The sequence below is a fragment of the Scyliorhinus canicula genome, chromosome 7 (assembly GCF_902713615.1).
Source record: "Scyliorhinus canicula chromosome 7, sScyCan1.1, whole genome shotgun sequence".
NCBI classification, from domain to species: Eukaryota; Metazoa; Chordata; class Chondrichthyes; order Carcharhiniformes; family Scyliorhinidae; genus Scyliorhinus; species Scyliorhinus canicula.
In genome coordinates, this window is record NC_052152.1 from 148,201,301 (window position 1) to 148,345,479 (window position 144,179).

The 144,179-nt window shown below is 49.7% G+C and overlaps 1 protein-coding gene across 2 annotated transcripts; it reads right to left on the reverse strand.

Moving 5' to 3' along the window:
- Positions 1–7,733: 7,733 nt before the first annotated feature.
- Positions 7,734–78,427, reverse strand: fam210b (family with sequence similarity 210 member B). Of its 2 annotated transcripts, none has more exons than XM_038803098.1 (3): positions 78,208–78,427; positions 24,340–24,521; positions 7,734–11,384 (listed from the first exon to the last, which is right to left on the reverse strand). In XM_038803098.1, exons 1-3 carry the CDS (start codon positions 78,349–78,351, stop codon positions 11,156–11,158), a joined length of 555 nt encoding a protein of 184 aa, XP_038659026.1. In that variant the 5' UTR covers positions 78,352–78,427; the 3' UTR covers positions 7,734–11,155. The 2 variants fall into 2 exon arrangements, with proteins under 2 accessions (XP_038659026.1, XP_038659025.1); XM_038803097.1 differs by lacking the exon at positions 78,208–78,427 and adding an exon at positions 77,448–77,913.
- Between the last annotated feature and the right edge of the window lie 65,752 nt (positions 78,428–144,179).

The following is a 144,179-nucleotide window of genomic DNA, read 5'->3' on the forward strand; positions in this document are numbered from 1 at the left end:
CCAGTGTGCCCAGCGGCTAGTGGATGAACTAGACTCGCAGTGGAGTGGTCCAAAAGTCTGCTTTACAGCAGAGGAAGGCGAGAGGCAGAAAAAGCAAGATGGCGGGTAAGCAACAGCAACATGGCAGCAGTGGGCGCGGGAGCAGCAGGAGCTGCTTCAGCGCTCCTTCAAGGAGCTCAAAGCTGAGATCTTGGAGCAGTTTAAGGCCTCGCTGGACAAGCTGGTGGCGACTCAGACGGCCCAGGCTGTGGAGATTCGGGAGCTGCGGCGAAAGGCTTTGGACAACGAGGATGAGCTTTTGGGCCTGGCAGTGAAAGTGGAGTCGCACGAGGCGCTGCACAAGAAATGGCTGGCGAGGATGGAGGAGATAGAGAACCGCTCCCGCCGGAAGAATCTGCGGATTTTAGGCCTCTGAGGGGCTGGAAGGCTCGGATTTGGGGACCTATGTGGTCCTAATGTTGAACTCGCTGATGGGTGCGGGGTCATTTCGTGGTCCCCTGGAGCTGGAGGGCGCCCATTGAGTGCTGCAGCGGAAGCAGAGGCCGAACGAGCCGCCCAGGGCGGTACTGGTCTGTTTTCACCGCTTGGTCGACCGGAAGTGCGTGTTGAGATGGGTGAAGGAGAGGAGCAGCAGGTGGGAGAACACGGGCGTTAGGATTTATCAGGACTGGAGCACTGAGGTGGCGAAGAGAAGGGCTGGCTTCAATCGAGCGAAGGGAGTGCTTCATAGGAAGGGGGTGAAGTTTGGCCTTTTACAGCCGGCTTGCCTCTGGGTCACTTACAAGGACTGCCCGCTCTATTTTGACTCTCCGGAGGAGGCCTGGGCTTTTGTCCAGGCAGAGAACTTGGACTGGAACTGAGGGCTGGGGAAAAATGTACTTTGTTTGGAGGCTTTGCCCTCCTGAGTATCCTGTTGTTTATATTGGCTGAGTTTGCTGATTGATGTTGCCTGTACGTTTTCGCCATTTTGGTTTTTTCGGGGTCGTTTTCTGGGCTGTTGTTTATTTACTGTGGTGTTTTTTTGTTTTGTCCACTGGTGGGTTGGGGAGTAGTTTGGGGTCCCGATGGGTCATGTGTCTGTCTTTTTTTCCCGTGTGTTGGGTTGAGGGACGGAGCTTGGGTTGGAAGCGCGGGCTTTCTTCCCGTGCCGGAGGAATTGGGGGTGGGTCCGGCGCTGGTAGGCAGGGATTGGTGGCTGTGATGCGTCCGGGGTGAGGGGGGGTCATGGTTATGGCAGGAGTAGCCGGGGTCAGCAGAATTCAGCTGACTCACGGAAGCACAATGTTAGGGCTAACGCAGCTAGAGGGGGCCCTAGCTTTGAGGGGGGGGGGAGGGGAGAGGAAGAAAGGGGGGTTACCGGGTTGTTGCTGCAGGGACTGGGGGAATGGATGGGGAGGGGGGGGGTCTGCCAATGTGAGGAGCGGGCTTGGGGGTTCCCTGGGCACGTGGCTGGTTGAGGAAGAGCTATGGCTGATCGGGGGAGGGGGATGCCCCCCCCCCCCCCCCCCCGGGTTCGGCTGGTCATATGGAACGTGAGGGGGCTGAATGGTCCGGTGAAGCGCTCCCGGGTCTTGGCTCACTTGAGGGGGTTGGGAGCGGATGTGGCAATGCTCCAGGAGACGCACCTCAGGGTTACGGATCAGGTGAGGCTAAGGAAAAGTTGGGTGTGACATGTGTTTCACTCGTGGCTTGATGCGAAGAACAGTGGGGTGGCAATTTTGGTCGGTAAGAGCCTGTCATCCGTTGCGTCCAAAGTGGTGGCGGATAGTGCAGGTAGATATGTGATGGTTAGTGGGAGACTTCAGGGGGAGCGGGTGGTTTTGGTTAATGTTTATGCTCCCAACTGGGACGATGCGGGCTTCATGCGGCGAATGCTGGGCCTGATCCCGGACCTGGAGACGGGGATTGATCCTGGGTGGGGACTTTAACACTGTGCTGGATCCGGCTCTGGATCGCTCTAAGTCTAGGACGGGCAGGAGGCCGGCAGTGGTCTTGGTGCTGAGCGGGTTCATGGATCAGATGGTGGGGGTGGACCCGTGGAGGTTTTTGGGGGTAGGGAGTTCTCCTTTTTCTCCCATGTTCATGAGGCGTACTCCCAGATTGATTTTTTTTTTTTGTGTGCTTAGCAGGGCGCTAATCCCGAGAGTTGTGGGGGCAGAGTATTCGGCGATAGCCATTTCTGATCATGCCCCACATTTAGTGGATCTGGAGCTGGGGGAGGGGAAGGGTCAGCGCCCGCTGTGGAGGCTAGTTGTGGGGCTTTTGGCAGAGGAGGAAGCGGGTGGATCCGTAGGAGCATAGAGGGGTATCTAGAAACCAATGATAACGGGGAGGTGCAAGTTGGGGTGGTTTTGGGAAGTGCTAAAGGCAGGAGTCAGAGGGGAGCTGATATCTATTCGGGCGCACAGGGAGAGGGCCGAGAGGCTGGTGGATGAAATGGTGGATAGGAGATATGCAGACACCCCGGAGGAGGGGCTTTTGAGGAAGCGGCGCAATCTCCAAGCGGAATTTGACATTTCAACCACCTGGAAGGCGGAGGTGCAGTGGAGGAGGGCGCAGAGGGAAAGGCGGAGGTGCAGTGGAAGAGGGCGCAGGGGGAGGTAGAGATAGATGGAGAAATACAGCACAGAACAGGCCCTTTGGCCCACTATGTTGTGCTGAACATTTGTCCTAGGTTAATCATAGAATTTTGGACAATTTTTCATGGCCAATCCACCCAACCTGCACATCTTTGGACTGTGGGAGGAAACCGGAGTACCCGGAGGAAACCCACGCAGTCACTGGGAGGATGTGCAGACTCCACACAGACAGCGACCCAAGTCGAAATCGAACTTGGGACCCTGGAGCTGTGAAGCAATTGTGCTATCCACAATGCTACCGTGCCGCCCTTAAGAAGTTAACCTACACTCCATTATTCTACCCTAATCCAAGTACCTATCCAATAGCTGCTTGAAGGTCCCTAACTTTTCCGACTCGACTACTTCCACAGGCAGTGCATTCCATGCCCCCACTACTCTGGGTAAAGAACCTACCTCTGACATCCCCTCTATATCTTCCACCATTTATCTTAAATTTATGTCCCCTTGTAATGGTGTGTTCCACCCGGGGAAAAAGTCTCTGACTGTATCTATTCCCCTAATCATCTTATAAACCTCTATCAAGTCGCCCCTCATCCTTCTCCGTTCTAATGAGAAAAGGCCCAGCACCCTCAACCTTTCCTCGTATGACCTACTCTCCATTCCAGGCAACATCCTTTGCACCTTTTCCAAAGCTTCCACATCCTTCCTAAAATGAGGTGACCAGAACTACACACACTACTCCAAATGTGGCCTGACCAAGGTTTTGTACAGCTGCATCATCACCTCACGGCTCTTAAATTCAATCCCTCTGCTAATGAACGCTAGCACACCATAGGCCTTCTCCACAGCTCTATCCACTTGAGTGGCAACTTTCAAAGATCTATGAACATAGACCCCAAGATCTCTCTGCTCCTCCACATTGCCAAGAACCCTACCATTAGCCCTGTATTCCGCATTCATATTTGTCCTTCCAAAATGGACAACCTCACACGTGTCAGGGTTAAACTCCATCTGCCACTTCTCAGCCCAGCTCTGCATTCTATCTATGTCTCTTTGAAGCCGACAACAGCCCTCCTCACTATCCACAACTCCACCAATCTTCGTATCATCTGCAAATTTACTGATCCACCCTTCAACTCCCTCATCCAAGTCGTTAATGAAAATCACAAACAGCAGAGGACCCAGAACTGATCCCTGCGGTACGCCACTGATAACTGGGCTCCAGGTTGAATATTTGCCATCCACCACCACTCTGTCTTCTATCGGTTAGCCAGTTTGTTATCCAACTGGCCAAATTTCCCACTTATCAAATGCCTTACTAAAATCCATGTACACTACATCCACTGCTTTACCTTCATCCACATGCTTGGTCACCTCCTCAAAGAAGTCAATAAGACTTGTAAGGCAAGACCTACCCCTCACATCCGTGCTGACTATCCCTAATCAAGCAATGCCTTTCCAGATGCTCAGAAATCCTATCCCTCAGTACCCTTTCCATTACTTTGCCTACCACCGAAGTAAGACTAACTGGCCTGTAATTCCCAGGGTTATCCCTATTCCCTTTTTTGAACAGGGGCACGACATTCACCACTCTCCAATCCTCTGGTACCACCCCTGTTGACAGCGAGGACGAAACGATCAGTGCCAACAGCTCTGCAATTTCATTTCTTGCTTCCCATAGAATCCTTGGATATATCCTGTCAGGCCCGGGGGACTTGTCTATCCTCAAGTTTTTCAAAACGCGCAACACATCTTCCTTCCTAACCAGTATCTCCTCAAGCTTATCAGTCTGCTTCACGCTGGCGTCTCCAACAACATGGCCCCTCTAGTTTGTAAATACTGAAGAAAAATACTTGTTCAAGACCTCTCCTATCTCTTGAGACTCTACACAATCTCCTGCTATTGTCCTTGATCGGACCTACCCTCGCTCTAGTCATTCTCATATTTCTCATGTGTAAAAGGCCTTGGGGTTTTCCTTGATCCTACCCGCCAAAGATTTTTTCATGCCCTCTCTTAGCTCTCCTAATCCCTTTCTTCAGTTCCCTCTTGGCTATCTTGTATCCCTCCAGGCTATCTTGTATCCCTCCAGCGCCCTGTCTGAACCTTGTTTCTTCAGCCTTACATAAGTCTCCTTCTTCCTCTTAACAAGACATTCAACCTCTCTTGTCAACCATGGTTCCCTCACTCGACCATCTCTTCCCTGCCTGACAGGGACATACATATCAAAGACACACAGTACCTGTTCCTTGAACAAGTTCCACATTTCATTTGTGTCCTTCCCTGACAGCCTATGTTCCCAACTTCTGCACTTCAATTCTTGTCTGACAGCATTGTATTTACCCTTCCCCCAATTGTAAACCTTGCCCTGTTGCTCGCACCTATCCCTCTCCATAACTAAAGTGAAAGTCACAGAATTGTGGTCACTACCTCCAAAATGCTCCCCCACTAACAAATCTATCACCTGCCCTGGTTCATTACCAAGTACTAAATCCAATATGGCCTCCCCTCTGGTCGGACAATCTACATACTGTGTTAGAAAAGCTTCCTGGACACACTGCACAAACACTACGCCATCCAAACTATTTGATCTAAAGAGTTTCCACTCGATGTTTGGGAAGTTGAAGTCACCCATGACTTCTGTGACTTCTGCACCTTTCCAAAATCTGTTTCCCAATCTGTTCCTCCACATCTCTGCTGCTATTGGGGGGCCTATAGAAAACTCCCAACAAGATGACTGCTCCTTTCCTATTTCTAACTTCAACCCATATTACCTCAGTAGGCAGATCCTCCTCGAACTGCCTTTCTGCAGCTGTTCTACTATCTCTAATTAACATTGCCACCCCTTTTACCATCCTCCCTAATCTTGTTGAAACATCTATAACCAGGGACCTCCAACAACCATTTCTGCCCCTCTTCTATCCAAGTTTCCGTGATAGCCACCACATCGTAGTCCCAAGTACAGATCCATGCCTTAAGCTCACCCACCTTATTCCTGATGCTTCTTGCATTAAAGTATACACACCTCAACCCATCTCCTTGCCTGCAAGTACTCTCCTTTATCAGTGTTACCTTCCCCACTGCATCACTACGTGCTTTGGCGTCCTGACTATCATCTACCTTAGTTGCTGGACTACAGATCCGGTTCCCATTCCCCTGCCAAATTAGTTTAAACCCTCCCGAAGAGTACTAGAAAACCTCCCCCCCCCCCCCCCCCCCCCCCCCCCCCGGATATTGGTGCCCCTCTGGTTCAGATGCGACCCGTCCTGCTTGTACAGGTCCCACCTTCCCCAGAATGCGCTCCAATTATCTGTGGGGGAGCCACGGATGCAGGAGGGAACTTGGTGTTGGGTGGAAAGGACATCCATGGGGTGTTCAGGTCCTTTTACGAGGGGCAATTATCTCTTTGCTCCTGAAGCGGGACAAGGACCCCCTTCAGTGTGGGTCTTGCAGGCCGATCTCGCTCCTTAATGTAGATGTCAAGTTGTTGGTCAAGTTGTTGGTAAAGGTGCTGTCCAGGAGGGTGGAGAATGTGGTCCCGACGGTGATTCATGAGGATCAAACTGGGTTTGTAAAGGGGAGACAACTGAATGCCAACGTGCGGAGGCTCCTTAATGTCATGACTATGGCGGCTGGGGAGTCGGAAATAGTGGTGTCCATGGATGCGGAGAAAGCTTTTGATAGGGTGGAGTGGAGTTACCTGTGGGAGGTGTTGCAGAGGTTTGGGTTTGGTGAGGGGTTCATCAGCTGGGTGAGGTTGCTGCACAGCTCCCTGGTGGCGAGTGTGGTGACTAATGGAAGGAGGTTGGCGGACTTTCGGCGTTCCAGGGGGCGAGGCGGGGTGCCCCTTGTCTCCCCTGCTCTTTGCGTTAGCGATTAAGCCCCTGGCCATGGCGCTGAGGGACTTGAAGATTTGGAGGGGGATTGTGCGGGGGGGAGGGAGGAGCATCGGTTGTCTCTGTATGCAGATGATCTGCTGTTGTATGGTGCGGATCCGGCTGAGGGGATGCTGGAGGTGCTTGAGGAGTTTGGGGACTTTTTGGGCTATAAGCTCAATGTGGGGGAAAGTGAGCTGTTTGTCCTGCACCTGGGGGATCAGGAGAGGGAGATTGGTGAGCTCCTGTTGAAGAGGGCTGAGAAGAGCTTTAGGTATCCTGGGGTCCAGGTGGCTAGGACCTGGGGGGGGGGGGCATGCATAGGCTTAACTTGAGGCTGGTGGGGCAGATGGAGGTGGTGTTTAGGAGGTGGGACGCGCTACCGCTTTCGTTGGCGGGCAGGGTCCAGTCGATTAAGATAACTGCTCCCGAGGTTTTTGTTTCTTTTCCAGTGCCTCCCCATATTGATCCCAAAGGCTTTTTTCAGAAGGGTGAATCAGTCGATTCTAGGGTTTGTGTGGGTGCGGAAGGCCCAGAGAGTAAGGAGGGTATTTTTGGAGCAAAGAAGGGAGGTAGTGGGCCTGGCGCGGCTCAACCTGTGGCTATTATTGGGTGGCAAACGTGGTGATGATTTGCAGGTGGGTGACGCATGGAAGAGATTGGAGGTGGCGTCCTGTGCGGGTATGAGTCTGGAGGCTTTGGTGACGGCCCCACTTCCACTCCCCCCGGCAAAATACTCTACGTGTCCGGTGGTGGTTGCGTCCCTTAAAATCTGGGGACAGTGGAGACGGCATAGGGGGGGGGGGGAAGAGGAGAGAAAGAGAGTGAAGGCCTCAGTTTGGGCCCCGATCACTGTTTGCACTGGGGAAAACGGGTGGGGGATTTGGGAGTTGGCACAGGGCAGGCATTAGACTGTTTGGGGACCTCTTCCTGGATTGGAGGTTTGGGGGGGGGGGGGGGGTTTGGGGATGGTTAGGGGGTTTGTTTTTGCGGCGGTGGGTTTGCGATGTTATTTTCTTGTATTGCTGTTGTTTTTTTTTTATTATTTTGGGGGGGGGGGGGGGGGCGGGTGAGTTCTTTTCTTGTGTTGGTGTGGAAACATGCCTTGTTTTAAAATTGTGGGGAGAAAATTTGTTATTGAAAAACTTGAATAAAAATTATTTAAAAAAAAACTAGCTCACCTAGCTTTCAAATTGGAGTTGGCTGTATTAATTTGAAAATTAAAATCTCTCCTTGTCACAGATCTAATATTCACAGTGTGCAACATTAGAAGGAAGCAGTATTGCTTTTTTAAAAATTATTTTATTTTAATGAATGTTTTATATATACATTGAACCCAATACAATTAACTGTACAGGTATGATTCATTTGTAGACTATAGACAACTTTTGAAAATATAAATCTTTCATTTAAGTAACAATTTTTCACCTTCATCTTTTTGGTTGCAAACACAATCCAAATAACGATTTTTAAATTTTAGGCTAATTCACTTGAAGTTGAACACAGTAACCAATTTACTCTAAAGAAACATTAAGTAGTTTAAAAAAAGTAATGGCACATGTTCTGAAACTTCGCAGGTTATAGCTGTTCTGAAGGGTCCTATTAAAACCATCACCATTTCTAAATACATGGTTAAAAATATTGAACATTTTTCGTAGTAAAATATTGGTTCTACAAGCTAACATTCACAGTGGAGATTGTATTGTCAACATATGGCTTTAGGCCCTTGAATAGTAGTGTGTGGTAGTTTTAAACTGCCCATCCCTCCTGTTCCAAATGCTTTATTCTGCAACTTTTGTTTTAGTTTAATTGCTGGTCAGTTGTTTCTACCTCCTTGAGCACTAGGGAATCCCATGGTATGGTGTACATGACAACGTTCCTGTATTTGGAGTAGATTTTTCCTAGTCTTGGATCAATTTGAGCATGGGGGCTGGGTGTAACAAAACCATAGAAAATATTTTCTGAAAATGAAGGTGAACGTGCCTTATTTGCTATTCTATCCTCTCATTTTCTTAACTTTGAACCTTGTGGTTAAAGGATACTCTTTCCAATTTTAAATCCCAAAACCTCATTGATCTTTAGCATAGGAAAGTCCAATTGTGTTCATTACGTTGTTTTTGTGGTGATCATGTCAAAAAGAAACTGGTACCATGTACTTTTTTTTCCTAGGCTACTGTAATGTGAGTTGAATATGCAATATCTACCCAATTTCTGAAATTCAACTCTCCCAATGGTTTCTATAAGGATACTTTCATTATTCTAAAACTTTTTTTGCTCTCCTGCTTGCCTTACAGAATGATGTTTTAATGGAGCTATTTCCACCTAGTACCCATCACTTCACTCTACTAAACCTTGAATGTATGCAATGCTTGAAAATGTATTGTTTAGCAGTAGTACATGGTAGCAGCCAATTTTGAGGTTTTTCAATGGCTATTTTATTCAGCGCATCAATAGTTATATAAAGCATATTGCACTTCGCTATTGGGTTGGTGGTAGCCATGAAGGTGATAACATTAGCACCATGCACAATAGAAACATGACCCATATAACTAGTCGGCAGAGCCATTCTGTAGGATTTTGGTCTTGATACTATCCTTGAATTAATAGTAAATATTTCTATTTAATGGAAACTTCTGAAGATTTCTCAATACACAGGAAGGGTCCTTAACCAGGTCACTCCGGAATGTTACCATCTACCCATTTAGTTATGAATCTATATTCATTACTTTCCTGGCTTCATATTTAAATTTGGTAGAAATGAGGCAATTTGAATTTTTCGCAGTCATCCTGGAATTTGTTGCAATTGTCATATTTGGTACTAAGGTTAGATGGGGCCTTTCCCCTTCATGATTTCCAGCAGGCTCATCATAACTTGACTACAGCTTTGCATCCTAGGCTGGCTAACAGCTGGAGGGCCAGGACAGTAAGAATTGAAATAAAGGGATAGAAATTACAATTTAACAAAGCAAAAATACCCTGAGCAGAAACATCAGCACTGTCAGGAGGCAGGGAGCTAATTTCTGCAACAGTCTGATTTAAAAATCTCCTTTTATAACCCAACTGCTTGACCAGTGGGGAAATGGTTTTAGCACATGTTGGAGACTATTATGGTTACATTAACTGGAGCTTTAAGTGTCTTTGACTTGAGGGTGGGGTCTTGCATTTAACCCACTAATTTGACAATGAAAAAACAATACTCCTTACAACCTGAAGTCCACTGGGGCTGAACAATAAGTTAGTTATTTTTTTTGTAAAAGGCATCCAAATTTATGTCACAATCAACATTCATGAAATCGCTAAATCACATGATTTATGGTCCATAAATAATTTCCTTGTGTAAGGCAGAAAAGTTTTCATTGGTCCCTGTTCACTCTTATTGGAAAATAAAATGTCTAGCAAGTTATTGCTTATTGACTGAGTAGTCAATGATAGTTTCAGTTACTACTTTAAACTTGTCTTTTTCAAAACACCTTTGGCAGGCAATGCACCAAGATTGATGTAGGAGTGTGAACATGTTTTCTTTATATGCAGTACTTAAATTCTTATTGATTTTAATCTTTTGCATTAAAATTATTGGATTGTAGATATAATAGCAATGGTTAACCTAATCTCATTAGTTTTGCTACCACAAGTAATTCCAGTATCTCCATTTGTGTAGTACAAATGTATATATGCAAAGTACCAACTGTAGAGGAGTGGCTCCTCTGTATATTAAAATCCATTTTCAGTATATTAAATCCATTACTCAAAATCTTAGTGAACTGAAATACCAAAGAGCATGCTGTATCTAGTGATCTTCAACTTGATTGTTTACCTATTTCCTCTTGGCTGACATGTGGTGACTCCTGGTTGGGTACCTCTCCGACATTTGCCTTTTAATATTGTTTTCCTCCAATTTACCTGAAAATAGGCTGAGTTACTTAAGCTACCTTTTTAAGAAAAACATTATACTACTTTTGTGGGTTAATGGGAGTGGGAAATAAAACAGTCAATCTTGGACTTTGCCTGATTCCTACACTGTTAATTGATTGGTCAGAGGGAAGCTGCATATCAGCATAGGAAAATTCTCTTTAGAAAAGTGAACTTGAAAAAACCCTTGACCAAAGCAGATTTATAGCTCATACCTCACTAATTGGGATATTAAGCAGTCTTGTTTACTAGCTAAAGATAGCACAGAATCCCCCTGTTATTTAAGAAACCATGACATTCAACATATACTTGGTTATAGTGGAACCATTCTGAACACAGTCCAAATTTACAATCTAATTTTCCTCCTTGGGCTAAGAGTCCCACTGCATTCGTTGGAGTATTAGATTGTCAATTTGTTTTTGCCATTTGGCCAATCATTATAGTTACCATGTGTAAATACTTTCTTAACTATGCTTCAAATTATATTGTCTTGCAATAACCTCTTAAGACCGTCATGGCCACTTCAACCAGCAGATTTGAAAAAAGTAAATTGAACCCAACATTGGGACTGAACTTCTCCAGCAGCTATTGAAATTGAGGCAGTAGTTGCCCTTATGAAAGGAACTTTTTGAATAGTGCTGAACTTGTCAGTTGACATATAATGACAACCAAAACAGCTGTCAAAGTTGAGGCTTGGGTGATTTCTGCTTAGTCAGTTTCACATACTAATGCATTCATTTAAGGAGCAGAAGCTTCATGTCTACGTCCTTATGTCTGTAATCTGGAAGACGATTCTCAAATGGTTCCTCCAGGTTTGGAAGGAGAAGCTTTAAAAAGCCCAATCTTACGAAAGTACCTCACTATTAATGGCACAGAAATTAAAGTTATGCTCATTCGTACTGGAGCGAAGACCTTGTGAACAGCATATGCTAGTAGAAAGGTACTGGTGCCAGCTGCCATTCTGGACTGCACAACCGCTTCATTAAATCCCATCTTGTAAAGGATTGCTGCCACGTCCATACCACTGAAAAACAACAAACCAGAATCAAAAATACAATGCCACTTAATTAAGGATAGGTTAATAAAATTAACAAATTACTTATCTTGATGCCTGGAAGCTTTGGATCATCACAACAACATGGGCTTTAGGAATTGGTTATTAACCTTTGCATGACAAAACATTATCCTGGCCATTGTACTGACTTTGCATCAAAACACTACAAGTTCATATTAGACCTCTGACTGTTCAGAGGGCGGAGGGGAAACCCGATCCTTGTTTCAGTCCTGATTATCACCACCTTGTTGATCTGTTTTTCTTCCCCGGTTAATATTCTTGAAGACCAAATGCAGGAGTGAACAGGCAGTCAGAATGTAGGAAAAGAATAAAGAAATCTGGGCTAAATAGCTGCCACGATCAAAAAATAAATGTCAAGAAGGATGAGGAGGAAATTGAACAGAGCAGGAAATTGAACAGAGCAGGTAATAATCATTGTCACAAGTAGGCTTACATTGCAATGAAGTTACTGTGAAAAGTCCCTAGTCGCCACATTCCGGCACCTGTTCGGGTACACGGGGAGAATTCAGAATGTCCAATTCACCTAACAGTATGTCTTTCAGGACTAGTGGGAGGGAGGGCACTGGAGCACCCGGAGAAGACCCACACAGACATGGAGAACGTGCAGACTCCTCACAGACCGTGACCCAGCTGGGAATCAAACCTGGGACCCTGGTGCTGGTGCTGTGAAGCCAGTACTGAGCACTGTGCTACCGTGCTGCCCAGAAGGTAAAGGTGGAAAGACCAAAGACAGGCTAATGACCAGATGATGAACAGCAATGTGTAGATATGACTAAAATATGAGACTTGTCATTTTAGTGGTTGATAACGCAACAACAAAAATGTAAAGTATCATCGCACCCCTTCCCTATTCATTACTGAAGAGGAGGAAAGGTTTATTGGAACTAGAGCTTCAGTTACATATATTGGAGAAGTTGGGATTATTATTCTTGGAGAAGATTGAAAGGAGATTTGATAGAGGTATCCAAAATAATAATTGGTCTGCACAGAGTTGATTGGGATAAACTCTTCCCATTGGAAGGATTGAGAACTAAAGGACACAGGTCAAAGATAACTGGCAAAAGAAGCAATGCTGATAGGACGCGACTATTTCACACAGCAATGCACTGCCTAGAGACGGTCAATTGAGGCTTTCAAAGACAGGGCAGTGGCACTAGGTGAAGTTCACCAGGGTTGGCTAGTGAGTTTCTTATGCCTTGCAAGGCAATCATGTGAACATCACCAAAAGGCAGGTTCACAGTTGATTAGAATTCCTGTCCTGCTTGCATATCCCATTGTAAAACACTGCAGTTTAAACAGGCATACCAGGACCTGTTATTGAAGAAATTGGACCTCATGGAAGCTGATTTCCTCACGATTGAAGGGTGTGAGCTATTGCAATTGGGGAAAATGGCAAATACTAATTAATTTTTCAAAAGTTTTCAAATCTTCGGCTGGCCCAACTATGGCATTGCAATGTGCCACATGGCTATCTCTGCTACTGCTTGTTTCCAAAGTCTGCATGCAAAATTATTCTTTAATCCTGTTTGAGGTTTGGGACTGAATTATGGGGTGGCAGATTTTATGGCATTTACAAAACTTAACTAAGCCAAGGACATCCAGAAATCTTTGACTTCATGTTTCAAATCCACAAGTACCAATATAAAAGCAAAATACTGCAGATACTGGCACTCGTACTTCAAATATTTAACTGTTTCCCTCTCCCCATATAATACCAGGGAAGCGTTATCATTAACTTAACTCTTTATACCCCAGTCAATATACATCTTATGACAGCCTGAGATTTTCCAAATTTTTTATTTATTTCACAAGTACAAATGTCTGGACCTGGGGGTCACTGAAACCACAAAAAATTGGCATTGAATCTCAAAGCAGTTTACGGCCAATGATTTACTTTTGAAGTGGAGTCACATTTGCTATGTCGGAAATGCAGGAGCTAGTTTACATATATATGTAAGGTCTTGCTAATAACAATGGAATAAATATAGGAAATCATCTGTTTTAGTAATGTTGGTTGAGGGATAAATATTGTCCAGGGAGTGCACCAATAGAATTCTCCTGCTCGCCTTGTTGTGTTCTGTGATATAATTTGCATTGATGTACATGACGCATAGTTGTTTAACTATAATGATGATTTCTTAACAAACCAGTTGATAGATAACGAACTATAACTCAGATGGCTACTAAATAAATTCAGTTAACTTTCCTGAAGCTACTCAAGTGCAACTATCATCTGATACGACTTACTAACAACTGGCGGTGTCGAGTCATATGACAGATCTCTATCACCACCAGCTGGTTGGAGGTTGCATTGCTAACTATATGCAGAACTGTGCACAGGCATATCACCACTTGCCTTCCTTTCAATAGTGCCATGGGATCTTTTACATCCACCTGTGGGGGTACTGCAGTCATAGTCTGGTGAAACTTCAGTTAAGTTTAAAAATAGAAAGAGTCTGTGCCAAGTAGCCCATTGATATCTCTCGGCTTCAGAATTGCTGCTCATTCAACTGGGCTGACTTAAGACTCAATAGGCCAAATGGCCTAACCTTGCTCCTATTTTACTATGTTCCTATGAGAATAAAATATCCTGACGTGAAAATAGAATTAAATAACTTCTGGTCTAAAAGTACAAATTTTTTATCCAAATAGCCATTCATTATAATGAATGTTTCACCGTGGCAAACTCCCTTATTTTCCAGTCATAGAAGCATCAGGGTCGATTAAATGCAAAAAATTCATTGACAGGTAGCAATACACATTTTAAATTCAAGAAGCCACAAGTTAGTTTTGTTTTTAGTAAAAGGTATAAAAAGTGTTGGTCTTGGCAGGTAACACAGAGGATCTGCGACTAGTAGAACATCTAAATTATTTAATAACTTTGAGTATACAGTAAAGTGGCTCATTTCAGTTTTATCTGCAATGTGTTCCCTGCTTAATTTTTTGCTTTTTCTGGTAAGTGGTTCAGTATTGTATTGTGTGTCTGAGGGCAGTACAGTGGCACAGTGGTTAGCACTGCTGACTACGGCACTGAGGACCTGTGTTCGATCCTGCCCCGGGTCACTGGCCGTGTAGAGTTTGCAATTCTCCCAGTGTCTGTGTGGGTCTCGCCCCCACAACCCAAAGATGTTACAGAAGTTAGATCCTGGCATGGATAGAGGATTAGCTGACTGGCAGAAGGCAGAGAGTGGGGATAAAGGGGTCTTTTTCAGGATGGCAGCTGGTGACTAGTGGTGTGCCTCAGGGGTCTGTGCTGGGACCACAACTTTTTACATTATACATTAATGACCTGGAAGAAGGTACTGAAGGCACTGTTGCTAAGTTTGCAGATGATACAAAGATCTGTAGAGAGACAGTATTGAGGAAGCAAGGGGGCTGCAGAAGGACTTGGACAAGCTAGGAGAGTGGGCAATGAAGTGGCAAATGAAATACAATGTGGGAAAGTGTTAGGCTAGTTTCTAAATGGGGAAATGCTTCAGAAAGCAGAAGCACAAAGGGACTTGGGAGTCCTTGTTCACGATTCTCTTAAGGTTAATGTTCAGGTTCAGTCGGCAGTTAAGAAGGCAAATGCCATGTTAGCATTCATGTCAAGGGGGCTAGAATACAGACCAGGGATGTACCTCGGAGGCTGTATAGGCTTTGCTCAGACCCTATTTGGAGTATTGTGAACAGTTTTGGGCCCCATATCTAAGGAAGGATGTGCTGGCCTTGGAAAGGGTCCAGAGGAGGTTCACAAGAATGATCCCTGGAATGAAGAACTTGTCGTATGAGGACTCTGGGTCTGTACTCCTTGAAGTTTACAAGGATGAGAGGAGATCTTATTGAAACGTACAAGATACTGCGAGACCTGGAAAGAGGGGACATTGGGAGGATGTTTCCACTTGTAGGAAAAACTAGAACCAGAGGACACCATCTCAGACTAAAGGAACGATCCTTTAAAACAGAGATGAGGAGGAATTTTTTTCAGCCAGAGGGTGGTGAATCTGTGGAACTCTTTGCCGCAGAAGGCTGTGGAGGCCAATTCACTGAGTGTCTTTAAGGCAGAGATAGATAGGTTCTTGATTAATAAGGGGATCAGGTGTTATGGGGAGAAGGCAGGATAATGGGGATGAGAAACATATCAGCCATGATTGAATAGCGGAGCAGACTAGATGGGCCAAGTGGCCTAATTCTGCTCATGTCTTATGGTCTTATGTACAGTTTAGGTATTGGCCATGCTAAATTGCCCCTTAATTGGAAAAAAAACTGGGTTCCCTAAATTTATTTTAAAAAAATATTGTGTGCCTGCATTATTGATTTACACATGTTTTTCTAGGCTTGGTATGAGAGATGAGAAGGAATCATACATTTTTTTGTTTCAGCAACCCAGTGTCAACACTGAGCAAATCCAGGCCAAACATCGTTAAATGCATAACAAAGCCCGTTCTACTCTACCTCTACGATGTTGCTCTGGTCCAACTTTAGCAGAACATTATAGATCAGTGCAATAATTATCATTTCCTACCCAGTCTGTCTACTAATCCTCAAGTGAGATTCCAAAACTGTTTCAGGAGTTCTTTTAAATATGCAAGGACATTTGTAGCCAAAACGGTAGAGAATAAAGGAATAAAAGTAAAAATATATTCAGTTGAAAAGAGACCATGAAAAGGAGAGATGACAACTAGCCAGAGAAAGAAGCACAAATGAGAATGATAACAGAATGTTTACTATTATAATACAATATTCTGCAGAAGCAGGGATAATCAGTAGGACTTGTGAAATATTGTAACACATTTTCGTACTGTGATCATTTGTTATAAAGTAAAGTCATAGTCCCAGATGACTATAGGCTGCTTTAGTGGGCGGCATGGTCACACAGTGGTTAGCACTATTGCTTTGAAGCGCAAAGGACCCGGGTTCGAATCCCGGCTTGGGTCACTGTCTGTGTGGAGTCTGCAAGTTCTCCCAGTGTCTGCGTGGGTTTCCTCAGTGCTCCGGTTTCCTCCCATAAATCCCAAAAGACGTGCTTATTAGGTGAATTGGACATTCTGAATTCTCCCTCAGTGTACCCGAACAGGCGCCTCGGAGATTTTCACTGACTTCATTGCAGTGTTAATGCAAGTCTACTTGTGACACTAATAAAGATTATTATTATTCCTCTTTGAAGGGGAGAGCTGACTGGTGCTGATTTAACCTTAGGATTACCACACCGCAGGCAAGGAGCGAGGCCGAGACGTGGGGCCTTCATGAATAACCTCAGCCGGTGCGGGAATTGAACCTATGCTGTTGGCCTCTGTCCACCCAATTGAGCTAAATGGCCCCAACTGGATAGCTCATTCAAAGATACGGCACAGATGCACTGGGCCGAATGGCCTTTCTATGTCCTATGATTTGACTACACATTACATGTAATACAAGTACTGCCATGATTAATAATGCTCAAATTGTACTGTCACTGGGAGTAATTTGGTAGGCCACATTAGCAGCCCACTTTACACCCTTCCATATTTTGTGTTTTGTTTGAGCACATAAAACAAATGAGTCCTTGACCATTTTTTACCAAGTTAAAATTACTGCACTATCCCAGTGTGCTGCCAAAAGGATATTGGAACCTTATTACTGCTTTCAATTTTGGTGATAACCTAGGGTTCACAATTTCAGATATGGTTCCTGCTGTGTAATACTTGGCAGATGATTCAGAGCAGATTTGATGTGAGCAGCTTGTATATCAGCCTTTTGGTTTGGAAAGTTCACAGTGAGGCACAAATTACCTTTGGGGGGGTGGGGGTGGGGGGGGGGGGGGGGTGAAAGAATGCTGGATAAGGGAAAGCTTCATCCCTGACAAACATTCCTTCAAAAGGACACGGGGAGATTTTCAGAGTGATGCTGAGAAATATGACCCGCTATTCGGCTCAGCACAGCTCAATCACCTTTAAGGAGCAACAAGTAATTTAAAAAAAAAAGTATTTTTATTAAGGTTTTGCTGAATTTTTCATAATAAAACAATAGTAACAATAATAACAAAACAAACTAGAGTGGACATTAACATAGTGTAAAAGAGAATATACAATAACCATTAAATAGACATTACCCCACGTGACCTAGTCTTCCCATCCCAATGAAGCACTCATTCCTCTCCTCCCCCCCCCCCCCCCCCAACCTCCCCACGGATTGCTGCTGCCATTTTAATTTTCCCCAAGAAAGTCGACAAACGGCTGCCATCTCCGAGTGAACCCTAGTGTAGACCCTCTTACGGCAACCTTTATTTTCTCGAGGCTGAGAAACCCAGCTATGTCGTTAACCCTCTACACTCGGGGGCTTAGAGTCCCTCCACATTAATACAAGACGTCGGCCTCTTTCGCCCCCTGAACTCCTGGGTCTTCTGACACTCCAAAGATCGCTATGTCTGGACTCGACACCATCCGTGTGTGAAGCACCTTGGACATTGCCCTTGCGAACCCTTGCCAGAACTCTCTAAGCTCCGGGCATGCCCAAAACATGTGGGCATGGTTTGCAGGGCTGCCCTTGCACCCCATACAACTGTCTTCTACCCCAAAAAACTTGCTCATTCTCACTGCCGTCATGTGTGCCCGGTGAATCACCTCAAATCGAATTAGACTGAGCCTGGCACATGATGAGGAGGAATTAACCTTGCCCAGGACCTCTGCCCACAGACCCGCTTCCAACTCCTCACCTAGCTCCTCTTGTCACTTGCCCCCAAGCTCCTCCATAGGGGTTTCCCCCGCCTTCTGTTCCTGGTAGATATCCAACACCTTTCCCTCCCCCATCCAGGTGCCAGAGACCACCCTGTCCTGTATCCTCAGTGGCGGCAGCGTCGGAAAGGCCACTACCTGTTTTTTCAGGAAGACTCGTACTTGTAGCTATTTAAAGGTGTTTCCTGATGGCAGATTAAATTTGTCCTCTCGCGCCTTCAAACTGGGAAAGCTTCTGTCTATGAACAGATCTCCCATCCTTCTGATGCCTGCCCTCTGCCAGCTCTGGAACCCACCATCCATCCTACCCGGGACAAACCTGTGGTTGTTGCATATCGGGGTCCCTCCACCTTCTTGTACCTCCTCCACTGTCCCCAGATCCGCAGTGTGGCCACCACCACCGGACCTGTGGAGTAACGGATCGGCAAGAACAGCCTGTTCAAAGCTCCCAGACTAGTACCTTTACATGATGCCGCCTCCAGCTGCTCCAATGCCCCCCCCACACACCCACCCCAGGGACGCAATCCTCAATTCTTGTGACCAGAATCTTAGCTAGCAATTTGGCAATCACGTTTAAAAGTAAAATCGGCCTGTATGACCCGCAATGTTCCGGGTCCTTCCCTCGTTTAAGAATGAGTGAGATCAAGGCCTGTGACATTATTGGGGGGAGGGTTCCTTTCTCTCTAGCTTCATTGAAGGTCCTCATCGGGAGTGGGCTCAATATTTCCAAAAATTTCTTAGAGAATTCGACCTGGTAACCATCCGGCCCCGGGGCTTAACCCGATTGCATGCCCTCTATACCCTTGCCAATCTCCTCCAATTCAATCAGGGCCCCCAGCCCCTCCACCAGGTCCTCTTCCACCTTTGGAAACCTCAACTGGTCCAAAGATTGCCTCATCCCTTCCGCTCCCGTCAGGGGCTCTGACTCATATAGCTTACTATACATCTCCTTAAAGACTCAGTTCACCCCCCCCGGATCCAAGACCGTGTTACCCTCCTTATTCTTTACTCCCCTGATTTCCCTGACCGCCTCCCTTTTTCGCAGTTGGTGTGCCAACATTCTACTCGCTTTCTCCCCGTATTCATAGACTGCCCCCCTTGCCTTCCTCAGCTGTGCTACTGCTTTCCCTGTGGTCAGCAGTTCAAACTCCATCTGCAGACTCCGCCGCCCCCCGAGTAGACCCGCCTCGGGGGCCTCCGCGTATCTCCTGTCCACTCGGAGTTTCTCCTCCACCAGTCTCTCCCTCTCCGCTCTTTCTCTCCTTTTCCTATGGGATCGAATTGAGATGAGTTCCCCTCTGACAACTGCCTTCAGAGCCTCCCAGACCGTTGCCGCTGCTACCTCACCCGTATCGTTTGTTTCCAGGTAATACTGGATGTTCCTGCTAATCTGTCTGCAAACCTCTTCGTCCACCAGCAGCCCCACATCCAGTCTCCAGAGTGGGCGCTGCCCTCTCTCTTCACTAAGCCGCAGGTCCACCCAGTGCGGGGCATGGTCCGAGACTGTGATTGCTGAGTATTCTGCCCCCGCCACCTTTGGGATTAACGCCCTGCTCAAGACAAAGAAGTCTGCGGGAATAAACCTCATGAACGTGGGAGAAAAAAAAAAAAAGAGAACTCCTTCGCTCTCGGCCGCGCGAACCTCCAAGGATCCACCCCCGCCGCCGCCCACCCCCATCTGCTCCATAAAACCCTTCAGTTCCATAGCCACTGCCGGTCGCTTCCCTGTCCTGGACTTCAACCGGTCCAGCTCGGGGTCAATGACTGTGTTAAAGTCTCACCCCCATGATGAGATTGTGACTCTAAATCCGGGAATTTGCCTAGCACGCATCTCAAATTCCACATCATCCCAATTCGGAGCGTAGTGGTTCACAAACACCCCCTCCCACTATCCACTCACCATTATATATACCTGCTCCCTTATCTGCCACAATTCTCCCAGCCTCTAATGCCACACCCTTACTGATCAGAATTACTACCCCCCTGGTCTTCGAATCCAGCCCCGAATGGAACACCTGGCCTACCCATCCCTTTCTCAATCTATTGTGATCTACGAGCTTTAAATGTGTCTCCGGAAGCATTGCTACGTCTGCCTTTAACCCTTTTAGATGCGCGATCTTGCGCGCTCTTTTGACCGGCCCATTCAAACCCCCACATTCCATGTTATCAGCCTGGACGGGGGGGCTAACCACCCCCCCCCCCCCCCCCCCCCCCCCCCCCGCGCTGACTAGTCATTGCCCTTTTTTGGCCAACCTCGAGCCCGCGCCCTTCGCTTCCTCGAGCCCCCCCACAGGGAGCCATCGCCCCGACCCTCAATTGGCACCCCAAAATTGATACCTCCTTTGTCAGCAAAGCAGCATTCCCCCCTCCCCTCTCCCTCCCACCCCACCCCCCCCAACAGCCCCACGATCCAAAACCCCCCCGCCAAGTACCAGCTGAGCACTTGCTCACCCCCCACTACGCTCCAGAGAGTCAGCTGACCCTGGCAGCTCCCGCCCCTGGCGCCGATCAGACCGTTGCCTCATTGTCCGGACCCCTCTCCCCACATGAATAAACCAATTAAACTACCTCTCCAGCCCCACTGAGTTAATAGTAATACGAAACGAAAAATAAACAGAAGACACTAACATTGCCCTGTGAGGAGACACTTGTTGAACCAAGGCTCTAACTTCCCGAAAAATCGCACTAAGTACAGGGCTCCATCCCCCTCCGTATCTCAACTTTGCCGACAACACTGCACCCTCCAGCCACCACCACAGCCCTTACATGCACCCAACATTGTATACAATCTTATATTGGAAACGGTACCATGTTATCCAGCCCCACCGCCGCATTCCACCAAAGCTTAACTGTCCTTTAACTCGAGTCCAGCTTTTCTGGTTTGACAAATGACCACGCCTCATCCAGCGTCACAGAATAGTGATGCCGTTCCTTGTATGTGACCCATAGCTTCGCTGGGTGTAGCATCCCAAATTTCACCCCCTTGCTGAAGAGGGTCACCTTCACCCGGTTGAATCCAGCACACCTCTTGGCCAGTTCTGCACCCAGATCCTGGTAGATGCGTTATCATGCTGTTCTCCCACCTGCTGCTAAAGGTGGGACATTACCTTGATGACCTCCTGCAGTGTTTTCATGAGGAAATTATTGGCCTACAAAAACCATAAGCATCTTCCTTTTGTAAGGTATAACCCCAGCCAACAGAGAGCTTTCCCCCTGATCCCTGGGTATTAAATTTTACTCCAGCTCTCTGGGCTGATGCCACATTATGTCAAATACTACCTTGATATCAAGTCACTCACCTCACTTCACCTTCAACCTTTGTGTTGGCGAAAGATGTTTAAAACCAAAGGAAAATGGCCCAGAGCAACCTTACACGGAACCACCAAAGGGGGATTTCTGCTTTAGTCAGCTACCATTTTTATTCTGGCCACATTTTCTGCTGTTTTGTCAGAACTTGATACAGTGAGAAACCCAGCATCAATTTATTCCATTTGCAACCACCTTCCTAACTGGAACCATTAATTTTACTTGTTGCTCAGACTTCTGGTGTGGACCATAGAGTAAGTGGGCACACACAAGGCAGCTCCTGTTACAGAAAGAGCTCTTTTTTTAATCAATACGGGGTGGAATTTTGATGAAAAGATATTAGGGGCCTCACGGTAGCATGGTGGTTAGCATCAATGCTTCACAGCTCCAGGGTCCCAGGTTCGATTCCCGGCTGGGTCACTGTCTGTGTGGAGTCTGCACGTCCTCCCCGTGTGTGCGTGGGTTTCCTCCGGGTGCTCCGGTTTCCTCCCACAGTCCAAAGATGTGCGGGTTAGGTGGATTGGCCATGCTAAATTGCCCGTAGTGTAAGGTTAATGGGGGGATTGTTGGGTTACAGGTATACGGGTTACGTGGGTTTAAGTAGGGTGATCATTGCTCGGCACAACATCGAGGGCCGAAGGGCCTGTTCTGTGCTGTACTGTTCTATGTTCTATATAGGTGAATGACTCACAGGAGATGGCCAGCTGAAAGAACAAGATGCCTGATATACTTTCGTTTGGAAACGCTAACCCAAACCAAAAGAACGCCGTCTCTAGAGGGTCAGCTTCGCCGTAAAAAAAAAAATGAGCTGGTTGGAGATCTCAACTAACCCCTCTGCGGGGTGAACGAACGAATCAGGACCCTATGGCTTTCCCTGACCCAGTAACAGCACATCACAGCTGTCAGTGCTTACGCTCCAACTTCAGAAGCAGACATGACCAATCACTGCCCCACATCCCAAAGGGAGACAAGCCGATTCTCCTCGGCGACTTCAATGTTAGAGCTGGGAAGGCATGTTAAGCAGGCAAGGAGTGGGGAAAACAAATGTTAACAGATTCCTCCTCCTGACAAAAATGTCAAAACGTTTAGAACATGACCTGATCATCACAAACATCCTGTTTTGCCAGAGGAACAAGCAGAAAACCTGATGGCAATACTCCGGCTCCAGGCACTGTCAGCTAATAGTCAATATCATCATCCAAGCAAGGGACTGCAAAGATGTCTGCATCACCCTCATCAGAACCGGAACTAATGACAGCTGGACTGACCACCGACTGATCCGCTCTACCATCTCCATCACCCTGGTCCCAAATCAACACAGGCAGAAGAAATTCTGCCACAGGAGATTCAACGTCGCTGGACTCAAGACCCCAAGAAGAAAGAGCTCTCAGCTGGTGCCTTAAAGCTAACCTGGCAACAACCAAGGAGCCAGATCCACAAAACACCAACAGTGCCCGATCCGCCTTAAAAGCCATCATAGTTAGCACCTATGAGGAGACGGTCGGACTATCAACCAGGTAACACCAAGACTTTTTTGACGAGAACAATTAGGATATCCAGAACCTCCTTGACTGCAAGGAGTTCCTGAACTGGCAGCTCCACCAAAACCTGAGTGAGAGGAAACAAGCCTGCACGCAACTGAAGGCTGGGATGCAACAAAGGACCCACGACCTGAAGAACAGATGGTGAGTAGAATGAGCGCAGGAGACTCCGCAACTCGCTGACGACCACGATGTGCACGGCTGCCTCAAAACCATTAACGGTCCGAGTACCCAGGGACCCACCAAGTCATGGACATGTGCAGCCCTGCAGAAGTGCACGCTGAAGATATCCAGTTGAGTTGGGGTTTGTGACTATCTATCTGCTCGTGAAGGTAACGGTCCAATGGTTACTGGCTTTTTTTGTGTTCATGTTCGAAACGGATGGAGATATTGATACACAGTGGGTAGCACTGTTGCTTCACAGCTCCAGGGTCCCAGGTCCGATTCCCGGCTTGGGTCACTGTCTGTGCGTAGTCTGCACGTTCTCCCCGTGACTGAATGGGTTTCCTCCCACAAGCCCTGAAGACATGCTGTTAGATTCATTGAATTTACAGTGCAGAGGAGGCCATTCGGCCCATCAAGTCTGCACCTGCCCTTGGAAAGAGCACCCTCCACATTATCCCAGTAACCACACCCAATCTTTTTGGACATTTTAGGGCAATTTGGCATGGCCAATCCACCCAAGCTGCACATCTTTGGACTGTGGGAGGAAACCGGAGCACCCGGAGGAAACCTGCGCGCACACGGGGAGAACGAGCAGACTCCGCACAGACAGTGACCCAAGCCGGGAATCGAACCTGGGGCCCTGGAGCTCTGAAGCAACAGTGCTACCCACTGTGCGACCATGCTGCCCACTCAGGTGTTTTGAACATTAAATTAGGTAATTTGGACATTCTGAATTCTCCCTCGGTGCACCTGAAAAGGCGTCGGAGTGTGGCGACTAGGGACTATCCACAGTAACTTCATTGCAGTGTTAATGTAAGCTTACTTGTCATAATAAAGATTATTACAATATCACCCACGTTAAGCTCGCTAAACTCCACTGGGGAATGTGATAGAAGTCTCCTGAGTACTATCTAATATCTCCTGTCACATAGGTAATAGGGCAGTATAGGATCAGGCTCAGCTGTGATGCTTTCCAGATTTAAATAGCTTGTACATGAAGAGTGGCAACTTTAGCAATGGTATTTCTTGGGATACAATACCAATACAATGCCTTACGGAAAATCGGCACCTTCAGGAGTAGATAGAAAAGGGAGAGATTGGTGATGAGTGGGAAGAGGTGGAAAACAATAACACATTATAGTCATATTGGGCATTTCCAGTACTCAACCCATTTAAAAACGTGTCCTTCACAAGACTCACCTTGAAACTACCAAATAAAACATTCCAAGTGAGGTCAGTGATATTCCTGTGTGAAACACAACCCCCACAGCTCCGTATTCTTTGAAGACTTGCTTCAGCTGCTGGGACTTGCTGAGTTTCCTGCCATCACTATTGTCAAATCTTCTGGCTTCTTTCTCAGTCTTTCCATCTCCGCTTGCACTCTGAGGAGGCACAATAAGGATGAAGATTATTGACGGAGCTTAAAGCAAAAGAAACGAATGGACCATAACTTATAAAATTCAGCAGGATTTTCCAAGGCATGTAAACATTCAAAGGGTGGTCACATAAGAAAGTTAAGTTGTTTCAAGGAAAGAGGGGACAGAGAGGTATCATAAACTCATTATCTTTTTTTAAAAAATGAAAAAAAGACTAGCATTTATATCTACTCGTGACCAGGAGATGTCCCAAAGAATTTGATAGCCAATTAAGTTTTTTTTTGAGGGGTTGTCTCATTTATAACACGCAGCAGCTAATTTGCATTCTGTAAATTCCTACAAACAACAAAATCATGATGGCTAGATAAATCTTTTTTCTGATGTTGATTGAGGAATAAATATCGGCCAGGATATCAGGGATAACTTTCCCATACCTAGACAAAGAGTTATCCAGACTCGAGGCGTTGGCACAATTCTCTCTCCACAGATGCTGTCAGACTTGCTAGGGATTGCCCAGCAGTTTCTGTTTTTGCTTCTTGAGATATTGTCCGAGATCCTTCTTTTGTGGACGCAGAGCTGGAGATTCTCCTGGATGCTGTGGAGGAAAGAAGGATGACCCTGTAACCCGGCCCGGTGAAGAGGCTGCCAACTGCCACCATTTTTTGTGCCTGGGCGCAGGTGGTCAGCACCGTGGGCAATGTAGCCTGGACTGGCCAGCAGTGCCGGAAAAATCTCACGACCTTCTTAGGGGGGCCAGGATGAGTAGACAGCACTGTGCTCCTGGCACTAACCACCGTCCCACACACCCGGAACACCCTCACCCGGAAGACGGCCGAACCCTCAACCTGCACCACATACCGGCATCCATACCGGCTGCCATGGCCAGGTGCCTGGCCACTAAGGCCACTAACTACTGACCCCCCGTCGGACCGTCTAACGCTATCGTTTTCTGTTTCCGCCCCCCACCCCAGGAGAAGGCCACGCACAAATCGCTGGATGCAGAAGACAGGAGGGGGACCGCCGGACCTGCAGTCCCTCACTGGCAGAGTAGAGGGCCCAGGACGTGGTTGGCAGCCCAGAGGAAAGGGACGTTGCTGAGGTGGAGTTCAGCATGTGCGAAGAAGTGAGACCCTCCTTAGTTGCGGTTCCTCATGCCATGTGTGTCAATGCCCTTCTCCCCCCCCCCCCAAAATCACCCCCACCCTTACACCACCCTCACCCCCACTCACACACCATCCTCACCCACGCGCTCCTCCCCCCCACCCCCCCACTGTGAGCCAAGCAGCGACGGGAACAGCACGGACACAAGCCCTCCGCCCGAGGCTCAGGAGACCCCGGAGCTCGAGTTGGAGGATGACACTGATTTCCCGTCACAGCTGTCTCCAACACCCTCCACCATCCCAGAGATACTCGCCTTGGTTGGGCACTTTATGAAGAGACTCCTGGGACACACTCTGGTGCGCACCACACAGCTGATCTGGTACAGCAGGTGGAGGTGGCAACACCCGAGGAGGCGGATGGTCCAAGGGCAGGCCGACCCCAGGAACCAGATGCCGTCCAGATGGGTTTCGGGCTTCTAGAATGGACAGTCATATTGAGTGGGCGTTGTACGCAGAGCCAGGGATTATATGAGTGGTTGCCGGTGAGCATCCAGTACCTGCAGGTGCAGTTGGAGGAGTCCAACCATGAGCAGAAGCAGGAGGTGGTGCTGACAATGCGTGCCACCCAGGCCAGTGGTATCTGTGGTGGAGGCATTGAGGGTGACGGTTTTGGCATGTCCAAGGCCTGGGGTATTCTGTGTAAGCACTGGCCGAGACGCAGGACAGGGTTGTCGACTCACAGGCGACCATGTGCGAGAGCCACTTGGACATCGCAGCAGCGCTCCTGAGCGCGATTCAGTCACAACAGGCTATGGCTGGGAATGTCGACAGCATTGCCCAGGCACTGGCCAATGTAGCACAGATGCAGAGGAAGGTGGCCCAGTCCCAGAAGGAGATGGCACAGTCACTGGCTGATGTGACACAAACCCAGAAGGTGGTGGCACAGTCGCTGCGTGATGTGGCGCAGTCCCAGGCGGTGATGGTCCACTCCCTGTGCTTCATGGCCATGAGCATCCAGACCCAGGTCGAGATCAGAACGGGCCTCCAGGACTGGTGGCAGGGGAGCCTCAGGGGTTACCGCTATTCGCTTCCCCAACCCATGGAGTAGCCCAGGGGTCATTGGGCACCCCATGGGTGGAGGTGGTGACGGGGCCGGTGACTCCCGCAGGCAAAGTGCTGTAACACTGCAGCAGCTCGGACCAAACACCCCTCCCCCACTCTTTCCCTGGCATATCTGGTGGGCAGTGGCCTGAACAGTGCAGCACCACAGCACCTGGGACATCCGAGCAGCTGTGTCGCCCCAGAAGATGCTCGCCAAAGTGGACCCAGGTTGCAGGGCAGGAATCACAGCGGGCCGCCTCCAATTCTCCTGTTTCCCCCCCCCCCCCCCTTCTCCGCCTAGGCAGCCCACAGTCGATCCTATGTGTCCTGCCTACTCCCTCAAAAGCCAGGACGGCAGTTTCACGAGCACAAGTGAACCGCCCCGTCGGGAACACTGCCCATTGGATGAGGAGAATCGTGGAGGCCCTGGAGAATACCAGGTCAGGCCTGCTAATGATATGAAAACAATGTTTCCTGTACATGCGTTCCGGTACACACTGACGCCACTGCCAAAGTTTTGGAGAAATTTGATTTGGCGGCAAATTAGCGGCCGTTGCAATTTTGGCATCGGAACCTATTCTCCACCCAATCACCGTTCATATATCGGCGTCAGCCAATGGAGAATCCCACCTTTCATGTCTGCCTGAAAAGAACAGATTGGGCCTCCCTCAATGTTGCCCCTCACAGTGCTGCACTCCCTCAATGCTGCCCCTCACAGTGCTGCACTCCCTCAATGCTGCACCTTACAGTGCTGCACTCCCTCAATGCTGCCCCTCACAGTGCTGCACTCCCTCAATGTTGCCCCTCAGTGCTGCACTCCCTCAATGTTGCCCCTCAGACAGTGCTGCACTCCCTCAATGCTGCCCCTCACAGTGCTGCACTCCCTCAATGTTGCCCCTCAGTGCTGCACTCCCTCAATGTTGCCCCTCAGACAGTGCTGCACTCCCTCAATGCTGCCCCTCAGACAGTGCTGCACTCCCTCAATGTTGCCCCTCAGACAGTGCTGCACTCCCTCAATGCTGCCCCTCAGACAGTGCTGCACTCCCTCAGTGCTGCCCCTCAGACAAGGCTGCACTCCCTCAGTGCTGCCCCTCTGACAGTGCTGCACTCCCTCAATGCTGCCCCTCAGACAAGGCTGCACTCCCTCAGTGCTGCCCCTCTGACAGTGCTGCACTCCCTCAGTGTTGCCCCTCTGACAGTGCTGCACTCCCTCAATGCTGCCCCTCAGTGCTGCACTCCCTCAATGTTGCCCCTCAGACAGTGCTGCACTCCCTCAATGCTGCCCCTCAGACAATGCTGCACTCCCTCAATGCTGCCCCTCAGACAATGCTGCACTCCCTCAGTGCTGCCCCTCTCAGTGCTGCACTCCCTCAGTGTTGCCCCTCTCACAGTGCTGCACTCCCTCAATGCTGCCCCTCAGACAGTGCTGCACTCCCTCAATGCTGCTCCTCACAGTGCTGCACTCCCTCAATGCTGCCCCTCAGACAGTGCTGCACCCCCTCAATGTTGCCCCTCAGACAGTGCTGCACTCCCTCAATGCTGCCCCTCACAGTGCTGCACTCCCTCAATGTTGCCCCTCAGTGCTGCACTCCCTCAATGTTGCCCCTTAGACAGTGCTGCACTCCCTCAATGCTGCCCCTCAGACAGTGCTGCACTCCCTCAATGTTGCCCCTCAGACAGTGCTGCACTCCCTCAATGCTGCCCCTCAGACAGTGCTGCACTCCCTCAGTGCTGCCCCTCAGACAAGGCTGCACTCCCTCAGTGCTGCCCCTCTGACAGTGCTGCACTCCCTCAATGCTGCCCCTCAGACAAGGCTGCACTCCCTCAATGCTGCTCCTCACAGTGCTGCACTCCCTCAATGCTGCTCCTCACAGTGCTGCACTCCCTCAATGCTGCCCCTCAGACAGTGCTGCACCCCCTCAATGCTGCCCCTCAGACAGTGCTGCATTCCCTCAATGTTGCCCTCCCTCAATGCTGCACTCCCTCAGGAGTGTAATGCTGGCCGCCCATCAAGAATTAAATCTTAAAATGAAACAAACTGCAGTACTCTAGTCTGCCACTTAGCTGAAGTGAATGCAAACACAAGAGGGCATCGGCAGCAAAAGCAATGAATGCTCGAAACCTGCAGGTCAGTCTGCATCTCCAGAGAGAGAGAGAGAGAGAGAGAGAGGGGAGAATCAGAAAGTTTCATGCAAGGTGATTCTTCTCGACTTGCCCGAGGTTCTGTCCTGTCATTTTGGTTTGAAAGTATGGGCTGGCCTGCTATGGAATGAGAGTGCATGACAACTTCGCAGCCTGGCTCCAGATCGTATACTATTCAGCAAGCGTGTTAATACTTGTGCTTGTGTTTCCACTGGATGAGTTGAACTGAGGGAGCGATCATCTATTGGTTGATAAAATGGCACAGTGGTTAGCTGTGCAGCCTCACGGCGCTAGGGACCTGGGCCAATTCAGCCTTCGGTCACTGTCTGTGTGGAGTTTGCACGTTCTCCCCATGTCTGCATGGGTTTCAGCCGGGTGCTCCGGTTTCCTCCCTCAGTCCAAAGATGTACAGATTAGGTTGGGTTTCGGGGAGAGGGGTGGGGGGGGGGGGGGGCAGGGTGCTCTTTGAGACGGTCAGTGCAGACTCCATAGGCCGAATGGTCTCCTTCTGCACTGTGGGAATTCTATGGAAACTTACCCATTTGAGCCAGTACATAAGATATCCTGTATGAACAGCCTTATCCTCCGGAAAGACAGGATTCACATTTCAATCTTTTTTTTTTAAAGTTGCTGAAGTCGCCCAATCCTTGGCTGTATTTTTAAAAAAATTGTAGGTAGGCCAGGAGGGGGAGGTCTTGTGCCGATATGGATAGCGTCCCCGTCTCGGAGACAGAAGCTAAAAGCAAATTACTGCGGATGCTGGAATCTGAAACAAAAACAGAAAAGACTGGAAATCATCTGTAGAGAGAAATGGGAGCTAACATTTTGTATCTGAATGAGTTTTGACAAAGTGTCATCCAGACTCGAAACGTTTTCTCCCTTCTCTCTCCGGACCTGCTGAGATTGTCCAGTATTTTCAGTTTTTTTGTCTGAGACAGAAGCATTAGGTTAAAGTGCCCGTCCAGGACTTGACCACCAAGGAAAGGTGCATTCATACAGCGGCCAAACAGATTCAGTATTAACCAGAAAATCATTCCAAAAGAGCAAAGATTTCTGGTCAGCTAGGTGATGGAACAATAATAGGAGCAGCTACCATCACGATCCATAGCTCCAGATGTCAAAGTGTCTGTTGCCACAGTAGCTCTGATTCCAGGGGGAGCCAGTCAGCTCAGTTGGCTGGTGTGGATCAGATTGGTGCCAACAGCGCGGGGTTCGATCCCTAGTCCAGCCGGAGTGGATTCGGAATCTGCCTCGTCTACACTCCCCATGGGACAAATCGCGAGTCGAACCTGCCTTCAAGCAGAGAGTACGGAGGAAGCAATCACGAGTTTGACATTTCCAGTACAGAACAGCTGGTGGGAAGATGTGTACATATTTGAAACTTTTTCCCACCATCTCGATCAAAATAATTACAGACCTTGCAACAGGGGAAAGAAAATCTTGCAACCTGATAAAGCACAAAATAAACGGCGTTGAAAGGTCCAGCAACTCATCTTTCTTTTTTACATATAAAATGATCACTTTGAATCATTTAAATAATATTTTTCATAAAAATTGACTTTCTGACTGACATACGTTTATGTAGCAGCTTCAACACAATAAAATGCCCCAAACAATTCAAAGGACTACTTTTTAAAGAGGCACCAAATCGGCAGCAGAAAATGAAGAAGCAAAAGGCAAGGTCAAAAGGAGCAGGTTTCACTTCACCAATACACGCTTTTACAGAGAAAATGTATCACTGAAAGCTAGGTAGTTGTAATCGCTGATGCAACATTATCATAATTGTAAGAACTGCAAGGGTTAAGGTACTGTCTAAATCAACCACTAAAGGGAGCTAGATATACAAGTATAAAAGACATTGATGCTAAGCCTTGTTGAGAGAAAGCTAGAGAATAGACCGAAGGAAAGATAGTGTGAGTGAGAGCAGATCATAGTTAATGTAATAGTGACGAGATTAGTAGTAGATGAATGTAGATTGGATATTTATAATCAACTGTGAACTATTCAGGAGCAAGTGTCGAATCCAAATAAGTAGTGTTAATAAGTTTATAGCTTTGTTCAATTTAAAGCTATTTGTGGTCTTTGTGAACACCATGCCAACCATCCTAAAATTAGCAATACAAGGAACATCACAGCTGAGCCAAAGACACGCCTGACTAACAATGCCACCACTGTCAGGTCATTTGTAGGTATATCACATATCATTCACCATCTTGGCTCCCAGCAACACAGCTCTGGTAAAAACAAACTGCCCTGCCTGGAATCAGTCTCAAAAAAGGTCATTTAGATAAGGCATGCTGCTCTCCTGTAGTACAGGAATACAAATAAAACGGGATTAAACTGCCTGCCAATCAAAAATAAAATTAAACCCAAATCTTTAATGAAACATTTGGGAGCATAAGGTCATATGCAACTCCTGGGAGATAAATGATATGCTGAACCATTTCTTATTAGGCTGGGTGAACACAATGGACGGAGATTAGTCATCTATTCAGAAACAAGCCAGCAGCCTGGGGCGATGGAACAACACAGATTTATTCCATAAACAAATGGCACGAGAAAGTAGTCAAGCGTGTATTGCAAATACACCCAAGAGGTGTTGGGCTGTCAGTACATTTATATTCACATATAGCAAGCAGAGGGTGACAACAGCTCCCAGATTGACAGAGGGCAAAAGAAAAGGATCACTGGAGACACTGATGTTCAATTTCACAGAACTGTTCCCGTGTGGCCCTTGGACACGAGTTTAAAAAACGCTAAGCACCAAAGCGGTATGTCACATGAAGGCAATGATACGCCCAGGAAGCTTAGCCTGCAGTCCCAACACCTACTGAGTGTCCTGCAGAACACCATGGGTACAAATCCCCCCCCCCCTGCAATGTCACAGCCCAAAGCAGACTAGCACTGGTTTCTCAGCTCTGTAACTCCTAAACAGTTTGTGAACAACACACGTATACAGAAACACATCCAGAAACCTGAGCCTGCAACCGAATAGACTCTGGATTGTGACAGGTAGATCTACTTGTTAAAATGGGTTTACAAATTGTTTCTATTAATGCGCGAAGCACACATTCAAGTTACTTTGTGATGTGTGACCAACTTTGCTCACCTGGCCAACTATAAAGCTGACCTGCTGACCCTGCAGGAGCGTGGGATATCGCACTTCAGCAGCAACTTCAGCAGTCGAGCTGGTGGTCCCACGATCAGGAGGAAATTATTGCCGTTCATCCGACCTGGGCATTCTGCTGCAGGGTAGCAACTTCCCCATCATTGAAGTTAAGGAGGTGGTAGGCACACACCTCCTCGTAGCAGTCATCACATACAAAGCTGCCCTCAGACTGATTAAGATGTAAGCCCTGGCTCTAAAGAGTGAGTGCTGGCAGTCCTTCAGCAGCTCCCACTGCTGTTGGCCACTTCCAGGCTGGTCGTTCTGGGCAGTGACTTCAACTGCCTCATCGAAGCAGTTGGACGATCTGGCGGAGCCAACAGCAAACTGGATGCCACATCCAGGAACGGTAAAAGATGCCAAGCTGCACAACATCTTCAGTAACCCTGGAGATGAGCGCAGTATAGACACACACGGTCACAGCCAGACGGGTCGGTCCACTCCAGGATGGACCGTCTGCTCGTGTCCCATGCGTTCATGGTGAGGTCCATCAGCGTCAAGCTGGTATTCTTGTCTGATCACTGCCTCCTACTGGCTGGCTGTCACTTACAGGAGGGCCAGAGGTTTTTCAGGGGAACATGGAAACTGAATGTGAAACTATTGACCCCAGAGAAGATTAGAGAACTGTGAAACCCTTCTATGAATCTCCATCGTTCTAGTGGGAAGCAATCGAAGTGAACATCAAGATCTTTTTCACCCTTAAAAGGTGTGCAGAAGGCAAAAGAAACGGGTGGGGGGGGGGGGGGGGGGGGGGGAATGTCCCAACTCCAGAAAAGCATGCATAATGTGCTCCAGCAGCAGTCGATGGAGATTGATGTGAGGAAGACCTCCAAGAGGTGAAGCACCAGCAAGCTCGTTTTTCACCTCGGAAGCCCCAAAGGTCATCTTCTGGTCCAGAGTCTACTCCACGGAGCAGGTTGGTTTCTTCATCCTAAAGATGCACAGAGAAACCTTTTGTGATTAGCATCTGAAGCAAGAAGACTGCTCGGTAAAGTTATTGCAGTCTAACATTCTGAGGATCAACTTTTACGCTGGACTGTATGCCTTGAAGTCAACAGGCAGCACGGCATCACAGTCCCTCCCGTCATCTATCATGGAGATCTCAGATGACCGGCTGAGCTTGCTAAGGCCATCAAGTCCTCTGAGATGGGCAAAACTCCCAGAAGCGACGACTTCCTGGCTGAGTTGTATGAGGCTCTGTGGGACTGGATAGGCCCGGACCTGCTGGAAGTGTAAAAAGTAGGCTTCTGGGCGAGAACATGTCAGAATTCATGTGCAGGTCAGGGGTGTGGGCACCTGCCTCATCAGCTTGGACCAAGAGAAGGCGTTTAACAGAATAACGCACATTTACATGATGGAAATGCTCTCAAAAATGGGGTTTGGAAAGAGAATCTGTAATTGTACCTAACTGCTCTAAACAAACATCAGCAATTTCAACCATTGGGTAAGAATCAGAAAGCTTTCAGATTAAATCTGGAGTCGGGCAGGGCACAAGAGGAGTGATGATCCTAGGCAGCAGAGGCACATAGATCAAAGCCTCCCTGTACTTGGAACTATTTTGCCGTCTGCTGCTCGGAACTAATATTGGTGCACAAGCTCATGAAAGTCTGAACTGGCGTTGGGAGCCAAGGTAAACCATGAAATTGGGTTGACAGATCCTTTGTCCCCTTCACCATTAGGTCAGATCACCTGACGATGCTGGAGATATGGTTCGGGGCAGCTGATTACACGCGTGACTGATTGCTGTGCACCTGGAGTCACATATCGTCCAGACCATGTCCCGCGTGCGACTGATTGCAATCCCATCAGGTACACAGTGGAAAAGTGAATCAAATTAGCATAAAATTTAAATTGGATGCAGGGGAGACTGCTTCATAAAAATATCAGCTGTCAAGAACCATCAAAAAGGGTGGCCATGCTTTGCAGTTTAATAAATCTGTGAGGCTTGAAGGCAGTAGTGTTCTGTGTGCTAATGAACAGGACACGAGTTGCCCAAAAAGTGGCTCTAAAAATTAGGGTGATTAAGGTTAACTGGCCACCCTGCTTCTTCCTCAAGGTTGTTGCAGTGCAAGGTACTGGCAACTGTATACTTCACTCGCAACTGCTATCTTCTCACAGGAAGCCAGCAACAGTTAACTTTCACTTAATTTCTACACAATGGAAATAAAGTTTTGGCTCTGGCTTGTGTGATGACAGGCTCAATAGTGAGACCACAAATTTATAGAGTCAAATGAAAATGCACAATAGACACCTTTAGACAAAAAAACCTCAGACAGAACCACCCAGTCAGAAAGTAATGTCAAACCTGGCTTACAATTCCTCAACTCTGCCAAAACTAAAACAATAAATTTTGATGCAAGACACTCAGACTTGCTTTTTTCTTCCAAACAATTGCACATTTTCCATATAACTTGGATAAAACAAGTTGCAATCAGAGATCGCTGAATACCCCTTTTACTTTTGATTATGAAAGAACGAGAAAAAAAAACTAATACTGGAGAGGTTCTGAATGATCCTTAGACAGGATTAACAAACTTACATGCCATACCGTTTTGTGTTTTCAACTCTGTTATGGAGTGTTCTGCAGGAACTGGCCAAGATGACGACCAACAAGGACAAGTATTGGTGGAACATTATCAATGTTAAGGCGACCTGAAGTGGAAACCCACACTCTCCTGTTTAGATAAAATCCTTCTATTGCCCTGATGCCAATGGTTCATCTCGACTGGTAGCATGGCTACCTAAAGGTGAACGGAGTCTTCTCTCATCACGTCACAGAATCTCAGTGAGGTACTTGTGAAACATCGAGTAGAACTTTCTTTCATCCTCTATAAAATCCATGTGTCAGCCAAGTCACTCATGGCTCAGTTGGTACTGTTGCCTCTTGTGTCACTGGGATGAAGTCCCATTCCAGGGCTTGATCACAAAAATAAAAGTCGACTCTCCAGTGCAGTACCAAGAGTACTTGCCACAGGTGCTGTCTTTTAGTTGGGATCTTAAACCAGGGCCCCAACTGCCTGCTCAGGTTGTTGCAAAAAAATCCCCTGGTACTATTTCAAAGAAGAGTAGGAGGAGTCATAGAATCCCTACAGTGCAGAAGGAGGACATTCGGCCCATCGAGTCTACACCGTCCCTTCGAAGGAAACTCACGCAGACACAGGGCAAATGTGCAAACTTCACCCAGACAGTCATCCAAGGTCGGAATTGAAACCAGGACCTTGGCCCTGGAAGGCAACAGTGCTAACCACTGTGCCACCCATTGTCCACAGTGGTCTGGCCAATATTTACTCCTCAACCAATATTAAACTAGATTATCACACCATTATAATTTGCTGATGTGGATTCTACCTATGCACAAATTGGCGGCTGTGTTTGCCTGTACAGCAATTCGTAGACGTACTTCATTGGCTTTCAAACACTTTGGCACTACCCAAGGGCATGCAGGTTCTACGGTCCTTCCAAGATTGAAAAAAAAACGCTCATTACTTCTGTGCCTCACTAATTTGATAATGAACGTTGCTGCCTGTCACGTGGAACACGGGGGTTGAATTGTTCTTCAGGGAGATTATAAATTCTCAGGGATAGAAGGATCATAACAAAGTTGCAAATAAATCCACCACAAATATTTACTTATTACAGGCTGTGGCTGTCTAAAACGGAACAGTATGTCTCCCCATCGTTCCTTCAGCTGTCACTTGTGTTAGGAGCTGTCAACACTGAAAATATTAGGTATGCCATTTACAACCAACGAGAACTACACAGATTGACAAATCCATTAGAGCCTACAGAACTTGGCTTACTTTAAAACAAAGGTTTTTTTTAAAAAATCCTAAAAATGACATTTGTTAGGACTGTACGGTTTCTGTTGAGTCAAGATTAGTGCCAATGCCATTAGCAGTGAACGGCATATGACCCATTGGACTGTTCCAACTTCACTCTACACCTGGCAGCTGTGCTTTCAGACATGTCGCCATGACAACAGCCAGAAGCTTCTGCCATCTGAGTGCCACTCCTCCATCTATCGGCAATCCGATTAGTGGCTCAGTAATGCCATTGTAATCAAAGAACAAAAGGGTGTTGCCTGCCTCGCAGCATAACTCAGGAACAGTGTGTGTGTGTCACTGACAAGGCCAGCATTTATTTCCCATCCTTAATTGCATAACGGAGTAGCAGGCCATTGCAAAGGGCAGTTAAGGTTAACGTGCAATCACACTTAGGAAGGCAATTGCAATGTTAGTGTTCATATCAAGAGGGTTGGAATACAAGAGCTGGGATAAGGCTGCAGAAGGCTCTGGTCAGACCCCATTTGGGGTATTGTGAGCAGTTTTGTCCCTGTATCTAAGGAAGGTTGTGCTGGCTTCGAAAAGGTCCTGTGGTGATTCACAAGAACGATCCCTGGAATTAAGAGCTTGTCATATGAGGATCAACTGAGGACTCTAGGCCTGTGCTCGTTGGAGCTTAGAAGGATGAGGGCGGGATCTGACTGAAATTTATAGGATACCGAAAGGCCCAGATAGAGTGGACGTGGAGAAAATGCTTCCACTCGGAGGAAAAACTAGAACCCGAAGACCAGCCTCAGACTGAAGGGACGATCCTTTGAAACAGGGATGACGAGGAATTTCTTCAGCCAGAGGCAAATCTTTCTTTCTTTAAATATTTCTTTATTCTCCTCCTTTTTCACATTTTCTCCCAAATTTACACCCAACAATAAACAATAATCAGTAACAAATATGTCAATCCCCATATCAATAACAACAATCCCATCCTCCCACCAAACCCCAAACATTGGCCCACATGTTCATATAAACAAATGACAAAAAGGAATCAGGAATCACCCATAGCCACCATTAACACCCATCGCCCCCTCCCCCCAACCCTCCCACACCCCCCCCCCCATTAATGTTCGATGTTATCCAGTTCTTGAAAGTGTATAATGAATAATGCCCACAAATTGTAAAACCCCTCTATCCTTCCCCTCAGTTCAAACCTAACCTTCTCAAGAGTCAAGAATTCTAACAGGTTCCCCCCGCCATTCCAGGGCACAGGGTGGAGAGGCTGCTCTCCAATCCATCAGGATCCGCCTTCGGGTGATAAACGAGGCGAAGGCTACAACATCTGCCTCCGCACCCGTTTCCAACCCTGGCTGGTCCGACACCCCGAATATGGCCTCCCGGGTCCAGCTTCACGTGCACCACTTTAGAAATTACCCTGAAAACCTCTTTCCAGTAATCCTCGAACTTGGGACAGGACCAAAACATATGGATGTGATTAGCACCCCCCCCCCCCCCCCACCCCTGCCCCCCGCAACGTTCTCACACACACACATCTTCTACTCCTTCAAAGCTCATCCTCGCCCTCGTGAGGTGTGCTCTGTACACCACCTTCAGCTGTATCAGCCCCAACCTCACACACGAGGTGGAGGCATTCACTTTCCGGAGCACCTCACACCAGAACCCCTCCTCCATATCCTCTCCCAACTCTTCCTCCCACTTTGCTTTAATCCCCTCCAGTGGTGCCTTCTCCTCTTCCAAAATAGCTCCATAAACCCTCGACACTACCCCCTTCTCCAGTCCCCCTGTCGTCAGCATCTCCTACAGCAACGTGGAGGCCGGCTCCTCCGGGAAGTTCTGTATCTCCTTTCTGGCAAAATCTCGAACCTGCATGTATCTAAACATTTCCCCCTGTTCCAGCCCATACTTCGCTTCCAGCTCCTTCAATCCTGCAAACCGACCCCGAATAAACAAACCTTTCAGTGTCTTAATCCCTTTCTCCTCCCAGTTCCGAAAATTTCCATCCCACCTCCCTGGCAGGAAATCTGTGGTACCCCCGAATCAGCATTTCACTTGACCCTGCCCCAACCCGAAATGTTGGCGAAACAGCCTCCAAATTCTCAATGAAGCTATTATTACCAGACTCCCGAAGTACTTCCCCGGGGTTATCGGGAGCGGCGCTGTTGCTAGTGCTTTCAGTCCTGACCCCCTGCACAAACTCTCCTCCATTCTGACCCACTGGGAATCAACCTCTCTTACCCAGCTCCGCACCTTCTCCACATTCGACGCCCAGTAGTAATACATCCGGTTCGGAAGACCCAAACCCCCTGCCTGCCTTCCCCTCTGTAGTAGCACCTTTCCAACTCTGGCCACCTTCCCTCCCCATATGAACGACGTAATCCTTCCTTCAATCTCTCTGAAAAAAGCCTTTGGCAGGAAAATCGGCAGGCATTGAAAAATAAACAAAAATCGTGGCAACACATTCATTTTAACCGCCTGTAGCCGACCCGCCAGAGAGAGAGAGAGACAGACCATCCCACTTTGCCAGATCAGATTTCACTACCCCCCCCCTCACCCCCATTCCCGGGCAACCTGCACCCCCAGGTGCCTAAAGTGAGTCCTTGCCCTACGGAACGGCAGCCCCCCCACCCCTGCCCCCACACCCAGCCGAGACACCACAAAATACTCAATCGTCTAGATTCAGCTTGTGCTCCGCGAAAGACCCAAACACTCGAAGCAGCTCCAATATTCCCCCTATCGACACACACTGTTCCGACACATATAACAGCAAGTCATCGGCATACAAGGACACCCTATGCTCTATCCCGACCCCCCCCCCCCCCCGCACTATTCCTTTCCATACCCCTGAACTTCATAATGTGATGGCCAACGGCTCAATCGCGAGTGCAAACCGCAGGGGGGGGACATAGGACATCCCTACCTAGTCCCACGGTGGGGAGAAAAGTATCTCGAGCTAATGTTGTTTGTGCGGACACTCGGCCTTGGCTCCTTATATAGTAGCTTTACCCAATTCACAAATCTTGGTCCAATCCCAAACCGCTCCAGAACTGCCATCAAGTACCCCATTCTACCCGGTTGAATGCCATAACCACCTGATTCCTTCCCCTCTGCTGGTGCCACATCGACGTGCAATACCCTTCTAATGTTTGAAAAGAGCTGTCTCCCTCTCACGAACCCGTCTGATCTTCACCTATCACCTTCAGCCTACCGGCCAGTACCTTCGCCAATACTTTTGCGTCCACATTCAGAAGTCATATGGACCTATACGACCTACACTCGTTATGTCCATATCTTTTTTTAGCAACAGGGAAATCGATGCCTGCCCCAAAGTTTGTGGCAACACCCCCTTCCCTCTCGCCTCTTCAAACATCCCCACCATCAGGGGTGCCAGCATATCCTTGAATTTTTTTATAATATTCCACTGGAAACCCATCCGGCCCTGCCACCTTCCGGAACTGCATCCTCCCAATCGCATCCTTAATCTCCTGCTCCACTATCGTCCCTTCTAATATAGCCCTGTCCCTAAACTCGGGTACTCCAACCGATCTAGAAATTCCTGCATCTCACGATCTCCCCCAGGTGGCTCTGACCTGTACAACCTCTCATAAAATTCCTCAAAAACCTTGTTAATCAGATCTGGAGCCACCACCAACTTCCCTGGAGGGTGCCGAATCTATGGAACTCTTTGCCGTAGAAGGCTGTGAAGGCCAAATCACGGAGTGTCTTTAAGACTGAAATAGATAGATTCTTGATTAATAAGGGGATCAAAGGTTATGGCAAGAAGGCAGGAGATTAGGATGAGAAACATTTCAGCCATAATTGAATGGCGGCGCAGACTTGATGGGCTGAATGGCTTAATTCTGCTACTATGGCGTTAAAAAAAATTTATTTTAAAAAAAAGTGTCCAATTTCTTTTTTTCCCAATTAGGGGGCAATTTAGCATGGCCAATGCACCTACGCTGCATATCTTTGGGTTGTGGGGGTGAGACCCATGCAGACATGGGGAGAATGTGCAAACTCCACAAGGACAGTGACAGGGGGCCGGAATCAAACCCGGGTCCTCAGCGCTGTAAGGCAGCAGTGCTAACCACTGTGCCACCCCATTCTGCTCCTATGTCTTATGATCTTAAGGGTGAACCACATTGCTGTGCACCTGAAGTCACATATAGTCCAGACCAGGTAAGAATGACAGATTTTCCTCCCTAGAGGACATTGCACCAAAAGGGCTTCCTTAAAACTATAATCTGGTGGTTTTTTGTCACCATAACCAAGATTAGATTTTTATTCCCGATTTATTACTCCAGGACATCACTTCAGGAGTTCCTCAGGGTAATGTCCTAGGCCCAACCATCTTCAGCTCTTCATCGATGACCTCCTAAGGTCAGAAGTGGGGATGTTTGTGGGTGACTGCACGATGTTGAGCACACGGTAGCACTGGGTGTAGCACTGTTGCTTCATAGCTCCAGGGTCCCAGGTTCGATTCCCGGCTTGGGTCACTGTGTAGAGTCTGCATGTTCTCTCTCTCTCTCTCCCCCTCCCCCTCCCCCTCCCCCCCCCCCCCCCCCCCCCCCCCCCCAGGCTTTTCACAGTAACTTCATTGCAGTGTTAATGTAAGGATACTTGTGACAATAAAGATTATTCATTATTCATTCGCCTCCTCAGATATGAAGCGGTCCATGTCCAAAAACAGCAAGACATGGACAATATCCAGGATTGGGCTGACAAGTGGTAAGTTACATTCACGCCACATAATTACCAGGCAATGACTATCTCCTACAAGGGAGGAACTAACCACCGCCCCATGACATTCAATGGCATAACCATTGCTGAATCTCCCACAAATCAACATCGTGAGGGTTGCCATTGATCAGAAAATGAACTGGACCAGCCACATTAATACAGGTCAAAGACTAGGAATCCTACAGCGAGTAACTTACCTCCTGACCCCTCCAAAGCTTGTCCACTATCTACAAGGCACAAGTCAGGAGCATAATGGAATACTCTCCAGTTCTCTGGATGAGTGCAGCTTCAACAACACTCAAGAAGCTCAACACCATCCAGGACAAAGCAGCTCGCTTGATTGCTCCCCTTCCACAAACATTCAAACCCTCCACCACCGACAAACAGTGGCAGCCTTGTGTACCACCTAGAAGATGTACTACAGTAACTCACCAAGAATCCTTAGATAACACCTTCCAAATCCACGACCACTACCATCTAGAAGGACAAGAACAGCAGATACCTGGGAATCCCACCACTTGGAGTCCCCTCCAAGTCACTCACCACCCAGGCTTGGAAATATATCGCCGTTCCTTCACTGTCGCTGGCGCAACATCCTTGAACTCCCTCTCTAACAGCACAGTGGGTGTACCTGCATCTCAAGGACTGCAGAAGTTTAAGAAAGCAACTCATTCCAACCTTCTGAAGGGCAACTAGGGATGGGCAATAAATACTGGCCTAACCAGCGACGCCCATATCCCGTAAATGAAGTTTCTTTAAAAATTGAATTTGAGCTCCCGCAGCTGTCGTAGAACATTTGCTTCTTAATCATTAGTCCAAGCCTGTGGATAATAACTAGTCCAGTAAAATATCTACTATGTAGGGTCCGAAAAGGCAACACAATGTGCTAATTGGCTTCAAATTGGAGGGGAGGCAGTGGTTTAGTGGTATTGTCACTGGACTAGTAATCCAGAGATGCAGGATAATGCTCTGGGGACCCAGGTTCAAATTCCATCATAACAGGTGATGAAATTTGAATTCAATGTTATGTATTTTTAAAAATCTGGTATTAAAGGTCTAATGATGACCATGAAACCATTGTTGATTGTCGTTAAAAGAAACATCTGGTTCACTAATGTCCTTGAAGGAAGGAAATCTGCCATACTTACCTGGTCTGGCCTACATGCTACGCCAGATCCACAGCAATGTGGTTGACCCTTAACTGCCCCTTGAAGAGCAATTAGGGATGGGCAATAAATACTCAGCCAGCCAGCAATGCCCACATCCCAAGAACAGAATAAAAAGCAACCTACCCTGCGAAAATATTCTTATTCAAACAAGCAGAGATGGCTTCAAACAAATATTATTGTATAAAACTATATATTTTGGCCTGAAACTTCTGTCCTGACCTGACCGAAAAAATACACACTTGCCTACCTCCAGCCTTCAGGGCAATCCTTTGATTCAGGAGAATCCTGCAGAACACAGTTAATGCAGGAAACCTCGGAGAGAATCGGTGCAGATGTCATGCCCCCTTTCTACAGCACTAGCTGCTATATTCAGCAAATAAAGAGTTCAAATACACCAAAGCTCGTTTTAAAAAGCTTTGGATAGATGGTAAGAGGGTATGATATACGAGTAAAGGGATAGGGTGGTGGGACGAGTTCACAGGTTGGGTTGGGAGGTGGAGAGTCATAACGAGTTATGTCAGTTGGGGGGGCGCGGGAGTGGAGTGTCCTAGGAAATTGGCCATGGAAATTTCAAACTTCCCAGGCAATTCCTGTGGAGTTATTGTATAGGGACCTCAGATGGGTTCCAGAGCGCATCTTGGGGGATATGGGGGGGGGGGGGGGGGGGGTCGTCTAGCCAGAGACCTTTGTATCAGTGCAGACCATAACAATAACTGTCTGCAGATCACAACTATGTTGAAAAGTAGTTTAATATTCTGGATTAAAAGCCTAATATCACGGAATGATAACAGCAATGAAGGAGTTATCTGTGTTGGTCTAACATAGACTGCAACTGGATGCAGTAAAACGAGAAACAGGCTTCCGACACAGGTGGTGGTCTAACACTGTTTTATTGAACCTGTTGATTGCTCTACATAATCTGCTGTGGGTGACACTATTAACCTAACTGATAACCTCCTACTGGCTTGACCAGACTAGCTCTCTGTCACATGGTGATGATGTTCATTGGCCTGTGCACTGCGACTATCTCCCTAGCCGTGTCCTGTGAGAGAGAGAGAGCCTTAATGCCCTGTGGTCTTTATAGTGGTGTCCTGTCTGGTGATTGGTTGTTCTGTGTCGTGTGTGTTCATTGGTTATCCTGTGTGTCAATCATTGCCTGTCTGCATCTCATGATATACATGAGTGGATATTATGACAGAGACCATTCGGCCCATCTTGCCGGTGAATTGCTTTGACCAATTGCTGGTCATCAAGTCAGTTAAATTGTAGCAATATCTGCATAAAATGGTAACCCAGCAGAAAAAGGTAGAATTAAATGGAAGAAATGTACCTGAGGAACACATTATCAATAATGGAAACTTTTTTAGGCACTGATAGTGTTGCCCACATGGATAATGCAAATAATAGAACTGATCAATGATTAACTACTTTCAACTAAGCTTCTTAGAAATGTACCTACACTGGCCCAGTCAGGACCATACTCCCCATATAAAATAAAAGCCGACAATGCTAGAAAACAGTCGGTTCTGATGAAAAGGTCATCAATCGGAAATTTGAGCTCTCTTTCCAGAGATGTTACCTGATCTGCTGCGTATTTCCAGAACTTTAAGCTTTGCAGCATTATGCGCTCATTTTACTAGTGTGTTTGGCCACATAGTGCTTACGTTACTCAGTTAGTAATCCAGAGCCCTGGCCTAATGGTCCAGAAACATGAGCTCATAATTCCACCTTGGCAGCCGAGGAAATTAAATTGATTTTTTATCAATGTTCAACTTTTCAGTTTAATTTATATTTTTTCTCATATGTTCAGAAAAGTGAAACATTAATCTAAGTTCATTTATGTTTTTTTGGTGTCAGGAGGTCCAGCAGCCCTGTCTTTGTATAATGAGGTTGTACAACCCTTAAAGAAGTGAAAGGGTGCGTTTATTGCCCATCCCTAATTGCTCTTGAAGTTTAGTGACTTTAGGGGTTAAAAAAAAACAAGTTGAAAAAAAACTGTGCTGTTGCCTACCGACGTAGGTCCAGGGATATAGAAGAGACACATGGGCAGTATGCTAGAGAGTGTGTATGCCAGAGAGTGTAGGCAGAAGTTCTAAGCTCTCTCACAAGAAATCCTTAAAGACCACTGGGGAACTGAGTTTATGGAACTCGTGTTGGTTCTGCAGTTGAAGTAATAGCGAGTTTAGATTGCATGTTTTGGTTGGCTCAGGGAGAAATACCAGCTGTGGAAAATGCATCTAATGCTCAAAAATCTGCCAGAAGAAAAGCGGTTTGCAACTGGGTCAGCCAAAGCAAGAGGTTGTGGTGCTAAGATAGTGTAATTCTTTACTGGGGGTTTGTGTCTATAAGGGCATTGCTGGGATAAAAGGAATAATGGAAGTCTGAAACATTTTCTGCTGTTTGTGCTGAGATTTTTCTAACCTTTTTGCCTTGTAGCGTAACATTGTTCATTTATCTTCTTTAATAAACATTTTATTCTTTTTGTTAAGTTACACTCTCTCAGAGTGTACCTTACAGTGTATCTTTTTAAAGCTAACTTTCTTTTTGCAACATAGTTCTCTAGCTGCATCTCAGACAATAATTCTACGGTGTGCTGGAGATGGTCCACCATTTAAAAATTATTAAAACACTATATGCACTCCCCTATGACCCCACTCCCGAATTTATACAATATACATTTTAAAAAAAACTAGATTAAAACATATTTCCCACTATGGAAATAAAAATAAAATTTAAATTTAAGCATACCTACATTTCTGTGCAGGAAATTAATTTTTTTGTACAACAAACATGGGAATTAAAAAGTATTATACAATCGTTTTAGGTCTTCTGAAGTTAAGCTAATGTCTACCCTTATTCTACTACCTTGAGTGGATTCTGGTAATTCCAGCAGTTATAGTGTAATTTTAATGTAAATATATAATACCATAAGTTATTTTGGTCCAATTTGAAGCAATATTGTACTACAGAAGCTTTTAAAATTAATTTTAAAAAATTAAGTGTATTTTGTTTGCACTGAGTGCTGAGCTTGTTGCATTTGAGTGCTACAGTGAGAGTTTGGTGACTGAGGGAGTACAAGGGTTCATTTTTATTTAAAGTCTAGTATTTCTTTTATTTAGTTAATTAACTTAAAAGTTGCTGTCTGGTCTATAAGAAGGTGAATTTTGAATCAGCTTTAAACAAGGTTCTACTTGGACTTACTTGCAGCTGGAGCTTGTTAATTAGTTAATTGGATTAGGCCAGTTTTCAGAGGCTAGAGTCACAGTATAAATAGGAGCTAGTTACAGTGCAGACTTTGTTTGCATTGGAATGCTGAGCTTGTTGCATTTGAGTGCTACAGTGAGAGTTTGGTGACTGAGGGAGTGCTGAGCTTGTTGCATTTGAGTGCTACAGTGAGAGTTAGGTGAGGAGGGAATAAGGTGCTCCTTACATTTCATTTCCTATATTTATCAAAGAGCGAGAAGGGAGCCAGGAGTTTAGAGTACAGCTGACTGAAAGCAGAGTCGGAGGGCGGAGGTCCAGTTGGTCCACGGGGCAGCGAGTTCTGTAAAGTAAGAGGGGATGGAGGCTAGGGCAGTTGCATGCTCCTCCTGTAGGATGTGGGCGGTGAGGGATACCACTGGTGTCTCCGCTGACTATACCTGCGGGAAGTGCACCCAACTCCAGCTCCTCAGAGACCGTGTTAAGGAACTGAAGCTGGAGGAACTTCGGATCATCTGGGAGGCAGAGGGGGTTATCGAGAAGAGTTACAGGGAGGTAGCCACACCAAAGGTACTGGACAAGAGTAGCTGGGTTACAGTCAGGGGAAAGAAAACTAACAAGCAGAGAGTGCAGGGATCCCTCGTGGGGGGGGGGGGGGGGGGGGGGGGGGGGGGGGGGGATGGGGATGACCTACCGGGGGAAGGCCCCAGCGGCCAGATCTCTGGCACCGAGTCTGGCTCTGGGGCTCAGAAGGGAAGGGGGGAGCATAGAAAAGCAATAGTAACAGGAGATTCAATGGTTAGGGGAATAGATAGGAGATTCTGTGGTTGCGAGCGAGACTCCAGAAAGGTATGTTGCCTCCCGGGTGCCAGGGATGTCTCGGATCGTGTCTTCAGGATCCTGAAGGGGGAGGGTGAGCAGCCAAAAGTCGTGGTGCACATTGGTACCACGACGTAGGTAGAAAAAAGGGTGTGGAGGTAATAAATAAGTTTAGGGAGTTAGGCTGGAAGTTATAGGCCAGGACAGACAGAGTTGTCATCTCTGGTTTGTTGCCAGTGCCACGTGATAGCGAGGCTAGGAATAGGGAGAGAGTGCAGTTGAACACGTGGCTGCAGGAATGGTGTAGGAGGGAGGGCTTCAGGTATTTGGATAATTGGAGCGCATTCTGGGGAAGGTGGGACCTGTACAAGCAGGACGGGCTGCATCTGAACCAGAGGGGCACTAATATCCTGGGGGGGGGGGGGTTTCTAGTACTCTTCGGGAGGGTTTAAACTAATTTGGCGGGGAATGGGAACCGGATTTGTAGTCCAGCAACTAAGGAAGCCGATATTCAGGACGCCAAAGCACGTAGTGATGCAGTGGGACCTGTACAAGCAGGACGGGCTGCATCTGAACCAGAGGGGCACTAATATCCTGAGGGGGGGGGGGGGGGGGGGGGGGGGGGTTTCTAGTACTCTTCGGGAGGGTTTAAACTAATTTGGCAGGGAATGGGAACCGGATTTGTAGTCCAGCAACTAAGGAAGCCGATATTCAGGACGCCAAAGCACGTAGTGATGCAGTGGGGAAGGTAACACTGACAAAGGAGAGTACTTGCAGGCAAGGTGATGGGTTGAAGTGTGTATACTTTAATGCAAGAAGCATCAGGAATAAGGTGGGTGAACTTAAGGCATTGATCGGTACTTGGGACTACAATGTGGTGGCCATCACGGAAACTTGGATAGACGAGGGGCAGAAATGGTTGTTGGAGGTCCCTGGTTATAGATGTTTCAACAAGATTAGGGAGGATGGTAAAAGAGGTGGGGGGGGGGGTGGCATTGTTAATTAGAGATAGTATAACAGCTGCAGAAAGGCAGTTCGAGGGGGATCTGCCTACTGAGGTAATATGGGTTGAAGTCAGAAATAGGAAAGGAGCAGTCACCTTGTTGGGAGTTTTCTATAGGCCCCCCAATAGCAGCAGAGATGTGGAGGAACAGATTGGGAAACAGATTTTGGAAAGGTGCAGAAGTCACAGAAGTCATGGGTGACTTCAACTTCCCAAACATCGAGTGGAAACTCTTTAGATCAAATAGTTTGGATGGGGTAGTGTTTGTGCAGTGTGTCCAGGAAGCTTTTCTAACACAGTATGTAGATTGTCCGACCAGAGGGGAGGCCATATTGGATTTAGTACTTGGTAATGAACCAGGGCAGGTGATAGATTTGTTAGTGGGGGAGCATTTTGGAGGTAGTGACCACAATTCTGTGACTTTCACTTTAGTTATGGAGAGGGATAGGTGCCTGCAACAGGGCAAGGTTTATAATTGGGGGAAGGGTAAATACAATGCTGTCAGACAAGAATTGAAGTGCAGAAGTTGGGAACATAGGCTGTCAGGGAAGGACACAAGTGAAATGTGGAACTTGTTCAAGGAACAGGTACTGTGTGTCTTTGATATGTATGTCCCTGTCAGGCAGGGAAGAGATGGTCGAGTGAGGGAACCATGGTTGACAAGAGAGGTTGAATGTCTTGTTAAGAGGAAGAAGGAGACTTATGTAAGGCTGAAGAAACAAGGTTCAGACAGGGCGCTGGACGGATACAAGATAGCCAGGAGGGAACTGAAGAAAGGGATTAGGAAAGCTAAGAGAGGGCATGAAAAATCTTTGGCAGGTAGGATCAAGGAAAACCCCAAGGCCTTTTACACATATGTGAGAAATATGAGAATGACTAGAGCGAGGGTAGGTCCGATTAAGGACAGTAGCGGGAGATTGTGTATTGAGTCTGAAGAGATAGGAGAGGTCTTGAACAAGTATTTTTCTTCAGTATTTACAAACGAGAGGGGCCATATTGTTGGAGACGACAGTGTGAAACAGACTGATAAGCTCGAGGAGATACTTGTCAGGAAGGAAGATGTGTTGCGCGTTTTGAAAAACTTGAGGATAGACAAGTCCCCCGGGCCTGACGGGATATATCCAAGGATTCTATGGGAAGCAAGAAATGAAATTGCAGAGTCATTGGCAATGATCTTTTCGTCCTCGCTGTCAACAGGGGTGGTACTAGAGGATTGGAGAGTGGCGAATGTCGTGCCCCTGTTCAAAAAAGGGAATAGGGATAACCCTGGAAATTACAGGCCAGTTAGTCTTACTTCGGTGGTAGGCAAAGTAATGGAAAGGGTACTGAGGAATAGGATTTCTGAGCATCTGGAAAGACACTGCTTGATTAGGGATAGTCAGCACGGATTTGTGAGGGGTAGGTCTTGCCTTACAAGTCTTATTGACTTCTTTGAGGAGGTCACCAAGCATGTGGATGAAGGTAAAGCAGTGGATGCAGTGTACATGGATTATAGTAAGGCATTTGATAAGGTTCCCCATTGTAGGCTTATGCAGAAAGTAAGGAGGCATGGGATAGTGGGAAATTTGGCCAGTTGGATAACAAACTGGCTAACCGATAGAAGACAGAGAGTGGTGGTGGATGGCAAATATTCAGCCTGGAGCCCAGTTATCAGTGGCGTACCACAGGGATCAGTTCTGGGTCCTCTGCTGTTTGTGATTTTCATTAACGACTTGGATGAGGGAGTTGAAGGGTGGGTCAGTAAAGATGATACAAAGATTGGTGGAGTTGTGGATAGTGAGGAGGGCTGTTGTCGGCTTCAAAGAGACATAGATAGGATGCAGAGCTGGGCTGAGAAGTGGCAGATGGAGTTTAACCCTGACACGTGCGAGGTTGTCCATTTTGGAAGGACAAATATGAATGCGGAATACAGGGTTAACGGTAGGGTTTTTGGCAATGAGGAGGAGCAGAGAGATCTTGGGGTCTATGTTCATAGATCTTTGAAAGTTGCCACTCAAGTGGATAGAGCTGTGAAGAAGGCCTATGGTGTGCTAGCGTTCATTAGCAGAGGGATTAAATTTAAGAGCCGTGAGGTGATGATGCAGCTGTACAAAACCTTGGTCAGGCCACATTTGGAGTACTGTGTGTAGTTCTAGTCACCTCATTTTAGGAAGGATGTGGAAGCTTTGGAAAAGGTGCAAAGGAGATTTACCAGGATGTTGCCTGGAATGGAGAGTAGGTCATACGAGGAAAGGTTGAGGGTGCTAGGCCTTTTCTCATTAGAACGGAGAAGGATGAGGGGCGACTTGATAGAGGTTTATAAGATGATCAGGGGAATAGATAGAGTAGACAGTCAGAGACTTTTTCCCCGGGTGGAACACACCATTACAAGGGGACATAAATTTAAGATAAATGGTGGAAGATATAGAGGGGATGTCAGAGGTAGGTTCTTTACCCAGAGAGTAGTGGGGGGGATGGAATGCACTGCCTGTGGAAGTAGTTGAGTCGGAAACGTTAGGGACCTTCAAGCGGCTATTGGATAGGTACATGGATTAGGGTAGAATAATGGAGTGTAGATTAACTTCTTCTTAAGGGCAGCACGGTAGCATTGTGGATAGCACAATTGCTTCACAGCTCCAGGGTCCCAAGTTCAATTTTGACTTGGGTCACTGTCTGTGTGGAGTCTGCACATCCTCCCAGTGTGTGCGTGGGTTTCCTCCGGGTGCTCCGGTTTCCTCCCACAGTCCAAAGATGTGCAGGTTGGGTGGATTAGCCATGAAAAATTGCCCTTAGTGTCCAAAATTCTATGATTAACCTAGGACAAAAGATCGGCACAACATCGTGGGCCGAAGGGCCTGTTCTGTGCTCTATTTCTCTATCTATCTATATGCCTATATCTGGTGCTGCCATCTAATGGCTATTTAGTACTTGCCTATGGATGTTAACCCTTTACATACATTCAGATATATAGATCACTACACAGCCAACCTTGCAAAATCGTTCTCATTAACGTCTGAGAACCTGTAGCATGTTTGGGTGAGCTGTCCAGGCTAATCAAGCAACAGCGTGACATAGCCACACTTGTTAAATCAAACCCTTCAGACCACGTCACAGGCACCATCATCGCCACCCCTGGGGTTGTCCTATTCCACCAGAAAGAGAGACCCATCAGAGGTTCTGTACAGTCAGGTGGGAGTGACCCAGGGAGTCCTCAACATTGATTCTAGACCCTATGAAAATTCATGGCATCAGGTTAAACGTCAGTAAGGAAACACCCTGATGATTATTACGGACTACCCTCCTTCAGTTGATGATTTATGCTGAATACCACTTGGAAGAAGCATTGAGGGTGGCAAGGATCTAGAATGTACTCTGGGTGGGAAACTTCAACGTCTATCACCAAGAGTGACTCTGTTGCATCACCAATGACAAAATTTTGAAAGATAGCTCCCAGATAGAGCCCAAGCCAGGTGGTGAGGGAAGGAACATGAGAAAAAAACGACTTGACCTGATCTGTACCAATTTACCTATCACAGATGCATCTGTCCAGGAAAGTATAGGTGTGATCGCCACACCGTTCTTGTGGAGGTGATGTCCCATCTTGACATTGAGGACATCCTCTTTTGTGCTTTGTGGCATTACCACTGTGCTACACGAGACAGATTCAGCACAGATCTAGCAGCTCAAAACCTGATCCATGAGGCTTGGCGGGGCATTAGCAGCAGAATTGTATTCAACCACAATCTGTAATCACCTCGTGGACTGGCATATCCTTCACTCATATCATCAGGTGGATGTAGCCCGATTTTCAAGAGAAGCAGCCCCCCCCCCCCCCCCCCCCCCCCCCCCCCCCCCCCCTCCCGGAGGCTTCAATTTAAAATTCTCATGTTTAAATCCCTTCATGGTCTTATTTTTATCTTACTCCATATCTCTACAACTAACCTCCCTTTGATTCTGGTGTTTCCCCACCCTTCCTATCCCACTATTGGTGGCCTTGCATTCAGATATTCTAGGTTGAATGGTCTGGAATTCCCTCACTAAATATTTGACTGCCACACTGCCCTCCTCCTTTAAGACTCTTCTCAAAATCCACTGGTCAACCCTTCTGCTGCCCTCTGTTTACACTGCTGTGAAATGGTTCGAGATGTTTTTTTTTTTTACATCGAATGCAATATATAAATGCATGTTCTCATTACTATCTCTCAAGAAGTGTAAAGACCAAAAAAAACCTGGAAGCATCAACTGACATATCCCAATAGTTAATCACTGTTAAAGATGGTTGAGTACATATTGAACAGGCTCGCTAGCCAAGTCCACCAAAAATGCAAATTCATCTGTGAAAGACAATACTCAGGACCAATACCAGTCCTCATTTTTGGGTGATAGTGGTGTAGTGATGGACTCATAATCCAAAGGCCTCAGGCTCTGGAGTCACAGGTTCAAATCCGCGCACAGGCAGCTGGTGTAATTTAAATCCAATTAATAGATATGAAACTGAAAGATAGCCTTATTAATGATGATCATGACTAATATCACTTGTTGTAAAAACCCATCTGATTCACCGATGCCCTATAGGGAAAGAAATCTGTCACACTTATCTTGTCTGGCCTACATGTGACTCTAGATCCACAGCAATATGGTTGACTTTTAACTACTCTCTGAAAATGCCAAACAAGCCACCCAGTACAAGGGCAGTTAGGAATGGACAACAAATGCCAGTAACACCCACATCCCAGGAAAGAATAAAGAAATAAAAGCGCTATGAAATAATTGTGGGAGAGCATGGACCCATCTGTCAATAGCATCAACCCAGGGGAGCTCTTGTGGAGTTGGGTGTTATTGTATGCATGCCAGAATTTCCTCAGACTACACAGTGAAGCCATTGTGGTCGGTCTCTGCGACAAACTCCATCTTCTAGCTACCAACTCTCATGGAAACTGTCTGAGGTTGAACAGACAGTTGCACTCCTGTTGCTGTACTTGTCCCCAAGACAGGCTTCCGATCACATATTGGCTCCATCACCAAGAGTGCCTACTTTCCCCATGGTGACATTGCCCAACGCACACCTGTGTTAGGTCATCTGCTGCTGAAATTCTCATTCATGCCCGATTTGTTGCTTCTACACTTGACTACTGCATGTTCTCCTGGCAGACTCCCATCTCCCTTCCTATGTAAACATGGTCTCATCCAAAACTCTGCTGCCTGTTTCCCAAGTTGAATTCTAGTTCACCCATCAGTCCATGTTTGTTGACCAATGTTGACAAAGTCTCAATTTTTAAAATCCCCACCTTTTATTTTCATGGCCTCACCCCTGCCTATTCCTGTATTCTGCTACACCCCACAACCTTCTGATATATCTGCACTCCTTCGATTCTGACAACTTGCACATCCCTTATCCTAGTTGCTTCATGGCCGTTGCCATAGTTTAAGCTGCCCAGCTCTGGATTTCTCTCCCTTAGGCCAAAGCTTCTTTACACATCTTTAAGACACTCCTTAAAACCGACCACTTCAACCAAGCTTTGCTTATTCTCCCCAGGTCTGTGTGGCTCTCACCCCTACAACCCAAACATGTGCAGTAAGTAGATTGGCCAGGCTAAATTGCCCTTTAATAAGAAAAAAATGGGTACTCTAAATTTTTTTAAAAATTAAGTGAAGTACTGTGGGAGATTTTAATGCTTTCCTATATTGCTTTTAATCTCAGTTCTTGTTCATGATCGACGTCAGAGTTTAGCAAAGAAAATACTCAGGATGATATTTGTGCAATTGCACATCCTTGTGCATGAAAGACTGATCTCATCTCCCTAACAATCTTCCTTTCTCCACAATGACATCCAGCATAAGCTACTGCTACAGTCAAAACATAGAATTCCAACAGTGCAAAAGGAGGCTATTCGGCCTATCAGGTCTGCACTGACCCTCTGAAAGAGCACCCCACCTTGGCCCCCTCCCTATCCCTGTAACCCCACCTAACCTGCACATCTTTGGATACTAAGAGGCAATTTAGCATGACGAATCCACCTAACCTACACATCTTTGGATAAATCCATATATGGGAAGAAACCGGAGCATCCGGAGGAAACCCACGTAGACACGGGGAGAACGTGCAAACTCCACACAGTCACCCAAGGCCGGAATCGAACCCAGGTCCCTGGCGCTGTGAGACAGCAGCGCTAACCATTGTTCCACCTGTGAATGAAATAAACCTGTGAATGGGTTAAACACTAGAGATTCTCTCAAATTATATCATCTTCACTTCTGTAAGATTTCAGTCTGGCCTTCGATAGTAATGGTGCATCACACCAAATCTCATTTCAGATTTCAAATACGAAACATATTTCAGCAATGAATATATTACCCCTGACAGGGCCGTGACTCCATTATGTGCTCCATTTAACCCATAGGCAGTTTCACTTATTTTCAACCTGCACAGATATTCCATCATTCAGGAAGCACTGGGATTAATAATTGTGTAAACAGCCAGACAGGACATTATTGTATTACACTGTGGAAACAGGTCACATGGATTGACAGATCGACATCAGTGTTTATTCTCCACGGGAAGTAGTTGGATGACAAAAGCAATTGTGCAAAGGCTAGAGAAACTGGGATTGTTCTAATTAGAGCAGAGAAGGTTAAGCGAATGATTTAATAGAGATGTTAAAATTATTAAAGATTTTGGTAGAGGAATTAAAGAGAAGCTGTTTCCAGCAGCAGGAGCTCTGTAGTAAAAGGCCACAAATTGAAAACAATAGGAAAATTTAGTGGGAATATAATAAGGACATGATTCTCCCAAAAATTTCTAAGTTAATTTGTGGCGGGTTTTTTCAGGGAGTTTCCCGCCGGCTCGTTCCACACCGCTATACAATGACATTTAGTCACTTTTCTGGGACCTGGGGAGGTTCTCACCAGTTTAGCCCACACTTCGAATTTTTTTTTAGCACTGGGGAAATTAACTCAGAGATCAGGCCACCATTTTGAAAGAGTGCCTGATCTCTAAGTGAGCTTGTGGATCCCCAACATCTGCCATCCATGGGCAATGTCACCCACCCACACATGGACACTATCCCACTTCCCCCCCCACAAGTCAGGACACCCCGCTATGGGGTCCCCCCTCTTCAGGCCCCACCAAACCCCCTTGCAGCACCCTCTCTCTTCTAGGACCACCACCCATCACCCACCCAACCTCCCGGAGGCCCCTATTTACCTGCCCTAAATTCCTCCACCCTTCAGCCCCCCTTACCCTCATTTCATGGGCATGGCCCCCCTTACCCCCAGGCAGTGCCACCCTGGCACTTGGGCATCCTTACACTGCCACCCTGGCACCCAGGAAGTGCTCCTGCTGGCTTGGAATTGTCATAAAGGTACCTTGGCAGTGCCAGCTGGACAGTGCCAAGGTGCCCACATTCCAGGGAGGGGGCCAGGGAGCCACCCTGTACTTACCCTGACCCCCCTGGGATCTCCAGTGGCCTGGAAGACCCTCCGGGTGCCATTCCACCTGGTCCACGTTTGTGTGGACCAGCATTGATCGGCGCCTCTGCTGCAGCTTCCCTGGGGAGGCCGAAGAATCAAGTGAGGCTGGTGGATCCTGCGCAGGTCGGTCACAAGTAGGTTTACGACCTACTTCTGTGAGCATCATTTGGTCCCTCCTATTTGGAGCACGGTTCTGACTCCAACGTCTTCGGGACTTCCGAGAGGCATGGAGCCTATCGGGAGGCTTGCTGCAAGCCTCTGCCGACATTCTCCGGCTGCGTTGTGCTCAAGCGAGAGCACAATGTGGCTGGAGAATCGCGCCCTATTTCATTTTGAAACTCAATGACTTATGATGATCTGCAATTCACTGGTTGAAAGTGTGATGGAATTGGAAATCAGATTTATTAGTAACTTCCAACAGAAAATCGAATATATACTCTAAAAAAAAGGGAAAAGGTGCAGGACTAATGAGAGAGCGGGGCAGTGGGACTAATTGGATTATTTTTTCTTTTAAGCGATGTACCCATTGCCCTTGAGCTGAGTGATTTTCACGGCCATTTCAGAGGGCATTTCAGAGTCAACCACATTGAAATGGGTCTGGAGTCACATGTAGGCCAGAACAAGTAAAGACGGCAGATTTCCCTCCTTAGAGAGCATTACTGAGCCAGATGTTTCTAGTCACACTTAATGAGCTGAGCTTTCAATTCCAATTTGTTTTTTTATTATTTAATTTAAATTCTACCAGCTATCTTATTATGTATTATGTATTCTCATGTACTTTCTTGAATTCTGTTCAATTCCCTTTCTTCCAATGTACTGAATGATCTGTTGAGCTGCTTGCAGAAAAATACTTTTCACTGTACCTCGGTACACGTGACAATAAACAAATCCAATCCAATCCAATCTTAATGATATTCGAACCCATGTCCCGGAGAGCATTAGTCTGGACCTCTGGATTACTAGTCCAGTGGGATTACCATTACACCACGAGTATATATTTCCCCTCCTCAGGCACAACGGACTGAATGGCCTCCTTCTGCTCAATAGCATTCAATGAAAAGCAATGGAAAATTGAAATAAATAGTAAATTGGGTAGCTTTGCGTGAAGGAGAGATGCTGAGTTAATTTATCTTTAACTTTTTTTTCTTCTTCTGCATAGTATAGTTTTGAACGGACATCATAACTTTTTTCACGACCAAAGTTTGGGTTGACATAAGCCATGTTGCCCATCTTCAAAATGCAGTTTCAACACCATCTTGGCAGTTTAGGGTGAAGTGGCAGATTATCAGTAGCTTGCTTTCTTTATCCTGTTGCACAATTCTGCTGGAAACCACGCAACATTCTTATCAGTTCTCGCAGCCACTGCTTACAACAGGTGCAAGCAACATTGTGAATCACCAAGAGGTTTTTAAAAAAAAAAAAAATGAATTACTGGGCATCAGACAAATTGTTAGAAGAAACAGCAAGCAGACTGGAGTTCAAAACGTGTGGAGGCAAAATTCCCACAGCATAAAAACCAGAGGGCAAATATAATCTCAGTAATGTGATTTATCTGTGACAGCAAGAGCAGATTTTAAACTTGGAATCAATAAGGCTCCTCCACAAAGCAAGTAAAGTTACATTAAGATAACAAAGTTTGTGTGTACACTAGTTACATATGGAGGAATGAGTCAGGGAATACAGGTTGATGGCTCCACAACCTAGTTCAATGGAGAATGTCCCACCAGGCGATGGGGACAGCATTTGGTGGACAGGCACAGTGGGGGTGAAAGGCCCTCGATGAAGTATCGATATGTACTAGCCAGATCAAGGGCAGACAACTGGACAAGAAACAAACCCAGCAATCAACTGGGAAGGGGAAAACAACTTGCATTTGTACTGCACCTTTAATATAGTTAAGTGCCTAAAAACCCTTGACAGGATCAGTGTCAAACAAAACTAGTCACTGAACGACAGGCGATATAGTGAAACTTGGGACAAAGTGGTGAGCGTTCTTAAAAGGAGGAAAGGTGGAGATTGACATAATATCCACTCATGTATATAATGAGGTGCAGACAGGCAGCGACTGACACACAGGATGACCAGTAAGCACACAACACAGTGCAGCCAATCACCAGACAGGACACTACCACAATAAAGCCAGAGGGCACTAAGTTTCCTGCTCTCTCGGGACCCAGCTACTGAGACAGTCAGAGCCCACGAGCTAGCAAGTGCAAACACGGTAGCTAGTAAGTCTGGTCAGGCTACTACTAGGTCTCCAGTCAGTTCAGTATAGTGTCAACCCATAGCTGAATATGTTGATCAGTTCTATCGTTCAATAAAAGAGTGTTGGATCTTCTCCAGTGTTAAACGTCTGTTTCTAGCTTCCCTGCATCGAGTGCAGTCCACATCAAAGCAACCTGCCTAGCACATCAGAGATTAGGGAGGAATTCCTGCCCTTAGAACCTACAAGCTGAAACATGGCAGCTAGACGATTGAAAATCAAGATACAGGGGGCCATACGTGGAGGTAACCAGAACTACAGCAAAAAAATCAACAGTTAGAAAGCAAGATTGAAGATCATTTGTAAAAGCAACTGTGTCGATTAAATAAAGTTGCTCATGTAAAGGGTTAATATTTTAATGTTAATTAATGGACAATCTCGAAGATTAGAGAAATATAATTCAATGCCTAAAATAAATTATTTAGATAGTTAATGCTTCAGGATACAAATATCAAAAAAATCATGTCTTTTAATGCTTTAAATAGTGTTGTTGGAACAAGTTACTGGTGAAAAGGAGGAGACATTGGCTGTGCGTCACTCCCACAGCAACCACTGTCAGACCAGATGCTGCTCTTAGGGAGATCATAGACCACAGACCACACAAGAACATAAAACGTATTCCCTTCCACTGCACTCTTCCAGCAAACAATCATCTACACACACCCAATCCTGTGGAGTCTCAGCAACCCGTTTCTCAATTTGCATCTTTCAAAGCTCCAGACTGGACTGGAACTGCCCTTTAGGAACCAATCGGCCTGCAGTCTGCACCAGTCCAAACAAAATTCAATGTGATTATTAACATACTGTATTAGAACACCAAACAGCCCATTGTTGTTTGAAACTTTGTTATTTGAATATATGATACATTGCTATTTTTGATCCACAGTTCAATGTCAACTTTAAATCAGTAAGTAGGTGGAGGGGCTACACCTTAAAATTTGAAGCTTATTTGACGATTTTGAATGGTTCTTTTTACTATTTCAGTTTTTGCCCAGGGAATGTTCAGCGAAAATGAACCTGAACATTCATTTTCCCTTCCCCCAATCAGATAAAACAATTCAGAACATTTATATCACTTGTTTTTTTAAATAAATTTAGTGTACCCAATTTAGTGTGGCCAGTCCACCTACCCTGCACATCTTTGGGTTGTGGGGGTGACACCCAGGCAGACATGGGAGAATGTGCAAACACCACATGGAAAGTGTCCCTGGGCCGGGATCGAACCCGGGTCTTTGGCACTGTGAGATAGCAGTGCTAACCACTGCGCTCCCATTTATGTCACTTGTAAATATGTCTAACCTTCTAAAAACAATTTACCCAGGTAATCCAGTACAAATCAAGAATTGTTAAAACAGATTGTTACGTTGGAGATTTTCTTTACTTCACATTGACGTGTTGTTCAGCTAGCTGAAAATACAATGGTGCTGGGGGTAGGAATTCAACATTACCACTGCTAGAAATGAGCAGAACAAACTGCAATTGAAGTGAAGCGATGCTTTGCCAGCGTTATTACCCATAGTTTCAATCTCAGAGATAACCAGCCAGTTTTAATAAGTAACGCAATAACCACAACAGAAAACCACAACAAAGACCTAGGTGAAATGTAGCCGCGCTACCTTATTACCACAGAGATTCAGCTGGAGTAGTACATGTTTTTGTACAGAACTTTACACAAGTCTCTAACTTTAGCTGCTAATGTCCTCATGTGACACCCTCTCTCCACCAGCTCCCACCTCCACCACTCCCGGTGACAGATCAGCAGGTGTTACAACATTTGATCTATTAGCTAGTCTGTTGACTCACAACTTCCCCTCACCACACACACTTGCCACGCATTCCCCACCCCCAGACATGACCTGCCACACATTCCTCATGCCACACATTCCTCATACCACACATTCCCCACCCCCAGCTGCGCACACCCACCATACTTTCCCGTGCCCACAAATGTAGACCTGCCACACACGTTCCAGTCAGCAGGCTGAAATTGCTCCTTTAACACCAACCAGCCTCCTCTCAGGTTGAATGCTAAAGGCAACCAGCCCTCTGCTCATAATAATAATAATAATAATAATAATAATAACAAACCTGTCGGCAACTTGGCCCAATAAAGCTTCTTGTTGTAAAAGCAATGCCAAACCAACATACTTAGCATCTATCAGCTTTTGTGCTACATCCAAATCACATCACTGAGACACACACCCACACTCTGAAACAAAGAAATACCGGCTGCTTTTTTTCACCCTATCTTCTCACGGATAATCAAGGCGCTGCTGCAAATTCTGAATCAAATCAAAGAGTTTTCAAATGTTTACATTTTCAATCAAATCTAGAGGACATTTATTTTAAAAGAATAGGAGACTATTAGGTTCAATAAGCATACCCATGTTTGATGATGTAGTCCTACTTACCTACCTTTTACTACCCACCCGCACCCTCCCTCCTGAAACATTAACAATTTGCCGGTTGAAACCGTTCATGCTTTCTTTTTTAAAAAGGCCTTCCTGGGTAACAAATACCACAATTATATTTCCCCTTGGATGAAAACGTAGCTTGTGATCGCTAATCTAATTAGCGATTTTCAGCTCATATGTTTAACCCTTCACCGCAATGAAAATCTTTATCAGCCACCTTTATCATCTCAAAGACTTCAGTAATCTCACCTGAAATTCCCCTCTTAAAAAGGAAAACAAGGCCAACTTCATCTATCCCCAGAACTGAAATTTTCAGTTCCCAGATTTACCCTGTCGCTTGTGTCTCTTTCTCACCCCTGCAACAGCACATAGAATTTTAACAACCGTTTCTGACAGATCTGGCTATGGCACAAACAGTAAGCATACTTTAATAAAATAGGTTTCATCTGTTCCATGCGGTCAAATTACCTCATGGAACAGATGATGCATATTTAATTGGAGGCAGATGATTAACAGATTTTTAAAAATTAACAGTAAATACTTATATTTTTACGAGCAGAAAAGAACGTCGTAAATTTTAAAATGAATCTCGTCACTGAAGGCAGAATTGTTCAGGCCGATCCAATCACAGAAATAGCATGATCCAAAACTGCTCAATGTGTCGTATTGGTTTGAAGTCAGACACAACCGAGATGAGGAGGGTGATGAATCTGTGGAACTCTTTGCCGCAGAAGGCTGTGAAGGCCAAATCACTGAGTGTCTTTAAGACAGAGATAGATAGGTTCTTGATTATTAAGGGGATGAGAAACATATCAGCCATGATTGATGGCGGAGCAGACTCGATGGGCCAAATGGCCTAATTCTGCTCCTATGTCTTATGGTCTTAACATGAAATACTGAAAAAATATTCATTAGCTTTGGCTTAAAGCGGCAATTTAGTTTATAATATTGGGGATTAAGTAATCTTTGTTTTAGCAATAAAAGCATCTAAATCAACACCCAATACAGATATCTTCAGGGTAAATCATACCTGTCACTGCATATTGACTCACTAAATCTCCGGGCTTCACAATGCCACTACGTTCAAGCTTATTAAATGATCAGCCTCTAATAGTCTCTAAAGTGACTTACAAATTGACCGCTGCATTCAGGCATACTAATCCCATGATCATGCTGGTGTCAGCGCTAAATCCTCAGGGATAATTTGTTTCCATGCAGAAACAGCCTGCACAATTCGGAGCAGTTTCACAGACTACAAATTCTTTTTAAAATTTGATGAACGCACATGCACACACAAACAAATGTTTGGTCAGTTCTGAAAGTTTATTTTCTACTATTTATCAAAGTTATTCCAGTACGTTTCCAGCTATCCATGAGTTCATTAATATAGGCTGCAGGACATCCGGTGGTGGCTAAGAAGGGTCACACATTTGGTGGCTCCCGCTCTGGTCGGACCTTTGGATCTTTTCCCCCGATTTTCTACCGGACTTGAATTGTAAAACTGATAGCAGAGGCAATTGTGTACTGAATTCCCACATCGGTGCATGGAGAGAAGGACTAGAAGTGCTCGTAAAGGCAGAAACAGAAAGACCGAGAAGGCTTGGGCTGAAGCTGCAGCAGGAGACAGCATGGCGGAGGACCGGACCTCTGGTTTGTCGACCCAACGGCCAATGGAGCAGCTCATGCAAGTTATTCAGGAAGACTTTGCTAAGCAGAAATAGGACTGCTTGGACATGATAAAAAAAAAAAGAGTCAATTGAGCGGCTGGAGCTTAGATTGGATGCCCAAGATCGGGCGATCCAGAAAGTAGAGAAGGCGCTGGCTGAGCAGGAGGAACATCAAACTGCTCAATTGGTGGAGTTGGAGGTGGGGATGCTGAGAGACCAGCAAAAAAGGCTCGGAGAAAGTGGAGGGATCTAGAGAATAGGTGCCGCCAGCAGAACTTGAGAATCGTTGGGCTCCCCGAGGGGTCCGAAAGAGCGGACGCTGGGGCATACATAGCGGGTATGTTTGAGAAGCTGTTGGGAGAGGGGACATTGTCCCGACCCTTGCAGGTGGACAGGGCTCACAGAGCGCTCGTGAGGAAACCGTGAATGGGAGACCCCCCCTCCCCGGGGGCAATGGTGGCGAGTTTCCACAGGTACTTGGATAAGGAGCAGATTCTACAGTGGGCCAAGCAGACACGGAGCTGTAAGTGGGACAACAGTATCCTTTGGGTTTACCAAGACCTGAGAGATGAGATGGCCAAGAGAAGAGCAGGCTTCAACCAGATTAGGTTGATCTGTTGTATCCGGCACGTCTCTAGGTCACGCACGAGGAACAGCATTTTTATTTTGAGTTGCGAAAAGTAAAAGGACTGGTGGTGGACTGAGAACTGAGACTGTGAACTTTGCTGCAATGTTCTTGTTTTTTTTTGTTGTTCTGATCTTTTTAAAAAAAGTTTCTCGTTTTTCATTTTGTGGAAGCCGTTTGTAATGCCTTTGCATTGATTTGGGACCAGCATAGGGCTGAGTGAGTTAAGGTTTTCATTTGCACTGTTGGGGGATGGAGGTGTGCTTGCTACGATCTTGGCGTTATTTTGTCGGGCAATTGTGTGGGGATTGTTTGAGTTGGAGTATGTTTGTATGAGCGGGGGGGGGGGGGGGGGGGGGGGGGGGGGGACGGACAATGGGTGGAAGACTATCCGGCGCCAGGGATGGGAGTCACCAAGCTAGCCTAGCGGGCTAGCTCACGGAAGCGCAGTGGGGGGGGGGGGGAGCATATGTTCGGTTTATTAAAGGGGTTGGGTTACAGAGTGTTGTTACTGGGGGGGGGGGGAAGAGGGAGGGGGTAAATCTTCTGCTGACAAGGGAGGGACTTGGGCTAAGAGACAGAAAGGAGGTTGGGGGCGGGGGCTGCCTGGGGGCGGACCAGTGGAGGCGCGGAGCATGGGCTGGAGGCGGGCCCAAAACATGGGATGGCTGATCGGCGAAGGGTGGGGAGAATGAGCCCCCCCCAACTAGACTGATCACCTGGAATGTTTGAGGGTTAAATAGGCCAGTCAAGAGAGCACGTGTGTTCGCGCATCTTACGGGACTGAAGGTGGACGTGGTAATATTGCAGAAGACGCAACTTAGAGTAACTGACCAGATTACATTGAGGAAAGGCTGGGTCAGTCAGGTCTTTCACTGGGGACTAGACTCAAAGACTAGAGAGGTCACAATCCTGATCAATAAGCGGGTGGTGTTTGAAGCGGGTAGAATAGCCTTGGATGTGAGAGGTCGGTACATTTGTTCTCTTTCTTCTGGCCTGTAACTGTTAATCTGCAGGGAGAGAACCAGAGAGCATCCTGGGAAGATATAAGAAGGACGGGTTTCAGGCGGGATAGAGGGGGATGTAAAAGGGGTGGAGGAGTTGTGCTACTGGTTAGGGAGAATATCACAGCTGTACTGCGGGAGGACACCTCAGAGGGCAGTGAGGCTATATGGGTAGAGATCAGGAATAAGAAGGGTGCAGTCACATTGTTGGGAGTTTACTACAGGCCACCCAACAGCCAGCGGGTTATAAAGGAGCAGATAGGTAGACAGATTTTGGAAAGGAGTAAAAGCAACAGGTTTGTTGTGATGGGAGACTTCAACTTCCCCAATATTGACTGGGACTCACTTAGTGCTAGGGGCTTGGATGGGGCAGAGTTTGTAAGGAGCATCCAGGGGGGCTTCTTAAAACAATATGGAGACAGTCCAACTAGGGAAGGGGCTGTACTGGACCTAGTATTGGGAATGAGCCCGGTCAGGTGGTAGAAGTTTCAGTAGGGGAGCATTTTGGGAACAGTGACCACAATTCAGTTAGTTTTAAAGTGCTGGTGGACAAGGATAAGAGTGGTCCTAGGGTGAATGTGCTAAATTGAGGGAAGGCTAATTAGAACAATATTAGGCAGGAACTGAAGAACCTAGATTGAGGGCGGATGTTTTGAGGGTAAATCAACATCTGACACGTCGGAGACTTTCAAATGTCAGTTGAAAAGGAATTCTGGACCGACATGTTCCTGTGCAGAAAAAGGATAAATACAGCAAATTTCGTGAACCTTGGATAACGAGAGATATTGTAGGCCTCGTCAAAAAGAAAACAAAAAGAGGCATTTGTCAGGGATAGAAGGCTAGGAACAGGACAAAGCCTGTGTGGAATATAAGGAAAGTAGGAAGGAACTAATCAAAGAGTCAGAGGGCTAAAAGGGGTCATAAAAAGTCATTGGCAAATAGGGTTAAGGAAAATCCCAAGGCTTTTTACACGTAGATAAAAGCAAGAGGGTAGCCAGGAAAAGGGTTGGCCCACTGAAGGAGAGGGGAGGGAATCTATGTGTGGAGCCAGAGGAAATGGGCAAGGTACAAAATGAATACTTTGCATCAGTATTCACCAAAGAGAAGGAATTGGTGGATGTTGAGTCTGGAGAAGGGTGCGTAGATAGCCTGGGTCACATTGAGATCCAAAAAGACGAGGTGTTGGGTGTCTTGAAAATATTAAGGTGGATAAGTCCCCAGGGCCTGATGGGAGCTACCCCAGAATACTGAAGGAGGATAGAGAGGAAATTGCTGAGGCCTTGACAGAAATCTTTGGATCCTCATTGTCTTCAGGTGATCTCCCGGAGGACTGGAGAAAAGCCAATGTTGTTCCTTTGTTTAATATGGGTAGCAAGGATAATCCAGGGAACTGCAGGCCGGTGAGCCTTACATCAGTGATAGGGAAATTACTGGAGAGAATCTTCGAGACAGGATCTACTCCCATTTGGAAGCAAATGGATGTATTAGCGAGAGGCAGCGCGGTTTTGTAAAGGTGAAGTCATGTCTCACTAACTTGATAAGAGTTTTCCGAGGAGGTCACAAAGATGATTGATGCAGGTAGGGCAGTGGATGTTGTCTATATGGACTTCAATAAGGCCTTTGACAAGGTCCCTCATGGCAGACTCGTACAAAAGGTGAAGTCACACGGGATCAGGGGTGAGCTAGCAAGATGGATACAGAAATGGCTAGGTCATAGAAGGCAGAGAGTAGCAATGGAAGGGGGCTTTGCAGATTGGAGGGCTGTGACTAGTGGTGTTCCGCAGGGTTCAGTGCTGGGACATTTGCTGTTCATATTACATATAAAAATGATCTGGAGGAAAATGTAACTGGTCTGATTAGCAAGTTGGCAGACGACACAAAGGTTGGTGTGTGAATAACGATGAGGACTGTCAGAGGATACAGCAGGATTTAGATCATTTGGAGACTTGGGTGGAGAGATGACAGATGGAGTTTAATCCGGACAAAGGGGTCAATTACTAGGGGGCATAGGTTTAATGTGCGAGGGGCAAGGTTTAGAGGAGACGTACAAGGCAAGTTTTTTTTGTTTTTTTTTGTTTTGTTTTTTTTTTAACACAGAGGGTAGTGGGTGCCTGAAACTCGCTGCTGGAGGAGGTGGTGGAAGCATGGACGATAGTGACATTTAAAGGGCATCTTGACAAATACATGAATACGATGGGAATAGAGGGATACGGACCCTGGAAGTGTAGATTTTAGTTTAGACAGGCAGCATGGTCGGCGCAGGCTTGGAGGGCCGAAGGGCCTGTTCCTATGCTGTACTTTTCTTTGTTCTTATTATGGTCAGTGGGAAACTGGAGGGGGTGCAGGTGGTATTAAGTAAATGTGTATGCGCCAAATTGGGATGATGTGGAGTTTATAAAAAGAGGATGCTGGGGAAGATACCTTACCTGGACTCGCACAAGTTGGTCATGGGAGGGGACTTCAACACAGTTATTGACCCTGGCTTGGACCGGTCAAGCTCGAAAACAGGCAGGGTGCCAGCAGTGGCAAAGGAACTAAAAGGGTTCATGGAGCAGATGGGGGGGGGATCCATGGAGATTTGGGCAGCCGAGGGTGAAGGAGTTCTCCTCCTACTCACACGTGCATAAAGTGTACTCCCGGATTGATTTCTTTATTTTGAGCATGGCCTTACCGGCAGGGGTCGTGGACATGGGGTACTCGGCGATCACAATCTGAGACCATGCTCCACACTGGGTTGACCTGCAGGTTAATAAAGACAGTACCAAGCGCCCGCAATGGAGGTTAGATGTAAGATTTTTGGCTGACGAAGGGGTGTGCGAGCGGCTGAGGAAATATATTCAGAACTACCTGCAGGTCAACGACACGGGATAAATGACTGGGTCGTTGCTGTATCAGACACCTGTGGCAAGTGTACGGACGAATAGGACAACATCAGACTATTTTAGACTGTTCTGGGGGAACGAGACAGGGATACCCCCTCTCCCCACTGCTGTTCGCACAGCTATAGAGCCATTGGCAATAGTTCTGAGGGCCTCAAGGGCTGGGAGGAGGGTGGGGTGGGGAGCACAGAGTCTCGCTCTATGCAGATGATCTGCTTCCGTATGTATCGGACCCAATAGAGGGGATGGAAGAAATCATGAGGATTCTAGGCGAATTTGGGCAGTTTTCGGGTATAAGCTAAATATGGGGAAAAGTGATATACTTGCGGTCCAGACGAGGGGACTGGAGAGGCGATTGGGGGAGCTGCCGTTTCGATTAGTAGGGGAAGCTTTAGGTACCTAGGCATTCAAGTGGTGCGGGAATGGGACCGCCTGCATAAATTAAATCTGGCCCGGCTAGTAGACCAAATGAAAGACGATTTTCGGAGGTGGGATGTGCTTCCGTTGTCACTGGCTGGGAGGGTGCAGACAGTGAAGACGACGGTCCTCCCGAGATTCCTGTTTGTATTTCAGTGTCTCCCCATCTTTATTCCGCGGTCCTTTTTTAAAAAGGGTCAACAAAGTGATCACTGGCTTTGTTTGGGCGGGCAAGACCCCGCGAGTCAGGAAGGTAATGCTTGAGCGGAGTTGGGGAGAGGGCGGGCTGGTACTGCCAAAGTTTAGTAACTATTACTGGGCGGCGAATATAGCCATGATCAGGAAGTGGGTGGTGGGGGAAGGGGTTGGCATGGGAGCGTATGGAGGCGGCTTTATGCAAGGGCACCAGTCTGATGGTGTTGGTAACTGCGCCTCTGCCGTTCCCGCCGGCACAGTATCCACCAGCCCAGTGGTGCTGGCGGCCCTGAGAGTCTGGGGGCAATGGAGGAGACGTATGGGAGCATCGCTCTGGTCCCCAGTCTGTAATAATCACCGGTTTGCCCCAGGAAGTATGGATGGGAGGGTCCCGGATATGGCGGAGAGCAGGGATTGAGAGGATGGGGGACATATTTATAGAGGGAAGCTTTCCGAGTATGAGGGCATGGAGGAGAAGTTTGGGTTGGCGAGGGGAAACAAACTCGGGTATCTGCAGGTGTGGGACTTCCTACGTAAACAGGGTGTCAACCTTCCTGCTCCTATCGCTAAAGGGGATTCAAGACAGGGTAGTTTCCAGGGGTTGGGTAGGAGAAGGAAGCGTCTCTGACATTTACAAGGAACTTATGGGGTCAGAGGAGACGCAGACCGAGGAGCTGAAGCGCAAGTGGGAGGAGGAGCTGGGAGGAGATAGGGGGTGGTCTACAGGCAGACGCATTGAGTAGAATCAACACGTCCGCAACGTGTGCCAAGCTCAGCCTGATACAATTCAAGGTCGTTCATTGGGCTCACATGACAGTGGCCCGGATGAGCAGTTTCTTTGGGGTGGAAGTCAGGTGTGCAAAATGTGTGGGGGAACCAGCGAACCATGTCCACATGTTCTAGACATGTCCAAAGCTCAGGAAATTTTGACAATGGCTTGCAGATGTCATGTCCACAGTGTTAAAAACAAGGGTGGCACTGAGTCCAGAGGTGGTGTTTTCGGGGTGTCGGAAGACCCGGGAATCCAGGAGGAGAAAGAGGCAGACGTTCTGGCCTTTGCTTCCCTGGTAGCCCGGAGCGGATACTATTAGCTTGGAAGGACTCAAAGCCCCCGAAGTCGGAGACCTGGCTAGCTATCTCTGTTTGGAGAAAATCAAGTTCGCTTTGAGATGGTCACTGTTAGGGTTTGCCTGGAGGTGGCAACCGCTCGTCGACTTCTTCATGGAAAATTAATCGTCAGCAGAAGGTGGGGGGGGGGGGGGGGTTAGTTTAGCTTAGAGTAGGTGGTTAATAAAAGGTAGGACCTGTAAGGAAGGGAGATGGTTTTTGCACTATGTTTATAGTTTCATGTACATTATTTTGTTGTTGTTACAATACCAAAAATACCTCAATAAAATGTTTATTAATAAAAAATTAATATAGGCTGCAAAACAGAATAGTAGATTGGGAAACTGCATGGGATAGCAATTGTTTTAATGCATTAAATGACAAAACGAAGGCTGCAGGCTTTGCAAACATAAGCACAAAGCCATTGAGGCCAGAAAGAATTCTGGGAGCAGAATTTTGATAAATACCATTTCTGAAGTAAATGAGATATTTTACAGATGAGACCATCAATGAATGAGCAAATGAATGTAAAACACAACTAAATGGTACACTTCTGGTCTGAATCGGTTACCACTGATTTGTTAAAGCGCAGGAGGAGATAGCCATTCGGTCCGTCGTGTCTGCACTGACTCTCCAAATGAGCAGACTTGGAGCCATTCCCACGCTTCCATCCTGTAACTCTGCATATTCATCCTTTTCAAATAATAATTTAATTTCCTTTTGATGTCAAATGAGCAATCCTGCCGTTTTTTGAGATGCAGCTTTTTATTCAAATTCCTACATAATGATGCCTGATTTGATCTGTTGTCAAAACAGTGCAATCGTTTCACGTTTCTACAGACAGCCTGTTCGTGACTGTTTCTGATTGCCCCGACAAACTCAGCTTTCGTATTTGCAACACAAAACATCCTTGAAAGGCCTGGTTATAATCACTCCCATGACTCTGCATTTGCACAATGATCCTTCCTGGTCTTACAGCCAATTCAGGGTTACAGGGACAAGTTGAAACTCTTGACAGGTAAAGTTAAATGACTGGAAAGTGTTTGGTGCTGCACATTCATATAGCAAGGCTTCTCTTTTTCTCACCGTTCTTCCCAGTCATGCATTAAATCTCATCTCATCCCAACACTTTGCTGGTTCAACAAAAACAGAAAATGCTGGAAAATCTCAATAGTGCTGACAGCATCGGTGGCGAGAGGACAGAGCTAACATTTCGCGTCTGGATGGCCCTTCATCAGAGCTGATCCAACTTTGTCTTCAGACAAGTATTTATTATTTCAGTATTGCAAACAGACACAGTGGCTGCCAACATTACTGGGATGCCCTGTTTTCACAGTTAATAGTAAGAACCCCTCTTTCACCCATTCTATGTAAAAACAAAACAAGCTTTTAAGGACGCTTTGCATTGCAAATACCAACGCTGGGTCTGTAGGGGCAATCAGAAACTGACACAAACAGGCAGATAAATTAATCTGCACTGCTTATTTAACCTAATAGATAAACATACAACTGTATTTATCCAGCCGTGTGTGAAGGAACTGCCATCAGTTTGGCAGATGTATAAATGCAAGAAAGTGCATGCTTTTAGCCATTAAGCGGGACTGGTTAGCTCTTGAACAACACTGCAACAAAAGTAGATGCACTTCATAAAACAGATCATCCATAGTTTATGTTGAACTCACAATCAGACCACACAATGTGCTGCTGACGTTTCTCCTTTATGGTACTGGCAGCATGTCCATTTGCTACTTATACTGGTATGGTATACTGATAATGATAGAAGCAGTTGTTGCACGTCAGCACTAGTAAACTGGGTAGGCCACTGACGGAAATAGGTCCCTCGTCTAAAGTATGTAAGGTCCCTCGTCTAAAATATGTAATCTGTATAGGTAGAACATCAGATACACTCAGGTAAAAAAAAAACACATTTCTGAGGCCATTTTTCTTAGGCCTAAAGTCATGGGGTCGACTTTTACGCAGCAGTGAGCTATCGGTATTTTATCATTACCCCTCCGAAACTGACCAGAACTTCTGGATGCCGGTAAGACGGAAATCCCAAATTTCCAGCCTGTCATACGGTGCTCCACCGCAGGCTGCAACTGTGGCCCTCCCATCCCCAGAGCCACCATCACCAAATCAGTGAAAATGCAACTCCCCTGCCTCCACATCACCGTTAGAAACACCATTTAAAAAAACCTACAGCTTGTTCCAGCAGCGCAACTGGGGTTTTAATGGTGACATGGCTAGTAAAATGTAATAAACAACAGAACTGAACTGAAAAAAGACATTTACATTTGTAGATCGATTATCCGGTCCCTTTTTCAAAATTCTTCCCAAAATATTTCAGCTTTTGCCTTCATCCCATCCATGTGCCTGTCCCATTCTTTAATTTGCAAGGGAACAAAATGTAAAATAATTTAACGTTAGTATTTTTTGTTTCCTCCTATGGATGGGGTGGGGGGGGGGGGGGGGGGGGAGGGGGTGAGAATCATATAATGTGATTGACTGTTGGGCAGTCTGATGGCATCGCTCCAGCTCCACCCACTCAGGAAATGCTCAGTAAAGAAAGCTGCAGTGCCATTTCTGCATAGCAAGATCCCAAAAGCAACCACCTGCTAATTGTGAAGTAATCAATTTTTAAGTGACGTTGGTTCGGAGATTAATACTGGCAACGTCACCAGGCAGAACTCCATTTGAATGGTGCAGTCATATCTTTACACCCACCTGATAGGGAAGACTAGGTCTAATATCTGACCTGCAAGATGAAAGTATCCAAATATTAACAGCCGTAAATAAATCAAAAGTATAAACTAATTAAATCAAATTATTTATTGCATGGGCTGTAAGTATGAGTTCACTTAGCACCTTTTGCTATCACTGGATCATCTAGGCATGCAACGTTAATCCCACCAACCAATGCCTTTGGTTACCATTGGGCACCCGCTTTTAAGATCTAAATGCAACATGCTCACTACTTGTAGCATCCAAGTTTCAGTGCAGTCCTCAGCCCTGCGTTCACCAATTCAGTGTAAAGTGCTGCTCCATTATACAAAAGACAGATTTTTTACTGCAATTTTATCACAACAGCAAAGTCCCCCAGAAAGCACAGACAGTCCCCCTGAAAGCACAGAAATTACTTGAGAAATGAGAAATAATCTTTATTGTCACAAGTAGGCTGACATTAACACTACAATGAAGTTACTGTGAAAAGATGCTAGCCGCCATATTCCAGCACCAGTTCGGGTTCAAGGAGGGAGAGTTCAGAATGTCCAAATTACCTAACAGCACATCTTTCGAGACTTGTGGGAAAAAACCGGAGCACTCGGAGGAAACCCACGCAGACACGGTGAGAACGTGCAAACTCCGCACAGTGGCCCAAACTGGGAATCGAACCTGGAACCCTGGCGCTGTGAAGCAACAGTGCCAACCACTGTGCTACTGTGCCGCCCTTGCATCCAATTATTGCATTCCATCACCTCTGGAATCCCAAAACACTTCACAGCCAATGAAGTACTTTATTTTGTTTTTTAAGTGCAGTTGCTATTGCAACATAAGGAAAAAAAGCAACAGGCTGTTCACGCACAGCAAGCTGCCAAAAAAAACAGCAAAGCGATAAATAGCTAGATGTGGTTCTTTGGTGCACCAGGTTACCAGGTTGAGGGATAAATGTCAGCCAGCATCCCACAGTGAACTTCCCACTTTTTTTTTTGGGGGGGGGGGGGGGGGGGGGGGGGGGGTGCGACTTGTGCCAGACTTGTTCACGTGCTCAAGCCTCTGGAGTAGACCTTGAATCCATGACCTTCTGACTCAGAAATTAAAGTGCTATCACTAAGCGATGGCTGGCACCTTAACCTAGCACCTGAATATCAATGCCTCAATGACTACCATCCAGTGATCCAGTGGCCCTGCCTTCAGTCATAATTAAGTGCTTCGAGAGGTTGATCATGAAGCACATCACCTCCATACTCCCAAGTTTGCTGACGTTATGACCATAGTAGGCCGGATCTCGAATAACGATGAGTCAGAATACAGGAGGAGATAGAGAACCTAGTGGAGTGGTGCAGCGACAACAATCTCTCCCTCAATACCAGCAAAACTAAAGAGCTGGTCATTGACTTCAGGAAGCAAAGTACTGTGCACACCCCTGTCAGCATCAACGGGGCCAAGTTGGAGATGGTTAGCAGTTTCAAATTCCTAGGAGTGCACATCTCCAAAAATCTGTCCTGGTCCACCTACGTCGACGCTACCACCAAGAAAGCACAACAGTGCCTATACTTCCTCAGGAAACTAAGGAAATTCGGCATGTCCACATTAACCCTTACCAACTTTTCCAGGTCCACCATAGAAAGCATCCTATCTGGCTGCATCACAGCCTGGTATGGCAACTGCTCGGCCCAGGATCGCAAGAAACTACAGAGAGTCGAGAACACCGCCCAGTCCATCACACGAACCTGCCTCCCATCCATTGACTCCAACTACACCTCCCGCTGCCTGGGGAAAGCGGGCAGCATAATCAAAGACCCCTCCCACCCAGCTTACTCACTCGTCCAACTTATTCCATTGGACAGGAGATACAAAAGTCTGAGATCACGCACGAACAAGACTCAAAAACAGCTTCTTCCCCGCTGTTACCAGACTCCTAAATGGCCCTCTTATGGACTGACCTCATTAACACTACACCCTGTACGCTTCATCCGATGCCGGTGCTTATGTAGTTACATTTTATACCTTATTATTATGTATTTTCTTTTATATGGTACAATGGATTGGATTTTGTTTATTGTCACTTGTACCGAGGTAGTGTAGTGTTAAATACCCTATTATATATTATCTTTTATTCCCTTTTCTTCCCATGTACTTAATGATCTGTTGAGCTGCTCGCAGAAAAATACTTTTCACTGTACCTCGGTACAATTGACAATAAACAAATCCAATCCATTGTACCAAATTTCTACCACATTGCACAGTCACTTTGTCCTATCCTGAACATCTCAAATAAATTGATCTATTATAAAGTAATTATGCAATATTTGCTATATAAATGATTTGGAAGTAAAGATGTAGGTGAAAAAAGAGACTTGAATTTATATAAAGTCTTTCACTCCCACCGAACACTCCAAAACACTTTCCGGCCAATGATTTACAACTGCACTCCAATAATGTAGCAGCGTGGGCAGAGAAAAAAGTTCCTTCAGTGTTTTCCCCAGAAACATAGGCCAAAAATGTTTCTGGCATAATAAAGTATTTTATTTTAATTATGTTTCACAACATGATTAAACTTACCTATAAAATTGTTGCACATGTTTTTGCACACTGTTAGTAAGGTATTTTAGTCCACAGCTTAACTCTTAAGGGCTTTTAGCTGATACACATGATTGTTAGCAAAATACAACTTTTCTCAAGGTAGCCATTTACTCCAAATTCTCAAGGCAGGCCATTTAGGAAAGGGTATGTAGATGCCATTACTTGTAATTATAAAATAGTGCATTATTTGCATTAGTGTGAGCAAAGCCCAAGGGATCTGCTAGGTTTAATATAGCTGCAAGTGTCTGGCTACCTCTATTGCAAAGTTCCTTATAATTTTTGCCTCCACAATAGGCATTTGGTTCTCAAACAAAATACTCCACACTATGCCTTTTACTTCAAACTAATTGACACAAATACATTTAGCTGCACGTGGTTTATCTTGAAATGTTTAGAGTTGATTAGGCAAGTCAAAAAAAATCCGATAAATGTTATAGCTTGATCCTGGGCTAGTTCATTATTGATTTTCAAAATGGTCCAGCAGTTATAAATGCACAGACATGATTCGGTTTTCTAATTTGCTTCTCATGGGAACAATGGTACATGAAGAGGGGATGTTTAATCAGCAATAGCACCATGCTGTCAACTTGCCCAATCACCAGTCTTCTGTAAAATGTGTTATGCTACTCGGCCAGACGGTGACTACAACTGAATGTAATCTTGACCTAATCTGACATCCATATACCTAGTTGGTAGCAGGTGGGTGGGCGAGCATTAGCAACTGGCAATTAGGAGCCAGGACCCTGGCCATATTTCTTTCCTTCCTATCCCACTGACAGTGGGATCAACTGCAGCATTCCCAGGGCAATGCCCATTGACATCAAAGGGGGCTGCAGCAGTTGATGGAAACTTTCACTTTGCTGATGTACACTTGATGTATTTAGCCTTAAGAACATTGCAAGCTTAAATTCATCAAACCTGCTCTATCCAAAACAATAGGAGGTTTTGACCCAGAACGCAATCACCCTGCTTTATCCACCAATCATCAGTCGCCAAAATTAAGCACATCACAGCTGACTAATCATTTCTGTTTAAACTACTCCCCCACCTCCAGCCATAATTCTAATGTGACAAGGGAGATCAATTTCATGGACCATGAATTTCACATGGAACGAGATGCCTCAGTTATTTAATTCATAATTTCCAACCCAAAGGCACTGAAAAAGGTGGAGTGAAATGCCACAACATTTAGTAACAGCATAGCATACATAAAATTGTGTGCATTATGCCTTGCATAATTGGAAATATTCAAAATATTGTGATCACTGCAGCACCACTTAATGAAAAATAATATTAGTAACTAGATACAATTATTGGATTCATCCCTCAAGATATTAGTCAAGTCAATATGTGTGGCTTTCGTAATGTGTTAATTTACTTTCTCATTCGATCTATCCATTTAGTCCACTTCATTACAATAAAAATCTACTAATCTGCTGCCATTACTGACCAATCCTTCCCACATAACTTTACCATTCAAAATTACTTATTGTACTAATATGGACTTTTTCTATTACAATATTATACTGGATACAATTTTCAAATTTTCAGTTCTCAGTTCAAAGCAATACCTTTTGTTCATAGTTTCAAGCAGCAGATGTTTCATACCTCATCATGCTTGGCTCGTGTGAACTGGCTCGTGTGAAGATATCTGCACATTTTCACAATGCTAACTCAGCATCGTACTTGTGACATTATCAGTGTTTGCACTCCCACAATATCTGGCTGTAATTTTCCACAATTAAACACAAGCACCTGTTTGAATTCCACTCCATCACCCTGCCCGTGATCGGTAATTTATTGTGACTCACAGGAAAATAATTTAATTTCTCTCCTGTATGGTTTTAATGCTCGTGAGTCGATTTTGTGACAATTTAAACTATACCATCATACACATTTGCAACTATTGAAAACCCTGAAGATACTCCCTTTATAGTTACTGATTGCAAATTCATTTTATATTGTATTAAAAGCAACAACTGATTCATTCTGAACTATTTTGTACCTACCAAACTATGGTCAATTAGCTAGCACCCCAATAGGTTTTGACTAGGCATTAACTGGAAACTGTGTGGGGATGATTTTTTTATTTTTTTTATTTCATTAGGCTTCAAAAAGCAGCCAGGAATTTACATCAAGTTGTTTCTGGTTATTAATAATAATAATAATAACTTATTGTCACAAGTAGGCTTCAATGAAGTTACTGTGAAAAGCCCCTAGTCGCCACATTCCGGCACCTGTTCGGGGAGGCTGGTACGAGAATTGAACTCACGCTGCTGGCCTTTTTCTGCATTACAAGCCAGCTGTTTAACCCACTGTGCTAATCCAACCGCCATTGCCATATGCCACATTGAAACATACAAGATTCTAGATTCTGAAGAGGTTTGACAGGATAGAGAGTCTAGATTCTAAAGAGGTTTGACAGGATAGGGACTAAAAAATCCTTTCCCCTTGCTGGCGAATCTAGCACAAGGGGGCACGGTCTCAGGATAGTGGGCTGATCATTTAGGACTGAGATGAGGAGAAATCTTTGGAATTGTCGACCTGAGAGGGTTGGGAGTGTTCCAACATCCAATATATTTAAATAAAAGCAAAGAACTGTACATGCTGAAAATCTGAAATAAAAACAGAAAATGCTGAATAAACTTCAAAATGTTCATTGTGCTTCTCTCTCCATAGATACTGGCAGACCTGCTGAGGTTGTCCAGTATTTTCTGTTTTTATTAATTATTAAATAAACGTTGGTCTCTCAGGGAATCAAGGGACAGGCGAGAAAGGGGAGGTCAAACTGAAGATCAGTCATGATCGTATGAAATAGGGGAGCATGTTCGACAGGCTGTACACAAGTCTACATCTGCTCCTATTTCCTGTGTTCTCATACATGGAATCCATAGAATAACTGCAGTGCAGAAGGAGGCCATTCGGTCCACTGAGTATGCACCGACCCTCCAAAAGACCCTCTTCCCAGCTCTTTCCCAGTAACCCCACTCGTTGATCATGGCCAATCCACCTAACCTGCACATCTTCACACACTGCTTGGTCTTCCTTATACATGAACTTCACTGGAAATTCTGCAGTCAATATTCTGTGTGGTCACTGCTCAATCACGTCATGAAACAGTAATATTAGCAACTGTTATATTACTCTTTGTGGTAATATATCGTTACTCTTTGCTTCGTAATCCAGAAAGGTCTGATGATGTGATTATAAAGAAACCACCAATCTCTAACTTAAAGCAAAACTACTTTATTAAATAACGATTAAATTATAGAGTTTGCACACTCCACAGAACTGTAACTATTAATAAAGTAATCTATGATTTAGTAATAACTATTGAACTACACGCGCTCCTTCTATCTTGTCTTAACTATGCTGTCATCTATCTCTTTCTCTTGCCAACACTTAACTGACTACCCAAGATTCCCAGAGTTCTTATATTTATACTGGGAACTGGTGGTGCCCTCTTGTGTTTGTATTACACCGAGATAGAATAATTAACCCTTTACTTGTATACATATCATTACAGTAACCACATCAAATCATTTAATTCCTAGTTCAAGCCAGGGTAATTCTGTGCCACCAAATGCATCACAACAGCAATCCTTTCTGCCAGAGGTGAATTGTCCTGGTTCCGTACAAATAAAATGTATGGGGTTGAATACAGTCAAACCAACATTTTCACAACCTTCGCCTTGGTCATTTTACATAGGAATCTGTTATCACTTACGCTGCCTACATGTTCCATCTGTCATCTCTCAATGATAAGAGTTCATGGCCATTTTGTTCAGTCAATGTTCTCTTCCTATCCTGTCATTTACCAACCTCCAGGGCCTTCAATGTTTCCAAAGCACCACGATTCTACCATAACACAGAACAAGCACTGTGCTGGAGCAGCAAACTTTCATACAAAATCGGAGTCCGATTTGCCAAGAAAATGTTCCTCGCTTTTCTGCCGCAAGGAACTAACATTTAGAACATAGAACCGTACAGCACAGAACAGGCCCTTCAGCCCTCTATGTTGTGCCGAGCAATGATCACCCTACTCAAACCCACGTATCCACCCTATACCCGTAACCCAACAACCCCCCCCCCTTACTTTTTTAGGACACTACGGGCAATTTAGCATGGCCAATCCACCTAACCCGCACATCTTTGGACTGTGGGAGGAAACCGGAGCACCCGGAGGAAACCCACGCACACACGGGGAGGACATGTAGACTCCGCACAGACAGTGACCCAGCCGGGAACCGAACCTGGGACCCTGGAGTTGTGAAGCATTTATGCTAACCACCATGCTACCGTCATTTCATTTCATCTGCAAAGTGCATAATTCTGATGCACTGCAGACACTCTGGTCAATTTAAACAAATGGTGATTTCAGAAAAACCTATTTTAAAAACAAAAGCTATCCAAGGTACCTCGACAGTAGTTCAAACATTAATTCCCCTCTAGAATAATAAATAGATCATTTCCCAGCCAGTTAGAGCCAAAAATATAGTCTGGAATTTCTTTGCAAATCGCCCCCTCCCTCCCTTACCATAACTCAGCTGGGCCATTTCTCCAGCACTTTTCTTCTGTCGCTGTTGGGTTTTAACACATTAAACACAACTGGGGCTGGAGGAGCAGCAGATGGGCTGGAAATGGTTGGGAAAAGGCTTGGACTTTTTCTGTGTTTTGCCACCAAAAATGAAAAAAAAAATGACCGGGGTCCTCATCCCCGCCGTTCACCTTTAAAGTAAAAATGAACAATTCTCTACCCTTCGCGGGTTCACATGTCAAGCAAACAATAAGGAGTCTCGCCCCCGCCCGCCCCGACTTTTTGTTGTGTCGCCAGCAGACTCCCGCCTACAAAAGAACACAGCAGCCGGCGGAGTAATTGCAGAGTCTTGGCAATGACTATGTGAGGGAGAGTGTGTGTATGAGTGAGTGAGTATTGGGTTTGTGAGTGAGTATTGGGTTTGTGAGTGAGTATTGGGTTTGTGAGTGACTGAGTGAGTATTGGGTGCATGAGTGAGTGTGCTATGTGTTGCGTGTATGAGTGAATGAGTTAGTGTTGTGTGTTTATGAGTGAGTTGTGTGTATGAGGAGCGAGTTATGTGTTGTGTGTACGAGTATATTGTGTGTATGTGTGTGTGTTGTGTGCGAGTATGTTATGTGTGTGTGTGTTGTGTGTATATGAATGTTGTGTATATAAGGAGCGAGTTATGTGTTGTCTGAGTGTTGTGTGTGTATGAGTGAGTTGTGGTGTGCGAGTGTTATGTGATGTGTGTATGAGTGAGTTATATGTTGTGAGTGTTGTGTGTGTATGAGTGAGTGAGTTATGTGTTGTGTGTGAGTTGTGTGTTTTGTGAGTGTGACCGTCAGCGCTTTGCTCACCGTGCACAGCCCACCTAACGCACCAAGGCGGGCATCTGGCCATCTCTCCCCAGCCGTGCAGACCAGCTCCCCGAGGCTGCGATCCCCTCTGACGGTCCGGGCTCCCGTCCTGACAGCTGCTGAGAACCGGGAGGTGCGGCGGGCTCCTCCTCCTCCTCCTCCTCTCCCGAGGCATCCGTGCAGCAGCAAGACGCGGCTTTGCCTGGACTGCTGGAAAAAGGGCGAGAGCATTTGCCCTCCCCACCACACAGACACACACTTCTGAGCAGCAATGTTGCCCTGTTATCCCAGTGAGGGCAGAGAGACAGAGCAGTGAAAGTTACAGTGTATGTGTGTCTGCTCACAACGATCCTCACACACTCCCGCTCCTCTTGCTCTGTCTGTGCACTCCGCGTGATTCAGCTGTTGTCAGTTTCACACCAAACCCTCCTCCTTCCAGACAGAAACTGACAAAAGAGCCGCCCCATTGGCCGGGACCAACGATGATTGACACTCCACGATCCCGCACACGCTTAAAGGCAAAGTCCCAAAGAGGCATGACATCGCAGGATGCCGATAGCAAACTACCAGCAGCTATACACAAACAAGAAATAAAAGGCAGTCGGTCCCGGTGTCCAAACTTTCTTCTTGGTGCCTGTTTGGGACTTAAAGAGATGTCCCTCCCTCCCTCCTTTTCTGCTAATAAAGCATTCATTAATCCCGGGTTCTGAGATTGCACCAACAACAACACAAAAGGGCACAAGTCAATCGTAGTGTTTACCTTTGGGAATACAGGACAATAACTCCTTTCAGAAGGGAATGAGATGAACTCCATGCAGAGGAAATAATGGTGAACTGGACAGGGCGGCTGAGTTGGACTGAATGGATCGTTCTTGGAAACAAAACAAACAACAAAGGCAATCATGTCAGGACAGCCGGGAACGCAACAGGCCTCCCTGACTGAAATCTGCCGCTTCCCTCACCTTGCACCTTGTTTCCCCCGCCGCCCTGAATGAAGTGCAACGAGGGGCGGCAGCTGCTTCCTGTCGTTGCTGGAAACGGGGACGTTTGTGTCCTGTTCGAATCCAGCTCCTTGGGCATAAATTATACGTGGCACATTAGGCACGAGTTTCTAACTCTGAAGAAAGCTTTTTCTAGATTTGTTTTTTCTCGTCGTTCAACTGGGGAATTTTTTTTAAAAATTCTAAATTGAAAAACTGAATGAAAAGTCAAAAAACCTATGGTGTGGATTTTATAAAGTGAATGGGGAGGTTGAAAGTAACCATACGACTTTCTTTTAAATTTGGGAAATAGGTGTAGTGCAGGAAAACAGGTTGGAGGAACAAAATTACCTAACAGACAAGCTGGTGTGCATGGTTTCTCACCCTGTAAAGATCTGCTTACATGTCATGCCTGCACCCAGCATCACATCACGTTTGAAGGAAGCAGCATGACTCTTGGTGCCTGAGCATTGACCCCTATTAATTCAGACCAACTAAATTCAATGCCAACTAATGGGACTCTCTATGTTTGACTTTTGTAGAAGAAACTCTATTTATGGAAGTTTCCTTATAACTTAGTAGGGGGCGGCATGGTGGCACAGTGGTTGCGTTGCTGCCTCACAGCGCCAGGGACCCAGGTTCAATTCCACCCTTGGGTGACTGTGTGGAGTTTGCATGTTTTCCCTGTGTCTGCGTGGGTTTCCTCCATGTGTTCCGGTTTCCTCCCACAGTCCAAAGATATGTGCAGGTTAGGTTAGGTGTGGTTGCAGGGATAGGGTGGGGGAGCGGACCTGGAGGTGGAAGGGAGGGTTTAAAAGGGAGGGGAGGGAACTGTACAAACTGTTGACTACGCTTTGATGGACTGTGTATTATTGATGTTATGTATGTCTGGAATAAAATATCTTTAAATAAGTTAGTAAAACTTTGCCATGTTGGTATGCCACTGACACCAGCATGCCTAAATTACAAAGTGTAACCCAAAGTGTTTTTATGTGTGAGGTCACCTTGGATCTAATGCTCATCTTCCATTTTAGTACAGCTGACCAAGATAATCTCAGCTTGCAGAGGCAGAATGCCACCTCTGTAAGAAACCAATGCATGTGGAACTGTACTCTACCCAATATGAAGTGGAAATCTATGAGAACAATGGAGCGAGATGAGATTTCATAAATGATTGTGCCTTCTCATCACAGAAGTTTGTTCATATATAATTCATTATTTAATCATTTTACCTCTACTGCATTAATGGTAGCATAGTGGTTAGCATAGTGGTCCCAGGTTCAATTCCCAGCTTGGGCCACTGTCTGTGCGGAGTCTGCACGTTCTCCCTGTGTCTGCGTGGGTTTGCTCCGGGTGCTCCGGTTTCCTCCCATTGTCCAAAGATATGCAGGTTAAGTGGATTGACTAAATTGCCCTTAGTGTCCTAAAAGGTTAGGTGGGGTTACTGGGTTACCGGGATAGGTTGGAAGTGTGGGCTTAAGTGGAGTGCTCTTTCCAAGAGCCGGTGCAGACAAGATGGGTCGAATGGCCTCCTTCTGCACTGTAAATTCTATGATTCTATGAACATTTGCATCTTTTATATAATCTTTTAAAATTTATGATATTGTTAGCAATTGTATTGTTCTTTGACACTGGTGAAAGCCACCTCAGTACTATTTGTACCAGAACATTATGTGTCTAATTTTGTTAGAAACGTTGTACCAAAATAATTAGTTTTTCTGTTAAAGAGTAGAAATGCTTCAATAAACCAGAACAGTAGCTGCAATTTGTGTCTTGAAATCGTTGTTAGAAGTCAGAATCTATGTATAACTGCAAGACCAAGGCATTCCATTATGCAAATTGGCTGCAGTTTTTTGGCCTTCAAATATAAAGAGCAGAAAATGGTGCTTTATTTTATCAGTTGAAGGAAATATAAATCATGGGTCCACTCGCTGTTAGAGATGTTCTGTTATTTACAAATCTTTTCTGAATTTTATGTTTTCTCCACATCTGCATTTGCCTTGATTTATCTTGCAATTTTATGGGAAACCTTGAAGGAAATTGACATAAATACTTGTTAACATTATGACCTGGAAGAATAAGATCTGATGCATCTTTTGTTTCTTTCCAAGACTGAGTAGCTTCTGTTGAAGTTGAATTACATGTAAAATTTTGGGATCAGGACTGTTGAGCAATGAAGAATGGTGCATGTCCTGATTTGTTCATTTGTATTATGGTAGATGAACATCGCAAACAATGCAAATATGACTTACCTTTATTTCTACAAAAAAGCAAGTTTTCCGATCAAATAGCATGTCCCTTCCGCTGTTCGCAACAAAGTATTGACTGTATCCAAACAGCCCATGCTTGCAAAACTCAAAACATAGCGCCCAACATTAGATGTGATTCTACGATTGGACAACATTTGCTAAACAATCCTCAGTGTGCGAAGAATTACACTGACAGCCAATTTTTAAAAAGATAAATTTAGAGTACCCAATTCAATTAAGGGGCAATTTAGCATGGTCCTGCATGCACATCTATCCTGCACATCTTTGGGTTGTGGGGGCGAAACCCATGCAAACACGGGGAGAATGTGCAAACTCCACACGTACAGTGACCCAGAGCCGGGATCTATCTGGGGCCTTGGCGCCGTGAGGCAGCAATGCTAACCACTGTGCCACCATGCTGCCCATTACTGACAGCCAATTTAAGGTTATCAGTCAGACTCACAGTGTGGCTCACTTACTCATGCTAGAAGCTACATATATTAATACACGGGGCCCAGAGCTTTGAAGACAGAAAGATCATGTACACACATTGCGCCTTTTTCAACTAAACAAAATAGGCGACAGCCATCCCCTGATTCATTCCACAGAGAAATACCTTGACCAATCAGAGACAGCCTATCTGCTTTGAATTTAAACATAACTCGACAGTTAACCATCAGTTATCGGGGGTTTACTGGTGTATTCTCTATGGCAACATATCCACCAATCAGTGACCACTTGCTTACCAATCAGCACTCTCTTCCCATGCGGAATAAACTGTTGTTCCCTTTATAATGAGGTATTCTTGTGAATTGCTCTGATCAATGGAATTCAAAAAGCTTTGACAACATGTGTCTTTTCAGCAAAACTAAGGACAGGACTTAACTAGGATTACAAATGTGTACATATGGATTGTGTGGCTCACCAAAGTACAGGATCAAAACTGATTTTACTATTGGGTTTGATTTACAATTTCTCTGTGCTACATTCAAATTAGAACTTCTTAAGTGAGGTGTGGATTTATTGGCAAACCCCCTTACCTTTTGAAATACCATATGCTTTGCTTCCTTAAAACAGAAGGTGGACATTATCTAAAGGCATAAATATGATAAGCCAGAGGAGCTTTGGTAACTAATTTTAGTGCACTCATCCTTGTTATGCTACTATAGGGCCAGAGCATAGAATAAATAAAGAAACAGCACAAAAGGAGGCATTTTGCCCATCATGTCCCTGCCAGCTCTTTGTCCAACCTATCTAGATAAACCCAACCCCAGATGTTTCCCCATTGCCCCTTCAAATATTGATCCAATTCCCTTTTGAAAGTTATTATTGAAGCTGCTTTGCCCCATCTCTCCAGCAATGCATTACATATCATTACAACTCATGTAAAATACATGACCTGCAGAGTTTATCCAGCATTTCCTGTTTTTATTTCCTGTAAAATAATGGGTGGAATTTTCCGAAACGAAAAAGCATAATGTCAGGTTCTAAATGAAAACCAGTGTGTTTCTTCCCAGAAACACAGTCAAGTTTTCTCTCCAGATCTCCTGACATTTTGTCAGAAAAATATCGATTTGCGTGTTCAGTGCTGTCACTCTGTTAGGGCAGGGCCTCAGAGAGCCGACAAGACCGGCTACACAGAGATCGGGCCGCCATCTTCAAAGTGCCAACCACCCCTGTGCAATTGTGCTGTGCTAGAAACTGATGAAAGAACGATTTCGGGCAGCACGGTGGCGCAGTGGTTAGCATTGGCAATACGGCGCTGAGAACCCAGGTTCGAATCCCGGCCCTGGGTCACTGTCCATATGGAGTTTGCAAATTCTCCCCGTGTCTGCGTGGGTTTCACCCCCATAACCTAAAGTTTTGCAGGTTAGGTGGATTGGCCATGCTAATTGCCCCGGAAAAAATAAATAATTGGGTACTAAACATTTATTTAAAAAAAAACAGAACGATTTAAATCACTAATTTTGGATGGTTCTGCCAGAGTTACTCAGAAAACATTAGAAGATATAAAACCTCTTCTAACTTCTACGTATCTATTTTGAACACCCAGATGGATCCCTGCACAGGCTCCCCCCATATCCCCACCCCCTGACTAATCAGCCTCGTCACGGTATTCCCCAATGCCATATGAAATTCCCCCACCCCGCCCGCTCTGGACTCCACCCATCAATCTGTGGGCCAACTCTCACCCCGACCAAACTCTCCCATTCTGCCAGCGATCCCAATCTGACCTCTGACCCAGCTGCAGACGACTCCCCCCGCCCTATCGACCTGACCCCCCCCCCCCCCCCGACCTGAATTGAACCTCTCTCCCCCACCTGACATGCCCCAAGTTGGCTAGACACTCCCCCACCCAACCTGACACCCTGATCCGAGGAAGTTATGGCCCAATGGGGTAAAGTTTAGTAGTTATGGGGATGACATTTGTTAGTTATCAGCAGCTATTGCTCTATATACAACATAGAACATACAGTGCAGAAGGAGGCCATTTGGCCCATTGAGTCTGCATCGACCCGCCGGCGCGTCTGTGGGTCACCTACAAGGACCGTCACCATTACTTTGAGTCCCCGGAGGAGGCGTGGGCCTTTGTGCAGGCCGAGAAATTGGACTCAAACTGAGGGTCAGGGATGGGGGTTTTGTATGTAAATAAAATTGTGTCTATTTTTTTTGGAGGGGGATTCTCTGTTTCATGCAGGATGTGTATTGGCTTTAGGGTGGGTGGGGCGATGTCTTTATGTCTTTTTGTATGGGTCTGGTGGACGGGTTCGGGCAGGGAGGTAAACTGGGAATGCGGGGAGCTGGTGGTGGGGACCAGCAATGGGAGTTGCCCTAGAGGAGGCGGGGTTAGGCAGGGCGAAAGCGTGGGCTTTCCTCTGGTTTCCCGTGCTGCGGGGTGATGGGGGTGGGGTCGGGGCTGAGAAGCGCGGGCCTTTGCTGGTTTTTATTTTCCCGTGCAAGAGCGGGGGGAGGGGGGAGGAGGGCTTGCTGATGGGCACGGAGGAGGAGGAGTAGCCTCACGTGGGGAGGGGTCGGAGGTGTGGCGGGAGTCGCCGGGGTCAGCAGAAGTTAGCTGGCTCGCGGGAGTGCTATGGAGGGGGGGCGCAGCTAGGAAGGGTCCTAGCCTGGGGAGGGGGGGGGGGGTACCGGGTTGCTGCTGGAATGGCCAGGGAGGAGCTGGAGAATGCAGGGGGTTTGTGGGGGGGGGGGGGGGGGGGGGAGTTGCCGCCGTGGGGAACAGGCCGCGCGGGGGGCAGGGGATGGGTTATGGCTAGTCGGCAGGGGAGGGGGGCAGGGAGTCCTCTGATCCGGCTGATAACTTGGAATGTGAGGGGGCTGAACGGGCCGGTCAAGCGGGCCCGGGTGTTTACGCACTTGAAGGGGCTGAAGGCAGATGTGCCATGCTCCAAGAGACGCACCTGAAGGTGGCGGACCAGGTTCGACTGAGGAAGGGATGGGTGGGCCAAGTATTTCATTCAGGGCTGGATGAGAAGAATCAGGGGGTGGCGATCCTGGTGGGAAAGAGGGTGTCGTTTGAGGCGTCAAATGTTGTGGCTGACAGTGGCGGGAGGTATGTGATGGTGAGTGGTAAGCTGCAGGAGGAGCGGGTGGTGCTGGTGAATGTTTACGGTTTATGCGGCGATGTTGGGCTGCATTCCGGATCTGGAGGCGGGGGGCCTGATCATGGGGGGGGACTTCAACATGGTGCTGGATCCCCCATTGGATCGATCCAGGTCCCAGACGGGTAGGAGGCCGGCGGCGGCTAAGGTGTTGAGGGGGTTTATGGATCAGATGGGAGGGGTGGATCCCTGGAGGTTTGCGAGGCCAAGGGCCAGGGAGTACTCGTTTTTTTCCCACATGCATAAGGCCTATTCCAGGATCGATTTTCTTGTCCTGAGCAGGGGGCTGGTTTTGAGGGTGGAGGATGCCGAATATGCCGAATACTCTGCCATAGCCATTTCGGATCATGCCCCGCACTGGGTGGAACTCGGGCTGGGGGAGGAGAGGGACCAGCGCCCGCTCTGGCGCTTGGAGGTGGGGCTGCTGGCAGACGAGGAGGTGGCCGGGAGGGTTTGGGGGTGAATCAAGAGGTACCTTGAGGCCAACGATAACGGGGAGGTCCGATTGGGGATGGTCTCGGAGGCATTGAAGGTGGTGATTAGAGGGGAGTTGATTTCCATCCGAACCCATAGGGAGAGGGAAGAGCAGAGGGAGAGGGAGAGATTGGTGGGGGAGATGGTGAGGGTGGACCAGAAAGGCGGATGCTCAGTGGAGGAAAGCACAGGGAGCGGTGTATGAATATGGGGAGAAGGCGAGTAGGATGCTGGCACACCAGCTCCCCTACCAGGGAGATTGGGGGAGTGAAGGATAGAGATGGGAAGGTGGTGCAGGGGGGGGGGTAGACGTTAACGGGGTCTTTAGGGACTTTTATGGGGAACTGTACCGGTCTGAACCCTCGGTGGAGGGGGGGGGGGGGGGGGGGGAGGAATGGGGCGCTTCTTGGATAAGCTGTGATTTCCGAAGGTGGAGGCGGGGCAAGTGGAGGGACTGGGGGCGCCGATTGAGCTGGAGAAGCTGGTCAAAGGGATAGGGAGCAGACAGTCGGGGAAGGCGCCGGGGCTGGATGGGTTTCCGGCTGAATTCTATAAAATGTATGTGGACCTGTTGGGCCCCCTGTTGGTTCGGACCTTTAACGAGGCAATGGAGGGAGGGGGCCTTTGCCCCCAACTATGTCACGGGCGCTGATTTCCTTGATCCTTAAGCGGGACAAGGACCCCCTGCAGTGTGGGTCATATAGGCCGATCTCGCTGCTAAATGTACACGCCAAGCTGTTGGCGAAGACCTTAGCTACAAAGATAGAGGATTGTGTGCCGGGGGTCATTCACGAGGACCAGACGGGGTTTGTAAAGGGAAGGCAGTTGAACACCAACAAACGAAGGCTTCTGAATGTCATTATGATGCCGGCTGTGGAAGAGGAGGCGGAGATAGTGGTGGCATTAGACGCGGAGAAGGCCTTTGATAGGGTTGAGTGGGGGTATCTGTGGGAGGTGTTGGAAAGGTTTGGGTTTGGGGAGGGGTTTGTCCGCTGGGTGAGGCTGCTTTATGAGGTCCCGATGGCGAGTGTAGCTACGAATAGGAGGAGGTCGGAGTACTTTCGGCTGCACCGGGGGACGAGACAGGGGTGTCCCCTGCCTCCCTTGCTCTTTGCATTGGCACTTGAGCCCCTGGCCATGGCGTTGAGGGAGTCGGGCAACTGGAGGGGCCTGGTGCGGGGTGGGGAGGAGCATCGAGTCTCGCTTTATGCGGACGACCTGTTGCTGTATGTGGCGGACCCGGTGGGGGGAATGCCGGAGGTGATGAGGATTCTCAGCGAATTTGGGGGCTTTTCTGGGTATAAGCTCAACCTGGGTAAGAGTGAGCTGTTCGTGGTGCACCCGGGGGATCAGGAGGAGGGGATTGGTAGGCTCCCACTGAAGCAGGCAGGGAGGAGCTTTAGGTACCTGGGAGTCCAGGTGGCTAGGAGCTGGAGGGCCCTGCACAAGCTTAACCTCACAAGGTTGGTGGAGCAAATGGAGGAGGAGTTTAAAAGGTAGGATATGTTACCGCTGTCACTGGTGGGTAGGGTGCAGTCCGTCAAGATGGGCTGGTTTAGCTCACTCAGCTAAATCGCTGGCTTTTAAAGCAGACCAAGCAGGCCAGCAGCACGGTTCGTGTCCCGTACCAACCTCCCCGGACAGGCGCCGGAATGTGGCGACTAGGGGCTTTTCACAGTAACTTCATTGAAGCCTACTCGTGACAATAAGTGATTTTCATTTTCATTTTTTCATTTTCAAGATGATGGTGCTCCCGAGGTTTTTGTTCCTGTTCCAGTGCCTTCCCATCCTTATCCCGAAGGCCTTTTTTAGGAGGGTTAACAGGAGTATCACGGGATTTGTATGGGCGCATAGGACTCCGAGGGTGAGAAGGGTGTTTTTGGAGCGGGGCAGGGATAGTGGGGGGCTGGCGCTGTCCAACCTCTGTGGGTACTATTGGGCTGCCAACGCAGCGATGGTGCGTAAGTAGGTAATGGACGGGGAAGGGGCAGCATGGAAAAGGATGGAGATGGCGTCCTGCGTGGATACGAGCCTGGAGGCACTGGAAACGGCGCCGTGGCCGCTCCCTCCAACGAGGTACACCATGAGCCCGGTGGTGGCCTTACCCTCAAAATTTGGGGGCAGTGGTGACGGCATAGGGGGGAGGTGGGGGGCTCGATGGAGTCCCCGATACGGGGGAACCACCGGTTTGTTCCAGGGAGCATCGATGGCGGGTTTCTGGGCTGGCACAGGGTAGGTATTAGGAGGTTGAGGGACCTGTTTGTAGATGGGAGGTTCGCGAGCCTGGGTGAGTTAGAGGGGAAGTTTGTGCTCCCCCCGGGGAACATGTTTAGGTACATGCAGGTTAAGGCGTTTGCCAGGCGGCAGGTGGAGGGGTTCCCTCTGTTGCCCCCATGTGGGGTACGGGATAGGGTGCTCTTGGGGGTGTGGGTTGGAGGAGGGAGGATTTCGGACGTATACCACGTAATGCAGGAGGTAGACGAGGCCTCGGTGGAGGAGCTGAAGAGTAAATGGGAAGAGGAGCTGGGTGAGGAGATTGAGGAGGGGACGTGGGCGGATGCCCTGGAAAGGGTGAATTCCTCCTCTTCTTGTGCAAGGCTTAGCCTTATACAGTTCAAGGTGCTACATAGGGCTCATATGACCAGGACGAGGATGAGCAGGTTTTTCGGGGGCGAAGACAGGTGTGCTAGGTGCTCGGGGGGCCCAGCGAACCATGCCCATATGTTCTGGGCATGCCCAGTGTTGGGGGGCTTTTGGAAGGGGGTAGCAAGCACGGTGTCGAGGGTGGTAGGATCCAGGGTTGAGCCAGGCTGGGGACTAGCGATATTTGGGGTAGCAGCGGAGCCGGGAGTGCAGGAGGCGAAAGAGGCCAGTGTTCTGGCCTTTACGTCCCTAGTAGCCCGGCGTAGGATTTTGTTTCAGTGGAAGGATGCGAGGCCCTCAAGCGTGGAGGCCTGGATCAATGATATGGCGGGGTTCATCAAATTGGAGAGGGTGAAATTCGCCCTGAGAGGGTCGGTGCAAGGGTTCTTTAGGCGGTGGCAGCCTTTCCTAGACTTCCTGGCGGAACGGTAGGGAAATAGGCCGGCGGCAGCAGCAGCAACCCGAGGGTGGGGGGTGGGGGGGGGGTTCGGTGGGAGGGAGAAAGGTGTACATGGGTTTGTTGGATGTGGCGGGTGTTATCTCTTTCCTTTTTGTTGTTTACTTTTTTTGTTTTTGTAGTTGCTGGGCGGGGGGATTGGTTGTTGTTGTTTGGTTTTTTCTATGGTTGTTTTGTTAATATTGTTTTGTTGTTTATATTTTGTGAAAACCTTAATTAAAATTATTTTTTTAAAAAGAGTCTGCATCGACCCACTTAAGCCCTCACTTCCACCCTGACCCCTCCTAACCTTTTTGGACACCAAGGGCAATTTAGCATGGCCAATCGCCCTAACCTGCACGTCTTTGGACTGTGGGAAGAAATCAGAGCACCCAGAGGAAACCCACGCAGACACAGGGAGAACATGCAGACTCCACGCAGACAGTGACCCACCAGGGAATTGAACCTGGGACCCTGGCACTGCGAAGCCACAGTGCTAGCCACTGTGCTATCGTGCTGCCCCATATGGTGCAGGTTTGGCCCATACCCCACTCCAGTGATGTGGCAGTCACCCAAGCTATCTTCCACTTTATCTGGAGATCACAATAGGACTATATCTGCAAGAGAGGAAAACATACTCCACATCACCCTCATCCTGATGGCCACTTTTGTTTGCAGCTGCATCTAGTTGTGCTCAGACCCTATATATAAACACCGAACATCACTGCCTGCAGTGATTCTACCCCACAGCTTGGTGTTGCAAAGGATGTGTCTGGCCACTTTGCCACAGGAGACTGCCCAGTTGGACTGTGCCAGCCCATGTATCCCTCATGGAGAGTTTTATGCAAAGGGGAGGTGGTGGTGTAGTGGTAGTGTAACTGGACTAGTAAACCAGAGACCCAGAGTAATGCTCAGGAGACCCAGGTTCAAATACTGCCACTGCAGATGGTGAAATTTGAATTCAATAAAAATCTGTCATTAAAAGTCCAATGGTGACCATAAAGCCATTGTCAATAATCTGGTTCACTAATGTCCTTCAAGGGGCAATAAATGCGAGCACAGCCTGCAACGCCACATCCCAAGAACAGATTTTTAAAAATCACATGTCCATTAGTCTGTGATCTGCACATAATGTCCCTGAGGCCCTGCAGGAAGGGAGACGGTGGATCCGGTCAGGTGGTTCCCTGAACAGACTGTCAAAGTCATTTGAACACCTCATCACCAGAACCTCCAAATAAGCACCAAAATGTAGCTTGGCTGGTGGTGAGAAGTGCCCTCCTCATCAGATCCTTACTGCATGCCCAGAGTATCCCTTCCACACCTTCCCCTTGATCTGTGCTGAGGTTGTTCACCGCCTACTGAAATGTGCCTTTGCAAAGAAGGTCTGGAAAGAGAGGCAGTGGTTTTTGCCATGGTTTATCTTGAGTATCTCCATGACGCAGAACTCTGTGCTCTACGAGCTGTTCCCATACTGAGATAAACATCAGTTGTGATTGGAGAACCATCAACTCACTGACAAACACTCTTTGGTCTACCAAAAACCCGCTGGTCTTCCACTGTGTGGAGCTATCCGTAACTGAGTGTTGTAGACTGACACATTCCAAGGTCCAGGATCATGTGCTGAGGGTTGCGCTAAAGCTTGGAGAATCTATCATCAGGGTGCAGTGGGGCCTTTGTCTAAGGTCTTTCAGCCACAGTGCACAGAGTGGCTGGTATAATAACCCACCCAAGCAGGGTGGTGCAGTGGTTAGCACTGCTGCCTCACGGAGCCGAGGACCTGTGTTTGATCCTGGGCGCAGATCACTGTCCGTGTGGAGTTTGCACACTCTCCCTGTGTCTGCGTGGGTTTCACACCCACAACGTAAAGATTAAGTGTGGGGTAGGTGGATTGACCATGCTAAATTGCTAAATGCTAAAATTAAATAACCCCCTCCAAGGCCCACAGGGAGACCCAGATTGACCTCCCCATGGGATCTGTGGAGTACGAGTTTCTCTGCTGGTTGCTGGAGGCCCGCCCAGCTGGGGCTCATAAGAACATAGTATAAAGGCCCTTCTAACAGGGACCGGCATGTTGGTTGTCCCGACTCTGTGTAGCTATTTGCTGCCATAGGCAGACCTTTCGTGACCGTAAATAAACTGGCTTCACCCTACCATTTGGCTTCCTGGGTCATAATAGTTGGTAACTGGGTAAAACCCCTTGAGCTGTATGTTTGACTCAAAATGAATGTTGTATATATTATCTGAAATTGCAAATGTAGTGAATAACGTAGTCTATTGGAAGAAACTGATTTGTTTTACATCTTATGTAATGTCAACAGCATGGCATGGCATGTCAGCAGTATGGTGGCACAGTGGTTAGCACTGCAGTCTCACAGCGTCAAGGCCCCAGGTTCAATCCTTGGATGACTTTCTGTGTGGAATTTGCATGTTCTTCCCGTGTCTGTGTGTGCTTCCTCCGGGTGTTCCAGCTTCCTTCCACAGCTCATTGTTGGGTGGAATGGCCATGTTAAATTGCCCCTTAGTGTCTAATGATGTGCGGGTAAGGTGGGGTTACGACGATATGAGGGGGACTTGGTCTAGGTAGAGTGCTCTTTCAGAGGGTCGCGATGGGCCAAATGGACTTCTTTTGATTTGTAGGGATTCTATAAATCATAGAATCATATCATAGAATCCTACAGTGCAGAAGGAGGCCATTCGGCCCATCGAGTCTGCTCCAAACCTTGGACAGACCACCCTACCTAGGCCCAATCCCCACCCTATCCATGCAACCTCACCATAAGGGGCAAATTTTCATGGCCAACCCATCTAACTTCCACATCTTTGGACATCTATGGTTCTAACTTTGAAAGGTCATGGAGCGTACTTTTATAAATTTTATGAATAAAGTATATATTTTGGGGAAAAAATCAACAGCTCCCCATAGCAATGCTGATAAGTACACTATACCCAATGACAAATTGTGCCATCATAATCAGGAAGGTTCCAGATTTAACTCCACAACCTATGCTGATTCAGCTAAATTCAATTGGTTTAGAAAATGAACTACAATTGATCCCTGTACTCCTGATTTTGGAACAGAAAAATATATAACTGGGTTGTTACCATTGATTGTTAATCCATGACACCTTCTGGATAACATTTACCAGTGAGTGCCAGGTGAGAGCAGGATCAAGTTGCATTGTGCTCTCCTTCAAAATCAAATAGCCTGTCAGGATATAGACTCTAACATGAAGAATGATCAGCCGGGCAAAGTGTCAATGGATACAGGTGGAAAATTCTCGATTGGGAAGCAACACCTTCAGTGGAGATCGAAAATTTGGAGGGAAAAGAAAATCTCCCGAGGCATTTGCTTTATTGGATTTGTACCATTGTAATAATGTTGCTTTAAGTAAGAGATGAAAGATCTTTTTTTTATGAATGTTTTTTATTGGGATTTTGAACAAAGTATATTTACAGTTAAGTACACAGAATAAAATGTATCTGTATAGAAAAGAAGAAAACTAAAGAAAAAACTGCACTAACTCAACAACAGCAACTGTGTATAGTTAGCAATATTATTTTTAACGCATAAGTAGGCACCTGTTTGTGGGAGGGGGGGAAACTGGGGAGGTACATATACATTTGGGTGCCAGAGAAACAATTACATTGGTTATGTCCAATACAGAGAAGGCAGTAAGAGAATGGATCTGGTGTTGGTGTTGTTACTTGCTTCTCCCGGACGGTTTTCGCTGCCGTTGTCGTCTCGCGTTCACCTCCGCTTCGATGTTCGTCCTGTCTTTCGCCCGTATTTTCCTTGCTCTCTGTTCCTATATTTGCAAAGTTTGTTATAGTTTCCCGTGCTCGCCTTCCGGCTATCATTCCCTTGTCTCCCCCCTCCCCCTCTCTGGTACCCCTTTATTGTTCCCTGTCTCCTCCCTCTTCCCTCTTCCCCTGCCTCCCCCTCCCCTTCTCCTGTGATATACCTTTCTTTTCTCCCAGGTTTAGCTGTACCCCCCCCGGGTCTATCCCACCCTCTCACGCCTTGGCTACTTTCCCCTGATTCTTGGCTACATGGCTATTCTTCTGCTTGTTCGTTCACCACAAACAGGTCCCTGAACAATTAGGTGAAAGGCTCCCACGTTTTGTAGAAGCCGTTGTCTGACCCTCGGATGGTGAATTTGATTTTCTCTATTTGGATAGATTCGGAGAGGTCGGACAGCCAGTCTGTAGCTTTGGGTGGTGCTGCTGACCATCAACCGAACAGGATTCTACAGCGGGTGAGATCAGGGAGGCAAAGGCAAGGGCGTCCACCCTCCTCCCCAGGAATAGATCTGGTTGGTCTGATACCCTGAAGACCGCCACTTTCGGACATGGCTCCACCCTCATCCCCACCACTTTGGACATTGCCTCAAAGAAGGCTGTCCAGTACCCCGCAAGTCTGGGGCAAGACCAGAACATGTGGGCGTGGTTGGCCAGGCCTCCTTGGCACCGTTCACATCTGTCCTCCACCTTCGGGAAGAACCTACTCATTCGGGTTCTTGTTAAATGGGCCCTATGTACCACTTTTAGTTGTGACAGGTTGCGCTTTGTGCATGTGGCGGTGGAGTTGACCCTATGCAGTGCTTCGCCCCAGAGTCCCCACCCTATTTCAATCCCCAGGTGTTCCTCCCATTTCTTTCTGGTTGCGTCCAGTACGGTGTCAGCCCTTTCTACCAGTTGGTCATGCATGTCGCTACAGTTTCTTTTATCTAGAATGCTTGCGTCCAGTAACTCTTCCAGTAGTGTCGTGGTAGTTATGGGTACGTCCTTGTCTCCTTTCTTAGGAAGTTTTTGAGTTGCAGGTACCTTAGCTCGTTCCCCTGGCTGGCTGGAACTTCTCCATCAGTTAGTCCAGTGTTGCGATACTGCCATCCGCATATAGGTCCTGTCAATGTCCTTCTGTCCTTTGCCCACTTTTTAAAGGTGGCGTCAGTCAGCGCTGGTGTGAACCTATGGTTGTTGCAGATGGGACCTTTGTCCGACATTTTGGTCAGGCCAAATTGTTGCCGTAGTTTCAGGAGGGTGGCTATCACCACCGGGCTGCTCGAGTGTTTTTTGGGTGGGGATGGGAGTGCCGCCGAGGCGAGGACCCGGAGGGAGGTCGCCTTGCAGGAGGCCTCCTCCGCGCGTACCCACTCAGCTTCTGGCTCCTTGATCCATCCCCTTATTTGCTCGGCTGTTGCCGCCCAGGAGTAGAATTGTAGGTTTGGGAGGGCAAGCCCCCTGCTGGATTTTGACAGGGACACCAGACAAGGATGCCCACTGTCCCCGCTGCTGTTCGCTCTGGCGATCGAGCCATTAGCAATTGCTCTCGGAGCAGCAAACAGCTGGAGGGGGATCCAAAGGGGCGGCAGAGAGCACAGAGTCTCACTCGATGCAGATGACCTGCTCCTCTACATTTCGGACCCACAAAGCAGCATGGACGGAATCATCGCGCTCCTGAAAGAGTTTGGTGCCTTCTCGGGCTACAAACTCAACATGAGCAAAAGCGAGATCTTCCCGGTACACCCCAAGAAGGGCGACAGCACTAATGGGACTGCCGTTTAAACAAGCCCGACACAAATTCCGCTACCTCGGGATCCAAATATCCCATGACTGGAAAGGGATCTACAAATGGAACCTCACCAGTCTAACAGAGGAAGTAAAAAATGACATGCAAAGATGGAACACACTCCCTCTCTCCCTCACGGGGAAATGAACGTACTGCCCAGGTACCCCTTCCTACTTAGATCCACCCCGATCTACATCCCCAAGGCAACCATTATAATTACATATTACACACATATGCCAGCCTACAAAACTTGCAAAGCCTGTTAAACAACTACAAAAATCTGATAAGGGACGAACCTGCATTTGCCTATCACCCAGATACAATCCCTAGACATCTCACAGAGCTTCATAGATTTATAGGCGGCAAGGTGGCACAGTGGTCAGCACTGCTGTCTCACAGCGCCAGGGACCCGCGTTTGATTCCAACCTTGGGTGATTGTGTGGAGTTTGCACTTTCTCCCTGTGTCTGCGCGGGTTTCCTCCGGGTGCTCCGGTTTCCTCCCACAGTCCAAAGATGTGCAGGTAAGGTGGATTGGCCGTGCTAAATTGCTTTAGGGTGGGGTTGCAGGAATAGGGCTAGGATTGTGCCTAGGTAAGGTGATCTTTCAAACGATCAGTGCAGACTCGATGGGCTGAATGGCCTCCTTGTGCACTGTAGAGATTCTATAGCTAATGAAGAACTTTTGATCTCCTGGAATATAGAAAGTGTGGCAGCGATGTCCCTTAATGAGCAATGTGACGATGAGCAGCCAATCTATTTTAGTGATGTTGGTTGACGGGTAAATATTGGCCAGGATGCTGTGAAGAATTCTCCTGCACTTCCTCTAAATAGTTTTCTGGGATCTTTTACCTGGGACGGCAGAGGAGGGTCTTGACTGTTACATCATCTGCAAGTCAGCACCTCTAACAATATAGCTTTCCTTGGTACCTAGATATTGGGTGGCACATAGTTAGCACTGCTGTCTCACAGCGTCAGGGACCTGTGTGGAGTTTGCACATTCTCTCCGTGTCTGCATAGGTTTCCTCCGGGTGCTCTGGTTTCCTTCCACAGCACAAAGATGTGCAGGTTAGGAGGATTGGCCACGCTAAATTGCCCATTGGAGTCCAAAGGTTCCCAGAATCACAGAATAATACAGCGCAGAAGAGGGCATTCGGCCCACCAAGTCTGCACCAACACATGAAAAACAGCTAACCTGCCTACTTAATCCCATTTGCCAGCACTTAGATTATTAGGTTACGGGGATAGGACGACGGGATACGGCCATGTTAGGGTGCTCTTTCGGAGGGTCCGTGCAGACTCGATGGGCAGAATGGCCTCTTTCTGCACTGTAAGGTTTCTATGATTGCACTTATCTCTGAAATGGATCTTGGATCCATAGTCTTTGAGACCTACTGGCCAGAATGCTTCTAACTGACTCACAATAGCTTTGACAAGAGAGGTCAATTCAAAAATAGCACTGAATGTCTGACGAATGGATGAGAAGAAAGTGAAACAAGATAAAGCTTTCGCTTAGCTGTGAAGTTAGAAACATTGACAGCGTGGCACCGTGGTGCAGTTGTTAGCACTGCTGTCTCACGGCGCCGAGGAGCAAGGTTCAATCCTGGCCCCGGGTCACTGTCCGTGTGGAGTTTGCACATTCTCCCCGTGGGTGGTTTCACCCCCACAACCCAAAGATGTGCAGTGTAGGTGGTTTGGCCACCCCATATTTCACATTAATTGGAAAAAAAGAATTGGGTACTCTAAATTTATTAAAATAACAAAAAGAAAATGCCGAAACTGGAGTTTAAAGGATTTAAAGTAAAGAACTACTACTGAAGGAATTCATTGCTGATGACATGAGATAATACTTCTCGCTAAATCCAGGAATATGCCCAACTAGAAACATTTACCAATTTGCAAGAGAAAATTGGCCTCCTATAACTTCCATTTCTGCCGGGATTCCTTTTCCACGGTTTGAGATTACCTGAGTTGAGGTGAACTGAATTAATTAATTTAAAATAAACCTTTCTCCATTTTAAAAAACCTTAAGGAACAATGAGAGTAAGTGAATATCTTTTACACAAAAATGTACAGCAATCGTTGCCAAAGGATAATACCCAATCAGTGTTTCTTTTCTTTCCAATGCTCATTAACCCACTGCGTATTTCAAACATTAACTGCAAGTCACACAAGGTCCAAAATTATTACCATAAATTCCTTTTGTTTAGCGTTCATCTACGATTATCGCTAACAGTAATTGTTGCTGTCAGAGATCAGCAACTTAGCTTGAAACTGTTCTCTTTCGGGCAGTATGAATATTACATCAGAGTGTCCACTCTGCAACTGTTTCTCACAGCCTTCAATTCTGCCCTCTGATTAATGTGATTGATTAATACAGACAATACCAATCCCAGTAGTAAAGACAGTTGATTTTTCTGGTGAAATGCTAGCAAGCTAATACATGTTGAAATATTGCCGGCTTAGAACTGGTTGACAATTAGCATAAATGGTTACGTTTCTTTACAAATCGAAACTCGTTCAGATTCAATGGAAATGCAGAGTTGGTATGCATTGATCATCATAAATCCCCAGCGGGTTAGTGCCTAACTTGGTCATTGTGCTCTTGATTGAGGGCTAGCTGCATTCGTAAAATATATAACTCAAATACATTAGCGTGACCCATTTAGTGGAGAGCTTTGTATATACAATAAACTACTTGCAAAATGTGAACTATATTTCTCATATAAATTTACAAGCCGAAAGAAGACATTTTCATAGTGTCCTGGCCATATTGGTTCCCTGAAAGAGATCCTCTTCATGCACTACACTGTTTTTTTCCCAAAACTTAATTTTGTTTTTCACATATTTATCCATACGCTTTTTAAAAGCGACTACAGATTTTCATTCTACCACTCCATCTGACAAGGTATTCCAAATCCTAATAATTTATTAAAAGGTGCCAACCGTAAAACAATTTAGTTCATCCTGTCACCACCCAGTTCTCGGGAAAGAGACTAAGTGATCTATTTAATGCCTGAGGTTTGACTCAACACAATTAATAATCTTTAATAACCTTTATTGTCACAAGTAGGCTTACATTAACACTGCGATGAAGTTACTGTGAAAAGCCCCTAGTCGCCACTTATAGCCTCAGAACAAATTTCATTCTACCACTGCAGCTGATATGGTATTCTGAATCCTAACAATTTATTAAAAGATGGTAACCACAAACAATTTATTTCATCCTGCTACCACCTACTTCTCGGGAAAGAGACTCAGTAATCTGTTTAATGCCTGAGGTTTGACTCAATGCAATTACAGCCCCAGTATGGTTAGGAAAACAGTGCTGCATTTGAAATACATTTGAACTACTGAATATGACTGTCCTCATAATCAACTTCTGTATCTGCTTATGGGGTCAGTACTGTTTGTTTGATAAAGCACTCTGGGCGGAATTCTCCCCCAAAAATGGCTAAGGGCGCGATTTAACAGAAAAGTTTCTGAAGTATCATTTGTGGCGGGTTTTGCTGGGAGTTTCACATTGGCACTTCCGGTGAGTCCCCACCACTATCAAACGACACTTAGTGTGCAATTCTCCGGCCACGCTGCTCTCTCGCTCGAGTGAAATGAGGCCGGTGAATCATAGAATAGAATCATAGATTCTAGCAGGAGAATTTCAGGAGATGCAGAAAATGAGAATCGCACCAGGCACCAAACAGTTTGTGATGCAACTGGGTCACTCCCCTAGGTGAAATTGGGATCTCGCTGAAGCATGGCGAGAAACCAATTATCACCACTCAAGCCCTATTTCCATATAATTAACGGGAGCCACTCCATATCCAATCGCCTCCCGTCATTTATTGGCCTCCCCAGCAAGTGGTCATGCTGGCGCGGATTAGTAACCCTTTTTAAAAACATGAACCTGGCGGAAGGGTTTCTGTGGGAGCCGAGGAGGTGAGTAGCCGTCTTTGCTCACAGGCAAAGAGTCCAGGGGTGCTGGGCTTGCTGCACCTGTGCTCAGCACGAGGTTGGGGACCCTCCGCAGGGGTGGGCCACCATGGGATGGTGGGGGGAGGCACTGGGGATGCAACCGATGGCAACTCCTTGCGACAACACCATGCCAACCGCAGAACCGTATGTAACCGTTCCAGGGCAACCCTTGTCCTTGCCATCTGCCCCACAGACCACCCATAACCCCCACAAACTGCCGAGGCCTCTGGCTGTGCGGCTGAGGTTATTACTAATAGGGAATTGGCAATTGTAGTTGCCAGTTGTTAAGTGATCACTTCATACAACACAAGTGGATTCTGGTGGGTGGGCCAGCCATGTAGCATGTGGAAGTCATTGCCTAGCATTCCAATCTGCCGAACACTATGAGAGACAACACCACACACACACAGCAGCCAAGATCCAAACTCCCAGGGGATGGGACACAGCTCCAGGAACATGTCCATGCCGGAGGGTGGGTGAGTGCCACAGGAAGGGGACCAGTGCCCTGTCTAGGTGACGTTATGTGAGAGTGTCTGGGGTACAGGGTCTGGGGTCCGGTGAGGGGGTCTACTGCGGCCGGATGTGCATGGGCAGAGTGCTCCGTGTGGGGTAGAGGGGATGATCAACGGGTGAATGGAGGGTCTCGGGGTGGGAGCAACCGCTGTTTGTCAGTCTAACACCCTCTCCCAATGCCTTACAGATATTGAACTCTATGGCAGGGATTATGGACCCAAAACTTGCACTAGTGGTGCTGCTGCCCAGGCCGGGTGGCCAGACGCCGGAGACGGCAGCAGCAACAGTGTCAGCAAAGGCAGTGGACCATGTGCCGAACCCCGCCCCACAACCTGAGGACCCAGCCACCCATCAGGCCAGGAAGGGACCCAGAGGGGAGGCCTGCGACGGCCCAGGGTGTACAGGTGCTGCTGGTCGTTTGAACAATTGACAGTGTGTGTCGCAGGAGGACCCACCTCAGTAAGGAGAGGTTGCGGCATATGTGCCATGTCCTTGTGAATCTTGCTATAGGCCCGTCCCTGGCCCTTACAGTCCCACCCCTTCAGGGTGCTGCCCCGGTGCCAGAGCACCTGGCAGGTTCACGACCACCCGGTGGCTAGAATGGCCTTCCAGCAACCCCCGCCCCCGCCTGCATGGTCATCACATCTGGGGCGAAATTCTCCGACCCCCAGCAGGGTCGGAGAATCGCCTGGGGCCGCCGAATATCCGCCCCCCCGCCGTGGCAGAGATTCTCCACCACCCGGGAAGTGGCGGTGGCAGGAATCTCGGCACTCCGATCGGCGAGGCTCCTGCGGTGATTCTCCGGCCCGGATGGGCCGAAGTCCCGCCGCTGGGAGGCCTCTCCCGCCGCCGAGGTTTGAACCACCTCAGTAACGGCGGGAGCAGCGGCGTGAGCGGGCCCCCGGGATCCTGAGGGGGGGCCAGGGGGCGATCGGACCACGGGGCTGCCACAGCGAAGCGGAAGAGAAACCCACATCGCGCATGCGCCGGTGGTGACGTCAGTGGCAGTTGGCCGCTGACGTCACCGCCGGCGCATGCGCCGACCGGCGAAAGCCTTTCGGCCAGCCCCGCTGCCGCTGGCGCCGTTTTTTTGCGGCAGTCTTCTGGTGCCAACCGCTCCGGCGCCGGGCTAGCCCCCAAAGGGGCGGAGAATTCCCCACCTTTGGGAAGGCCCGACCCCGGAGTGGTTGGCGCCACTCCCCTACACCGGGACCCTCCGTCACGCCGGGTAGGGGAAAATCCCGCTCCTGGTCTCCCTTTATGGAGACCATTAGTAATTCCCGCCAGCAATTGGGAACAATGCACGTCCCCGGCGTATTTGGTGTTAAGCTGACTTTGGGTATTTAAATTCATTTAAAATAAATGGTAATCAGGTTCACGCCCTTGCTGAGCATGAAGCTGATTACATCTGGTGGGGGGCCCAGGAATATCACCAACTGTTTGTTGCCCGGCACAAATCTCGTTTCAGGCCAGTCCCGGAATTCTCCCCACATAGCGGGACTTGCGGCGGGTGCAAAGTGGTTGGAAAATCGCCTCTTTCGCCTGCATTATTTGGTTGTCTGGATGATCAATAACACAGGCCTGGGGCTGGATTCTCCCCTACCCGGCGTGATGGAGGGTCCCGGCATAGGGGAGTGGCGCCAACCACTCAGGGGTCGGGCCTCCCCAAAGGTGGGGAATTCTCCCCACCTTTGGGGGCCAGCCCCGCGCCAGAGCGGTTGGCACCAGAAGACTGGCGCAAAAAACCGGCGCCCCCGGCAGCGGGGCTGGCTGAAAGGCTTTCGCCGGTCGGTGCATGCGCCGGCAGTGACGTCAGCGGCCAGCTGCTGCTGACGTCACCACCGGCGCATGCGCGATGTGGGTTTCTCTTCCGCTTCCGCCATGGCGGAGGCCGTGGCGGCCGCGGAAGGAGAAAGAGTGCACCCAGGGCACTGGCCCGTAGTCTGAGCGGGGGGCCCCGATCGCGGGCCAGGCCACCATGGGGGCACCCCCCGGGGTTCGATCGCCCCCCGCCCCCCCCGGGACCCCGGGGGCCCGCTCGCGCCGCCGATCCCGCCGCCACCAGAGGTGGTTCAAACCTCGGCGGTGGGAGAGGCCTCCCAGCGGCGGGACTTCGGCCCATCCGGGCCGGAGAATCACCGCAGGGGTTTTGCTGATCGGAGTGGCGAGATTCCCGCCACCGCCACTTCCCGGGTGGCGGAGAATCTCTGCCACGGCGGGAGCGGGATTTTCGGCGGCCCCAGGCGATTCGCATCTGTATCCTGAAAAGCTTTCTCTAAGCTACCGTCTTCAGCCAACTGGTGGCATTTGGTAAATTAGCATCCAAATTTTATTTGATGGCAAGAAGACTTCTGACGTGTTCAACAATGTAAAGAGAATGAATGGTATTTAATATGATTCTGTGGGCAAAACTACATCCTGTCGTCTAGTAAAGAACAATGAATAGCCTATGATAATTAATTTTCAAATTCACTTCATATGAGATCAATGCAATAAATTATGAAGGGTACGATTTGAGATGCACATTTCGAATGGAGGGAACATGCTAATAAATTCATTGTGACAAATTAGAGTCTTCAGCAACTATAAAACTGGATGGTTTGAATGTGAAACTCAGAAGCAAAATTACAGTTGTTCTTTGTGGAGAGAAAATATAGTTAGTTTTACTTCCATTTGACTGCTTTATTTGTATAGTCCATGAACAATCAGCAACTGGTAACCCATTCTACGGAACTGAAATGTTTCAAACTTTAGAAAAACTACAAATTCTGCATCATTTCAGGAAATGTTTGAGTATCGTACTGAAAATGTAATCCATGACAGTTAATTAATATGGGGAAAACATACCTCAAAACACTTCAGAAAATAACCAATCTTAAATCGTAGTCCGCCTCTAACAGTGCGAGTGTATTGTTAAATGAGTAAATTGCATTTTCATCTCTCACGGAAAGCACTATGGCGCTATTTACTGTAACACAGTTAACTCTGCCTTGCTTTCCTTCTCAAGTGAGAGATCTAACAAACTGTTGTTTTTTTTACCAATGTGTCACACACTGCTTGGGGAATGAGGCCGGGTTGTTAGGTAAATATAATTGCATTCTCAGCCTGCCCTGAATAAAGATAGCAGGGGCTATTTTGAAATGTGCTTTTAGAAGTCATAAATTTATCTTTATCATAATTTAACAAATGGCGATAGTCAGTGGTGAAACCACAAAGTACTCCTTTAAATTACTCGTGAAGGCTTTAGTGGTTAGCATCAATGCTTCACAGCTCCAGGGTCCCAGGTTCGGTTCCCGGCTGGGTCACTGTCTGTGCGGAGTCTGCACGTCCTCCCCGTGTGTGCGTGGGTTTCCTCCGGGTGCTCCGGTTTCCTCCCACAGTCCAAAGATGTGCGGGTTAGGTGGATTGGCCATGCTAAATTGCCCGTAGTGTCCTAAAAAGTAAGGTTAAGGGGAGTTGTTGGGTTACGGGTATAGGGTGGATACGTGAGTTTGAGTAGGGTGATCATTGCTCGGCACAACATCGAGGGCCGAAGGGCCTGTTCTGTGCTGTACTGTTCTAAATTCTAAAGACTTGTCGTGACCAAGTGGTCTGTTCAGCTAGCAAAAGAAAGAGGTGCATTTAGCAAGCGCTGTCAATGTAATTAATTAGAATCCACTAACTGCCTAAGTAGCCAATAAAATAATTTATTTGGTCGGGTGAACATAAGAAGAGCACGATATAGAATATTTATGCATTTGGTTAGTGGACATTAAGATTCCACGTTTTGTGGGCCATAAACTGCAATCTTCTAATCTCTTCTAATGCTCTGATAATACAGGGAGGATGTTAAGCCAAGGATATGAGTTTTTTTTAAATGCCTGGCGCTTCTCTGTTGGAGGCACATGTATTGATTAGACTTAAGATTCCAGTCGGTGGCTGTTACAAAAGAGCCCCTGTGTGACAGCGGATTTAATATTAATATCCAGAAACAGTATTATTTCTTTATACAACAGACTTTCATTTCTACCTTTGAATAAATTCTGACTGTGACGACCACTGAAATCATGCAACTGGATGTTAGCGAGAAAGGGCTCTGTAAAATGAGCTGTTTTGTTCGCTCTGCAAAGGAAAGCTGTAATTTCCCTTTTGTGTTCAATAATTTCATATTAAAAGCATCCTTTTTTTGTGATTGCTCAAGAGGCTGATTGATGGGTCACAGTAAATTAATTAGCATGCTAATTCCATTCAAAGTGTGCTTTTTTTCGCATCTCACCTCTTACAATTCATTGCTTTGATTTCTCATGAAGTGCAATTATTTCTGAAGCTCTATTTCTATATCGTAAATCACAATTAATTATTTTCAAGCTGCAGTCAAGCTTTCTCACCATTCCTGACACGGACAAAAGGGGATTAAAAAAAAGGGAATAACAACAGTTGTATGGGGTGTGTGAACCAATTACTAATTTCTCTGCTTACGTTGACATTCAAACTTGCAATAATTACTTGGGTTCAATTCCAAAGTCAATGCAAGGCTGACAGTTTTGATTTTTTAAAAATCTGTTTTTTCAGGTATGAAGCTCTGGCTGCTTAGTCTGGACAATGACGAGAAATCTATTTACGACAATGAGCCTGAGTCCACCAACGCCTCCGCTCTAACCCCAGCCCCAAATACCCTGGCCTCAGCCCTGGTGCTTTGAATCTTGCCTAGCCTCCCTTCAGTGAAATGTTTGGGCTGTGACTCAGCTCTTTCCTTTTTGCCATGAATAAACACAGGAGTATGCAATCATATTTACTTAACAACCCAGTCTCATAGAAACCCTACAGTGCAGAAGGCACCCATTCGGCCCATTGAGTCTGCACCAATCCTCTGAAAGAGTATTCCAGCTCACTTCCCTGCCCTTGCCCAATAACCCCTAAGCCTAACCTACACATCTTTTTGAAACACTATGGGGCAATTTAGCACAGCCAATCCATATTCCTTGGCAAAATTATGTTGGGCTCCACTGAGCTGTGCCAAACCCTTCCAAGGTTTCCTTCAATCACTCCATGAAATACAATGTCGACAATGTGCCTTATTAGTGTTAAATGGTCTATGAAATTATTAGAAACCCGTTCGCCTTCTTTGTGCAATCAATCATGACAATGCACTACTTTTATTGCAACACAGCAATGGAACAACAACCAAAACGTATATTGATATAGCACCTTTAATGCAGTGAAACATCCAGAGGTGCTTCCCAGGAGTGTAATCAGACAAATAGGTTGTTGCAGGGTCAAAGAAGGAGTTGTCAGGACAAATTACCAAAGCCGTGATCAGATGTATTCTAAGGAGTGTCTTAAAATAAAGGAGGGAGGTGGAGAGGTTAAGGGAGAGAATTCAAGGGCTCAGGGCTTAGGCAGCTGAAACCACCTGTCTCTTGAAGTCTCCCATGACATTAATACTTTTGCCCCCATAAAGCATATCAGGCCAGTATTTCTGAATGTTGGCCACTGGTAGGAGTGAAGTTTGGTATTGTGTTCACAACTTTGCATGGCTTTTGACAGGGAAATCTTTTATTTTCCTCTCCTTTTCTGAGGGAGTGGCTTGCTCTGGCAAATGAATGTTGATAGTTCGCCGGTACTCAACTCATAATGGTTGTTCTCACATGCCTCATTCAGCAACTTAACATATCCTCCTTCTGGCAGTCAACTATCTAGCCTTAAATGTTGATGTCAGCTCTGAATCAGCCATTCTTTCATGCATTCCATGGGCGGGATTCTCCCAAAGCCGGCGCGATGGCCGGGGGCCGGCGCCAAAAAAGCGCGGATCACTCCGGCATCGGGCCCCCTCAAACGTCACAAAGTCTCCGGATGGGCTAGCAGCGGCGTGATGCCATTCACGATGGTGTCACCCGCCGTGGATGCGTCGCGTCACCTGACAGTTACGCCGCGTGGCGTCACAGCACAAAAGACGCCCACCCCCCCCCCCCCCCGGAAGACTCGCAAAGATGGCCGGACGCCGCGCAGCCCCAAGGTTCCAGGAGCGCGACATCGAGACGCTCCTGGACCCAGTACAGGAGAGGAGAGAGGCCCTGTACCCCGGACATGGCCGCAGGGTCGCCCCACGCCTCAGTCGGCGCCTGTGGAGTGAGGTGGGAGAGGCCTTCAGCGTTGTGACTGTGACACCGAGGACAGGCACCCAGTGCCACAAGAAGGTGAACAACCTCATCAGGACAGCCAGGGTGAGCCCCCCCCCCCCCCCCCCCCCACCGATGTGTGGCACACTCCCAGGTGCAACCAACCCTAATGCTAACCCAACCCTAAACCTATTGTGCTGCCCACCTCTGCCAATATACGCGCAACCGCTGTCATGCAGTCATATACCAGTCTAACACTGTTGCCCTTTACCCCTGCCACCCACCTGCCCGCCCCCCACAGGAGAAGCGTGCACACAACGACAGGGAGCGTCAGAGGACTGGAGGGGGCCGAGCTGACGAGAGACCACTCACCGCTCATGAGGAAAGGGCCCTGGAACTGGCAGGTGGACTAGAGGACCAGGAGGTTGCCGATGCAGAGGTCAGGGGGCCCACCAGCAAGTGACTCACCCACGGCCCTTCCCCCTCCCCCATATCCCCTCTCCCCCATATCCCCCCTCCCCCATATCCTCCCTATCACCCCCATCTCCCATATCCCCCCTCCCCCATATCCCCCGATCACCGCCCGCGTGTCTAACCATGCTGCTGTATTGTGTATTGCAGGACCAAATGTCGAGGCACCCGTCCCCGCGGTTGCCGACCGCCCGCAGGATGCCCAGGGCGGCCACGAGAGAGGGAGAGACCCGGCCCCTCTGGCGTGCGATGCCCGCAGGCCCTTCTAGGGCAGCCACGAGAGAGGGAGAGACCCGGAGCAACACAGAGCCAACGCACCCGTCTCGTGCGGGTGCGGCGACGCAGGCGTGTGATGAGGGGAGCAGCCACAGGCCTCCATCACAGCCGAACCAGGACAGCCCTACCCAGGACAGCCCTACCCAGGACAGCCCTACCCAGGACAGCCCTACCCAGGACAGCCCTACCCAGGACAGCCCTACCCAGGACACTCCTACCCAGGACACTCCTACCCAGGACACTCCTACCCAGGACACTCCTACCCAGGACACTCCTACCCAGGACACTCCTACCCAGGACACTCCTACCCAGGACACTCCTACCCAGGACACCCCTACCCAGGACACCCCTACCCAGGACACCCCTACCCAGGACACCCCTACCCAGGACACCCCTACCCAGGACACCCCTACCCAGGACACCACTACCCAGGACACTCATACCCAGGACAGCCCTACCCAGGACAGCCCTAGCCAGGACAGCCCTACCCAGGACAGCCCTACCCAGGACAGCCCTACCCAGGACAGCCCTACCCAGGACAGCCCTACCCAGGACAGCCCTACCCAGGACAGCCCTACCCAGGACACCCCTACCCAGGACACCCCTACCCAGGACACCACTACCCAGGACACCCCTACCCAGGACACCACTACCCAGGACAGCCCTACCCAGGACAGCCCTACTCAGGACAGCGGAGAGGGTTTTGGTGCTGGGTGGGTGAGGGTGGTCGGATGTTGCCATGTTGTGCGGTATGTGGCCATACTCGCCGATTCGCACACCCCCAACTTAGTGAACCGTTCGGCTATCAGCCTGTCCCGTGCCCGCTGGCCCAGCCGGTAACGGTGGGAAGCCACCCGCCCATGTCCAGCCTGTCTGCCCTGACCATTGCCTCCGTACAGGCATCATCAGCCACGACCGCAACGGGTAACCCCTGTCGCCCAGCAACCAGCCCCTCAGCCGGGTGTGGCGTCCCTCGAACATGCCGGGGATGTAAGACCGCGACAACATGTACGAGTCATGAACACTTCCTGGGTACCGGGCGCAGGCGTGCAGGATAATCATGCGGTGGTCGCAGATCACCTGGATGTTCATGGAATAGGTCCCCTTCCTATTGGTGAACACGGCCCTGTTATCTGCAGGTGGCCGTACGGCGATGTGCATCCCATCGATCACGCCCTGGACCATGGGAAACCCGGCCATGGCAGAGAAGCCCATGGCCCGGGCATCCTGGCTGGCCCAGTCCACAGGGAACCGGATGTAGCGGTCCGCATTGACATAAAGGGCGTCTGTCACTGCCCGGATGCACCGATGTCTGTGAGATGCCGGAGAGGTCCCCACTCGGTGCCTGGAATGACCCCGCGGCATAAAAGTTCAGGGCCACCGTAACCTTGACGGACACGGGGAGAGGATGTCCCCCAGTGCCACGCGGTGCCAGGTGTGTCAGCAGGTAGCAAATGTGTGCCACAGATCCCCGGCTCATCCGGGGTCTCTTCCTGCATTCCCGGTCCGTGAGGTCCTGGTACAACGAACGGGGTCAGTACACACGGGGCCTCCTCGGTGTCTCCGTCGCCGTGGCGCCACAACGTCCTCCACCCTCTCGTCGTGCTCCTCCTCCTCTTTGTGCTCCCCCTCATCCTCCTCCTCATCCTCGTCCTGTCGGGCGGGTGGCCCTCCAGACTGGGCGCCAGCCGCCTGCCCCTCTGCCGCCTGCCCCTCTGCGGCAGCCTGCGCCGCCTCTCTGCCAGGCTCCTCCTCCTCCAGGGCAACATGTAGAATAGCGGCTGCTGCCACGGTGGTCAACATCGCTGGCTGATCAGGAAACATGATGGCTTGCGGGTGGGGGGGGGGGGTACAACAACATGTCACCATTGCCCACCCCCCCCACCCCACGGGCAGCCATGGGCGCGACTGGGGGAGGATGGCACATGGCTAGGCAGATGACCTCCTTTTCCTCCCCCCACTCCCTGCCACTGTCTCCCCCCCCCCCTCTCCGGCAGTCGATCTCTCTCACCCCATCTCCGGCATTCGCTCTCTCCCTCCCCTCTCCGGCACTCTCCCCCCATCTCCGGCACTGTCCCCCCCTCTCCGGCACTCTCCCCCCCTCTCCGGCACTCTCCCCCCCTCTCCGGCACTCGCTCTCTCCAACCCTCTCCGGCACTCCTCTCTCCCCCCCCTCCGGCACTCGCTCTCTCCCCCCCCTCCGGCACTCGCTCTCTGCCCCCCTCTCCGCACTCGCTCTCTCTCTCCCCCTCTCCGGCACTCTCCCCCCCCCTCTTCGGCACTGTACCCCCCTCTCCGGCACTCGCTCTCGCCCCCCCTCTCCAGCACTCGCTCTCTCCCCCCCCTCTCCGGCACTGTCCCCCCATGTCTGGCACTCGCTCTCTCACCCCCTCTCCGGTACTCGCTCTCTCCCCCCCCCTCCGGCACTCGCTCTCTCTCTTCCCCCTCCGGCACTCGCTCGTCCTCCCCCCCCCCCCCTCCGGCACTCGCTCTCTCCCCCCCCTCTCTGGCACTCGCTCTCTCTCCCCCTCTCCGGCACTCTCCCCCCCTCTCCGGCACTGTCCCCCCATCTCCGGCACTCGCTCTCGCCCCCCCTCTCCGGCACTCGCTCTCTCCCCCCCCCCCTCTCCGGCACTGTCCCCCCCTCTCCGGCACTGTCCCCTCCCTCTCTGGCACTCGCTCTCTCCCCCCCTCTCCGGAACTCTCCCCCACTCTCCGGCACTCTCCCCCCACTCTCCGGCACTCGCTCTCTCGCCCCCTCCCCGGCACTCTCCCCCCCCCCCCTCTCCGGCACTCGCTCTCTCCCCCCCTCCCCGGCACTCTCCCGCCTTCCTGGCACTCTCCCCCCCTCCCCGGCACTCTACCGCCTTCCCGGCACTCATCCCCCCACTCCGGCACTCTCCCCCCCCCTCTCCGGCACTCGCTCTCTCCTCCCCCTCTCCGGCACTCACTCTCTCCCCCCCCTCTCCGGCACTGTCCCCCCCTCTTCGGCACTGTCCCCCGCTCTCCGGCACTCGCTCTCTCCCCCCCTCTCCGGCACTCGCTCTCTCCCCCACTCCGGCACTCTCCCACCCTCTCCGGCACTCGCTCTCTCTCCCACTCCCCGGCACTCTCCCCCCCTCTCCGGCACTGTCCCCCCATCCCCGGCACTTTCCCGCCTTCCCGGCACTCTCCCCCCCACTCCGGCACTCTCCCCCCCCTCCCCCCCTCTCCGCACTCGCTCTCCCCCCTCTCCTCCCCCTCCGGCCTGTCCCCCCATCTCTGGCACTCGCTCTCTCCCCCCCTCTCCGTCACTCGCTCTCTCCCCCCCTCTCCGGCACTCTCCCCCACTCTCCGGCACTCTCCTCCCCCTCCCCGGCACTCGCTCTCTCCCCCTCTCCGGCACTCGCTCTCTCCCCCACTCCCCGGCACCCTCCCCCCCCCTCTCCGGCACTCGCTCTCTCCCCCCCTCCCCGGAACTCTCCCCCTCCCGCGCACTCTCCCCCCCTCCCAGGCACTCTACCGCCTTCCCGGCACTCATCCCCCCACTCAGGCACTCTCCCCCCCCCTCTCCGGCACTCGCTCTCTCCCCCCCCACCTCTCCGGCACTCGCTCTCTCCCCCGCTCTCCAGCACTGTCCCCCCCTCTCCGGCACTCGCTCTCCCCCCCCGCTCTCCAGCACTGTCCCCCCCTCTCCGGCACTCGCTCTCTCCCCCTCTCTCCGGCGCTGTCCCCCCCTCTCCGGCACTCACTCTCTCCCCCCCTCTTCGGCACTGTCCCCCCCTCTCCGGCACTCGCTCACTCCTCCACTTTCCGGCACTCTCCCCCCCTCACCGGCACTGTCCCCCCCTCTCCGGCACTCGCTCCGTCCCCCCCTCCCCGGCACTCTCCCGCCTTCCCGGCACTCTCCCCCCATCCCCGGCACTTTCCTGCCTTCCCGGCACTCTCCCCCCCTCTCCGGCACTCTTCCCCCCCCCCCCCCCCCTCTCCGGCACTCGCTCTCCTCCCCCCCTCTCCGGCACTCTCCCCCACCTCTCCGGCACTCGCTCTCTCCCCCCGCTCTCCGGCCTTTGCTATCACCCCCCCACTCCGGCTCTCTCCCCCCTCTCCGGCGCTGTCCCCGCCTCTCCGGCACTCGCTCTCTCCCCCCCCTCTCCAGCACTGTCCCCCCCTCTCCGGCACTCTCCCCCCCTCTGCGGCAATCGCTCTCTCCCCCCCGCTCCGGCTCTCTCCCCCCCTCTCCGGCACTGTCCCCCCCCTCTCCGGCACTCTTCCCCCCCTCTCCGGCACTCGCTCTCTCCACCCCTCTCCGGCACTCGCTCTCTCCCCCACTCCGGCACTGTCCCCCCCTCCCCGGCACTCGCTATCCCCTCCGGCACTGTCCCCCCCTCTCCGGCACTGTCCCCCCCCTCTCCGGCACTCTCCCCCCCTCTCCGGCACTCGCTCTCTCCACCCCTCTCCGGCACTCGCTCTCTCCCCCACTCCGGCACTGTCCCCCCCTCTCCGGCACTGTCCCCCCCTCCCCGGCACTCGCTATCCCCTCCGGCACTGTCCCCCCCTCTCCGGCACTATCCCCCCCTCTCCGGCACTCTCCCCCCCTCGCTCTCCGCACTCTCCCCCCCTCTCCGCTCTCCGCACTCTCCCTCCCCCCCTCTCCGGCACTCTCCCCCCCCCCCCTCCGGCACTCTCCCCCCCCCCCCCCTCCCTCCTTCCCCCCCCCCCCCCTCTCCGGCACTCTCTCCACTCGCTCCTCCTCCCCCCCTCTCCGGCACTCTCCCCCCCTCTCCGGCACTGTCCCCCCCTCTCCGGCACTCGCTCTCGCCCCCCCTCTCTGGCTCTCTCCCCCACTCTATGGCACTCGCTCTCTCCCTCCCCCCCCCCCTCCCCGGCACTGTCCCCCCCACTCCGGCACTGTACCCCCCCTCTCCGGCACTCGCTCTCTCTCCCCCCCTCCCCGGCACTCTCCCCCACTCTCCACCCCCTCTCTGGCACTCTCTCTCTCCCTCCCTCCCCGGCACTCTCACTCCCTCTCCGGCATTCGCTCTCTCCCCCCCTCTCCGGCACTGTCCCCCCCTCTCCGGCACTCGCTCTCCCCCCGCCCCTCTCCGGCATTCCCCCCCCCCTCTCCGGTACTGTCCACCCCTCTCCGGCACTCTCCCCCCCTCTCTGTCACTGTCCCCCCCTCTCCGGCACTCGCTCTCCTCCCCCCTCTCCGGCACTCTCCCCCCCTCTCCGGCACTCGCTCTCCCCCCCCCCCTCCGGCACTGTCCCCCCCCTCTCCGGCCTGTACCCCCCTCTCCGTCCGGCACTCCCTCCCCCCCCTCCCTCCGCACTCTCCCCCCCCCCCCCTCCGGCACTGTCCCCCCCTCTCCGGCACTGTCCCCCCCCCGTCACCGGCTCGCTCTCTCCCACCCTCTCCGGCACTCGCTCTCTCCCCCCCCCCTCCCCGGCACTGTCCCCCCCTCTCCAGCACTGTTCCCCCCTCTCCGACACTGTGCTCCCCTCTCCGGCACTTGCTCCCTCCCCCACTCTCCGGCACTGTCCCCCCCTCTCCGGTACTGTCCCCCCCTCTCCGGCACTCTCCCGCCCCTCTCCGGCACTCCCCCCTCCCTCTCTGGCACTCTCCCCACCTCTCCGGCACTGTCCCCCCTCTCTGGCACTCCCTCCCGCCTCTCCGGCACTCGCTCTCTCCCCCCATCCGCACTCTCCCCCCCTCCCCGGCACTCTCCCCCCCTCTCCGGCACTCTCCCCCCCTCTCCGGCACTCTCCTCTCCCCCCCCCCCTCTCCGCACTCTCCCCCCCTCTCTCCGGCACGTCGCTCTCTCCACCCCTCTCCGGCAGTCGCTCTCTCCCCCCCACTCAGGCACTGTCCCCCCCTCTCCGGCACTGTCCCCCCCTCTCTTGCACTCTCCCCCCCTCTCCGGCACTCTCCCCCCCCTCTCTGGCACTGCCCCCCCACTCTCCGGCACTCCCCCCCCCTCTCCGGCACTGTCCCCCACTCTCCGGCACTCCTCCCCCCTCCCCCCCCCTCTCCCCCCCTCTCCGGCCACTCCCCTCCCCTCTCTCCGGCACTCCCCCCCCTCTCCGGCACTGTCCCGCCACCTCCGGCACTCTCCCCCCCTCTCCGGCACTGCCCCCCCCCACTCTCCGGCACTCCCTCCCCCCCTCTCCGGCACTGTCCCACCATCTCCGGCACTCTCCCCCCCTCTCCCCCCCTCTCCGGCACTCCCCTCCCCTCTCTCCGGCACTGTCCCGCCCCCTCCGGCACTGTCCCCCCCCCTCTCTGGCACTCGCTCTCTCCCCCCCTCTCCGGCACTGAGCCCCCCTCTCCGGCACTGTCCCCCCTCTCCGGCACTCGCACTCCCCCCCCTCTCCGGCACTGTCCCCTCCTCTCTGGCTCTCCCCCCCTCTCCGGCACTTTCCCCCCCCTCTCCGGCACTCGCTCTCTCCCCCCCCCTCTCCGGCACTGTCTCCCCCCCCCCCTCTCCGGCTCTCTCCCCCCCTCTCCGGCACTGTCCCCCCCTCTCCGGCCTGTCCCCCCCTCTCCGCCTGTCCCCCCCTCTCCGGCCTCTCCCCCTCCCCCCCCCGTCCGCACTCGCTCCCCCCCTCCGCCCCCCCTCTCTCTGGCTCTCTCCCCACTCTACTCTTGGCACTCGCTCTCTCCCCCCCCCCCCTCCCCGTCACTGTCCCCCCAACTCCGGCACTGTCTCCCCCCCCTCTCCGGCACTCGCTCTCTCCCCCCCCTCTCCGGCACTCGCTCTCTCCCCCCCTCCCCGGCACTCTCCCCCACGCTCCGGCACTCTCCACCCCCTCTCTGCACTCTCTCTCTCTCTCTCTCTCTCTCTCCCTCCCTCCCCGGCACTCTCACTCCCTCTCCGGCACACGCTCTCTCCCCCCCTCCCCGGCCCTCTCCCCCACTCTCCGGCACTCTCCACCCCCTCTCTGGCACTCTCTCTCTCCCTCCCTCCCTGGCACTCTCACTCCCTCTCCGGCACTCGCTCTCTCCCCCCCTCTCCGGTACTGTCCCCCCCTCTCCGGCACTCGCTCTCCCCCCCCCCCCCCCCCCTCCCCGGCATTCCCCCCCCCCCTCTCCGGTACTGTCCACCCCTCTCCGGCACTCTCCCCCCCCTCTCTGTCACTGTCCCCCCCCTCTCCGGCACTCGCTCTCCTCCCCCCTCTCCGGCACTCTCCCCCCCTCTCCCTCCCGCTCTCCCCCCCCCCCCCCTCCGGCACTGTCCCCCCCCTCCGGCACTGTACCCCCCTCTCAGGCACTCTCCCCCCCTCTCCGGCACTCTCCCCCCCCCCCCCCCTCTCCGGCACTGTCCCCCCCTCTCCGGCACTGTCCCCCCGTCACCGGCACTCGCTCTCTCCCACCCTCTCTGGCACTCGCTCTCTCCCCCCCCTCCCCGGCACTGTCCCCCCCTCTCCAGCACTGTTCCCTCCCCCACTCTCCGGCACTGTCCCCCCCTCTCCGGCACTCTCCGCCCCTCTCCGGCACTCCCCCCTCCCTCTCTGGCACTCTCCCCACCTCTCCGGCACTGTCCCCCCATCTCTGGCACTCTCCCCCCCTCTCCGGCACTCGCTCTCTCCCCCACTCCGGCACTCTCCCCCCCTCTCCGGCACTCTCCCCCCCTCTCCGGCACTCTCCCCCCCTCCCCAGTACTCGCTCTCTCCACCCCTCTCCGGCACTCGCTCTCTCCCCCACTACGGCACTGTCCCCCCCTCTCCGGCACTGTCCCCCCCTCTCCGGCACTCACTCTCTCCCCTCCTCTCCGGCACTCGCTCCTCCCCCCCTCTCCGGCAGTCGCTCTCTCCCCCCCACTCCGGCACTGTCCCCCCCTCTCCGGCACTCGCTCCCCCCCCCCTCTCCGGCACTCGCTCTCTCGCCCCCTCTCCGGCACTGTCCCCGCCCCTCCGGCACTGTCTCCCCCCTCTCTTGCACTCTCCCCCCCTCTCCGGCACTCTCCCCCCTCTCCGGCACTGCCCCCCCACTCTCCGGCACTCCCCCCCCCTCTCCGGCACTGTCCCACCATCTCCGGCACTCTCCCCCCCCTCTCCCCCCCTCTCCGGCACTCCCCTCCCCTCTCTCCGGCACTCCCCCCCCCTCTCCGGCACTGTCCCGCCACCTCCGGCACTCTCCCCCCCTCTCCGGCACTGCCCCCCCACTCTCCGGCACTCCCTCCCCCTCTCCGGCACTGTCCCACCATCTCCGGCACTCTCCCCCTACCCGGCACTGTCCCCCCCTCTCCGGCACTCGCTCTCCCCCCCTCTCCGGCACTCTCGCCCTCTCTCTGGCACTGTTCCCCCCTCTCCGGCACTCTCCCCCCCTCTCCGGCACTCGCTCTCTCCCCCCCCTCTCCGGCACTCTCCCCCCCTCTCCGGCACTGTCCCCCCCCTCTCCGGCATTGTCCCCCCCCTCTCCGGCACTCCCCCCCCTCTCCGGCACTCTCCCCCCCTCTCCGGCACTCGCTCTCTCCCCCCTCTCCGGCACTCGCTCTCTCTCCCCCTCTCCGGCACTCGCTCTCTCTCCCCCTCTCCGGCACTCGCTCTCTCCCCTCCTCTCCAGCACCCGCTCTCTCCCCCCCTCTCCGGCACTGTCCCCCCCTCTCCGGCACTCGCTCTCTCCCCCCCTCTCCGGCACTCGCTCTCTCCCCCCCTCTCCGGCACTGTCCCCCACTCTCCGGAACTGTCCCCCCCTCTCCGGCACTGCCCCCCCCCCCTCTCCGCCACTCGCTCTCCCCCCCCTCTCTGGCACTCGCTCTCTGCCCCCCTCTCCGGCACTGTCCACCCCTCTCCGGCACTCGCTCTCTCCCCCCCTCTCCGGCACTCGCTCTCTCTCCCCCTCTCCGGCACTCGCTCTCTTCCCCCTCTCTGGCACTCTCCCCCCCTCTCCGGCTCTCTCCCCCCCTCTCCGGCACTCGCTCTCCCCCCCCCCCCCCCCTTCCCGGCACTCGCTCTCTCCCCCACTCTCCGGCACTCGCTCTCTCCCCCCCCTCTGCGGCACTCTCCCCCCCTCTGCGGCACTCCCCCCCTCTCCGGCACTCTCCCCCCCTCTCCGGCACTCGCACTCCCCCCCCCCCCCCTCCGGCACTCGCTCTCTCCGGCACTCTCCCCCCCTTCCCGGCATTCGCTCTTTCCCCCCCTCTCCGGCTCTCGCTCTCTTCCCCCCCCCCAACCAAACCCCTTCTCACCCCCCCACCCCACCCCCCATCCCCCATCACCCCCCCACCCCCCTCCCCACCCCCACTACCCTTCCCCACCACCCTTCCCCACCCCCTAAACCCCTCCCACACCCCCCACCACACTGCCATCCTCTCCCCCCCACCCACAGACTGTGGCCACGGTGTCACTTCTCCTGCGGCCACCCCCCACGCTGTGACCCATCTCCACACTGAACGGTGTCAACCATCAGTGTTTTGATTTACGTCGGCGTGACACATGGGTCGGCAGGACTTCGGCCTATCCGGCCAGGAGAATACGTGCAGCACCGGGGTCCATAGCCTCCCGCCGGCCCCCGCCATTCTCCGAGGCGGCTGTGGGATTGACGCCTCGCATGACGTTTTACCGGTCGGAGACTTCGGGAGACGGCTGGGGCGGGATTCACGCCGCCCCCCGGCGATTCTCCGACCTGGCGGAGGGTCGGAGAATCCCGTCCCAGATATGCAAATAGCGTAAATACAAGAATAGGGCACAAACTATGTGGTTAATCTCTTGACCACTTTTCATTATCTATCATGCACAAGTCAGGAGTGTCAGGAATACTCACCATTTTTCTGGGTGGGTGCAGCCTTACCAGCACTCAAGTTACTCAATGCCATCTAGGACAGTAGCGGACAAACTGAAGCAGGGATGGGGACACGCAATGTTCATAGAGTCATAGAATATACAGTACAGAAGGAGGCCATTCAGCCCATCGAGTCTGCACCGACCCACATAAGCCCTCACTTCCACCCTATCCCCGTAACCCAATAACCCCTCCCAATGGGCGCGATCCTCCGCTCCCCACGCCGGGTGGGAGAATCGCGGGAGAACCGGGCGAATCACGCCACGCCGCCCTGGCACCCCCCGCGATTCTCTCCCCCCCCCCCCCCCAAAAATGGCATGTCGCTGCCGGCGTGGGGGGCGGAGGGAGGATCGAGCACCACGGGCGTGCTCAGCAGATGTCTGGTCAGCGATAGGTGCCCACCAATCGTCGGGCTGGCGTCTGTAAACGACGCACTCTTTTCCCTCCGCCGCCCCGCAAGATCAAGCCGCCATGTCTTGCGGGGGCAGCAGAGGGGAAGACGACAACTGCGCATGCGCGGGTTGGAGCCGGCCAACCTGCGCATGCGTGGCTGACGTCACTTTGTCGCCGCCGGCCGTGTCATTCCCGGCGCGCCGCTTTGATGGGATTCACGAACCGCCACTTCTAGCCCCCTGGGGGGGGGGGGGGGGGGGGGGGGGGGGGGGGGGGGGTGAATAGGGTGCGAGGAGCGGCCTCCGACGCCGGAATGAAACACTCCGGGTTTCACTCCGGCGTCGGCACTCAGTCTCCCATTGGGAGAATCGCCCCCAATGTTTTTGGACACTAAGGGCAATTTAGCATGGCCAATCCACCTAACCTGCACATCATTGGGTTGTGGGAGGAAACCGGAGCACCCGGAGGAAACCCACGCAGACACGGGGAGAACGTGCAGACTCCGCACAGACAGTGACCCAGCGGGAAATCGAATCTGGGACCCTGGCGCTGTGAAGCCACAGTGCTATCCACTTGTGCTACCGTGCTGCCTGTTACGGAGGTGAAAGGAGGTGGTATTGGTGATGGCAGAGATTTGAGGCCAGGAGTTCAGCTTGGTGTCAAATATGACACCAGGGTTACAAACGGCCAGGTTCAATCTCAGAAAGTAGCCAAGGAAAGGGTTAGCTAGTGGATAGAATTTGTGATCTTTGCATCTGCCTGCTGTGGCTCTGACAGTGTGATGTGCTCACCAGATTGAGACCCCAAGGGTACTGTAGAACTAGGTCCCACCGAGGTGTGTGTCTCTGTAATGGTGGGGCGTGTGGGTGAGTGCTGTGGCAGCTCTTCAAACTCAACATCCAAGAAATCATCTGTGTTGGTCGATGAGCTGATTCTTGGACCTGGCTGGAGAATGCCGTGGGCTGTTTCTCAATGTGCCTGCAACAGAAAGCACAATTGATTAATGCTTGGCAGAGGCTTTAGAAACACGAGACATAACTCACAGCATTGTTGTCTGATGGATGATGCAGTGCTGGACTCTCACTTGATTTATCACCGCTGACTTCACCATCAACACAGGAGCTGACGTCCTCCCCGGCCATCTGGTTGGCTCTGTCCTCGCAGTCTGTGAGGCCTTTTTTCTCAGGCATCCCTCCACCCATCTGCAATCTCTTCCTTTTATAATGTGCCAGCTTGTCCTGCATGAAGACAGATGGAGAGAGTGTAAGCGGGATACATGCCAGAGCAGATGATAAGGATGGTGAGCGGAAGCAGTGGGGTGATGAGGACGCGACCCACGGGGGGAGATGATGATGTGCATGGGAGAGTGAGTGGTGGTGCCCCTTGAGCTGACAGTGAGTGAAATCCCTGTGGACGTGTGATGGGTGTGTGAGTGTGTGAGTTGAGAGCAATGAGAAGAGTGACTTACCCTGGCTAAACGGAGATCATTCATCCTTTTGCGGCACTGGTTGCCTGTCCTCCTCTGCAATATATTTGCGCTGAACCACCGCTGCCACTGCCTCCCATCATAGAACATAGAACATAGAACAGTACAGCACAGAACAGGCCCTTCGGCCCTCAATGTTGTGCCGAGCCATGATCACCCTACCCAAACCCACGTATCCACCCTATACCCGTAACCCAACAACCCCCCCTAACCTTACTTTTATTAGGACACTACGGGCAATTCAGCATGGCCAATCCACCTAACCCGCACATCTTTGGACTGTGGGAGGAAACCGGAGCACCCGGAGGAAACCCACGCACACAGGGGGAGGACGTGCAGACTCCACACAGACAGTGACCCAGCCGGGAATCGAACCTGGGACCCTGGAGCTGTGAAGCATTTATGCTAACCACCATGCTACCCTGCATGGGCTGGTATCCCTGCTCATTGGTCTCCTCACCGTGCATGGGTACAGAATATTGCACCATGCCCCCACCAGCATCTTGAGAGAGACGTCGGAAAACTTGGAGGCAGCCTTCGTTGCAGCCATCACTTGCCATCGACCAAGGAGATGTGGCTGGTGAGCACTGGGGCGGCCTTTAAATATAGCACCGCCATCGTTAACATGATGAGATGATGGCGTGATGGGCGAATCAGTGGCCGGCTGCCAGTGATCTGGCGTGAATCCTGTGGCTTCAAACATTTTGCTCTAAGTGGTGTACAATAAGGCAGGAAAAGCCGTCATTGCCATCAGTGGGCTGAACGCCACATTTCCCACCCTCCATTGGCCTTTGCTGACACCCGGCAAAATATTGCCCAATGGTTTCACTCTCCCCTATACTTAAGGTGGGATTTTCCCGAATCCGCACGATGGCCTGACGCCGCCGTAAAAAATGGCGCAAACCACTCTGGCGTCGGGCCGACCGGAAGTTAGAACATAGAACATACAGTGCAGAAAGAAGCCATTTGGCCCATCGAGTCTGCACCGACCCACTTAAGCCCTCACTTCCACCCCATCCTCCTAACCCAATAACCCCACCTAACCTTTTTGGTCACGAAGGGCAATTTATCATGGCCAATCTACCTAACCTGCACGTCTTTGGACGTGAGAGGAAGCCGGAGCACCAGGAGGAAACCCACGCAGACACGGGGACCACGTGCAGACTCGGCACAGTGACCAAGCGGGGAATCGAACCTGGGACCCTGCGGCTGTGAGGCCACAGTGTTATCCACTTGTGCTACCGTGCTTCCCTATTCTCTGCACTTCAGGTGCTAGGCAGGCGCTGGAGGGCTTGGCGCCATGCCAGACAGCGCCGAAGGGACTGTGCGAGTTAGCGCATGCGCAGACCGGCCGGCATATTCTTCCACTTGCGCAGGGGGGTTTCATTTCCGCACCGTACATGGCAGAGCCCTACAGGGGCACGGAAGGAAGAAGTGCCCCCATGGCACAGGCCCGCCTGAAGATCAGTGGGCCACGATTGCAGGCCAGGTCACTGTGGAGACCCCCCCCCCCCCCCCCCAGGGTCGGATCCCCGCGCACCCCCGAGGACTGCATCAGCCAACTTACCTGCCAGGTCCTGCCATGTAGGACCATGTCCAATCCACGCCGTCGGGACTGGCCAGAAACCGATGGCCGCTCAGCCCTTCGGATCCCGGAGAATTGCCGGGGGGGGGGGGGGGCGCGCTGCCAACAGCCCCCGACCGGCGTGGCATGATCCCCGCCCCCGCCCGAAAGCCGGCGCTGAGAATACGGCAGTCGCCGTCAGAGCGGCGGGGTGGAATTCACGCTGCCCCCCCCCCCCCCCCCCCAGGGATTCTCCGACCTGGCAGCGGGGGGTCGGAGAATCCCACCTTTAGCAAGAGGAGATTTCTGCTCATTCAATACTGGATGTCAGAATACAGCATGAAAAATCAGAGAGGGTGGTCGATTCTGTTGTCAGTGTGCATGTGGGGCGCGATTCTCCGCAACCACGATGGGTGGGAGAATAGCGGGAGGTCCGCTCCCGCACCTCCCGCTATTCTCCCACCCCCCCCCCCCCCAAAATGGCGTGTCCGGTTTTGCAACATGCCGCTCGGAGTGATTCTCCGGCCCAGATGGGCCGAGCGGCCTGCCGTTCCCGACCTGTTCCCGACGGCGGCAACCACACCTGGTCACTGCCGTCATGAACATGGCGAGCCAGGTAAGTGTGCGGCCTGTGGGGGGTGGATTGGGGATCGGGCACCACGACCGTGCTCGGGAGGGGACGGGCCCGCAATCGGTGCCCACCAATTGTCGGGCCGGCGTCTCAAGGGGATGCACTCTTTCCCCTCCGCCGCCCCGCAAGATCAAGCCGCCACGTCTTGCGGTTGACGTCATTAAGCGCCGCCGCGGCGTCATTCTTGGCGCACCGGGCCTTGAAGCCAGGGACAAGGCCCGGCGGCCGGGTTTCCCGGTACGGCCCTCCTATCCCCCCGGAGAGGGGAGAATAGGGGGCCGGGAGAGGCTTCCGACGCCGTTGTGAACATCTCCGGGTTTCACGACGGCGTCGGGCCTTGCGGAGAATTCCGCCCGAGATTTGCGCAGAGTAGCAGCATACAGATTGGAAATTTGAGAAGGCCAAGGATAGATCTTCCTAAACCCCTATCTAAGATCAGCAAACTTGACATAGATTGATGATTGAGCCTACGATGTTCCTAATCAGCATGATTCAATATCATATTGGGCTCTCCTTTTATCATCTTTGGGACAGTATAGGGCTTTTAGAGGACTTCCGGTTGCGGCTATGACCAGCTAAGTCGCACATTTGGCAGCTCCTGCGACAAAGGTGTTTAAGGGCCGATTGGAGGGCCCCGACGGTACTGTAAAGACGAATCCCGGTGGGGGAAGGCTCCCTGAGGAGAGTGAGACCAACTTTATGGTCGGTACTCGGAGAGGGGCGACAAAAAAAGCGGCAGCAGCTCCCCAAAAAAAGCGGGGGAAGAGGACCAAAATGGCGGCCAGTGGTGCACTAGAAGATTGGAGAAAATGGGCGGAGGAGCAGCAGGCCGCTTTCCTCCGGTGTTTTACGGAGCTGAAAGTGGAACTCTTAGAGTCCATGAACGCGACGACCACAAGGCTGATGGGGGCCCAGGCGACCCAAGAGGCGTCGATAAGAGAGCTGCAGCAGGAGATGGTGGTGAGGGAGGAGGAAGCCACGGTCCTCGTGGGAAAGGTGGAGGTGCACGAGGCACTCCACCTGAAATGGCAGAGCCGCTTTGAGGAGCTGGACACGCGAATGAGGCGGAAGAACTTGAGGATCCTGGGCCTAGCAGAAGGCCTGGAGGGGCCTGATCTCCCGAAATATGTAGCGGAGATGTTGAGCTCCCTGATGGGAGAGGGGGCCGGTCCATCGCCCCTGGAGCTGGAAGAAGCATATCGGGTCATGGCTAGGCGGCCTAGGGCAAACGAGCCCCCGAGGGCGGTGCTGGTGCGGTTCCAGCGTCTCTGCGATCGGGAGAAAGTGCTGAGGTGGGCCAAGAGGGAGAAAAGCAGCAAATGGGAGAATTCGACGGTGCGGATATATCAGGACTGGAGTGCGGAGGTGGCAAAGCGGCGGGCCCGGTTTAACCGAACGAAGGCGGTGCTGCACGCAAAAAGGATCAAGTTTGGAATGCTGCAGCCAGCGCGCTTGTGGGTCACCTACAAGGACCAGCACCATTACTTTGAGACCCCAGAGGAGGCATGGACTTTTGTTCGGGAGGAAAAGCTGGGCCTGAACTAGAACTTGGGAACGCCGGCGGTCGAGGCCGCCCGAGTACCCTTGACTGATCAAGTGGCCCATGTCTTTCTTAGGCCAGGTCGGAACTTGGTTAAAGTTGATGGATCGTTTGGTTTCTTTGAAACTTGTGTTATGGGGGGTTTCTTTGTTCCTTTTTGTGTGTCTCTTCCCGTTGCCAACTTCCCTTAATTATTGTTGTTGTAGGGGGGGCTTTTTTACTGTTTTTTGATCTGTTCTTTAAGGGTTATGGTTACTGTTGGTTAAGTACGTTATTATTGGGTAGTTATTTAGTTATTTAGTTATGCAGGCATAGTTATGTATTTATGTATTTATTTGCGATTGGTTATTTATATTGTTATATTGTTAAGTTGGGGAGGCGGGACGGGGGGGGAGCAAGTGGGTTATGCGTGTTTTCTTTTTCTCTTTTTTCTTCCTCTCGTTTTAAGGGGGCTTTGTTATCGGGGTGGATGGGGACGGGGGTGGAATTGAAGATGGCGGGGTAGGGTGTGGCCGGGCGAAAGCGCGGGCTCTCCCCTGTTTCCCGCGCGCGGGACGGAGGAAGGGGGAGGAGAGAAGAGTGGGGTGTGGCCAGCAATGGCGGCTTTTCCCGCGCTGAAGCGGAGTCAGAGAGGGATGGCAAGGGGGGGGGGGGGGGAGGCCCCTCCCCCCCCCCACATCGGGAGGAGTCGGAGTGTGGCAGGGGCAGCCGGGTCAGCGAAAACCAGCTGACTCTCGGGAGTACGATGGTGGATACACTGCGGCTAGGAGGGGTCCTAGCCAGGGGGGGGAGGGGGGTTAGGGGGGGATACCGGGTTGCTGCTGGAAAGGCTGAGGACGGGAAGGGAAGAACGGGAGGAGAGAGGGGGGGGGGCCATCGCCATGGGGAACGGGTCAGAAGGGGAGGGTCGACCCGGGGCGAACAGGGGACAGAACATGGCTAATAGACAGGGGAAAGGGACGGGTTGCTCCGCGACCCGGTTGATTACTTGGAATGTGAGGGGGCTGAACGGACCGGTCAAGAGATCAAGGGTTTTTTCACACCTAAAGGGACTGCAGGCGGATGTGGCAATGTTGCAGGAGACTCACTTGAGAGTAGTAGACCAGGTGCGCCTGAGAAGGGGGTGGGTGGGACAGGTGTTCCACTCAGGCTTGGACGCAAAGAACCGGGGGGTGGCGATTTTGGTGGGAAAGAGGGTGTCGTTCGTGGCGGCGCAGGTGGTAGCAGATAAGGAGGGTAGGTACGTGATGGTGAAGGGTAGGCTGCAGGGAGAGAATGTGGTGCTGGTAAATGTATATGCCCCGAATTGGGATGACGCGGGTTTTATGAGGCGCCTGTTGGGCCTCATTCCGGGTCTGGAGGCAGGAGGCCTGATCATGGGGGGGGACTTCAACACAGTGCTCGACCCTGGGCTGGACAGATCGAGTTCCAGGACGAATAGGAGGCCGGCAGCGGCGGAGGTGCTAAGGGGGTTCATGGAGCAGATGGGGGGGTAGACCCTTGGAGATTTGGTAGGCCAAGGGCGAGGGAGTATTCTTTTTTCTCCCACGTCCACAGGGTGTACTCCAGAATAGACTTTTTTGTACTGAGCAGGGGGCTGATTTCGAGAGTGCAGGACACGGAGTACTCGGCCATTGCGATCTCGGACCATGCACCACACTGGGTAGAGGTAGAACTGGGGGAAGCACGGGACCAGCGCCCGCTGTGGCGCCTGGATGTGGGGCTGCTGGCAGACGATGAGGTGTGCGGAAGGGTCCGGAAGGGCATTGAGAGATATCTGGGCACGAACGACACGGGCGAGGTGAAGGTGGGGGTAGTATGGGAGGCCCTGAAAGCAGTGATCAGAGGAGAGCTGATCTCCATAAGGGCACACAGAGAAAGGAAGGAGAGGCAGGAGAGGGAGAGACTGGTGGGGGAACTTATAGAAGTGGACAGGAGATATGCGGAGACACCAGAGGAGGGGCTGTTGAGGGAGCGGCGCAGTTTACAGGCCCAGTTTGACCTACTGACCACTAGGAAGGCGGAGACGCAATGGAGAAGGGCACAGGGTGCGGTCTATGAGTACGGGGAAAAGGCGAGCAGGATGCTAGCACACCAGCTGCGCAAGCGAGATGCAGCCAGAGAGATTGGGGGAGTGAGAGAGAAGGGAGGGAACGTAGTGCAGAAGGGGCAAGAGGTGAACGGGGTCTTCAGGGATTTCTACAGGGAATTGTACCGGTCTGAGCCGTCCAGGAGGAGGGGGGGAATGGAGAACTTCCTCGATAGATTGAGGTTCCCAAAGGTCCAGGAGGAACGGGTGGAGGGGCTGGGGGCGCCGATAGAGCTGCAGGAACTAGTTAAAGGGATAGGCCAGATGCAGGCGGGGAAGGCGCCGGGGCCGGATGGGTTCCCGGTGGAATTTTATAAGAAGTATGTGGACTTGGTGGGTCCAGTGCTGGTGCGAGCCTTCAATGAGGCGCGAGAGGGGGGGGGCTCTGCCCCCGACAATGTCACAGGCCCTGATCTCCTTGATCCTGAAGCGGGACAAAGACCCTGTACAGTGCGGGTCCTATAGGCCTATCTCCCTCTTGAATGTAGATGCCAAACTGTTGGCAAAGGTCCTGGCAACCAGAATAGAGGATTGTGTGCCAGGGGTAATCCATGAGGACCAGACGGGTTTCGTAAAGGGACGACAACTTAATACAAATGTCCGGAGGCTGTTGAATGTAATTATGATGCCAGCAGTGGAGGGGGAGGCTGAGATAGTGGTAGCACTGGATGCGGAGAAGGCATTCGATAGGGTGGAGTGGGAATACCTGTGGGAGACGCTGGAACGGTTTGGGTTTGGGGAGGGATTTATCAAGTGGGTGAAGCTGCTGTATTCGGCCCCGATGGCGAGTGTGGTTACAAACGGGAGGAGGTCGGAGTATTTTGGGCTCCATCGTGGTACCAGGCAGGGATGCCCCCTATCCCCCTTACTATTTGCATTAGCGATCGAACCGTTGGCGATGGCACTGAGGGGTTCAGGGGGTTGGAGAGGACTGACAAGGGGAGGGGAGGAGCATCGGGTATCACTCTATGCGGATGATTTGTTGTTGTATGTGGCGGATCCGGAAGGGGGAATGCCGGAGGTAATGGAAATACTAGCGGAGTTTGGGGACTTTTCGGGATATAAATTAAATGTGGGTAAAAGTGAGGTCTTTGTGATACACCCGGGAGATCAGGGGGAGGGAATTGGGCGGCTCCCCTTTAGGAGAGCAGTAAAGAGCTTCAGGTACTTGGGGGTGCAGGTGGCAAGGAACTGGGGGACCCTCCACAAGCTGAACTTTTCAAGGCTGGTGGAGCAGATGGAGGAGGAGTTCAAGAGGTGGGACATGGTACCGCTGTCGCTAGCAGGGAGGGTGCAGTCAGTCAAAATGACGGTCCTCCCGAGGTTCTTGTTTCTGTTCCAGTGCTTGCCCATCTTCCTCCCCAGGGCCTTCTTCAAGAAGGTAACTAGCAGCATTATGGGCTATGTGTGGGCGCATGGCACCCCTAGAGTGAGAAGGATTTTCTTGGAACGGAGTAGGGACAGTGGAGGATTAGCGCTACCCAATCTTTCCGGATACTACTGGGCGGCGAACGCATCGATGGTGCGCAAGTGGGTGATGGAGGGGGAGGGGGCAGCTTGGAAACGTATGGAGAGGGCGTCCTGCGGCAATACAAGCCTGGGGGCGCTAGTAACGGCACCATGGCCGCTCCCCCCCACAAGGTATACCACGAGTCCGGTAGTGGCGGCCACCCTTAAAATCTGGGGGCAGTGGAGGCGACACAGGGGGGAAGTGGGGGGTCTGATGGCGGCGCCACTGAGAGGGAACCACAGATTTGTCCCGGGGAACACTGGCGGGGGATTCCAGAGCTGGCACAGGGCGGGCATCAGGCAACTGAGGGACATGTTCATAGAGGGGAGGTTTGCGAGCCTGGGAGAGCTGGAGGAGAAATTTGAGCTCCCCCCGGGGAACACGTTTAGATACCTGCAGGTGAAGGCATTTGCCAGACAACAGGTGGAAGGATTCCCCTTGCTTCCCGATGGAGGGGCGAGTGATAGGGTGCTGTCAGGGGCCTGGGTCGGAGAAGGGAAGGTCTCGGACATCTACAAAATAATGCAGGAGGTGGAGGAGGTACCGATAGAGGAGCTGAAAGACAAGTGGGAAGCGGAGCTGGGAGAGCAGATAGAAGATGGGACATGGGCGGATGCCCTAGAGAGGGTCAATTCGTCGTCGTCGTGCGCAAGGTTGGGCCTCATCCAATTTAAGGTGCTGCACAGAGCCCATATGACGGGGACTAGGATGAGTCGGTTCTTCGGGGGGGAGGACAGGTGTGTTAGGTGTTCGGGAAGCCCTGCGAACCATGTACATATGTTCTGGATGTGTCCGGCACTGGAAGAGTTCTGGGAGGGGGTGGCGGGGACGGTATCAAGAGTGGTGGGAACCAGGGTCAAACCAGGGTGGGGGCTAGCGATTTTTGGGGTTGGGGTGGAGCCAGGAGTACAGGAGGCAAGGGAGGCCGGAATATTGGCCTTTGCGTCCTTGGTAGCTTGGAGAAGGATCTTGATTCAGTGGAGGGACACAAGGCCACCAAGCGTTAACACCTGGTTAAACGACATGGCAAGCTTCATCCAATTGGAAAGAATCAAATTCGCCCTGAGAGGGTCGGTACAGGGGTTCTTCCGGCGGTGGCAGCCCTTCCTTGACTTTCTGGATCAGAGATAGGAACCGGAGGCCGAAACAGCAGCAACCCGGGGAGTAAAGGGGGGGGGGGGAAGGGAGGGGGGGGGGGGGATAGCAACGAAGGGAGCACGTCGGCGGGGGGTCGCGGGCAAGGACTGCCCGAGGCCATCGGCAGAAAGGGAAAAAACGGTTTGGTTGCTAGACTGATAGCGCGGAGGGGGGGGGTGGGGGGGGGGGGGGAGGGAGGGTGGGGGGGGGGCGGGGGGGGGGAGGGCGTGGGGAGGTTTTTCCAGGGGGGACTTGTGGTGTTATAATTTAAAATGTAATAGGGGTAAATGTTTGTATCGAAAAATTTCAATAAAAATTATTTTAAAAAAAAAGTATAGGGCTTTTAAAATTCATTTCCTAAAATTAATTTTATATTATGCCATGGCACCATGAAACTCTGTCCCCAAAAGGTGAAAGGTCATCATCCAATGTCCTGTGGTACCTAGACACCCTTCGCCACCCTTCTGATCCCTAATGGTAGTAAAGTTTGTGATGCTCCATTGGAATAATCTTCAACATCAGAAACTATTCTGAATGGCCTTTTTCCTTCTGTAGCCTCAAAAGAGTGTAATTATTCCCTTACGTTTCCCACACCAACCATTCTTTCTGATTACGATTGCCAAATTAGTTGCAGCGCAGTAGTACTGCCCTCTAGAAGAAGGTTTGAGACTGCCCAATCTATTTAACACAAACACTTATACCCAAGGGACAGAGGAGACTCTCATCCAATCAGCTGAGTAAGCTTGACTCCAGAGGTGAAAGTGCAAAATCTAACCTAATCCCAGCTATCCATTTAACACGCTGTCAAAATGTTACACACACTTTGTGTACCCAATTGGACTTTGCTCTCTGCCTTTGGAGCCAAGGGAAACTAGTGTGAGAAATATAATTCCAAAATGTTTTTTTCACCACAGCAGACCAAAGTGCTGAAACAATATTAATTGCTGAAAGCTAGCCACAAAGGGGAACACCCTTCATTTAAAAAGGGTTCGACAAATGTATTCATCAATATAATACCCAGTAAACAAATCGGATCAAAGCACATCATTGTGTAACTTCACGTCAAAGTTAAAACACCAGAATAGGTCCAACCAGTCTGTACTTATCCTCCACATGAGCAGTTGGTCCTTCAACCAACTATCTAACCCAGTGCTGAGCAACCTTGGCTAGTGAATGGGCCACATGAGTGGTCCGCCTTCATCTCAATGGGCCGCAAGATTGAAATTGGACTTATTCACTAACCAAGACCTGATGAATAAGATTAATTACATTTAATACACGCCAAATGTTTCATAACAAGTTATAGGAAATGGTTAATCATTTATATATTGATGAGACTATCGCCAACTTCAAATGGTAAAAACAAAATAAATATTTACACTTTGGATTTAGCGGGAGCACACGGCTCTCACAGTCAATCTTGTGAGCAATCAACACGCACTTCAATTCACTTGCCTTGCTTTACATGCGTATCACTTCAGTCATACCAGTAGGAAAAAAAACTGCACTGATGGAAATCAGCGGAATGTGACATCTCTGCACAAGGGCAATGGTCAACAAAATGTCTCATGGCTGACACTCAGAACCCAGATGGGCCACATGTGCTCACCAGCTCCCAGGTTGCCCACCATTGATCTAACCTATTCTTTTTTTTTTTTATAAATGTTTTTATTCAGTTTTCATATTTTATATTGAACAAATTACAAATTGTTAGGAGAGAGAAACAACAAAAAAAAACAAACACGCAAAAATTAACATACATATTTACAGGTAAGCATCTTCGTAGTAGTAACTGCGCCCCCCCCTCCCCCAACATGTTTATTTAGTTTGGTTTTGGGCCTTAGCTAGCCATCGAACCCCCGTAACGAACCTGTAGCCCCCCCCCCCCCTCCCGCTACCTTCCCACGACTATTCTTCCTCTTGTACATTGGCCACAAATAGGTCCCGGAACAGTTGCATGAATGGCTCCCACGTTCTGTGGAAGCCGTCGTCCGACCCTCGGATGGCAAATTTGATTTTCTCCATTTGGAGAGATTCCGAGAGGTCGGACAGCCAGTCCGCAGCTCTGGGCGGTGCTGCTGACCGCCAGCCAAACAGGATTCTACGGCGGGCGATCAGGGAGGCAAAGGCAAGGGCGTCCGCCCTCCTCCCCAGGAATAGATCTGGCTGTTCTGAAACCCCGAAGACCGCCACTATCGGGCATGGCTCCACCCTCACTCCCACCACTTTGGACATAACCTCGAAGAAGGCTGTCCAGTACTCCACGAGTCTGGGGCAAGACCAGAACATGTGGGCGTGGTTGGCCGGGCCTCTTTGGCACCGTTCACATCTGTCTTCCACCTCCGGGAAGAACCTACTCATACGGGTTCTTGTTAAGTGGGCTCTATGTACCACTTTTAGTTGCGTCAGGCTGAGCCTTGCGCACGTGGAGGTGGAGTTGACCCTAGGCAGTGCTTCGCTCCAGAGTCCCCACCCTATCTCCATCCCCAGGTCATCCTCCCATTTCCTCCTTGTTGCGTCCAGTACGGTGTCGTCCCTATCTACCAGTCGGTCATACATGTCACTACAGTTCCCTTTCTCTAGGATACTTGCGTCCAGTAGGTCTTCCAGTAGTGTCTGTCGTGGCAGTTGTGGGTACGTCCTTGTCTCCTTTCGTAGGAAGTTTTTGAGCTGCAGGTACCGTAGCTCGTTCCCCCCAGCTAGCTGAAATTTCTCTGTCAGTTCGTCCAGTGTTGCGATCCTGTCGTCCGTGTATAGGTCCCTGACTGTCAGTGTCCCCCCGTCCTGCCTCCACCTTTTGAAGGTGGCGTCGGTCAGTGCTGGTTTGAACCTATGGTTGTTGCAGATGGGAGCCCTGTTCGACATTTTGGTCAGGCCAAGTTGCTGCCGCAGTTGGTTCCAGGATTGGAGGGTGGCTGTCACCACTGGGCTGCTGGAGTGTTTTTTGGGTGGGGATGGGAGTGCTGCCGTGGCGAGGGCCCGGAGGGAGGTTCCCATGCAGGAGGCCTCCTCCGCACGCACCCACTCAGCTTCTGGCTCCTGGATCCATCCCCTTACTCGCTCGGCTGTTGCTGCCCAGTGGTAGAATTGTAGATTCGGGAGGGCTAACCCTCCCCTGGTTTTTGTTTTTTGTAAGACCTTCTTTGGGATCCTAGCATTTTTACCCCCCCATACGAACGCCATGATGAGTTTGTCCAGCGCTTTGAAAAAGGCCTTGGGGATGTAGATCGGAATGGATCTAAACAGGAAGAGGAACCTGGGCAGTACGTTCATTTTGATCGTCTGAACTCTCCCCGCGAGGGAGAGCGGGAGTGTGTTCCATCTTTGCAGGTCCTTTTTAACTTCCTCCGTCAGGCTGGTGAGGTTCCATTTGTGGATCCCTTTCCAGTCATGGGCTATTTGGATCCCCAGGTAGCGGAATTTATGTCGGGCTTGTTTGAACGGCAGCCCCTTTAGTGCTGCCCCCCCCCCCCCCCCCTTGCGGGTGTAATGGGAAGATCTCACTTTTGCTCATGTTGAGTTTGTAGCCCGAGAAGGCTCCAAACTCTTTCAGGAGCGCGATGATTCCGTCCATGCTGCTTTGTGGGTCCGAGATATAGAGGAGCAGATCATCCGCATAGAGTGAGACTCTGTGCTCTCTACCTCCCCTTCGGATCCCCCTCCAATTTTTTGCTGCCCTGAGCGCGATTGCTAGCGGTTCAATTGCTAGTGCGAACAGCAGCGGGGACAGTGGGCATCCTTGTCTGGTGCCCCTGTGCAGCTGGAAGTATTGGGAGTTGGTATTGTTGGTCTGTACACTCGCCATGGGAGCGTTGTACAGGAGCTTTACCCAAGCGGTGAACCCTGTTCCAAGCCCGAACCGCTCCAGTACCTCTATGAGGTATTTCCACTCGACTCTGTCGAAGGCCTTTTCTGCGTCCAGGGAGACGATCACCTCTTGTGTTCTCTCCCCGGAGGGGGTCATTATCACGTTCAGCAGGCGCCTGATGTTCGCGGTCAGCTGTCTACCTTTGACAAAGCCCGTCTGGTCCTCTGTGACCACCTCAGGTACACAGTCTTCTAGCCTTTTGGCTAGGATTTTGGCCAGTATTTTGGCGTCTGCATTCAGCAGAGATATGGGTCTGTATGACCCACATTCCGTTGGGTCTTTGTCTTTCTTAGGTATCAGCGAGATTGAGGCCTGTGCTAACGTGGGTGGCAACGTGCCCCTAGCTAGCGAGTCTGTGAACATCTCCCGCAGGTGCGGGGCCAGCGCTGTCGCAAATTTTTTGTAGAAGTCCGCCGGGAATCCGTCCGGTCCCGGCGCCTTCCCCGCCTGCATGGAGCTAATGCTCTCCATGATCTCTCCCAGTGCTAGTGGTGCTTCCAGATCCCGTTTTCTGCCCTCTCCCACAACTGGTATGTTCAGTCCGTCAAGAAACCGGTTCATCCCAGCCTTCCCCGTTGGGGGCTCTGAGGTGTACAGCTCTTGGTAGAAGGCCTTGAAGGTTTTGTTAATCCTCTCTGGTTCTGTTTCCAACGTGCCTCTGGTATCTCTGATTTGCGCAATTTCTCTGCTGGCTGCCTGCTTTCTCAGCTGGTGGGCCAACAGGCGGCTGGCTTTGTCTCCGTGTTCGTATAGGGCCCCGCGTGCCTGGCGGAGTTGGTGTACTGCTTTCCTGGTGGAGAGCAGGTCAAAGTTCCTTTGTAATTCTTTTCTCTCCGCCAGGAGTTCTACAGTCGGGGCCTCGGAGTATTTATGGTCTACCTCCAGTATGGAGTCGACCAGCTTCTGCCTAGATCTAACCTATTCTTAAATGTTGACGTAGACTCTAAATCAACCACTCTGGTAATATTTTCAACATTCTCACCCTCTGTATAAGGAAAACATTTTGCTGTTCTCTGATTTACTTCTTTTTTGCTCTTGTATCTAAGTCCCCCCACACACTTGAATCTCTAGAATGAGTGGGACTGATTTTCAGGTATGATGCATATTAGATGGGCAGTTGGTGACTGATTCCCTCACTTTAGATGGCACTAGTAAGAGGCCGAAACCACCCTATAGTTGCTGGCCCTTATTCAATGAATTTTCAGTTGCTCAATGAACACTGGTAGGCAGCTCACAAATTAGGGAATGGACAGGGAATCTAATGGTTTCTCTATCGAGCCAAGCAGTGGATTAAACCTAAGAAAGGAGGTAGTGCAGGGCAGTGCACACTGAGTGGCTGGCATTCATGCACTGTCTGGCACTACAAAAGTCAATAGTGCCACAATTTTTGCCTGTTTATGGAATGACCTGTGGCAGCTGGGAATCACTGGTTAGGCCACTGTGTGTCTGGTACCAATGGAGCAGAGCACGTGCCGCACTTACTCTGCCACATTACCTGAAAATTATATCGGGCTCCCCCAACTGATAAAGTAGCCCAATTTTAAATCAACTCTTATCTGTTTTGGGCACAAACATTGACTGCTGACCTTTGGGGCATGCTTCAAAGTCGATTGGACTGACCCCGAGCAACAAGTGGCAGCAGGACTCGTTAAACTATAAATTTTTGTCTGCTTATGATAAATCAGGAACAGGAGTAACCTATTTAGGCCCTCAAATCTCTGAGATCATGACTGATTTCCTATCTATTACCTTTACTCCATATTCCTTTATTTATTTGCCGAATAAAAATCTATAAATCTCAGATTTAAAATTACAAGCAATCGAGCAATAACTTGATACGAAAGTTCCATTGTGCATAGAAGCATTTCAGAATTTCACTCCTGAAAGATCTGGCTCTAATTCTTAGACTATACCCCTTTGTCCTCGACTCCCCAACCGATAGAAATAGTTTCTCTCCAGCGATTCTTTCTGTTCCCTTTGCTCTGCTCCTCCTATGATTTCTCCTCTGATTACATGGAAGATGTTTTGTTTTAATGAGCATGCAATTGTGCGTCATTAGCACGTGTGATAAATTGACTGAATGAGGGATGAGGTTAGACAACAATAAGCAGTATTGAGCTGGTCGGTGCTGGACTGAAATGGAAAAAATTGCAAGAGCAAACATGACTGGGTCTGTGCAATTTCAGTAGAACATTATGTTCGATGTATCTGTTCCAAGTGAAACACTCTAAATCACTTTCATTCTGCTCAGGACCATTTAACATATAGCTCGGCCTTTCATTGTACGCTTTTGGCCTAGAAAGAAAGCATTGTAAGAGTAACTGTATATCATTCATGAATATATATGACTAAGTCTTAAACCCACGCCAGATACCCGAATAAATAGGTATATTTTTCTACAAAAGAAAATGCAACATATTCCGAATTTAAAGACTAACTGCAAAGATTGCATTGAAAAGTTTTTTAAAACAACAAATTTTAAGCCCAATCCTAAGGTCAGTATTTGTGGAACATCAATCATGAGGTCTTTGTGGTCGTAGTAGGGATTCAAATTGGTGCTTAACAATCCTCAGCATCTCCACCACTGTGCTCCGCCTTTCACTCTCAATTTTCACACAGAACTGAGACAGAACGGGTCACTGAGTTTCTGTTTGGATGAGCTGCAGTTCGCAGAGAGTGAATGGCGGGACGTCGGTCCTGAGAGCATTCGAAACAACTGGGTTTTGAGATAACAAATGCACAGTTAAGGATTTCAGCAGCAAATGAACTGATGCAGGGCTGGAGATGGGCAGTACTACTGATCTGGAAGGAGGCAAGTATTTAAGAAGGAAGCATTCAGTTCTCCAGTAAAGTTTGCTGGTGAATGCTGAAAAGTCACTATTCCTGGGCCCTAACTACTCAGTTTAAATGGTTTTATGTGGAATTTGGGCCATTTTCACATAATATTACAATTGTTCCTGCACAAACTCCTACCAGCCAATTCCATTGCTCCTCTCTGCTTTTCCCAGTATTGTTGTTTTATCTGAACTACTTGATTTTCCTCATGTCTACCAACCTGATCATTCCTGCTAGGGAGAACAAGCACAAAAATAGATGTTCTAATCCAAGAGGTATACAAACGCTTAATGTTTGACCTACTTTTCTATGCTTTATTTGAACAGAGCTGCTGATCTATTCAAGTGTGTTATCACTTGTATAATAATACCACAGGCATGAATGGAGCACAGGAGTATTGCGTGTGAATGTTTAAATGTTGATGATTGCTTATGAAGGGCGGTTGTTGCAGTCTACGGAGCTCTGGAGCCGGGTTCGAATACCGACCCTGGGTCACTGTCCCCGTGGAGTTTGCACATTCTCCCCGTGGAGTTTGCACATTCTCCCCAAATCGGTGCGGGTTTCACCCCCACAACCCAAAGATGTGTAGGTTAAATGGGTTGACCATGCTAAATTTCCCCTTAATTGCAAAAAAGATAATTGGGTACTCTAAAAAAAATTTAAAAATGAAGGGTGGTTGTATGTTCGTAGTTTGATTGGCAACTCCAAGTTTCAGCTGTCTTTGATGTGAGAGTATGAATATTAATTAATTTTATAAGGCATTAAGTACTGAAATTGACATGCTTTCAATGGTTTTCATTAATGAGTGTGCTTTTAAAAAATATATAGTGCAGTCTATAATTGATTCTTAGAACTTTATTTTATTTTATCTCAGCATGGCTCTTGAGGTTTTCCCACAGTAGATACTGGGTGACTTGACATGGAGACTGTAAGGGCAAAGGGCAGTAGGTGGGGGGGGGGGGGGGGGGCATGAGTTGGCACTGAGTTGATATGAGGCTATAAAGGTTCTTAGGGTGGATAGAGGAGCATTGGTTGGCATGGTGTTATGAAAGGCCATGGAAGGTGGGTGGGGTCTTGAGGTGGCATGAGTTGGCAGAGATGAGGCAGAGAGAGTGTGTGACTGGGGAGGGCTGGAGGGATATATTTTGTTTTACTGCTTTTAAGACAATTGGGACAACCAGAGAACTGAGATGGGCCTTTTAATCAATTTGCCTTGGCACCCAGCACTATTTCCAGGGGTGGCAGGGGTGAACAGACAACTGGCAATTCGGGAAATATCCTGACACTGTAAACTCGACTCAGAAGCAGAAATCCTGCCATACATTCCAATCTATGTTGGGTGATCTGGAGAGTATACTACATAGAATGCACAGAACAATCATAGGCCATTCAGTCTAACTGGTCAATGCCATTGTTTATGTTCTACACAAATCCCATCCTGCTTATTCTAAACTCATCAGCACAATCTTCTGTTCATTTCCCTCTCATGTGCTTATCTAGATTCCACTTAAAGATATGCTCAGCCCCTCGACCACTGGTGGCACTACCAAGCTGGCAGAAGCACGGCCAGGGTTCCAGGGTGCCAGGGGGACAGTGCAAGGGTGCCCAGGCACCAGGGTGGCACTGCCAAGAGTCAAGATGGGCGGGGGGTGACATGTGTGGGTCCTGGAGGGGGAAGGGCTGTAAGGGGCATGGGGGGAGGGCTGAAGAGGGGGGCCTCCAGGGACCCCATGGCAGGGTGTCCTTATTTGGGGGTGTGGGGTAGTGCCCATGTGTGTGGTGGGTGACATTACCCATGGGTGGGGGGTGCAGGAGACCCACAAGCTCACTTAGAGATCGGGCCACCCTTTCAAAATGCCGGCACGATCTCGGAGTTCAGCTTGGCAGTGCTGAAAAAATTTAAGGTGTGGGCTAAACCAGTGCAAAACTCCCCAGTGCCCAAAAATGTAACAAAGCATTGTTTGATAGCAGTGGGAATCGCCCTGAAAAACCTGCCGCAAATGAGCTTAGAAATGTTTCCATTTAATTTTACCCTTTGTCTCTGAAACGGAGAATCCAGCCACAGATATTGATCACAGACAGGAAGAAATATCTGATGAAGGGCTTGATTCAACCAAATGGGAACAAAGTCCCCTCGCGAGCGAGTTTAGCCGCGTGTTTCCTGGTGCTTGCAGTGCCAAGAACACATGACCATTCAACAAGACTCCCCTCAATGGGGAATGTGCAGTCGAGCCTGCATGGAGGCCCGTTTCCAACACTCAGGAGCCCCACTCACCATAACTCCTCAGTGTAGCGAGAGACCCCAAAAGCGATCCTCCACCTCCTCCCAGGAACGCACTAGGGAAGGGTCCAGGGCCCCCCATCCCCTCAACACCCATTCAGGGCGCCCCAAGCCCAATTGCACATGCTCAGAAAATGCCAGCTCGGCACCTCAACAGTGCCTATGCCAGCTGGTGATGCCACCTGGACACCTTGGCAGTGCCAGGCTGGCACAGCCAGGCTGCACAGTTGGCACCAGCAGTGCCAGGGCATCATTCTGCCTTTAGGGGAACCTCCAATCCACTGGAAGACCCCCAAGAGTGCTGTTCCATCTGGTCCTCATTTGTGGGGACCAGTCCTGAATGGCGCTCGCCCGAGGTCATAGAATTTACAAATCAAAAGGAAGAAAATACATGAATAAAATGCTGTAAAATTAACAATAAAAAGGACATACATGTCCTGCAAGGTTGGTGGCGGAAATGTCTTAAAATAAATATTGTGCTGAGATGCGGATAAATAGCTTGCATATCTGTCTTTTCACCACAGAAACTGGAACCAATCACATGTGCAAACCACACTTAACAGCAACTTTAAACCAATTGTTTCTTTTAAAGATCTCAGGATAGCTGAGTGGCACAAATTGTGGTTTGTGACTCATGGACCCTGATTATCATCCGCTGTTAGTTATTTTTGTAGATTCTAACTGAAAGTGGAACCTGGCTGTAGGTGTAGAGATACTTCGCTCCTGAATGTAACATAGCAACATTTTCCTCCTTGTAAACTGTCATGAGAAAGGACACTTCCCTGCTGACTCCGAATGCCCCACAGCCATTTCACACTCAAATGAACGTCAATTGCCTGAATGTGGGACTTACGGCCCTCGCCTGGGAGCGAGTCCCACTTCAGAGAGCTGTCGACCAGAGCCGGCCAGCAGCTCTCCAGTGCTTGCAGTGAACAGAGCTACAGTGGGCCGAACTGGAACTTCAGGAAAATGCCTGCAACTGAGTCCCTAGACTGAAGGACAACGTCGGTTGAAGGGGTCCCAGCGTGGGGAGGGTAGGCAAGGCCGAGGTGCAAAGGGGCAATCAGAGTGTTGGGGGGCACAAAGAAGGCAATCAGAGTGTTGGCGATAGACTGAGGCAGAGAGGAGGGAGGTGCAGGGCCACTGGACCGTAAGGGATGGCACTCACGCAGTCAAAAGGTGGTTTATGATGGAGGTTCCCCCACCAACACTGAGATCTAAACTTATTTTGTGCTTACCTCCACACCAGTTAAATCCTCCCACTAGCCTAAATTGATGCTAGCTGGGAAACAGTCCTTCAGTGGCCAATAATCAGTCGCTTGGGGGCTTCATAATCTGCATATAGATTGGGCAAATCAAATTAGCCACAATACTGTAGAGGATGAATTCCTGGAGTGTTTATTGGATGGTTTTGTGAACCAACACATTGAGGAACCAACTAGAGAAGAGGCCATCCTAGACTCGGTATTATGTAATGAGAACGGAATCATTGGCAATCTAGTTAGCGCAAGTCCCGTTGGGTATGAGCCACTATAATACGATGGAATTTTCACCAAGGTGAAGAGTGAAGTAGTTGATTCTGAGACAAGGGTCCTGAATCTTAATAAAGGAAACTCTGATGATAAGAGGCATATCAAAGTTGGCTTTGATCAATTGGGGAACATTAATTAAAGGGATGACAGTGGATAGGCAATGGCAAACATTCAAGGAGCGCATGGGAGAACTGCAACAATTGTTTATTGCTGTCTGGCATAAAAGTAAAACAGGAAAAGTGGCCAATCCATGGCTTACAAGGGAAAGTATAGATAATATTCAATCCAAGGAAGAAGCATAAAAATTGGCCAAGAAAACCAACAGGTCTGAGGATTGGGAGCAGTTTAGAATTCAACAAAGAAGGACCAAGGGATTGATTATGTAGGAGAAATAGAGTATGAGAGTAAGCTTGCAGAGAACAAAAAAACTGAATGTAAAAGTTTCCACAGATACATGACGAGAAAAATATTGGTGAAGACAAAAGTAGGTCGCTCCCAGTCGGAAACAGGGGAATGTATAATAGGGGACAAACACATGGCTGAGCAACTAAACAGCTGGTTCTGGCTTCACAAATGAGGACACAAATAAAATACCAGATATATTGGGGAATATAGAGTTTAGTGAAAGGGAAGAACTGAAGGAGATCAATATTAAGAGAGAGAAATGGTCTTGGGAAATTGAATGGATTGAAGGCTGATAAATCCCCAGGGCCTGATAATCCACATCCAGAGAGTGTAAGGAAGTGGCTCTAGAAGTGGATGCATTGTTGTTCATCTTCCAGGATTCTACAGACTCTGGAACAGTTACTGCAGATTGGAGGGTAGCAAACGTAACTTCACTATTTAAAAAGCGAGGTAGAGAGAAAAGAGAATTATAAGCCAGTCAGCCTGATATCAGTAATGGGGAAAATTCTAGAATCCATTATCAAAGATTTTATAGCAGAGCATTTAGAAAACACTGGCAGGATTGGACAGTGTTAGCATGGATTTATGAAGGGGAAACCATGCTTGACAAATCTACTGGAATTCTTCGAGGATCTACTGAAATTAAAGAGCATGGGATTAGGGGTAATTTATTGAGATGGACTGAAAACTAGTTGGCAGACAGGAAACAAAGGATAGGAATTAACGGGTCTTTTTCAAATTGTCAGGCAGTGACCAGTGGGGTACTGCAGGGATCAGTGCTGGGACCCCAGCTATTCACAATATATATATTAATGTAATAAAATGTAATATCTCCAAATTTGCAAATAGCATCAAGTTGGGTGGGAGGGTGAGCTGTGAGGAGCATGCAGAGTCCTTTAAGGTGATTTGGACAAGTTGAATGAATTGGCAAATGAATGGCAGATGACGTATAATTTGGAGAAATGTGAGGTTATCCACTTTGGTAGCAAAAATGAGAAGGCAGATTATTATCTGAATGGCCATAAATTAGGAGGGGGGACTGTGCAATGAGACCTAGGTGTCCTCGTACACCAGTCACTGAAGGTAAGCCTGTAGATGCAGTAGGCTTTATAGTAGGCAAATGGTATGCTGGCCTTCATTGCGAGAGCATTTGAGTACATAGATACATAGAAGCTAGGAGCAGGAGGAGGCCTTTTGGCCCTTCGAGCCTGTCCGGCCATTCATCACGATCATGGCTGATCATCCAACTCAATAGCCTAATCCTGCTTTTTCCCCATATCCTTTGATCCCATTCTCCCCAAGCGCTATCTCCAGCCGCCTCTTGAATATATTCAAAGTTTTAGCATCAACTACTTCCTGTGGTAATGAATTCCACAGGCTCACCACTCTTTGTGTGAAGAAGTGTCTCCTTATCTCTGTCCGAAATGGTTCACCCTGAATCTTCAGGCTGTGACCCCTGGGTTCTGGACACACCCATCATTGGTAACATCTTCCCTGCATCTACCCTGTCTAGTCCTGTTAGAATTTTATAAGTCTCAATGAGATCCCCCCTCATTCTTCTGAACTCCAGCGCGGACAATACCAACCTAGTACGGGATCAGGGATTCCTTACTGCAGTTATATCGGCCTTGGTGAGGCTACAACTGGAATATTGTGTGCAGTTTTGGTCTCCATATCTGAGAAAGTATGCTTTTTCCCTGAAGGGAGTGCAGCAAAGGTTTACCGGACTGATTCCTGGGTTGGCGGGATTGACATATGAGGAGAGATTGAATCGGTTAGGATTGTATTTGTTCAAGTTCAGAAAAATAAGGGAGATCACATAGAAACCTATAAAATTCTAACAGGACTAGACAGGGTAGATGCAGGAAGAATGTTCCCATTGGTGGGTGTGTCCAGAACCAGGGGTCACAGTCTGAGGATATGGGGTCGACAATTTAGGACTGAGATGAGGAGAAATGTCTCCACCCAGAGAATGGTGAGTCAGTGGAATTCTTTACCACAGGAAGTAGTTGAGGCCAAAACATTTGTTTTCAAGAAGTAGTCAGATATAGCACCTTGGGCGAAGGGGATCAAAGGATATGGGGGGAAAGCGAGATTAGTCTATTGAGTTGGATGATCAGCCATGATCATAATGAATGGCGAAGCAGGCTCAAAGAGCCGACTGGCCTCCTCCTGCTCTTATTTTCTATGTTTCTATGTCTCAACTGGGGCAAGGACACAGGTCCCATCTGAGGCCTTGTCCGCCTCAGCATAAAATTGCTGTGAGGTTGGAGCATGGGGAACCTGGACGGAATCCCAATCAGTCAATTTCATGCTCCCACCCCCCTTTCCCCTGTCTAGAAACTCACCAGTGGGAAGCACAAATTCAGGCCCATGAGTTTATTTAAGAATTTGTTGGTAAGCAGTATGTAATCTGGAAGAGTTAGCGGGCTGGATGTTTCCAGCCCTCTGGGGATTGTCTGAGAGATGGAACGGACAGTAAAATGGTGCAGGAAGGCAGCGTGCAGAGTGTCTGGCTTTATCCTGCAGCCATCCCACACGGAAAGCTGGTGCACACTCCTGCCCAGAGCTCAAATGAACAACGTAAATGGCTAAATAAGGTCTTCTTCCTATGGCTGTGGTGTTTAATCAGTTGTTGGGGAAAGCAAGGGGAGAATTCCTAATGCGCCCTTTGTAGAGGCATTCTTTAGCCCAGAGAGAGGCCCTCCCATGGCAATAGCCGCCCTCAGGACAACGGTGCTCCCTGTCCTCACCAACCCCACCCCCACCCTTCTAGAGGTTGTCTCTCTAATTGGCCAGCAGGACTTGAGTTGTCCTTACAATTCTCGTCGTTTACACTGCTCCATTTCTGTTCTCTTAAGCATCCTCAATTTTAATCACTCCACCATTAGTTGCCGCTCCTTCAGCTGCCAAGGCCCTAAATTGTGGAATAGGGTGGGTATTCATATTGTTAAACTGTATTTATATTGTTTCCATCAGTACACCTTTCCATTTGCCATTTCTCTTGCCTCCTTTATGACATTCCTTCAAACGTACACCGTTGACCAAACTTTTGGTCATCTGTCTTAACATCTCCTTATGTAGCTCGATACCAAATTTTGCTTATAATGCTCCTGCGAAATGGGAATAGGGTTTACCTTGCCGACAAGAGACATATATTAGAACCATTTTCAGTCTTCTTTGTCCACATTCAGGTGTGAAGAATGGTGATTCAGACAAGGTACTGAACAGGTACAAGGGGAAAGAAAGAAGGAACGTTTATTTAGAAAACACATTTTTCTAATGAGCAGCACGGTGGCACACTAGTTAGCACTGCTGCCTCACAGCACCAGTGACCCGGGTTCAATTCCAGCTTGGGTGACTGTCTGTGTGGACTGTCTGTATTCTCCTCATGTCTGCCTGGATTTCCTCTGGGACTCCAGCTTCCACCCAGTCCAAAGATCTGCTGGTTAGGTGGATTGATCATGCTAAATTGCCCCTTAGTGTCCAAAGATATCCGGGTTAGATGGGGGTGTGGGCCTAAGTGGGGTACTCTTTCAGAGGGTCAGTGTACGCTCAATCGTGGAAAGGCTTCCTTTTGCACTGTACAGATTCTAAGAATCTCTGATTTTGTCACTCCAGGATGCCCTTAAATGCTTTACAGCCAATTAAGTAGCTTTTGCAGCGTAAATGCTGTTTTAATGAAGGAAATGTGGCTGACTTCAATCAGGCTGCCCTTGAGCTATGACAGCACATTTGTTTTGTGGTAGGACTCATTTTATATTAGTGTAAATTATGTTGACTTTGTTCAGTTGGGGCAGCACGGTGGCCTAGTGGTTAGCACAACCGCCTCACGGCGCTGAGGTCCCAGGTTCGATCCCGGCTCTGGGTCACTGTCCATGTGGAGTTTGCACATTCTCCCCGTGTCTGCGTGGGTTTCGCCCACAACCCAAAAATGTGCAGAGTAGGTGGATTGGCCACGCTAAATTGCCCTTTAATTGGAAAAAATAATTGGGTAATCTAAATTTATAAAAAAAAAGACTTTGCTCAGTTGCTGTCTATCCCTTGAATACTGGCACAAAACAGGCTATGCCATCATAAAAACGACTGCTCCATGGTGTAATTTTACTTATGCCGGAGCCTGGTGTGTTCGATGCTTGGCTCAGTTGGAGTACAAGCATCAGCGCTTGTTTAACCACAATGAAATGACCACTACTGCTTCAGCAGATGTTGCAATGCACTCATTTGTCATGTGTTTGCTTTCCATTATGCTTGAGCACCATGAGTAATGATTTGACTCTGGCTGCCTTCCTTTCATGGCAAAAGGTTAATGGAATATGAAGCAACAGAGCAGGCCAGTTAGCAGGTGACAATGAAGCGAATATAAGACTTGCAGTATTCTGAGCCAGTATTCAGTTTGCAGTATTCTGATCCTCGGAAACTATCTGCCATCAGTCTGAAAATGCCTCACTACCCCTGTGTTTGTCTCTAATTTTCAATCCTTCCTGTGGGCAACCTAAACACAACCAGCAGATCCATCAACCTTTATTTGTAGGATTAACCTTACTTGTGTTGTACATATTAGAACCCTGACTGGAATCCTTTGGGGCACTTTTCAGTAATGTATTGTACTCACTGATTTTAGACAACGCTAAATGGTTTAAAGGTTCTATAAAATAATTTGACAAGCTTCCCGCCAAATTAACGGGTGGGATTCCCCCCCCCCCCCCCCCCGGGCGGGTCGGAGAATCCAGCCCGGCCGTCCGCAATATTCTCAGCCCCCCCAAAATCCCGTCGACGTGAATCGCGCCGCGCGCCTCGGAGAATGTCGGGGCCGCCCCAATTCTCCTGGCTGGATGGGCCAAAGTCCCACTGACGTGACCATGGGTCACGTTGGCGTAAATCAAACCACCTATTTAACGGCGTCAACCAGTCGTGCTGGTTAGGTTCGGGTGGGGTCTGGGGAGGGCGAGTGATGGAGTGGTTGCGTGCCGGAGAGGGGGGGGGGGGTTTGGGGACGGTGCATGCCGGGGAGGGGGGGGTGGTGTCTGGCTGGCCATGTGCCAGCTGGCAACAGTTGCGACCATGCAGCCCATGGCTGCGGGGGGGGGGGCGTGCGGGCGATGGTGACATGTCGTCTATCCCACCCACCCCAACCCCCCAACCCCTGCAGGCCATTATGTTTGGTCATCACCCAGCGATGTTGGCCACCGTGGCGGGAGCCGCACTTCTACATGTTGCCCTGGGGGAGCTGGAGCAGGAGCGTCCCAGGGAGGCGGCGGAGGCTGTCGCAGAGGAGCGTGCCGCAGGGAGGCAGGTGGCATCCGCCCAGGCTGGAGGGCTGCATGCACGACAGGATGAAGAGGAGGAGGAGGAGGTGGTGGTGGTGCCACGCCGATAGAGACGCCCAATGAGGCCCCGTGTGTACCGGCCCCGCTCATCGTACCAGGACCTCACGGACCGGGCATGCAGGAGGAGACTCCGGATGAGCCGGGAAATTGTGGCACACATCTGCCATCTGATGGCACACTTGGCACAGAGTGGCACTGGGGGAGGACACCCTCTCCCCGTGGCCGTCAAGGTTACGGTGGCCCTGAACTTCTATGCCACGGGATCATTCCAGGCGCCGAATGGGGACCTGTCAGGCATCTCACAGGCATCAGTGCGCCGGTGCATCCATGCAGTGACAGACGCCCTAGATGCCATTGCAGACCGCTACATCCAGTTCCCTGTGCACCGGACCAGCCAGGATGCCCGGCAGCGGGCTTCGCTGCCGTGGTCAGAATGCTCATGGTCCAGGGGGCGATCGATGGGTGCACGTCGCCGAGCGGCCATCTGTGGATAACAGGACCGTGTTCACGAATAGGAAGGGGACCTATTCCATGAATGTGCAGGTGGTCTGTGACCACCGCATGAGGATCCTGCACGTCTATGCCCGGTACCCGGGTAGTGTACATGACTCATTCGTATTGGAGCAATCTTTCATCGCCCCCCTCCGGCTGAGGGGCTGGTTGCTGGCGACAGGGGTTACCTGTCACGGTTGTGGCTGATGATGCCTATACCGAGGCCACAGACTGACGTGGAGAACCGCTACAACGATGCCCATGCAGCAACCAGGGGTGTGAGAGAGAGGTGCTTTGGGAAGACGCGCTTCAGGTGCCTGGCCCACTCTGGAGGGGCCCTCCAGTACCCGTCAGATAGGGTCGGTGGCATCGTTGTGGTCTGCTGCGTCCTGCACAACATAGCCCAGCAGAGGGGCGATGTGCTGCAGGCAGAGGAGGGGGAAGGGGAGGAACAGGAAGACAAGGTTCAGATCTCCCAAGATGAGGAGAATGGGGGCAATGGTCAGGACAGATGGGGTGGACATGGACGGGAGGCTGCCCACCATTACCGGCTGGGCCAGCGGGCACGCGACAGGCTGATAGCCGCCCGGTTCACAATCTAGGGGGGTGTGGGAATCGCCGAGTATGGGCACAGACTGCACACCACGGCACCAGCCTACCAACCTCACCCCACCCACGCAACGCCAACCACCCTCACCCCGCCCACCCAACACCAATCACCCTCACCCCACCCACCCAACACCAACCACTCTCACCCTGCACACCCAACACCAACCACCCGCACCCCACCCGTATGCACACCACCCCTCCATTGCACATCCACCTGCGGCACAACGGGCTGGGCTTACACGGTCGCCGGTGGAAGCGTGTCTATTGCAGGCCATGGAGGATGATGACAACCCACCCTGTAATAAGCTCTGGGCTCTACATTGTTGGACAATATCTGACCCATGGCCACAGTACCACACTCCGCCCGGACAGTCCCTGCATGCGCAGGGTCCCGTCGTCTGTCCAGGGGTGGCGAGGGCGACTCGGGGGATGGAGGGCACACTCACCTGAGGCCGACGTTCTGTCACCACTCACACACCCACTGGCACTCACCTCATACTACACCCCACTCGCATCGGACAGATCAGAAAGGCAGCTTCTGTAGGTGTGAAAGTGATTTTAATAACAAACAGTTCATACACGTGCCTTAGCCCCAGAACTAATCTGTGCCCTGCACCCATGCCAACTTACTCAGTGTCTAATTTTTTGGCCTTACGGGACCTTACGTCTAGGGAGCAGAACTGGAGGTGAACTCCTGTGACTCCTGCCCTGTGGCTAGGGACCCCTTTGGCGGCCGTTTCCTGGGGCGGCCCGGCCTAGATGGGCCAGACTGCGGCTCGGGCCACTGGGATGACGAGCTGCCAGCCTGTCCTGCTCGTTGCCCACCAGATGCACCTGGGACAGAGGGGGGGGGGGGGGGGGGGTCCGAGGTGTCGAGGTGTTCTGGGGCCTCCCCTACAGGGGGACTCGGAATGGATCCCAGCACCTCCTCCTCCCTCGGGGTGCGCGATGGCCCCCGGGCCTCTACATGGGTCGAGGATGCGAATGGACCGAGCACCCGACGCCCCCGACACCTGGCGCTGCCAGTCCTGGAGGCCCGCCCTGGTATCAACAAGGGTTTGCTAGTTTGCAGCCATGGAGCTGAGGGAGTTGTCCATCCCTGTCTGTGTCTGGGTGACGCCGGCCAGCACCTGGGCAATGGCGCCGATGGCCTGCAGAGACTGGGCCATTATCTGCTGAGACCGGGCCACGGCGTTGAGCTCCTCTGCGATCTGCTGCTGGCTCTGGCTCTTGGCTGCCTGTGAGAGGGCAGCCATGTCCTGGGCCACAGATGCCGCCTGCACGGAAAGCCCCACATCTTGCATACTGCGACCCATGTCTGACACCGTTGCACCGATTGCCTCCACCGTGGACGCCCCCCGCGTGGTGTCAGCCTGAGTGGCCCGCATGACCGGCACCACTCCCTGCTCCTCAACGTGGGTGGACTCCTCCACCTTCGTCTGCAGCCGCCGCAAGCCAGCCGTCATGCCATTCGGTCGTCCCTTGGTCCGTGTCTGCATCAGGTCTATGGGTGGGTGTGGTAACTCCAGGAACCCGGGACCCATCTGGGCGGCAGATGGTCGCCTGTGCCGGGCTGCCCTTCAACCGCCCGGCCCCTCCTCCCTCCACCTGCTGTACCGGGACAGCTGTGTTGTGCGCACTAGTTAGTGTCCCAGATGCCTCATCGCTAATGTATCCAACCGAGGTGAGTGTCTCTGCGATGGTGGCGGGTGTAGGAGATAACAGTGGCGTAATGGCATGCTCCCCATCCAACCCAAAGTCCGGGTCCCCTGGAGTGGTGATTCCTGTCCATCCTGTCCCCTGTGTGTGGTTGTCGTGTGCGTCAGTGTCCTGTGCGTCGGTGTCCTGTGTGTCAGTGTCCTGTGCGTCGGTGTCCTGGGCGTCGGTGTCCTGTGCGTCAGTGTCCTGTGCGTCGGTGTCCTGGGCGTCAGTGTCCTGGGCGTCGGTGTCCTGGGCGTCGGTGTCCTGG

Excerpts from the sequence above, each read along its gene's own strand:
- fam210b (XM_038803097.1), bottom strand. The coding sequence starts at position 77,678 with ATGCTCTCGCCCTTTTTCCAGCAGTCCAGGCAAAGCCGCGTCTTGCTG. Across the intron at positions 24,522-77,447 it reads CGTTAGGTGGGCTGTGCACG|AGTGCAAGCGGAGATGGAAA; the intron begins GTGAGCAAAGCG and ends GTGCCTCCTCAG. Across the intron at positions 11,385-24,339 it reads TTTTATTTGGTAGTTTCAAG|TGGTATGGACGTGGCAGCAA; the intron begins GTGAGTCTTGTG and ends GTTGTTTTTCAG.